The 144,179-nt window shown below is 43.7% G+C and overlaps 1 protein-coding gene across 7 annotated transcripts; it reads right to left on the bottom strand.

Moving 5' to 3' along the window:
* Window positions 1-27,078: 27,078 nt before the first annotated feature.
* Window positions 27,079-125,509, bottom strand: BCAS1 (breast carcinoma amplified sequence 1). Of its 7 annotated transcripts, XM_029219303.1 has the most exons (13): window positions 125,438-125,509; window positions 124,291-124,299; window positions 122,867-122,927; window positions 96,907-97,478; window positions 74,712-74,858; window positions 73,638-73,682; window positions 71,094-71,228; window positions 64,398-64,574; window positions 53,394-53,435; window positions 45,684-45,857; window positions 37,610-37,675; window positions 31,437-31,697; window positions 27,079-28,524 (listed from the first exon to the last, which is right to left on the bottom strand). In XM_029219303.1, exons 1-13 carry the CDS (start codon window positions 125,507-125,509, stop codon window positions 28,450-28,452), a joined length of 1,836 nt encoding a protein of 611 aa, XP_029075136.1. In that variant the 3' UTR covers window positions 27,079-28,449. The 7 variants fall into 7 exon arrangements, with proteins under 7 accessions (XP_029075136.1, XP_029075138.1, XP_029075137.1 ...); XM_029219305.1 differs by lacking the exon at window positions 71,094-71,228; XM_029219304.1 differs by lacking the exons at window positions 71,094-71,228; window positions 124,291-124,299 and adding an exon at window positions 37,079-37,085 and having other exon boundaries at window positions 31,437-31,690; window positions 122,867-122,945.
* Window positions 125,510-144,179: the final 18,670 nt, after the last annotated feature.

The following is a 144,179-nucleotide window of genomic DNA, read 5'->3' as shown; positions in this document are numbered from 1 at the left end:
GTTAAGAAAGGGCTTGGCGTGTTCGAGAACCAGAAAGCAGGCTAACGAGGGGGAGTCTGAGATGAAGCCCAGTAAATGAAAGAGACCAGGGAATTACCTGGCAGTCTGGTAGTTAGAACTCCACGCTTCCACTGCCGGGGACCTGGGTTCTATCCCTGGTCAGGGAACTAAGATCCGGAAGCCACGTGGTACAGCCAAATTTAAAAAAAGAGAGAGACCAAATGCTTACAGGGCTTCGTGAGCCAGAGGTTCAGAGTTTGGATTTTATTCTAAGGGGGCAATGTATACCACCGGGAAGCTCTAAGTAGAGGGAGTGTTCTGTGTGTACTGCAGTGTAACTTAGTGGGTCCTGAGAAACCACTGGGGTGTGGCTGTACCATCCGGCAGCTTCCTGTAAACCCCCTAATCTGGGAGAGTTTATGAAAATGTTCAGGAATGCACCTCACATTTTGACTGTTGAATTATCTTGGGTGCAAACAGGAACGCTTCATTTTATTAGTATGAGGTACGAGCTTTGAAATATGGGGTTTGGGGTGTGTGTGCGTGTGTTTGGAATTCTTAATCTTCATGAGTTATGAAGTATATTTCTACATTTCAACTAAACGAACACTGTTTATTGTTTATAGCCTTTCTCTGTCTCCAGCTTTTAAAACACTGTTTACTTGAAAATAATTTCAAACTTACCCACCAAGTTGCAAATATAGAAATAATACAGATTACCTGTATACCGTGTATCATATTTACCTATTAATTTTTAAATAATTTTTTTAAAATTTTATTTATTTTTGGCTGCATTGGGTCTTCGTTGCTGTGTGCGGGCCTCCTCTAGTTGCGACGAGCGGGGGCTACTCTTCGTTGCGTTGAGCGGGCTTCTCATTGCAGTGGCTTCTCTTGTTGCGGAGCACGGGCTCTAGGCGCACAGGCTTCAGTAGTTGTGGCTCGCGGGCTCCAGAGCGCAGGCTCAGCGGCCATGGCTCACGGGCTTAGTTGCTCCGCGGCATGTGAGATCTTCCCTGACCAGGGCTCGAACCCATGTCCCCTGCATCGGCAGGCGGATTCTTAACCACTGTGCCACCGGGTAAGCCCCTAATATTATTAATATTTTACTCCATTTACTTGATTGTTCGGTTTTTCTCTCTCTCTCTCTCTCCCCGCCCCCCGCCACACACACACAAACTTTCTTCCTGAACCATCTGTGGCTGTTACATTCATCATGGCCCTTTTCTCCTGAATATTCCAAGTATGTATTTGCTAAGAATGGGGATAATCTGTCCCACAGCCACAGATTTAACAACTTCATACATTTATCCTGATACAACTCTTTAATTTATCATCTATATTCCAGTTTCATCAGTTAGCCTGTGCTGTTGCTTTTGACATTCCCCCCACCAGTACAGAGTCCTGTCTAGGGGCAGGGTTCGCATTTAATTGTCATGTTCTTTTAGCTTCCTTGGATCCAGAAAATTTCCACAGTTTTTCTTTGTTTTTTGTGAGATTAGCATTTTTGAAAACCACCATCCTTCCCCTGCCTGCTACCCCATCATAACAGAATGTTCCTCAAGTTGTGTTTGTGTGATTAGGTATAGGTTGTGCATTCTTGGCTGGAATGCGGAGCAGAGAAGATGCTGTATCCTTCTCAGGATATCATCTCTGGAGGCACATGATGTCCACCCGTCTGTCACTGATGATATTAAATACCCACAACCTTTTATCCGACATTTGTGGATGACATGAGGTGGAGGAAGGGGGAAGAAAGTTGAAAAACAAGGAGGCATGTGACTCAGCATTAGTTAAGTTTCTGAGTCATCTGTGTTGCTGACTTAACCACTCCAGGTAAGGTTTTGTATAATCACAAGGGACACACACACACACTCTCACACGCCCAAGCTCTGTTCCACTTTGCATTTTTTTAGCTACCACCAAAGTCCGGTTTCAGTACATGGGACACTGGAAGAAATAATGTGGAGAGATTTTAAAATTCTGCGTTGAAGCATCACATATAATCATTACTTCCTAATAATTCCTTGGGTCTTAAAGGAGGTGGTCCCATGGCTGAGAGTTTGTGGGCACCAGCCAAGAGTGTGTATTAGCTTCAAGCAGTGGTTTTCAGCCCCATACATTATGTTCTCCTGGGTGCATTTAATAACCAGTGCTGGGCAGACCTCACCCCAGATCAACTGAATCAGAACCCGTGAAGGTGGGGCTCAGGGATGGAAGAGTTTTAAGACAAAGAACCCCCAAGATAAAGAACCACCAGCTTAAAGGTATGATTCTGGAGCTTCAATGATCCCCTAAGGTCTTTAACTTTTGGTCAAGCGCTCCCTTTAATAGCTAAAGTGTATTGAGCCCTTACTGCATGCGATGGACATCCATATATTTTGTTTACAGAGTATCCACTTTCCCTTCTTTGAGTAAAAAGCTCCCTCATTTTCCTTTGACTAACACCACCCCAACTTGCAGCTCACGTGGGTTTTGGGGGCCTTACCCTGAATCCTGTCTTCAGGGATGGACATTAGTACCTAGGCTTGGCAAATTGATCTGTTCGCGAATGGTCTAAGTTAGTTAGATGAGACCTGAGCCAAGACTTTTGCTGGAATTATTGGCAAAGAGGTGTTTTATTTCCACTGGGGCTTATAGCTGAGAGAATGTTAATGTCAAGTTACCAGGGTTACCTGGTAACCTGAAGTTACCAGAGTTACTTGGCCCAAGAGTACCAAGTTACTCTTGGATAGGTCCCCTATCCAAGGGGGGACCTCGGAAAGGGGACCTGTCCAAGAGTGAGGCCAACATAGAAGAAAGCAGAAAAAGAGATGAACTTGGTGGATATTGGTTTGAGCCCCAGTCCTGGATCCAGCCATGCCTGAAGCTATCAGCTCTTAGATCTTTAAGTTATATGAGCCAATAAATTCCTATTTTGCTTAAGGCAGTTTGAGTTGAGGTTTAAGAAGCAGGTAAGACAAATCTCAGCTATGAGGACCCCATAACTTGACCTAAGGTGGAAAGTAATCAGAGGCAGGAAAGCCTTAGAGAGGGAGGAGAGTCCAAACACTGGTCCTCTGGCCTGTGGCTGTGGGGTGTCACAATCACCCAGCTTCCCTGGGCTCCGGCTTCCTCCTCAGTGGGGCAGGGGTTGGGGGGTTGGGATAATAAAATTCAAGAAGGCATCTGGGGACTTCCCTGGTGATCCAGTGGTCAAGACTTCATGCTTCCACTGCAGGGGGAGCAGTTTTGATCCCTGGTTGGGGAACTAAGATCCCACTTGCCACATGTAGTGCCAAAAAAAAAAAAAAAAGGCATTTGGAGAGTTGGTGGAGCAGGAGATGTGGATGTTTCTGAAATGAAAACCGTGCTTCCTTCGGCCTCTACCTCATCTGCTCTGTTTGGGGGTATGTGCGAGCAGGACGTGGCAGGAGGTCTGGGCTCCTATTCAGAAGGCCATTTTCTCTGCCTCCCCTGTCCCTGTCCCTCTCCTGTCACCCAGCTTAGGCAGAAGCCATCACGCCATCATCCTTTCCCCTGTTGCATGGTGTACGTCCTCCACCCTAGCCCTCACGCCCCTGGCCTGCTGTGTTGTTGTCAGTTTAGATGACCCGTAATCTGACAGTTGAGCCCATCTCCCCAGCCCCAGATGAACTCCAAAAGAAAAATGTACTAAACCATAAAATAGAATTCTATTTCCTGACACGACACGCAACACTGCATGCTACAATTAAGTTATTTCCTTTTGAGATGTTCTCTTTCTTTCTTGGGGAGGTGAACCCCTTCTTCGCTAGAGCCGCGGCCGTGTGATCGGTTGCCCACTGAGAAAACTTGAGCTGACTGCGCATGAGCACAGGCCAAAGCACCTGCCCGCTAGTCAGCCCACCAGCCCCAGAGGTGGGTACCACCCAGTGATCCCTGGTTTCCAGATGAAGAATGGAGACGCAAAGAGGAGGTGATTTGTCCACGGTCACAGAGCTACTCAGCTCTGCAGGTAGGATGTGATGCCCGGTCTAGGTCTAGCTCTCTTAATCTCCCGTATGTTTGTCTGTCTCTCTCATCTATTAATCTATCTATCTATCTATCTGTTTCATCTGTTGTCTCTAATCAATTGTCTATCTAGTTATCTATCTACGCATCCATTTATCTATCATCTATTTATCTCCTATCTATCAGTTATCTCTCCGTCATCTATCAATGTATCTTTGTCTCTTACACCTGACTTTGAGCTTACCCAGGCCTGGTGTTACGTTTTCTGTAGAGTGACCTTATTTGTCACCCAACCAAGCACACTTGGGGAACAGAAGGACGTGCCCTTAGCACTGAGGCGAACACGGGCGCTGCCCCAGGCACCCTCACCATGCGAGGTGGGGCAGTGACCGGGTATTTCTTTCTAAACCTAGCTCATCATAAGGGTTCCATAAAGGTGTGTTGAGTGTGTTTTATCAACAGTATGGGAGGGGTGGTAAGTAAAGAGCATTTGTTTTATTCAAAGAGAAACTGAATCACAAAGCCCTGACTTACAAAGTCACAGAGAGGAAGTCGCAGGTGAGGTAGGGCCAAACCTCTCCCGCAGGACTCCTCGGTTCAGGGAACACCAAGCTCCCTCCGTCAAGCACTTGTGCTCAGAAGCCAAGCTCTAGCCTCCTGGAGGGAGCTCGTGGCAAAGAAATAATAAACTAGCACTCGCTGCAGTTCACTGAGTCCATGCCATGTGCCTTCCCGAAGCCCTTTACCTGCACCGTCCTACTTATTCCTTAAGGAAGGCGCAATTATTCCAGAAAAGGACACTGAGGATGCCGCCGACAAATCACTGGCTGTTGCCCAGCAACTAGAGCCCAGGAGCCCAGCCGCAGGCTTGTCTTCTTCCCAGAAGGTACAACAGAGTAGTCCTGGGGGTTTGCCACCGAGAAGCCCTTTCAAAAAGTTTTCCGGGAATCTTGAAAAGAGCAGTGAACATCCATTTAGAAAGGAGCTTTTGAACCTCCTATGTTCGAGGTACCAAAACAGGAAAACAATAACCCAAACCCAAACTTGCCTCAGCACCTCACCCCTTAGATACAGAAAAATAAATCGCAAACTATGCTCAGTAATGAATTACGAACACTGAGAAGCCCAGAGCAGACATGAGATCAGCTGGGACTCCAGCCCCCTTCCGTGGGGAGAGCGGAAGACTCCAGCAGAGAATCCTGCCGGAAGAATAAGGAGAGAGATGGGGGGTGGGGGGGGACGGAGAGAGAACCAAACAGAGACTGGAAAAGAGGGAGCGGGGGGGAGAAACAGAGATTGAGAGGGATATTTGTGGAGGAGAGGGAGAGAGAGAAATGGGGGAGGAGGAGATAGACACAGGGGTAGAAAAAGAGATTGAAAGAGAGGGAGATGCTAGATGACAGACGGACAGATAGATACTGAAATGCGGCCTGATGGTGCAGGGAGGGGCAGCTAAGCAACTTGTATACGGGTCCACCTCCGGTCCCTGCAGCCACCCCTTTCCAGTTCCCACCATTTTGTTCCCTGGCACGGGTGTGAGATGCAAGGCTGTTTCCAGGGCGCCCCCAAAGGGCAAAGCCAGCATCAGCGGGGAGCTCCTGGGGGCGGCCCGCTAGCCCCCCCCAGGCCTGGCCCAAGGGGCGGCACGGATTGAAGGGAAGACGGTTTGGACCTCCTTCCTTAGTTCTGCAAAATGGTGTCTGCGCAACGGACAGGGGGGCTGCGGTGTTGCGTCCGCGGGGGTGAGTGTGCGGTTCCCTACGAGCCGCCTGCCGCCCCAACGGCTCTCATCTCCACGTTTGGATGACATGTCCTTAAAGTGACCTATATTATCTGGCACCCCGGATTGCTACTCACAAAAAAAGTAACACTGGAAGAAAAAAAAATCCCCAACGATTGTGTAAATATTCCTTACAGAGAAGAGTAAACTCAGGTGCCCTCTGCTGGGCGAGACAGGTAGGGGCCAAGGCCAGGAGGGAAGGCAGCTGGGGGCGGGGCCTGAGTGCGGAGATCCCTGGCATAGAGGCGGGGCCTGGCGGCCGCGGTGGACAAAACCCGCCTCCCCATCTCCCATTCTTGTGTGACCCACCGGCAGCCTTCAGGGCAAATGGGGCCAAGCTGAGGTCTTTGGGGCATGGGGAACGAAAAACCAAAACCGAAACTGCTTACGAGCAGATCATTCATTTTGGGAGAACTGACAATTTCTTCACTGGGATTTTCTTTTTTCCTGATATTGTTGGATTTGACAGGTGCGAGAGAATCAGGAAAAAAGGCAGGGGGCTTGCTGACACTGCCAACTTTTTCATCAAAGCAAAGGGCTTGGGGTCTCAGCGCAGCGAAGTCCTTCCAAAGACTGGCATAGGGAGGCTGCCAGGAGGTGGTGGCCAAGTTCATTTCCGTTCTTAAATTATTATTTACGCCTTGAGAATAAAAGAAGGTGCTATTACTGATTACAGCTGGTCCATAGGTGTAATCCAGGAGTGTCCCACGCAAGTCAGACTCTCCAGCCCAGCATTGTCCAACAAGAACGTTCCATGATGATAAAAATGTTCTAGATCTGTGCTGCCCAACAGGGTAACATCAGCCCCACGTGGCTATTGAGCATTTGAGATGTGGCCAAGGCAACCCAGGAGACAAATTTGTAGCTTCCTTTACCTTTTGTTAATTTAAATGTATTGATTTTTTAATTTTACTTTTCCGCATGCGGGATCTTAGTTCCCAGACCAGGGATGGAACCCAGCCCCCTACAGTGCAAGTGCGGAGTCTTAACCCCTGGACCGCCAGGGAAGTCCCTTGTTAATTTAAATTTAAATACTTGCATGTGTCTAGCGGCTAATGTATCAGACAGTAGAGCTCTGGTCATATTATTCATAGCAAAAGACCAGAACTCTGGGTGATAGCAGCTAAGGCCCCAGGCATAAGACTTGCTGAGACAGGCCCTCAGTAAGAATTGGTTGAACAAACGAAAACTCAATAATCAAAAGTCACTGTGTTCCAACTCTGCAGTGGCAGAAATTCAGACCACTTCTCAGAGATTTCCAGGAACTTCGAGAAACACAGCTTTGCCTGGGGAGAGCCAAGATCCCAGTGACATTTCCTGTTAAGTGTCCAAGGCTAACCCCAGGTCTTGAGTGTCCACCCTGGCATGTGGCACTGCAATCAGCACTTGGAAAGATTATTTGCCGCTTGTTCCCAGTGGTTTCCTGGTCGCGTCCTAAAAGCCAGTGGAGTGTCCACCTGATCAGAAAAGCCGTTTTTACATTTGGGGTTTCACCAACAACTTTTAAAAATTTCTCCAGTTGTCTCCTGGTGTTATAGATTTGGAAAGAGGCGTTTTTGTTTCTAATTATAAATTCCTGGGTGATGTCACTCAGTCCCCAAACACCCACTGGGGCAATGCTAAGCAGGGAAAGACAATATGCTAGCAAGTTATCTGGAGGTGTCAGAAAGAAAGGATGAAAAACAGTACAGTTTGGGGAAATGTTTTCCAGGCCGCTTTCTGGTTTTAGCAACTGCGCTGGAGGAGATAAGATACACATGGCTTTTATAAGGAGGCAGCGGGATCTCCAGGGGACATGAGGCAGGAGAAAAGAATCAGGCTGAAAGCATCCAATCATCACATATTCACTGAGAAACAGATTACAATACAGCAAAGGAAGCTCTTCAAGGAAGGACTCCTACGGGGACCTTTGGGGCAAAGATTCAGTGCGCTCTGGAACAACTTGACTTCAACTCGATGGTATTTGAATAATCGGCCAGAGAGAAAGCAGATATAGCACACACAGTCACATTTAGCGTTGAAACTTTCAGTTTGACTGTGAGTAATGATCTGCCGTGCCCAGAGGTCAGGCCGACACTCACTCAGAAACAAGTGGGGAATTGAAGCAATTATTCAGATACCCACAGACATAGCTACTGGCTAGGGTTGCATCCCCAATTTAGCCCAGAAACAGTAACACTATTATAAACAGTTTGCGATGTGTGGAGCCATCTTGAATTTATTAAGGAAAGGAGATTACAGAAAAATCCAGAACGTCAGTGGGAATGCAATCAGGTTAAGTCACATAGACAGAGTAAAGTGGGAGATTGAGGGCCTCTTACCACCGAAAGGAACATCTTGCTTTCGGCCAAAATGGAAATAAAAATTGGGGTTTAAATATTTCAGATGGTCAGTTCTTCACATCACCCTTTATTATATGCACAGTTGCTAAATTTCATATTGGACTACATTTGAGCCAAAAGACCAAAAAATGGTGAAACAGGACATTAAGAATTTTGAAATATTTGCTATGAATAAAGTAATATCATTTCAGCTGTTCCTTAATTAGTCCCTTCCAGTGATTTTTGGTGGGCTAGCCAGAGGGGAAAATGTTTTTTTTCCTCCCTTCAAAGTAGCTTCGAATAGAATATAGTTTACCTGCCTTTAAGAGATAACCCAAATAGCAGCAGCTTAAATAAGATTTATTTTTCCCGTTTAGTAAGAAATTCAGAGGCATGTTGGTGTAGCATAGATTTTAAGGCTAAATTTTTGCGTCTTTTCCTCATAGTCACATAGTTTTTCAGGTATCAGAAAAGGAGAATGGGAAAAGAGATCACCTGAGTCTTGACCACCCCACTACCCACCCACCCCCCAAAACTTTAAGGAGCCTTTTGAGAAGGCCCCCCCCCAATGACTTCTGACATCTCATTGGCCAGCACCATGTTACACGGCCACGTCTACTTGCAAAGAAGGCTGGGAAATGTAGTTTTTAAAGCTAAAGTTTCTAAAGCCCCCCCCCCCCTTAAAGTTGATATTCTGTTAATAAGAAAGAAGGGAGACTGGATATGGGGTAGGCATCGAGTAGACTTTACCACTTCAAAGCATCTTAAAACAAATTTTAAAAATTTTACCTAGTTTTACAAAAATAATCTTGATAGTCATTATGAATGACTTATTTGTAACTAAGTACCATGTAGTAAAACAATGCTCATGCCTACTATTAAATACGTATATCAAGGAAGAAGACCAGTTAGTTAAAAGGAGTGTGTGTGTGTGTGTGTGTGTGTGTGTGTGTGTGTGTTCTGCAGGAAGGTGAGCTGCATTTTTACTGCATGATGATTTTCAGGACATTCCTCCTGGGGTTTTACATGAAGTAGGTGTGACTTTGTCTGTCAGCCCCTCAGTCTCCTTCCATTAGAATCAGAGCTGAGTGGGGTCCTCCTGAGAACTAACTTCAGGAGGAGTTTCTTAAACCTGAAACGCACTGTCTTAGAGCAAGCTCAACTTCATTAGCGATTTGAAGAGAGATTTATTGAGCCAAACGGACGACCTCTCTGAACAGAGTGCGTCTACCTTGGTTTAAGTAACTAAAACAGTCATGGTATTTGAGTGGTGCTTAGATTCAGGTCAGAAACAATTTTTTTGTGAGTCAGGAACAAAAAGGGAAGTTGAAAAGAGGGGCTGGGAATTGAGGCTGGGGGTAGAGGGGCCAGATAGCACAGGGTCTCATGTGCACGCTAACAGCTTGGGCTTCAGCCTGTGGCTCAGGGCTGGCAGACGCCTTCAGGGCCAGCCAGTAACACAGGTACATGAGGCTGGTCAGGGTGAGAAAAGAGGGGTGGGGGCAAAGCCCCCAACTCTCCATGGTGACAGTCACTGCTGGGCTCCGGGCAACTAATTCCATGTGAAGCTGCAGACCCAGTGCTGCCAGCCAGGCAGATCTTTCAGGAAAAACCCAATATCTGAAGGGTTATATGAAATCTGATTTGGTTATGTTGGGTCAGATCTTACAATGCTGGGCCAAATGCTGATTCAACGTGGCCGTAGCTGGCAACTTTGCTTTGGGAGCAATGTGACGCTACTAAAACTCTGAGCAGGTTGCGGTGGGGGTGGTGGGGGTGGAGGTGGGCTTGAGAACACTCTAGAACAGCGAGGAGGGTAGCACAAAGGTGGGCCAAGGAGGATGCTCTAGGCCCAGGCAGGGCGGGGATTTGGTGGGCTTTAGAGTCAAGGCAACGGCAGTGAGGATGGAAGCGTGGGCCGAATTCTGGCACAATTTCTCAGGCGGAATCAGAGGATTAGTGACCGATGGGATAAGGGACGGGCCCAAGGAAGGAAAAGGGGGATTTGAGAAAGGGAGTGATTATATCAATATTTGAGGTAGAAGTTCCCACCTGGCATCTTGGCAGCTGAATCACCCTCAGAGGTGTGTTGTGTGGACCACACGGGGTTACAATTTCTTTTAAATTAATTTCCTATTCTTGAAAAATGTGAGCATGTATATACCAATCTAGATTTCCAGCTTCTTTTGAAAGAAAAAACTATCTGAGAGTATTAGACGTGGATTCCAAGAAAGCAACAATGGCTGGAGCTGGGGGTGAATTGGGGTTTGGGTGGTAGGGGAGAGGTTCATGGACTCCCCACTATTTCTTTTACCCGCCTGGTTCCTATACATATTTGAGTCTGTGACCCCCTGAAGGAGCTGGTTGTGCAAGCCATGGGATATAAGAGATTGCTCAGGTAGAGAAAGAAGTGAGGAATTCCAGGCAAGAGCCACACTTCAGGACAGAGTAGAGGATGATTGCAAAGGGGATTTACAAAAGATAGGCTGGGAGAATGAAAAAGCAACAGGAAGAAGTAGAATAAGAAGTAGAGGGGTAGTACTCCCTCACACCACATCCAAAAATAAACTCAAAATGGTTTAAAGACCTAAGTATTAGACATGGCACCATAGAACTCCTAGAAGAGAACATAGGCAGAACATTCTTGGCTGTAAACGTAGCAATATTTTCTTAGCTCAGTCTCCCAAGGCAAAAGAAATAAAAGCAAAAATAAGCAAATGGAACCTAATCAAACTTAAAAGCTTTTGCACAGCAAACGAAACCATCAACAGAACAAAAAGACAACCTACGCAATGGGAGAAAATATTTGCAAATAATGCTACCGACAGGGGCTTATTATCCAAAATATACAAACAGTTCATACAACTCAGTATCAACAACGACAACAAAAAACACCAAAATGGGCAGAAGACCTAAATAGACATTTCTCCAAAGAAGACATACAGATGGTCAACAAGCACATGAAAAGATGCTCAACATCACTAATTATTAGAGAAATGCAAATCAAAACCACAATGAGATATCACCTCACATCGGTCAGAATGGCCATCATCAAGAAGTCTACAAATAATAAATGCTAGAGAGGGTGTGGAAAAAGGAAACCCTCCTACACTGTTGGTGGGAATGTAAATTGGTGCACCTACTATGGAGAATAGTATGGAGGTTCCTCAAAAAACTAAAAATAGAACCATCATATGATCTAGCAATCCCACTCCTGGGCATATATCCAGAAAAGATGAAAACTCTAATTCAAAAAGATACATGCACCCCAGTGTTCATAGCAGCGCTATTTACAATAGACAAGATATGGAAACAACCCAACTGTCTAATACACACACACACACACACACACACACACACACACACACACACACACACAGAGGAATATTACTCAGCCATAAAAAAGAATGAAATAATGCCATTTGCAGCAACATGGATGGACCTAGAGATTATCATACTAAGTGAAGTAAGTCAGACAAAGACAAATATTATATGATATCACTTATATGTGGAATCTAAAAAATAATACAAATGAATCTATATACAAAACAGAAGCAGACTCACAGACATAGAAAACAAACTTGTGGTTACCAAAGGGGAAAGACAGTAGAGTGTGGGGATAAATTAGGAATATGGGATTAGCAGATACACACTACTATACGTAAAATAGATAAGTAACAAGGATTTACTGTATAGCACAGGGAACTATATTCAATATCTGGTAATAACCTATAACGGAAAATAATCTGAAATACATATATATATAACTGAATCACTTTGCTGTACACCCGAAACTAACACGATATTGTAAACCAACTATATTTCAGTTTTTTAAAAAGCAGTAGATGGGGTAGTATTGCTGCACGATGCTACTGAAGAGCTCAGTGTAGAAGGATTGAAGTAGGCTGTTCATGTAAATTGGTGCTGCCACCTTGGAGGGGGTGATCGTCAATGTGTGTGAACGTTATCAGGAAAAAGTACTGAGCTCAGTGGCCTGGAGGTCCAGTTCTCGGTATTTTCCCTAGAGCAGTAAAATTCCCACAGAAGTGCCCAGAGGAAGAGGGTCAATAGTACTCTTTGTTGCCTCCTTGTTTGTGATAGTAAACACCTAATGTCCATCAGTAGAGTTACAGGTAAATAAACTCTGGTCCATTGTATATCTGAGCTGTGGAGACACAAGGATCACTTAGAAAGATAAGCTACACTAAAAGACTTCCAAACGAAACAAATACTACCTGGCACCTTTTCCATCTCCCTCTCATTCCGTCTCTCTCAGACTCTCTGTATGTGTAGATAGGACCTGGAAACTGCTCCCCTCCCCCATCACCACACTTGCAACGCTAAATATCCTTGTTGGAGGGGAAAGTTTCCAAGATGAGGGATAAGTTTCCAAGATGAGGGAATCCATCTTTAAGTTGTTAATTATTTTTAACTAGGAAAATGCCTTTCTCTATCACTTGTGCAGTTAGAAATTACTTGAAAGCATAGGACAATGCATCTGGCATTTTGCAAGGACAGTTGCAGCAGGGCAATGAGAGTGGAGGAGAGATGACAGCATCTTGAGGGGTAAATGGGAGGTTAAGAGACAGAAATCAAAGCAAAGGGAAAGAGGAACATAAGGCTACAGAAAGGCCTGGGCAGGGGGAGGCAAGAGAAAGTTCTTTGTTGGTTGGCTTTTAACTGGGGTGACTGAAAAGCTCAATAAAAGGGCATTTTGATTTCCTCTTACAGGCCATTGCTTCTATGGTAGAGCATGGGGTTTGCTTCTGATTTGAGATCACTCCTCTGATTCGCATCCCAACTATTCTGATGCAGAAAAGCCTAGAAGGATTTTGATGGGAAATTAAAATTGTTTGCTTGGTAGGATAGGGCCAGAATACCTGTATAAAGGCAAAACATTCCTAGGGAGAAAATGTTGCTTGAAATAGGATACAAAGGAATGTCCACCAATGGAGAAATGATTAAATATGTTATAATAATTATTGGGGTAGACTCTTAGGTAGTTACTAAAAACCACGTTTTACAAGTTTTAAAATTTGAAAACATGGGGAAGTGCTGGTAATACAATGTTTGATTTAAAAAATGCATGCCCGGGGCTTCCCTGGTGGCGCAGTGGTTGAGAGTCCGCCTGCCGATGCAGGGGACACGGGTTCGTGCCCCGGTCCAGGAGGATCCCACATGCCGCGGAGCGGCTGGGCCCGTGAGCCATGGCCACTGAGCCTGCGCGTCCGGAGCCTGTGCTCCGCAACGGGAGAGGCCACAACAGTGAGAGGCCCGCGTACAGGGAAAAAAAAAAAAAAAGAAAAAAGGTCTATATGCATAAGGGAAAAAAAAGAAGGTAGCATTCATTTGTTAACAGTGCTTTTCTCTGGGTGATAGGGAAATTGGTGATTTTATTTTTCATGCATTTCTGTTGACACAACAATTTTCTATCGAAAACATGATTGCTTTTTTAATTCCCCAAAGGAATTGTTTTTAAAACTGTAGTTTGAAAATCATTTGAGGGAAGACAGCCAAGGGAGGATTCCTGTTTGGCAAGGAATCAGCCACGCAGGACCCAAGCAGCCTTTTGGGGACTTTTTATTTCCCCTTTTGCCCAAATGTCAAGTGTCAGGCATTCACACAGTTAAAAAGGACCTAAAACGATCAACTTCCCCAATGCTGGGTGACAAGTGTCAACCCCTCCCCCCTCCCATCCCAAGGGGCTGTTGTGTGTTCTTACATTTATAAGAGAAAACACAGAACTTGAGCGGGCTGGAGCCACAGGCTGGCAACAGAGGTTTGGCCCCTGTTTCCTTAAACTGATCCCAAAAGAGTTATGTAACATGCAGACAGAAGAACGAAGCTCTCTCCCTCCCCCTGAATCTCCCTCCTTCCCACTAACATGGCAGGAAGCAATACAGCTTCATGATTAAGCCTGTAAACTTTGGAATCAAACAAACCCGTATGGAATCCTTGCCTTTCTTTCTTTTCTTTTCTATTTTTTTTTTTTTAAAACTTAACAGCTCTGTGGCTTCCGGCAAATTCTGTAAACTCCTTTTACTTTTGTTTTCTCATGTGTAAAATGGGGAGAAGATCCCCACCTCATTGGGCTCCTTTGAAGATTAAATAGGATAAAATACAGAGAGAGGACATGTAACTATCACTGAATCAGTAGTTTTATTCTCAGGTTACCTATTTTTCTTTTCTTCTCACCCTACCTTAGGGCCATCATTCATGGGATGAAATAAGAAAAGACGGTGTGGGGAGAAAGATACTCTTGTTAACCTGCAGATTTTCCTGTGAAAAGCAAAACCTCCCAATTCCAGGTTGGTATCCATTGGGAGCCAATGAACCAATCTGTTGAGCACTATTACCTGCTAGGCCGTGTGCTTCAGCCCCCTTTCAGGTCCACATCGATTATACTATCCTGTTACGTTTTATTCAAGTAACTCCTGAAAACAGCCACTTCTCACCACCTCCTCAGCCACCATCTTCTCTCAAGGAGGCACAGCAACAGCCTTCTCCTCGGCCTTCCCTCTTTCATTCTTCCCATTTCCAGTAAACTTTGGAATCAACCAAAATAGGAGAACAACCAATCTGGAGAGAGCGTAGTGTTACCTGTGGAAGCCCAGGGACTTCAGAACCAGGGTGATTTGGGACTGAACCCTGCTTCGGTCAGTTACTAATGTACCTTCGGTCACAAGGTAGCAAGTGGCAAAGGCGCTTTTCATGCCCATGGCTGCCTGGTTCCAGAGACCCCACTCTGCACCACCAGGCTTGCAGTCGCCCATCATTGCTGTGACAAATAACCATCAAGGCGTAGCTGGCTGTCTCCGCATCACTGGGAAGCGGCTCTCACTTAAACAGATTGCTGTGATTGCTCCTTCCTCTCTGCTTTACCAGCACCGTGAGAGAGAAATTTATCCACCCAACCCATCCTAAGATTTTAGGGGTTCCGCTTCAGGAAACACAATACACGGCTGAGAATCTTTCTCCGCAGCTTTTAAAAGCCAGTCTTTGGATTAACCAGAGGTCTGATGAGCTCTTTTTTTAAACACAATACCTACTAAGAGTGACAGTGCTGTTGTTTTTGTTTATGAACACGTCAAAATACTCTTATCTTTTATTGATCCGTGTTGAGGGAGTTGTAGGTTTTCATACAATGTTTTTTGAAAGAGTGAAAAGCAATACTTCAGAATGAAGATAGGATCATACGTGGTTTTATCACCTTGTAGAGCTCATTTTATTTCAAACTGACCTTATGGAAGGAGTCCCATTTTGGTTTCATCTTTTGGGACTCCCTGCTCAGCTAACTTAAAGGTTTAGCTTGGGATGTTTAATTCCATAGTCTACAATCATCTTAAGAAATTTACAGAAAAGGCAAAACACAAAACATAGAACTGTTTACTGTGGTGGAGTCCAAAGTAGAGTGATCTGCAGTAATTCTACGTACGACAGCACAGCAAAAGAGAAATGGCTTAGCCAAGCTCATGCGTTGACATGAGAGATCCTAAGGCCATAAAAATTATGATCACACAGCTTATGAAAAAACATAAGGGGAATGTACATGCTATAATTATAATATCATCATATCATATGTAATATAATATAACTTAGGTACACAAAGCATAACACAAAATAGTTTGCATTGAATCGGACAATCAGGCAGTCAGTATGCATTTTATTGATTACCTGCTGTATGCAAGGTACTTTTGTATGAAATAATCTATATAAAAAATATCTGAAAGGACTATGTAATGATAAGACTAAGTCAGGGAGATGGGATTATCATGGGTTGTTTTATCTTTATTCTCTCCTAACATTAAAAATATATGATTTCAAGTGGGACCTAATTAAACTTAAAAGTTTTGCACAGCAAAGGAAACCATCAAGAAAACAAAAAGACAACCTACTGAATGGGAGAAAATATTTGCAAATGATATGACTGATAAGGGGTTAATATCCAAAATATATAAATAGCTCATACAATTCAACATCAAAAAAACAAAAAAAACCCTATTAGAAATGGGCAGAAGACCTGAATAGACATTTTTCTAAAGAGGGCATGCAGATGGCCAACAGGCATATGAAAGGATGCTCAACATCGCTAATCATCGGAGAAACGCAAATCAAAAGCCCAATGAGATGTCACCTCACACTTGTCAGAATGGCTGTTATCAAAAAGAACACAAATAACAAACGTTGGCAAGGATGTGGAGAAAAGTGAACCCTAGTACACTGTTGGCAGGAATGTAAATCGGTGTAGCCACTATGGAAAACAGCATGGAGATTTCTCAAAAACCTAAAAACAGAACTACCATATGACCCAGCAATCCCACTCCTGGGCATATATGCAAAAAACACAAAAACACTAATTTGAAAAGATACATGCACCCCAATGCATGTATTTACAATTACATGCATTATTTACAATTGCCAATATATGGAAGCAACCTAAGTATCCGACAACAGATGGATAAAGAAGATGTGGTGTATACATAAATATATATACATACACACACATACACAATGGAATACTACTCAGCCATAACAAAGAGTGAAATTTTGCCATTTGCAACATGGAAGTACTTGGAGGGTATTATGCTAAGTGTAATAAGCCAGACAAAGACAAATGTTGTATGATACCACTTATATGTGGAATCTAAAAAGTACAACAGGGACTTCCCTGGTGGTCCAGTGGTTAAGAATCCGCCTTCCAATGCAGGGGCCATGGGTTCAATCCGTGGTCAGCGAACTAAGATCCCACATGCCGAGGGGCAACTAAGCCCGCACGCCGCAACTAGAGAAGCCCTCACACCGCATTGAAAGATCCCACAAGCCACAATGAAGATCCCACCTGCTGCAACTAAGACCAATGCAGCCAAATAAATAAATAAATAAATAAATAAATATTAAAAGAAAAATACAACAAGCACGGGCTTCCCTGGTGGCGCAGTGGTTGAGAGTCCGCCTGCCGATGCAGGGGACGCAGGTTCGTGCCCCGGTTCGGGAGTATCCCACATGCCGTGGAGCGGCTGGGCCCGTGAGCCATGGCCACTGAGCCTGCGCGTCCGGAGCCTGTGCTCCGCAACGGGAGAGGCCACAGCAGTGAGAGGCCCGCGTACCGAAAAAAAACAAAAAAACAAGCTAGTGAATATAGCAAAAAAGAAACAGACTCACGGATATAGAGAACAAAGTAGTGGTTACCAGTAGGGAGAGGGAAGCGGGGAGGGGGGGCAATAGAAGGGTAGGGGATTAAGAGGTATAAAACATTATGTATCGGGCTGGCCAAAAATTTCGTTCGGGTTTTCCATAAGCTCTTGCAGCAAATCCGAAAGAACTTTTGGGCCAATCCAACATTAAGTGAGCTACGAGGATATACTGTACAACATGGGGAATATCACCAATATTTTATAATTATAAATGGGGTATAATCTTTAAAGAAATATATGATTTCACAAATTTTTTTTAAAAGGATAAAAATGTTTGAAGCAGCATAACGATAAGAGCTGCAAATGCTAATTTTGTGCTAACTTAATCCCAGGTACTGCTCTGAGCAGGCTGGGAATTTCATCTGGTTACTTCTACAATAATGGTATTGTCAACATCACTGCCATTTTACAGTGAAGAAACTGAGACGTGATGTTTTATACAAGCCCAATGTCTTAGGGATAGTTCATAGGAGAGCTGAGTCCTAGAATGTTCTTCATTACTACTCCAAACATATCACACAAGGGTACGACACACAACTATGCATGTGGGATTTCCTACAGCATTTCCTTGATATATGGCCTTGGGAATGGATCCCTCCTTAGCCATACTGCAGTGTCCTCTGCTTTTCTTGTTTACCACTCTCCCAGGCCCAGACTCACAACTGATACTCAATCGTTCAATGAATAAACCAATCCCACATTGATAAAGGCGGCCAGGAATCGGGTCATCCACTCTTTTCAGAAGTGTCTGTCAACGCCATGGGACTTTCATAGATTTATTTCTGTGTGTCCACCATTCCAAGTTGAAACAGATAATGTCAACCCAGTTCACAAGACAAGCAAACGCTTAAACTGAGAAGATGATGATAAAACCAGGGACTTATTTCACCCTGGGAATATTCCAGAAACCAAGTTTGAATAATTGGTTCACGTTCAGTTGGACACAGGTTCACTCCCAGGTTGACTCACACATAGAAACACTCCGGACTATCTTATGACTGCTACACACACACACACACACACACACGCACGCACGCGCACATGCGCGCACACGCACACACACGCGCGCGCACGCACACACACACGCACGCACACACACGCACGCGCACACACACACGCACACACCCCATCTTTCCAAAATGGTAATTATGCAGCATGAACCAGTCACCCTTGGCTTCAGAGCACCGAGTCCTTCAATGGCAACCTTGACTTCCGTCTCTTTCTGATACTCTTATCCAATCTAACAGCAAACACTGCCCACCCCATCTTCTAAATTTTAGGCCTACTGTATGGCCAGCACATACAGTCAATTTTGGTAAATATTCCATATGTACTTCAAAAACATTATATATTCTGCAGTTATTGGTTGCTTTGTTCTATAAATGTCAATTCAACCAACTGTGTAAATAGTGCTGGTCAAATTTTTTTTTTTAAATTCCTACTAATTTGCTTTTGTTGGTTTGTTTATTAGTTACTGATAGAGGAATGGTGAAGCTTACAACTACCATGGTGGATTTCTTTATTTCTCCTTCTAGACCTGGGGGTTTCTGCTTTATACATATCACAGCTATATTAGCAAGAGTTTCTAGATTTAAAATTGTTCTGTCTTTCTCCTTGTCTCTGTACAGAACAAGGGCAAAATAGGCCCTCAACAAATGTTTGCTGTCTGTGTCAAATAAAGGGTCAGATGGAGACGATTCAGAGTCTCTCTGCTTCTCATCTCTAATAGTCTCTCTTTTTTTTTTTATTGGATCCAATAGTCTCTATTTAGCCCCTGAATGAAGAAGCCTACGTTTCCCTCTGAGTCAGAGTCAACAGCAAAAAAAAAAAAAAAATTTCCTAGCACGGTCATTTTTCCAGAGTTGCTATCCAAGGCTGCTATGGCACTGAGGGATGAAAGAAACATCACCACCAGCCCCCATTCCAGAATTTCCTGTCTTGTCTTGTGGTTAACTTAAAACATTTCACCTCCCGCCTCCCTCTTTCTCACCATCTCTTCTTTATGGTTAAAGAAGTTATAATTTTGCAAAGGGCATGATTAAGCAAATCCAGAGATCTTGGCTAGGGGACCTGATTTTTCAAGGCCCTATTTTTTTGTGAGCTGAAGAAATCTGTATGTTGCAGAGTTTGCACATGAGTTTTTTAGCCTTAGTCAGGACTGGTGCACAATTTCCTGTTTTTGTGTCCTCAAAACTGCTAAGCTACTTGTGAACAACTGGCCAAGAGAGGGAGGGGACAGGGGCTGCGGAGAGAGGGTTTTGAGCCAAGAGGGGTGGAGAAGGCTGCTCCTCCCTGGGTTCTGGCAGAACTTCTGTGAAAGTGGAAAAGTTCCTTGGTGTTTTATTTTTGTTGTTTAAAGGCAGGGAAGTAGAGACTGGAGGCAGATTCTCAGATTCTAGACTTGAAGTTGGGGGTTTGAGTGGTTAAGAGAAGAAGAAACAAGTCTGAGCAGAAATTTTAATCAGTTTCCAAATACTCAAATGACAGTTGAATCTCATAATGTTCTGATAAACGTGAACATTTACTAAGCACTTATTATGCGCCAGGCACCGTGTTAACTGCTTTGCAGGGAGTGTGCTGTTAAATCCCCGTAGCAACCCCAGGAGGTGGATTCCACTATCAGCTCCATTTTATGGATGTGAAAGTGAGCCTGGGAGAAGTGAAGTGACCTGGAATTCCAACCCAGGCCCTTGGACCCAGAGCCTGTGTCCTTAACCACTCTTCTGTCCTGAAGAGACAGAAGGTGACAGGGTTGTCTCAGAGACCATAGTAGATGTGCTCTTGTCTGTGGAAACAGGGGAGGGGATGGGTCCCTGACCAAAGCTGCTCCCTGCTTTTTCTTTTTCTCTCTCTCAAAGCAGGGCCTTGGATTGTGCTGGGCATTTGTCTATTTGCTCCTACTTCCTCTCCATGCTGCCCTTCACGCTGCCTTTCCCAGGTTCCATTGCCAACTGGCTCCTGGTTTGCTTCAGCCAGTGGAAGGCTCTGGCACCAAGATATTTTTCCCTCCCATCAGCAGAAAAACACTGCTTCCAGACCCCCGTCCCCACAGCTGCCCTCAGGCAGTCTTTCCCCTCCCGCACCTCCCCACATGGCGCTCCATTTCCCACAGGACCACCGGGTTCCCTGGTCTGGTAACACCACCTCTTCCTTTTATCTGTCTGGCCCTAATAGTGGTTGTGGCTTCCTTCTGTGTCTCATCTCTGGATGGCCTCTTTGTCACATGCTTGCCTTGTCAGCTCTTCCAGCACCTTTAAAACCACTACCCATATTAATCCTCCTCTATTAAACTACTGGCACAAGCGAGGTTCCCTGAGAGAACCCTAAGTGAGACACAGACATTTGTGCTTTAGATACAGACCCTGAGACAAGAAGTTGGACGCAGGCTGTTTATTTGGGAAGGGGTCCCCGGGAGCGTGAATGAGGGAGAGTGTGTTTCTGAGTGTTACTACTGGGGCAGTTGGGTTCAGTCTTGCTGGGGACACTGTGGGAGCATGCGGAAGACCCACCCCAAAAGATGGCGAAGCTGAGATATTTATCCACCGTTTTCCACCCCTCACTGGCTGAGGGTAGCCTCTGGGGACATGAACTTTCAGGCATTTCCAGGATGCCCTGCATGTGGGCTGAACAAGCTCTCACAGCCCCTGGAGGAAGCCACCAAGAAGAAAAGCAAATCATGGAGGGATCATTGAGGTAGGAAGTTATCAGTACCGGTGAACTCAGAGCTGGACTGAGGAGCAATGAGGCGGGGCATCTGTTACTATAGCAACCTGGCTAAAAGTAGATACAACCAAGGAAAGTCAAAGGCAGACCTGAGTTCCCTCCCCCACCCACCCCAAATTCTACTTTATTTTAGAAGGGGATGGACACCAGGGAAGATCAATATTTTTCTCCCTCTCTCCTCCCTCCTTTCTCTTTTCTCGGATGTGCCAGACAGACAAGTGGTTACCAGGACGGAGAAAGACAGGGATGCGGCTTAAGGGTGTCCCAAAGATTGGATGGGCTTTGAGCCCTTGAAAGAGAAGACGTACACTCTACCTTGTACAGGTGTCACCTGCAGCCTCATCAATAATGCTGACTGAGCACTTAACACTTGCCGGGCACTATGCTAGCAAGCCATAAATGCATTGTCTCATTTACCCTTCTCAGCAAGTCTCTGAGTTAAGTTCCATTATTATTCCCATTCTACAGATGAGCAAACTAAGGTAAAGTAACTGACTCAAGATCTCACAGCCTTGGTTCATAGACGTGGGTAATCTGGATGGACTGTGGGACAAAATTCCAAATTCACACTTACGGCGCTTGGAAAGAAGCATTTAAGCATTCTTCTAAGGACCAGTGCCATTTAGAGGTTTTATCTGAGTATTTCTTACACTCGTTAAAGAGTCTTAAAAACAAAATGATTATACTTTATGGTATCTAGTAGTTCAGGTCACTCAAGGAATCCAATGAATATTAGTTGAATTGAGTTTGCATTATTAGATATGCCTGCAACAAAATACAAATCTGATTATGTAACCCTCCAGCTCAGATCTCTTCCATGGCTCCCTACTGCCCTCAGGAGAAAGTTTAAACTTCTTACCATGGGCTCCTTACTGCGTGTCCCTGTTGACCTGGTCTGGCCTTCTCCCCAGCCTTCACCATCTTATCTATCCTCCCCCCACAGCCTCACTCAAGCCATGCTGAGCTACTTGCCATTCTCTCTGTAGACTCCGGGCTTTTGAACTTCTGTTCTGCTGGAAACCCCTTTGGCCATTCTTTGAGAGTTAGCTCAACTGTCGCCTCCCCCAATGGCCATCCCCTGTAGTCTTGTAGCAGTGCCTTCCTCTGAGTTCCACAATGCCCTGCATTTACTTATCTTACATTATATTATGATTGTCTTTTTGTCTGCCTGTCTTTCCCACAGATATGAAAACATGCATTTAAGAGCTTAGGTTGGGTTTCAACCTTGGTTCTGACCTGTGTGTCCTTGGGCAAAGTTGCTTCTCCTCTCTGAGCCTTGGTTTTCTCATCTGTAAAATGGGCAATAAACAAGGGAATTCATGTGAAGCACAATACCTGGCATATAGTAAAGTCCAGTGTTAGCTATCATCATCTTTGCATCTCCTGGTCTTTTTTAGTTGATGCTCAGTGAAGTAAGAGCTCAACCTAGACCAGTGGTTTTCAATTTCTTCTGCATCAGAACCACCTGGAGCACTTGTGAAAACACACATTTGATCCAGTGGGTCTGGAGGGGGGCTTGAGAATTTGCATTTCTAATTGGTTCTCAGGTGATGCTGATACTGATCGTTATGGGACCACACTTTGAGGGCCACTCAGCTGGGCACCTGAGGAGGGAAGATGTCTGGTTAGAGTGATCAAACACTTGGAGCTAAAATAAACTCATACTAGAGCATAAGGCAACCCTCTTCCCAATGGACGTGGCCATAGAATATTTATCTATCAATTTACCCATTTGGTTGCCATTTATTACCTACTACGCCCAGGCATTGTGCTAGACACTGACGATAGAGCAATGAATGAGACAAGAAGGTCCCCGGTGTTGACGAGCCCACGGTCTAATGGTCCTGGTTTGCAGGGCAGGCATCATAATTGCTCAGGTCCCATCAATTTGAATTGAAGGGGCCTGGTTGTTTTGGGGAACGGCTACCTTTAAAAATACTGAGATTAGGGCTTCCCTGGTGGCACGGTGGTTGGGAGTCCGCCTGCCCATGCAGGGGACGCGGGTTCGTGCCCCGGTCCGGGAAGATCCCCCATGCCGTGGAGCGGCTGGGCCCGTGAGCCATGGCCGCTGAGCCTGTGCGTCCAGAGCCTGTGCTCCGCAACGGGAGAGGCCACGACAGTGAGAGGCCCGCGTACCGCAAAAAATAAAAAAAAATTTAAAAAAATACTGAGATTAATGCTTGCTTTACTGTTTACTGCATTATCCTAGTTGCCGTCTCAATATTGATTTTACCAAAATGCTAAATCAAAACTGATTATGGTAATCCCGTAATTCCCTTGTCTGGCACTGCAGCCATCATCTAGCACTGGTTTTAGGATGAGGTCAGCTCATGGGACACGGCAGAGCAGAGTCCCAGAGAACCAGAGGCAGGCTGTGACAAAACACCTGTTACATGAAATGATAAATATCCCTACTGTTTTTATTATTAATTAGCCAATTTGAGTAGGAGTTTTCAGCTACTTGGTGCTAAAATGCCCTGTGCTCTAACAGCCCTCCTGTACTGTTTTTTATGCACCAGCCACTGCATGAAGCGTTTGCCTTGCTCCAACTTGCTCCACGCTCACAGCAACTCCATGAAGTTGGCACTTTTATTATCCTCCTGTTTAGGGAGGAAACTGACGAGGTAAGTCACTCGCCCTCTCCCCTAGCTGGGTGTGGAGATGAGAGAGGCAAGGCTGCTTTGTGGAGCGTGGTGGGCCGGTGAGGGTAACTTACATGCTTAGCAATGACACCAACTTAAACGGTTTGCAATCACACTACCCTTCCTCAAGCTTCTTCCAAGACTGAGCTGATAAGAATGGAAAAACCAACCAACAACCAACTTTACCTTTGCTTGGGGGACTGAGAATCACAGAAGGCAATTGACTTACCCGGTTTGGCCCTCTTATTCTAGTTCTCTTCATTCAACTTGACCACTTTCTAGAAGTTAGTTAAGAGTAACATATTCTTAAAGAGTTGCTTCAGCCCAGCCTCCTGGTCCGGCCGTCAGGGAAAAGGACCAGGCTAGAGACTGTGGGACGCCAGGTCTTGGAACTCCCGGCTGTGGCCAGATTTAAAGGGAAATGTCCTTCAACGAGAATAAATCACGTGAGCAATGAGCAATCGTTACCAGAGATCCAGCTGGAGGCCATTTTGTTAAGGAGTGCGCCTTTGGGGGGGAGAAAAAAGCCATACAGGTGCACACCAGTCCCCCTCATAATGAAATATAACAAAGGAGGCAATTAAGTTCAGTTAGGGGCATACAGCTTTAAATGAGATAATGTATTCAAAAAGCAGTCTATAAACTGTGAAGTGTGTTAATGTAAGGCCTTATTATTATTACCCTTACTTCTGTGAAATTGCACGGGTTGCTACCCAGGCACGGGCTATGGCTAGTTAAAGGGCCAGAGGATAGAGAGGCTTCAGTGAATAGGTTTCTGGGGAAGGGAAACAGAGGCGAAAGAGTTAAGCTCCCCAGAAAACCAATTTATGCAAAGGGCTGGATCCTGACTGGCATTCAGGCCAGGGCTAAGATCTGAATTACAAATTTACAGAATTTGCTGCTCTGTAAGTAATTTCTTTTCTTCCTAATGGAGCCCGTAATTTCCAGGGGGGCTGGACTCCCTTTATTTCCACTGATAGAGTGAACAAGATCTAGACCACAGAGGAACCTAATCCTACTCACCGAGCAAACTGCCTTTTTAAAAGGCCGAAAAAGGGACATTGGGAGGATAAAAGCTGATAAGAATCATCTTACATTTCTGCAAAGCGCATTCCCTGCATTTGCAACCTGGGTGAGTTAATAATGGAAATCATTTTGCTTTCCTTCTCTCTAAGGTAGGGTGGCGATCTGATTTTATTTTGTAAGGCTTAAGATCAACTTGGGATTGATTATTTGACAAAAGAAATGATACTTGTCAGGTCTGCTCCCTTCCAGGCACTTTGAGAGCGAGCCAGCAGAACACAGATTCTAGCCTCTTGGAATCTAATTAAAGGGGACCCCAGTGCATCTGTTTGCAAACAAACAACAACAGTCCAGCTAGAGAGTCTGCGTGTGTGTGTGTGTGTGTGTGTGTGTGTGTGTGTGTGTGTGTGTCTGTGTGTATTTAAATCCCCGATAATTTGTTTAAAGGGCAGGGGGGTACAATAAAACCAGTTTGGCATTTCCTTGGGTGGTATGTGTCCCTTTCCCCAAGAGGATGAATTCATGAGAGACCTCAGGGGCTGCTGAGAACAACTGTGCCTTTGAATGAATTCTTTTATGGATATCAGTCCAGAAGTCACCGTTGACTGGAGCTGGAAAGCAGAGTTTTTTGATTTTTGTTTTCCCCGATTGCAGCCATTTCAGCTCAAAGGCCCAGTTCCTGGAAAGGGTACTTCTTCATGACATTGGAGAAGACACTCTTCCATGTGCACCTAAAAATAAAGAAGTCAATAATTTAATGAGTATGTCAACTTCAAAAAGGTACCTTTGCCCCCTCCTCCAGGTCTTAATTTCTCTTTCAGTTTCAGGGTGTTCTCAACATTTTACTGTGTGCCGTTTTGCTATCCAAATGGCATTCCTGGGTTCTGTAGTTTGAAGAACTTCAGTCCTTCTGTGAATCCGTGTCCTGGGAGCTTTCCTGAGCTCACTTGGGAACTGTGCGCTCTTTTCACACTAGGTCAGCAGGAGCATGGAAATTAGTATTTATTGTAAACGCATCAGGAATTGGCTCGCCAGTCAAAACCAAACAAACTCCACAAAACTCAAAAATGGAGTTTGAACCTGCTTCTCAGGCTACAACTGTCTTTAGAATCCCCCCAATAAGCCATTTATTTGAGTCCTATCTGGCTTAAATTTTCTTAAAAAAAAAAAAAAGCAATTTCATTACAAGATTGTTCTCTTTTTTGGCCAGGAGGATGGGAAACCAGTTACAGAAAATGTTGGCATGCTTTCCAGCAAGATTCGCAGCAGAGAACTTCTTTTTAAAAATTAAAAAATGTTTTTCTGAGGCGGGAGAGGGTGGGAGGGCTCCTTCTGCATTAGTGACTCAGCCCTGCCTGGGGACATTTCTCTTCAGGGCAAAAAGCCCCTGTGTCCAGTGAGGTGAAGCTTGCAAATAATACTGTCACCTTTCTCAATAGACTGGTATGGTCTGGAGCTCAAAGGTCACACCAGGCAACCCCCCTGGTGTTTAGAGACAAAGCGGTAACCAGCTGCCTGTTTGCCTTGAATCATCCCATGTACTGTAATGGCGATGGTGGAGGTGGAGGGAAAGTCACCCCCCACCAAGGGCTTCCCCAATGTTTTTTTTTGTTTTTTTTTTTCTTGATTTGGGCAAAGTTAAGCATGCAGACATGAAGCAGCATGAGGTCATTCTCAGCTGGGTGAGTCACAGACACTGAGGACTCTCCAGGTTCGAGCAGGAGGGATGAAGAAACCAACCCCTCTGCAAGGAAAAGGCCTCTGGTCTTTATTGGAAACTGAGCATTCAGGCAGCCCAAGCTGGGAGCCAGCGGGTTCCAGGAGCCAAGGATCTCCCAATTTGTTCTTTTAGAAACATTTTTGTCCCAAACGCATTTTCCAAAGGCCTTTTTGCCTAAGCCATTGTTTTATCTGCCTAAGGTATAGACTTGTCAGGAGAGGATGTTCAATGTTATTTCTAATCACTGTGTGATGGATTGTACATGCAATGGATTTGTATGAGTCAGTGTATGCATGTGGTTCTGTCGGTTACACGTGTCTGTTTGTGTATGATTATGAATGTGTGCATGCACTTATCTATTCCTGTATAGAAGTAACTATGTTTATAAGTATGAATGTGTGCATATGTGGGTATAAATACACGCTTGGATGTATACATGTGTACCTGTAGTGGACACTTGGGATGACCCTCATCCTCTAGCCGGTAAGGGATCCAGCTTCTCAGCTCAGTGGGAGCAGCTTGCCTGTCCTGACACCTCCCAGGGTGGCCCATGGCTCACCAACAAGGGGACAAACCCTGCCTTGTAGGTATAACCAACTTTATGGTGCAATTCATGCTCCAGGGCCCCCTGGCAGATCAGGACGAAACTCAACTCCAGCTGAGACCAATCCCTGCCCTGTCCTTCTCTTCTTCCCTTTCCCCTGGGAGCCCTCCTTCAGCCTAACACGTGCATCTGAATCCCTGTCTCAGGCTCTGCTCTAGGCGGCGTGGCCTAAGAAAGTGTTTGTATATATGTGCATGTGTGCGTATATACAAATATACATGCGCACACATTTGTATGTGCACGTGCCCACATACAAGGAAATTGAGAAGGATCTGGAAGAAGAGATAAGATGGAAAAAGAGCACTGATTTTCTACTGTGGAAGATAAAGGCATCTCAGACATAGAGCACGAGAGACCTGCTTTCAAAGTTGAAAATTAAAAGATCCTTCAGATGTAAATGTGCTTTTTATTAAATCAGGAAAAGATACAGTATACATGGTATCAGTCAATCATATGGCTACTTTGGATTACATTTTAATACACTCATCGTCCTAGGTACTCCTCTGTACAAGTAGTAAAAAAAACTCAGGTATTTGAATAATCTTCTGTAAATTTTTATTATTAACTGGGGTCATAGGGAGGGTTTTATCAGAGCACATCCTGAAAACATTAGGAAATTACAGACAGACTTGAGATAAGTGTCAGACAGAACAGATGAAGCAAGCCCCTCAGCCATCTGAGAAACATTAATAATGTAAGATTGCAGAGGCCGAAATCTTTGTTAGGGATGCAGGATGCGGGATGAAAATGGAGACCTTGGCGCCCCCTAGTGTTGCAAAATAAACTCGCAACTTCACTTATTCGGTTTGGTTTGTTTTTTTTTGAAGTTGTAATCCCCGCCCTTGTCACTGAGCCTCAAAAAGCAATTGTTTTCCCAAATTATGTCAAGCCCTCTCCAGTCAATCTTTTCCCGCTCGTCAGTAACGTTCAAGAACCCTATTTGAAAAACAACTCTTATTCATTCCTTTGTCATTCCCCACACATTCCGTTCCAGAAAATTGGCAACCTCCCAACACAGAGCCCACGTTTTCCCTCCTTGAGACATGAACTTAAACAAACGGATTCTTGTCTCTCCTCTTCAAGCTGAGAGGATGAGCGTGTATTTACTACAAAGCTTAATCCCTTCAGGCAGGCGTTTTCCTTCTGCAACTTACTCATCACCGGCCATTTTTCATAACTTCACCAGAACGCAGTCCTCGGCCCCCTCCCCCTACCTGCTTGGCAACCATCGACTCTTCTGACCTGGCTCGTTAACCTGCTAAACCATCTTGACGGTTATTTACCAGGAAAGACTGGACCAGAGACAGAAATAATACACCTCAATATACAACAGCTCAGGCTCAATTTGTAAGCAGAATTTCATTTGATGGCCATCAGAAGAAAAAATATATACATGGAGCGGGGTTGGGGAGGAGATTGAGTAGGGAGAAGACCTCTTGGTGGCAGAACTTGGTGGGAACCGTGGTGATTTGTTTACTTGGATTTGCCAACTGGTCCGATGGATACGGGGTCTGTTTGCACTTGAGCGTCCAACATCCGCTTTGGTCCCTGGAGAGAAATATACAAGAAGTTGCATCCTAGTGAAGAGCTGTAATACCAACAGCAACTACCATTTATTTAGCACCGACTCTGTGCCACATAAATACACCTTATTCGTGGGCAGTGGGTAAGAGAACGGTTTCCAGTGAGATGCCCGAGTTCAGTGCCCGGTTATATTACTTTCTAGCGTTGTGAAATCCTGGACAAATGGCTGAACTCTTTGTGCTTCAGTTTCCTCATCTTTAGAATGGAGGTGATAACATTTATCTCGGAGGGGTTGTTCCAAGATAAAGTGAGTCCTGACTTGTAATGTACTTAGTACCTGGGGTGTAGAAAACCTGCCACAGTTAGAGCTCACTTCCGTCACCCTCTCTAATCACTTTCTAACCACACTGCCTGTTTGCTTTTCTTACAAAACGTATCTTTGCAAAGTTTTCATGTAATGCCAAGTAGGCTGCTTTCTGTTAGAATCCAAGCAGCATATGGAGGAGGAGGGAAAAAGGGGCAGAATGAAGGGGATGTCACTAGGAGGGCAAAGGTCACGCAGGGAGTGGTTGGCGGTGCAGTCTCTGAGAAGCTGACCTGAGGGCTGAGGCTGGGCCGGGCGGGGGTGAGGGGGGCCAGAAGCTCGTTTCCTGTAGGTGACAGGGCCTCGATGGGTCCCTGGCTGGTGCCAGTCCCGCTGCCGGCGTTGCCCTCTCAGGAAAGGGGTCAGACAACCCCAGGGAAATGTGTCCAGCCTGGCAGTCCTCAGGGCTTGATCGGATCCTTGCAAAATGGCAGGAAACCCCTCCCTCCTTCTCCACCACTGTTGGGAGTCTCCTGACAATGGGAAGATGGAGGACTTGAAGAATAAGCACTTCCACCTCAAAGGGACATTGCCGTAATTAAAGAGATGATGAATATAAGTGAAGCACAGCCTCAGAGGAAGGGCTCGGTGACTTGAATTGTAATTATTATCTAGAACCTGCCCGCGTCTTGGCATCTCTGCAGGCATCACAATGCCAAACCGCCACTGGCTCTCCCAGGTAACCCTAGAAGTGTTACCCTGGGCATCTGTTTCTGCTCTTGCCACTCTATAAGCCACTTCTGCACTATAGCAGCAAAATAGTCTTTAAAGGCTATAAACAAAGGTCCTTGCTTAACACCCTTTAATAGCTTCCCAATTTAAGTAGGATTATGTCAACATTCTTTGCACAGCCTGTACAGCCAGCAAGAGCTGCCCACTGCTCCAACCTTAGTGACTTTTATTATTCACCTAGCTCACCAGCTCCCAGCAACGGGGCCTCAAACATGCAAAGCTCATTCCCACCCCAGGGCCCTTGCACATGCTGTTGCCTCCTGCTGGAACAAAGAGCCTTGCTCTCTTCCTGTCTCGCACCAATAATCAATCCTGTCTCATCTCAAATATTATCTCCTCAGAAACACTTTCTGGATCCATAGATTCCAAGTTGCACACGTACTGCTGTCCTCATCCCCAGTGTAACCCTATCACATTACCATGTTTATTTCCCCTCCGTGACTTCCCACACTCACATTTTTGTGTTTTAATTTATCTACTTTATAGTTCCATGTGTCCCACTAGAAAGTGAGCCTCAAACTGAGGTTCTACACACATACTCAAGGACACAAAGACGAGACAGAAATAGATGACATTGATCATAAAATTTTAAACCTGGGGCCTGAGATTCTGTATTTCTAATAAACTCCCCAGAGATGCTTCTAAAGACCAAACTGGGGCCAGAGGAACCACAGCCCTCACTTAACCTCTATCTATAATATTAGAGGGCACCAATGTCTACAGATATTCATGAAACGGAATAGTTAGGAATGATTAGGGCAGTTTGCTTCACGTAACTACCCCATCTTCATTGCAACATGAAGGTGAACCCCGGTTCACTGGCCCCATAGCTGATGCCAGTAGTATTGCCTTGCCTGGCCCTCCTGGCTCAACCCACGTTCCCACGGGCCCTGGGTGTGATTTCACTTGTCTCTCTTTCTTATTATTTGGGTGATGATTCTTCTCCCTGTTTGCCAGGATTTACGTTATCCCAGATATAATGAAACCTTTACTAGTAGCGTATTTTACTCCATCTATTCGTTCATCAACAGACACTGCTGGGGTGTCGACTGTGTTCTAGCCACACGCTGGTAGGATGGAGGGGACAGCACGTCTGCCTGTGACAGGTCTGGTCACTGCCTTCCCTAAGCTAACAGTCTGAAGAAGGAGACAGCGAAGAACCAAACAGACACAAATAAAGAACCCCAAGCTTAATTCATTATTTAATGTCTGGCCTCCACTCACCCCTCACTGGACTTCCCCAGAGGGAAGGAGCTAATAAGTTTTAGCCTGGTCTGTATACCCACCACCCAGGGCCAGGCTCAGAGCAGCTTCCCTGGTGCAAACTCCACAAGGCTGACTTTGGCCACAGACGAGCATCCCTGCTTCTCATCATCACCTGTTCCTGCCAACCCACCCCATCCTTGTATTCCCTCTCCTCCAGCCAGACCGAGCCTCAGATCCGTGCCGTCTCCCCCCCACACCTTTGTTCCCATGGCCTGGACCTCACCTGCCTTCAGACTTCCCCTTGCCTCATCCCTCTACAGGTTAACTTGAGGTCCCTCCTCACATGGAACCTCTGAGAAGCCCCCGCCCCCCTCCTCCCAAACCCAAGGCCAGGCCATGTCCTCACCCTCAGGCTCCCTTCCTGTGCCCGCCCCTGCCTCCCACCCCCCACCCCCCACCCCCGCCATCAGCGTCACACCTGCCTGTGGCCGCGGAAAAGCGATGCCTGCGCCCACCTTGCTCTCTGCGCCTGGCACACAGCAGGTCCTCGGTGTTTGGCCAAGGCCCAGCCACCCCCTGGCCAGCCGGTCCCCTTTGGAAAAGCCCAGAAAGAAGAGGCGAACAGTCCACCCACCAGGCCCTTGAAGAAGCCCCCGAGGGGCGGTCGCCGCTTCTCGAGCCTCTTCTGGGACTTGTCCCCATCCCGCAGCGAGTTTGCCTCCCCCGGGGCCTCCACGCGCGGGGCCGGCTCGTTGGCTTCCTGCTTGCTGCTCTTCTGCTTCTCGGTCTCGGCAGACGCCTTCTTGTCCTTGGAGGCGCCCTCTTTGCCCTTCTGGCCGGCGGCTGCCGGTTCTGACTCCGGCGGCACCACCGCCTTCTCAGTGGACTCTGGGGCCTAGAGCAAGTTCAAACAAAATGCATTTTTAGTGGCTGCAAGACAACGCTCAGTAGCAGGTGAGTAAACATGTTAAAAACAGAGATGTTCAAAGGTTGGATGGTGCCTACGTGTTCAGGATTCCTGGGTGAGATGGAAAAAAGTAAGAAAAATGTGTAAATACTTTTTATGGTATGAGGTCCCAGTGGGGACATTTATTTACCAACCTGGTCATTCATATATTAATGAAAGCTTCCCCAGCAAGCATTCTTTACTCCTTCTTCGGGAACTAGAACCTGGGTTTTCCCTGGAGAACCACCCTTCTCTCTGGTTTATTCCCTGTGGTTTCGACACACTCATTTCATCCCTGGACAAAGGGCACACGACTCAGGCCTGGCCGGTCAGAGCACTGCATGTGATCGGGCTGCTGGGATTGGTTCCAGCTGGCCAAAGGCAGCTAAACCTGCGCTAATCTCAGGGCTCTGCTAAAGCAACCGAGAGAGAGGTCAGTTCTCTTTCCATGAACTTGAAGCTGGGAAGATGAAAGCCTGGAGCTTCCAGAACCACCACCATTTCCAAAAAAAAATCCTGGAAGTGGAATTTCTTTTTTCTTGAAAAATGAACCATGAGGCACAGAGGAAAGCAGAGCTAAGAGATGAAGAGAGAGAAAGGGAAAAAGAGCCCTCGTATGGATGGCATTACGCATGCCCCTGGATCTAGCCGTTCCTGAAGCCCCTTTTGGTATGAGCCAGCTTTGAGGGGATTTCTCCCACTTGCAACCACACGTCACTCTTCTTGGGATGCCTGGTCTTTTCTTCATGATTATGTCTATCTTAATTTCTGGCGTGAAACTGTCATTTCATAGAACAGTGGTAAAAGAAGATAATGGTTTTAGTTGTGAACATACATCTTTTCATGGTAGAGTGAAATGTTTGCATTCCTATTTGGTTCCTAAAATTTGGAGGAATAAGGCTGTAAAATCCAAAATTCTAGGTAAATTACAGACAACCAAAAATCTGTTAGGAAGTAAAAGACTTTTTCCCATAATTTGCTTGAACTGAAATGACTCTGGGGGTCAGACAGATAAAACGAAAGCATGAAAGAGGCTAGGGGTAAGAATAATCATATGGTGAACTTATTTCCCCAGTTGTGAAAGCAGCATAAGGCCAAAGAAATATTTCTCTAGTGTACGAAAAACAGTTCAAGCTCTGCTGGCTTTGATGCTGGGGGGACAATTGGCAGTAGGGGGCACTGTGGTGAATTGAATGCCACATGCCTTGTCTAAAGGGGCCACAACTGCTCAGACCCACCAAAAATACGATGTGGGATTACAGCCCCAGTGCTGTCATATCTTCTACGTTTTCAGATGGAAACTTGAAATCGAATTATTTCAAATGCAAAATATGTCAGTTTGAAAATATTGACATCGAAAGTTTTAAAGCCCTGTTCACAGCAAACAACCACAACACAGTTATCCCTGTGGGCTACGTTTGGCCCACTGGATACATATTTACAACTTACGATTCATAAAATGTATGTGTTGTCCCCAAGTCACAAAGTTCTAGGACAAAGTGACAGTTTTGATTCAGAGGGCATAGAACTGTCATTTCACATCAGTGAATCAAACACACCCCTTAGAAATGAGCAGGAAGACAGAGAAAATTCCCCTGTCCCGAAGGCCTCCCCAAGCTACAGCGCCCTCCTGGAGGGCAGAACTCCTTGGAGAACAAAGCCTCAGACATCCAGTTCAGCCCAAGAAGATGTTTTACAAGCACATATCCTGAATATTTCTGTTGGATCCCAGTTGCCAAAGTTGTAGCAAATGCTAAGATACAGATGTTGAGTATAACAGAGGGCCTAGAGCACACACTCGCCTTAGAAAGAGACAGAAACTCCCACCGTGCTGCTCTGCACAAAGGCCAGAAACCAGTGACCCTGCTCAAACACCCTGTTAACTGTTTTTGTTGCAGAGAAGATTTTAAGATACAGTGAGTAGCTAAAAGCTCAGTGTCTGGAGTCATAAGAACATGGTGTGGGGACTTCCCTGGTGGCGCAGTGGTTGAGAATCCGCCTGCCAATGCAGGGGACACAGGTTCAAGCCCTGGTCCGGGAAGATCTCACATGCCGCGGAACAACTAAGCCCGCGTGCCATAACTACTGAGCCTGCGCTCTGGAGCCCGCGAGCCACAACTACTGAAGCCCATGTGCCACAACTACTGAAGCCCGTGCGCCTAGAGCCCGTGCTCCACAACAAGAGAAACCGCCGTGGTGAGAAGCCCGCGCACCACAACAAAGAGTAGCCCCCGCTCGCCGCAACTAGAGGAAGCCCGCGTGCAGCAACGAAGACCCAACGCAGCCAAAATAAATAAATAAATAATAAAATTAAAAACAAAAACATGGTGTGGCTCTGGTTTCATCACATCCTTGCTGTATGACCTGGAATAAATGGTGTGATCTCTCAGCTTCCTCTTCCGTATGGGAGTAACAAACAAACAAACAAATCACACTTCATGGTGCTGTGAGGATTAAATTAGTTAGTAATGGAAAGCCCACTGCACACAGTGTCTGGATGCCAAGCATAAAGGGACCAACCTTCTTGGTCTGTCTGAGAGTGAGGGGGTTCTAGGATATGGAACCTGCCTTTTTAGAACCAGGAACATCCAGGGCCAACTGGGATGAGTTGGTGGTCCTGGCTTAACACTACCAGCAGCGACTCTGAGTGGCTGAGCATCCAAGCTGCAGGTGTAGACAAGGTGCTCAAGAAACACAGACACCTGCTGAATCGAGCCCCCGTGTCTCTCCAGCCTCATCTTCTATCCCACCCCACCCCCTGTCCCCCGACTCATTCTGCTCCAGCCACACGGTGCTTTTTTTTCTTGAACAAACTTATTCTCAATTCAGAGCTTCCTACTGGCTGTGCTTCTGCTCGGTCTGTCTCCAGGGCTTCAGATGACTGCTTCTTTCCCAGAAGGTCTCAGCTCAAATGTCATCACCTCCTTGGAGACACAGTCCCTGATTAGAGGGTCTAAAGATACCTGACCCCCCTTCTTGTGGAACACTGCTGAATTTTCTTTTTTTTTTTTTAACTACCTTTGCCTATTGTATTTTTTAAAAATATTTATTTATTTATTCGGCTGCATTGGGTCTTCGTTGCTGCACGCGGGCTTTCTCCAGTTGTGGCGAGGGGGAGGCTACTCTTCCTTGTGGTGCGTGGGCTTCTCATTGCTGTGGCTTCTCTTGTTGCAGAGCATGGGCTTCAGTAGTTGTGGCACATGGGCTCAGTAGTTGTGGCACGCGGGCTCAGTAGTTGTGGCTCACGAGCTCTAGAGCACCGGCTCAGTAGTTACAGCGCAGGGGCTTCGTTGTGCTGCAACACGTGGGGTCTTCCCGGACCAGGGCTGGAACCTGTGTCTCCTGCGTTGGCAGGAGGATTCCTAACCCCTGCGCCACCAGGGAAGCCCCTGAATTTTCTTTATGTTTGCAGTCATCACGGGGATTTCTTTGCTCACCTGGAAATGTTCTGATTCCCTCCGGAGCACGAAACTCCTGTGTGTCTCTTCCATTGCTTTATCCCCAGCACCTCACCTGACACATGGTAAGTCGCCATCAAAATGGGCTGGATGAATGGCCAGCAACTCGCCTTCCAAGTGTTCCCAAAATACTTCCCTTAGCACATCACTCGGGTGTGAAGTGGGAAGTCCCTACAAACCAACAGCTCTCATGGGACACTGATTTTTTTTCAAGAGGGGAGCTTTCAATGGGTCATATCCATTTACCACATGGTTATTACTCCATCCCTATTAAGCTTAATTTTTTTTTTTAAATGGCTTAGAGACGAACTTCTGGAAACAATACATGGCCGGTTCCTTACCTTCAGAGTGAGCTAAGAATCGGAACTGTGCATGACTGCTTTGTCATGAAATGCAGAAGATTTAGAACCTTTGCTTGGGGCTTGATGCTGTCTCAAAATTTATAACGAAAATTATTCCCATCTGAATAATCCGAGTGTCTCCTCTCCTAGAACCCAGGGATGCTGGCAGGAAGCTGGAGGACAAGGTTACTGGAGCATCCCACTTGATTCAGACACTGGAAGCCAACCCAGGCTGGGAATTTCTTGGGCTTTTTTTCATGGAAACATCAACTAAGGCTTTTATAACTCAGAGGGCAAATCTAACAGGAGCAGAGAATGTCTGTTCCCACCCCCCAAAGTTAAACGAAGCATTTGTCATCTCCCAATAGTACACACCAATCTTCTCACGTCTGGATCCAAAGCCCTGGAAAATAGAATGCTCAAAACATTTCTAGATGAGTGTAAATAGAATGACGTTTCCAGCTCATTCAAATTTCCACTGACTGTTTTCAGATTTTAGAATCACCAAAATGACTGGCATAACTGTTTCACTGTCAGATTCCAGACAAAATATACAAACATATTTCAGTGTTTCATGGTGAATGACGTAAGTTTATCATGTTTCCAAGGTAGTAACCTTTGGGATTTTTGGTTCCAAAGTGGCCTAGAGTATGGGTTTGGGGGGGCAGGTATAGTAATAAGTTAAAAAAGAAAAATGAAAATAATTTGAATGCACTAAAAAGCAGTATATTCTATGTCGAAATATACAGGATAAACTAATTATTATGGAAGTAGAAATATCATAATTTATTTAGTAATTGCTGGAATTTGTGTGTGTATGTGATATGAACAACATTACAGGGTGATAATTTCTCATCAGAAGCACAATAGTAATAGTAATAAAACAACAGCAACAGCTATGGCTTTATATGGTGAAGCCATATAAAGCCAATGTGAAAGTATCTGGAGTAAGGAAGTAATTAAGGTTAATTGAGGTCATAAAGATGGGGCCTTGATCCAATAGGATTAGTGTCTTTGTAAGAAGAGGCACCAAAATACTCATTCTCTCTCCTCTCTATGGTATTTCGTGATGGCAGCTCATGCTGATAAACACAGCAACTAACATTTGTTGAGTCCTCTAAAGCAGGAATGTTCTAAGTGCTTTACATGTATGGATTCACCTAAATATGACAGCCCTGTAAGGCAGCACTTTTCCTAGCTCCATTATACACATGAGAAACTGAGGCATGGAGAGATTGGTAATTTGCTTTTGGTCACACAGCTAAAAAATAGCTGAGCCAGGATTCAAACCCGGGCAGTTTGAGTCTGCAACCCATGCTCTTAACCACATCTCTGTATTACCAAAATTAGAACAAGAATATTTGATGACATTTTTGTGGAGGTATATTTCTAAGTTAAAAAAGAGTGCAGGTTATAAAATAGGGTGTTGAGCATGAGATGATCCCACTGGGGGAAAAAAATACATATATTTATAAAAATGTCATAGCTGTCTCTTTAGGATAGAGAAAATGATAGAAATGAACCACCTGACCCCATGTCTTTCACACATCTATTCCAGAAAAAGCTCCTACTATGTACCAGGCACCATGCAGTGTGATAAAAAAAAAAAATAGAAGAGGCCCCTTCCTTGCTCTACAAATACTCCAGACAGGGACGGGAAGGGGTAGGGGAGACAGATAACTAATGGACAAATGACTTATTTCAATGTGTGATAAGTGCCATGGAGTAAAAGGACAAGATGCAGGGATGATGGGTGGAAAGGGAACAGCTTTTTGAGGAGGTGACATTTAGGCCAAGATGTGAAGAATGGGAAAGAATTGTCCATGTGGAGAGAGGGAAGAGCTCACAAAGGTGCTTTGCAGTAAGAAATAGCTGAGGAACTCTAGCTAGTTCGTGCTTGCATCTGCAAAGCCCAAAATGGTGCCTGGTATACAGTAGGCACCCAACCTAGAGACATCAAATGAGTTGGCTGTGGTTGAGAATTGCATCAGAAATGAGGCTGCAGAGAACCAAGAACATGTCAGCTAAACCCACCATTGAACCGAGTTTACAGATCACTTACTTGGTAGCTGGAGTCTTTCCCATTTATTTCTTCTGAGTGGGTGATCCCTCCATCCCCTTTCACTGACTAAAATAACAAACAGACAATGGCCTTTCAGCTACCACAAGCACAGCAACATGGAGAATGCAAGGGAGGTTGTGAAACGGATAACCTCAGTCATTCATTGTTGAGATTCAAGGTCAGGACAAATGGAAGACCAACTAGAAACGCATTCCTCATGAGTCACATGATTTCCATGTGGTCTATAACCAGAGTCTGATTAAATTCAAGTGTTGGTCTCCAAAAATAACTACAATAAAAGTCTTAAACCCTGGGATTAGGTGATTCTGGGATAAATATATGATGATGAAAATACTGATGTTGGAACCAGAAGGTGGTTGAACATGTAGAATGAATGAATAAGTAAATAAACAATTAAACCATTGGTAGCTATCTATTGGTAACATTTAAGTGGTGGGTGTTTTGCTGTAGTATTTTTTGCCCCTGGCGGAGTGATGGACTGTCGAACATTCTATTTTCCAATCTTTAGTGCCCCCTGTGGCCGGCGGCATCAGGGACAGGGCTGAATGGGGCTGATGTCACAGATTTGGGTCCTTAAATCAAAAATCTAAGCTAAAGGTTCTACAAGTGTGATACCGGGACCAGCAGCTTCAGCATCACCTGGGAATTTGATAGAAATACAAACCCTGAGAACTACACCAGATCTGCTGAGTCAGTAATTCTCGGGGTTGGGACCCAGCAATCTGTGTTTTAATAAGCCCTCCAGGTGATTCTGAGGCATCACTGCTTTAAACTAACTGGCCATAGACAAATACGGACCAATACTGGAGTCTGTAGTTTTAGCTGTGGATTTAGTAATGTTCTATGCTTGGTGCTTGATAGAAGACCTAAGAAATCTGGCAATGAATTGTTCAGTTATTAACCATTTGGACTCCGGTCTAACCCCACATATTTTTTCAATGCTTATGGTCTCCTCCTCCTGGCTAGAGGGAGGGATTGTAGAAGTGGAGGTTAAGCTCTGTGGCACAAAGAGGAAGACTTTAGATTCCACTGTTATTCTCTTGGCTGTTCTGCTTGCAGACAGCAAGAACCTATATAACACCTGCACGGAGAGCAGTTACAAACATTAAAGCATTCGGTACTTTTTTTACTGGTTAATATTATGCGCCTCTATAATCTGAGATAGGGTACTCATATTAGCAGAGATAATAAAAATGATTATTTATGAAGGCTAACTTTTAGTGGAGTGCTAAGTGCCCGGAACTGTACTAAATGAGATAATAACATGCGTTAGTTCATTTATCACTCCACAGTCTTAAGATAGAGGAACAATTTTATTGCTCTTGTTTTACCAGCAAGAAAATGGAAGCTTCGAGAAACTAACATGGGTCATGGAAGTAGCAGGTTGGGAGCCATGATTTGGCACTATGGCAATGAGTCCATCTTCTATATTCTTATTTATTTTTTTATTTTTGGCTGCTTTTGGGTCTTCGTTGCTGCACGCGGGCTTTTCTCTGGTTGCGACTTCACTGTAGTGCGCAGGCTTCTCATTGAGGTGGCTTCTCTTGTTGTGGAGCACCGGCTCTAGGCACGCGGCCTTCAGTAGCTGTGGCTCGTGGGCTCTAGAGCGTAGGCTCAGTAGTTGTGGCACACGGGCTTAGTTGTTCCGCGGCATGTGGGATCTTCCCGGACCAGGGCTTGAACCCGTGTCTCCTGCATTGGCAGGTGGATTCTTAACCACTGCACCACCAGGGAAGCCCCATCTTCTACATTCTTAACCTCCTCCCCACACTGCCCGTAGAAGGTAGGAGGTACCATTCAACGAACAAACACTTATTGAGCATCTACTATGAAGCTACCTAATTAGGAAAAATGATAAGGGCTTGGATAAGGTGGAGGTTGAAAATCTCAAATAGGGATATTTATGGGACATGCCTGTCATCAGGGCACAAATACGCTTATCTTTACTGCTTGGTGCTGTTGTCTGATTCAGAAGACTTGACTAGGACTGTCTATGATTGGACACAGTATGAGAATTCCAATATCCTTCCTACCGCAAAGCAACCTTTCCAGAGCTAGGCTACTAGGACCTTGATATCTACTTCTTCATTGATTAGGAATGGAGAAGCCATTCCTGAACTCTTTCTTCAGCCTGAACTCCCGGTGTCTGGAAGTTCCATGCACTTTTCTTAGAGATATCATTGTCATGGGTTTCCCCAAGCTGCTCAACCCAAAGGCAAATAAGGATCTGTTCTCTTTGTACAATTCAGACCCATTCAGATGGAAGGTGGTTTTTTTCTTCCTCTAGGTCTTCTGCATTGTTCTACAAGGACCAATTTCTTGAGAACATTCAGAAAAAGAAAGGGCTCTCAGTTATTATTTCTCTCCCTGCAACTAGCTCTTTCAGCTCTCACCCAAGAGTTTTACCACTTTGGGATTTCACGGGGCTTCCAGAATTCAGGCTGTGTTGTAACTGCCCTGCCTACTCAAACATACTCCCTAGGGTCCTGTAGAATACAGGGTCCTGTCCTCATGAGGCGGCCTTTAGGGAATGCTGAAAGGCAAAAACCAACCAACCAACATGGTTTTTTAAAGCAAAACCTGAATGGATAATTAGGAGTCATGTTACACCCGCTAAGAGAGAGAGATTTTTAACTTCCCTTTAATTGTTTCAATTTGGTTAGTGTTAGGTACCTGCCAGTTTAAGGTTAAAATTGATTTTCTTCTTCCTTCCTTTCCTAGCTAGCCCTTGAGGGAGAATTTGGATTGAATCAGAAGGCTCCCTTGACAGTAGTGGATCTAGGCTACTACCATCCTGAAAACAGACCCTCATGCTGCCAGGGAAATCATTGCAAATAGGTTCAAAGTCTTTAAAAAAAAAAAAAAAAGGGAGAATACCTCGAGTTTTTCTATGATTTTTCTCTGTTGTTCACTTTGAAGCATATAAAACGGTATTTATGCAAAGGTGACTGTATGCTGAGTTTAGACTAAGGGTCTTATTAAGTCCATCTGAGGTCTCTTCAATACCTGTAGTTATTAACAATTCCTCCCCTCCTTCCTCCCTCCTTCCTTCCCTTCTTTCCTTTCTCCTGCCCTCTCTCCCTCTCTCCTTTGTTTTCTTTCTACCCCTCCGCTTTCCTCCTTGCAGAGCCCTCTTTCAGTGACAAATTAAAATAGTTCCTGTTGGGCTTTTTCTATTCAAAGGACCATAACCTCAGAAGCTTATTTTTCCCAGCTGTCACAAAAAACAGAGTTGCTGTTTAAAGAGACAAAAACGCTTTCAGAGACTATTTAGTACTTTAAAGAACAGTTTGAAGACTATTAAGTAATTGTGGAGATTTCCCAGCGTGATACTGAGCAAGTTTCTTTACAAAGAGTTTATTTTTATTCACGAGAATCAAAGATGAAGCATCTCAGGGCATCCAGCCTGCGGTGCTGAAATGGGATCTGGTTGTGAATCCAAGCCTTGCATATTAATGAAATCACTTTTAAATTTCTTTCATTGTGTCATGCATTCCTATAGCTTGATACTCTGAAGAATGTTGGAAGCATCTCTGATAGATATCACTTAGGTACTTAAAATTCTAGTGGAAGTGTTTGATGGTCAGTTCAAATCTCTTTGAAAGGAATACAAATGTATTTTGATAGAGATCTATCCCAACTGAAGTTGAGATTTAAAGGGAGAATTGGGATATTTTAATTTAGTGTGAGTAGAGGAGCCCGACTGTTTAGTAAATCAACCTCATTACAACAAATCTAAAGAACTGGACCTGCTAGAAAGTTCCAGGATAAACAAAGGTTATGAGTCCAATCTTTGTGTTTTACCAAGACGCTCACCTGAAACGGAATTGGACAATTCAGACAAAATGACACAGCCAAGGTAAACCTCACTTTAGTGACAAGTATATTCAGAAAACTTTCGTCCAAGCTTTAGGTAAGACATGTATGAGTTCTGCTTTCCTGTGCTTTGTTGTAATTTCAGGTGGAGAATCACAAAAATGGAGCTATGGCTGTTCTATTTACTCTCAAGGAAGATGGCTGCCAGAAGCAGCACAGGAGGCAGCAGTTAACAAGGCTCAACTTCCGAAGCAACGAAAGCCTGACTCTGAATTCTGGCTCTGCTGTCGACCAGCTCCGCGACCTTGGGCAGGTCACTTAAACACTGAGTCTCCGTGCCCTCATCTGCACGGTGGGGCAGTAAGAGTGTTTGTTTCACAGGGTTTTTATATTAATAAATGAGTTAATGCATGCCATGTGCTTAGCCCGGGCCCGGCCACATCATTTGCATGCAAAAAACAAACAGTAGCTATTATTATTATTACTATTAATAGCTGAGACCCACCAAATGACTCCAGAGTCCCCTTTTAGGGTAGGAAAGAATGCAAGTCGCCGATGGAGACAGGAATTACCCCAAACAAATGCTACTTTAAGAAACCTTACCTTAAAGAACAACTCAATATTCGTATTTTAACACTCAGGGAAGAAGTTGAGATCAAAAACTTTGGCTAAAAGACTCCTGTTTGTTGTTTTATAATTATCCTTACAAACTATTCTCCTTTTTCCACAAGACAGTCAATTTCAGCAGGTTTTCTTAGATTTATTAGATTGAGTGTAATTAACAAAATCCCTCTGATTTCATGGCTGTCTCACTTGGGCCTTTAATTTGCCCAGTGTTAAAGTTCAAGAGTCTTTCTTATCTAAGCCTGAGAAGGTTATTCCAACAAAGAATTTCTTACAAAACTAATGGTCTAGAGAAAGAGACAGGAGGAGGATTAAATGAAACAATGTATGTGACAATGGTTTGCAGGAGAAAGCACTTTTCAAGTGTAAGGTGTTATTAATATTGACAAAGTATAAATCTATATCTTTGTACTTCCATCCACCACCTTTTCTGGTTTCATCTGCCTACCTGGTTTGTGGGTACATGAATACAGTTCTCCACCCACGCACTTTGTAAAAATATACTAGTGCTTCAGATAGCCAATTTCTTGACATACCGTTGAATTAATACACATAAGACTCTTTTTCTATTTAGGGCGTGACAGATGTCTTAGCTATTCCTTGAAATTTTTTCGAAAGTCTGTAGGAGCCCATAGGATTTTTGTGAAGTGCTATATCTACATGTGCCCAATGCAATGTTAGGACTTATATGACTCTATTTTCTTTTCCCTGAAATATAATTATTTGAAAAATGATCTTCTTTCTATTTTTAGGAAAGATTAATTTTTGGACGGAAAAAGATCACTTTAGAAATGAACTGGGAAATGCATTTATTTAAAAAAAATACTCAACCAAGAAGTACTTTGCCATGGGATAGTAAAATACGCTATCTGAAAGAAATTTAAGGGAAGGGAAGGCTAGAAAGTAGAAAATCAATGATCAGATGAATGGAAACCCTGATTACAAAACAAGGGTGATGTGTCTGCAATTGAGTTTTCTCTTCTATTAAATCAATTACTTTTAAAAACTATATTTTGCTAAAAATACTTAAAATCAGTTTAAAACATTCACTTATTCAATTATAATGCTCAGGCACATACTAAAAGAAATAGAAAATAAAAATCCCATAGCGATGGGCCAGATGCTGCCTCTATCTTCAAGCCCTTAAAGCAGTTTTTTGTTTGTTTTTTTCCCTACATAAATCCAAAGACTTTAGTTTGGAAGCTATGAAATATTACCCAAAAGTGTTTCCTGAAAAAAACTGCTGAAGCTGACTTGCAGGATTCTACATTATGGGGATATTAACACCTGGGCAAAAAGTAGACGTGTAACGATATTCATGCAGGTTAGTAAAGCAGCTGAGATCACGTGTGGAAGATACATGGTGCATGCTCACTGAATATGGCACAGACTTCAAAATAAGTCTGTTTTCCTTACTAGGCTTTGTTCTCCATGAGGACAGGGACCACGTCTATTTACGTATCTGTATCGTCTAGATTATAGTGGGAGCTTAATAATTATTTGTTGAATAAGTGAATAAATGAAATGCAGAAAGTTGGAAACCAAATGTCCATCCATAGCGCAACGGTTAATCAGAACATGATAAACCCAGACAATGTGATTCAATGAAGTTCTTAGAAAGAGTGAGATGGCTCTGTATCTGGGGCTGCAAACTCAAATACCCAGGGGATAGACCAGAAATGTCAATGAGGGAGGTGGCCTGGGTGGGGCAATAGGGAGTGGTGGGAATTGTGGTAAACTTGAAAAAACCCCTGTCTTTTGTGTATCTGAATTAACTGCAATGGGAATATAATGTTCTAATGAAAACAAAACAGAATGCAAGACCAGAATAATTAAGAAATCTGGAATTTTAGGGGAAATCTCAACCATCATGGAAGCTTGGGGGTTTAAACATTAAAAGGAAGCAATAATATTCAAGCTCCCAGGTATAACCCTTTTAGTGGGCAACAGGAAATAAGAACAATGGACATTATAAGACCTGGCACTGTGAAGTGACGGAGGATTACTTGGGGAAATGTGTCCTTTTCTACCCCATCCCTATCCTATGGAGAATCAATTCCAAACAACGCTTGTTTCCAATTTGTTCAGACTTACACAGTTTCTACTGCTAGAAAATATCCCCAAACAGCATCTAATGGATAACTCCAGAGGATGAATTTAAGTATGGAACCTCACTTGAATTTAAGGACTTGTTTTGAATGGATGCATTGGGTGGTTTAGAGGTCTTTCATGCTTTATTTGGAGTCTCTTGTATTTTCCTCCCTTTTAAACGAAGAAGTCTCATGTTGATTATTTGGAAGAGAAAGTCATTCTGTTTGCTTTTTTTTTTTTGTATCTCTCAACTCCATCCAGAAATGAGAAAGCTGGACCATCCTCAATGTTGTGATGAGCTATTTGGGGATCCCATTTGTAATGTAGATGGGTTGCCAGAAAGAGGCCAAATGTTCTTTTCTTTCCTGATGTCATGTAAAAATTGATTTAAAAATCTCAAATCTTGATGCCCATTTTCAGTGCCAAATTGCAGAATAAATGGCCAGGAATATAGATGGGGTTCCAGCCATGCAGGCTGCCCAGTACTTCTTACTCCATGAGAATTCAGCAATAAAAGAAAATGATTCCTGTCAACAGTTTCTAACAGTGATTTCTAATATTCCTCATCTCCCACTGGCAAGGGTTTTGTCCTGTTTTGTTTTGTGGACTAGAAAGAATTCCTTAACAGATTGAGCTTGTGAAATTAGAGAGTTGCTTTCTCAAAGGATTAATTCCCAAATACTCCTGAAAATAAAGGCACACTATAATGAAATTCTTGTTTTTCATTAAAAGAGAATTAAACCAATGACCTTTTACATGGTTTTTTGTTTTTTTGTCTTCCAACCGATTGGGGTTTGATTGCATTATATTACTTAAGTTCCTGGATGTTTAGATATTTTATGCACATGACTCTTCACAGATGCCCAAAGATGTCTGCCCAGATTCTTTCCATTCTATAGAAATTAAAAACATGGCAAATTCACCAACTAAATTATACACCCTCGCTATTAGGAAATCGTCATTTCCTTTCATATCATACCCTTTCTGGAATTATCTATAAACCAGCTTTGCCCAAATTTGTGTCACTCATACATCCCCTTCAGAAGTTTTCCAACATCAAAATATAACTTGAACTATTACTTAATCCTTTAAAAATGCCTTATGTTCTTTATGTAAATAAACGTATTTTCAAAGGAAACTGCATATTATTACCATAACGAGGAAAATGGGATCATTTGCCAAATACACAGCGAAACTTTTAAAAATAAATAAAATTAAAAGTAAGCAACACTATTAACTTCCAGGTTGGTATTGTTGTCTGCCACAGCTCAGGAGCCCAGGCCAGCTCTTCCTTTGTTAAGAAGGCAGTTAGCAGGGATTAAAGGTTAAGGAAAATTAGCAATAAAGAGAGACATTCTCTGTGATTAAATCAGGAGGACGAAAGGGAATTTTCTCAACTCCTATTCGGTTTATATTCCATCTATACTACCTAGAATCATGTCTCACCACCTGACCTGGGCTCTTTGGTCTCAGAAGCTGATGTATGTATTTCAGTTTCCCTGAACTGGAAGCAAGGGCTTACCATCTGTCTGAGAAGCGCCATCAGAGAGGGTCTTGGTGTTTTGCGTTCTGCTCTCTTGAGCGTTTCTTCTGTGGGTTCAGGTGTGCGATCTCCTTCTTCGCTGAGATCCACTGTTTGTAAGGCTGACTCTACTTCTTCGGACTTTACAGCCTCTACCTGTGATTCACACATCACCTGGATTGTTTTGCCAGGTAATAAGACAGTGGAAAAAAAACCCCATCCCCCAGACATGTTTTATAAAGTGGGGTCCCGGTTCTCCCCTCAACCACATGGTAGCTACAGTTTGGAGTCTAGGTTATACACAGGCACATCTTGAAGAAGTAATACTTACATCATATCATGTGCTCCCCAAAAATGCTGAAGTGGAAGAGACAAAATTCCTGCCCTGTGAAGCTACAAGGCTTGGATAGGGAGTCCCTTTTAAGGACTGCCCTTCAGAGCATGCTCAATACCCCTTCCAATCAATCTATCAGACCCACCTGTTTGGTCTCCCATAAAGGTAAATCACACCTGGCCTGTGTAATTATGTCCTTAAGAGTACAATCTTAGGACAGTGGCCGGGATGTTTTCCACTGCACATCCTAGCTCGCTGCAGCTGTGGAGAAACCGTCCTCTTTGCAAGAAAGGATAGTGTGAAAGCTTCTCAGTTTAATGGGCTTGACTTCCTCGTTAACTCATTTTCCCACTTCTCCCCAGACCAGTCACTTGTTCTTGTTACTTAACTGAAGTTCCTGCTTTCAGAAACAGGATGAACTTGGCAAGAGAACCCCGGCTAAGTTCCTGTGGCCCCCAGCAGGGTACCTCGTGAGCTCAGCGCCCCTTGAATGTCTGAAGGGATGGCCACCAGTGGGGGGCTGAGATGGAAGCCCTGCCCTTAGATGGTTCACCTGCGCTCTGATTCCAGATTTTGTTCGTTTGCATTGCCTCACTCCATTTGGGCTGTGCCCCAGTCACACCTGGGACAGCTTTTGTGTTTGCACTGGTCCCTGCAATGCGACAGAGTTAGTTGGCCTGGAAAGAGTTTTATAATTTCCTTTTCGTTTCCTCAGGCAGGGGTTGGCAAACTACTACCAAATTCATCCCAGAGCCCGTTTGAGGATGGCCCATGAGCTAAGAATAAATTCTACATTTTTTAAAGGGTTGGAAAAATTGTTTAAAAAGATGAAGAATTGGCAACGGAGACTCCATGTAGCCGGCAAAGTCTAAAACATTTACTATCTGGCCCTTTACACAAACACTTGTCATCTCTGCCGCAGAGAGAAGTCCTCTAGAGCCAAAGGCATCTTTGCATTTGTTTTGGCTGGTGCCAGACCCCCAGCTTCCTCCGAATCCTGTTCTTGCTGTTAGGGAGGAGGGGAAGGGAACTTAGTCATTTCTAAAAACACAGGATGACTGTGGAGAAATCATTTTCCGTTCCTCCATGCGGAATATACCATTGGTTTGCAAATAACCCAAATGATCCAAATTGAGAAGGACCCTTCATCTTTATATTGTCAGCTGAAGCAGGAAGGTGCCCATCAACAAATCAGCATATAGAAACATCCCCAAACCTGGCAATTAAATCATAGCATTGTCTCCCCACCTTCCATTTCTTAAGGTATTGACACAACTCGCAGCATTTTCCCTTTGTAATCTAAGATCTAGGTTGGGGAGTTATAAAGTCAAAAGCCCCCAGAATGCAAGGCAGGTGAGGTCAGCATGGACTGACCAGGTTTAAGACAAAAAGGAGTGGTGGGAACTACGACAAATGAAAGTTAAGTCGTCCCACTGAAAGACAGTAAAACACTAAAACCACTGGACAGTCAAACAAAGCACGGCTGGGAGGAGGCTTCTGCTGCTGGGCTGTCTGTCTTCAACCCAGGCCTGTCTTTAGGAAACCAGGCAGAGACTAGAGCCAGATAAGAGACTGGATTAGTGGTCAAATGTGGTCCTGGGTTTCCGCATCCAGGCCTGACTTAATTTAATTGCATTTCTGAAAAATAAGCTTCAGCCACAAGAGCCCTGGGGTACATCTGAAATGTAGGCAGCCTGATAGAGTGACCGGCCTGCCTGGGCCTAAATCTTGACCCTACCCCTTCCAGGGGCTCTAATCCAAGGTTCCTACTCCACATGTCTGTGCTTTCATTTCTCATTTCTCAATGGGGATAGTATGCACATCAGAAAGTTGTTTTGAGAATTAAATCAGGCAACACATGTGAAGTTCTTGGAACCGTGCCTGACATATAATAAGCACTTAATGAATTAATTAACACTAGCAGTTGTTACTTAGGCTATTTGAGAGCCATTTAGGCTATTTGAGAGCCATTGTTACTTAGGCTATTTGAGAGCCATTTACTCCACGGGCATGAATTATCTGGAATCACCCACCATGCACATGTCCACTACTTAGAGAAGATATCAATAACTATCTCTTACTATGTCAGACGTTGTACAAGGTATTTTTAATATATTACCTCAATAAAGAGTTACTGAGTTACTCAAGACAGCTCAGAGTAGGTAACATTATCCCTATTCTATAGATCAAGAATCGTAATGAGTGAATGACTTAGCCAAAGTCACACCACAGGCAAGTAGTCATTTCAATGAGGATGGAGTTGTTTACCAGTAACTGAATATCTAATAGTGACTTAACCAATAACAATATGGAAGAAGAAGGTTGAAAGTAGGAAGTTATGGGGTTGGTTCGGTGGCTCCACAGTGTTTCTATAACCTGGGCTCTTTCTATCCTTTGGCTCTGCCATCCTTGTCATGCTGAATTTTCATCCTTTTATCTGCTGCCTCATGGATGTAAAGTAGTTGCCACAGTTCCATGCATCACATCCTCAATCCAATGTCCTAAGAAGGAAGGACAGTCACAGCAAAAGAGTGGCTTCAAATGAACTTCTGTATTTTGATCCTCTACTCAGGGTACATTTCATTGACCAAAAGTAGGTCACATCCTTACCCCTTGACTAATTATTGGTGAAGAAAATGGGATTGTTGGTTTAGACAAATCACAGTGAAATACTTTGGGCTTGCCAACCTTACCTAAGATCAAGAGAAAGAGGGTGGAGGAATGGGAAATGGCCCTTAGGTAGGTAATGAACAGAGTCTGACTCACTGACTCTGGGTTCAGATTTATTTGCGATTGAAGCAGCAAGTTCATTTTTTGTGTGGAGAGCCTGGTGGGCCATTTACTCATATGATAAAGTGATTGTATGGGAATAACTTTGCACATCAACTTTACTTGAGCGCCAATGGTTTTCTTACTGGACCTTTCCAAATGTCAAGGGGTGTCAACTTATAAATCCTAGCCCAGAGTCCATTCTTCAAAACACAACTATTTCAGTAGGTAGAAAAAAAGGGACTTCTAGGGACTCTCATTAGCTTTGAAGTCAGGCCAAGAAGTTGGCTTTCAGCAGCCAAGAAAAAAAAAAAAATCCACTGACATCCAGTGTGGAAATCTAGAAGGATTCGAGCTAAGTGAGGATCTGATTTGCATATACAGACATAAGAATTTGATTTTTATTTGGATAGCTTTCTGATTCCTTTCCAGGCCAGAGCTTTGGAAAAAGTTGTTCCTTATTCAGAATATATGACTGCATCTGCACATTTTAACTTTGGGTACAGTGGACAAGGTGAAAATCAGATTTGTGCTATATTTTAGAATTAAATCTCCCTTGCTTGATTTCAGTAGGGGATATTGTATGTTGCATGTAGATGGCTAGTACAATTAACACGGACAATACACATTTCAGCAAAAGGTTTCACTTTTTGCCCCTAGTAATATACCATATTTACTCTTAAAATTTGGTTTACACAGTTTTTACTGGAGCTGTGAGTTTCAGAAACTGATTTATAGCAAAATGGATTTCCTCCACTTAAACTTCACCCATGACATAATAATATTGATATTAAATTTTTTAATTATAGAATCTTATTTGGATTTGTTCTGATTTGATTTATAACATGATTATTTAATTGCAAAGACACTGTAGAGATTTTATTTTTATACCCAGTAACTCTTTCACATTCTTCCTCATTCTCAGCCCCCTAGGTTTTCTTCGGGAGGACAATCCTCCCTAACTTTAATACTATGTAATATGGATGAAGCTGGTTGAGCAGGTCTAAGCCAATTAACATGGTCTAGCTCCTTGGTCATATGAGTTCAGGGATGGGAATATGTGGCAGAAAGTAGAATTTTCCCAATTATTCATTCTGCCTTCCTATAAAAGAATTACACATGCATGCCCACTGCTGTGTGACTTGCTTTGGAGAATGGAATGTGAGTGGACATGATATAAACCTCGACTGAGTGAAAGTTTTAAGAGCTATTCCATGGCTCAGCCATGGCACTATTTTCTCTCTGCCATTCCAGCTGCACCTCCTAGTTGAAGGGGCTGCTTTTTCCATCTAGATTTCAGTAGGAAGAGGCCATAAAGATCACCCACAAGCCAACTTACAGCTGATATGCAGCATGAGTGAGAAAAAAAAAAAGAATCTGTGCTGTTGAAAACCACTGGAATTTGGGGCTTGGTTGTTATTGCAACACAGCCTGGCAGATGCTGACTAACAGAGCATGGGAACCTGTTTAAGTCAATGAGCAGGAACAAATACCAGGAGATGCAGGGTTGCTGCTGGACCAGTTTCTCCTTTACTCTGCACTGGCTGACGTGATGTTGGAAGGCAGAGGACGTAGCCAGGCCAAGAAGGCTGAGCCAAGGGAGAGCATGAGAGCCAATAAATTCCACTTTCTTTTTAATCCAGGTAGAGATGGGTTTTCTTTCACTTGCAACTGAGAAGTTCATCACTAAGAAAGAGAAATACCTGTTTCCCTGATCTAATAGGTCACTGGGAAGGAAAGCTCCCACCCCCGCCCCCAGCCCCCCACCATTAGGTAGAACATTACCTCAATTAACCAGTGGTCAAAACATTTTCAGGTTACAACAAAAGAATTCAATATTTTCTGTAGTCAGGATAAACAGATTTTTTTTCCTGTTAGGACCAAAGGCTCATTCTAGGAAAAGCGTTAAAACTTCCAGGGGCTTCAAGCACCTTATTTTTCTTTTCATTAAACATTTTGAAAAATGTTGACATCAGCCTGCTCTTTACTTTGCATTGGGTGATAGATCAGTTTTGGAAATTCTCGGTAGAGAAACTTTAAAAACTAAACTCAATCGCATTTCAGCCAGAAGAAGTGGAGACTGTTTCAGGACTCTTGTAATATGGTTAATGACACCTAATTGTCCTGTTCTGAAGGTTTAGAGTATTATCCATTGTTTGGATTAACACCATCTCTCTTACTTGGGAAAAGGAAATTAAACTAATTGTTTTACACATAACTTGACTCCACGTGGACACTGAGTCAGCTGTGAGGTGTGTAATTTCATGAGGAAATATAATCCCTGATTACTGGGAAGCACTCACTTCCTGTTGTTACAACTCCTATGCATTGACATTCCCGCAGGGGGAGGCAAACTCTTCCTGCAAAGGGCCTAGCAATTACTCAGTTCTGCCCTTGTAGCATGAAAGCAGCCACAGACTGTGTAAAGGAAGGAGGGTGTCTGTGTTCTAATAAAACTTTATTCATAAACACTGAAATTTGAATTTTGTATAATTTTCACGCATCACAAAATATTATTCTTCTTTTGATTTTTCTTCAACCATTCAAAATGTAAGAACCATTCTTAGCTCATGGGCCATACAAACACAGGTGATGGGCTATATTTGGCCCATTAATGGTAGTTTGCCAACCCTGAATTACTGAGTTCTTCCTGTGTTTCAGGCACTGAAATACGCATAGTACCTGCATTACTCATTTAATTCTCACAAGAATCCTAAGGGGTAGGTAATATTATTACGGCCATTTAAGAGATGAGTAAACTGAGGTCCAAGAGGCAGCACAGCCTGGGGATGATGGGGCCAAGGTCACAACATTTTAGCCTCACTCTTTCCAACTAATAGTTAGGAGATGAAATGTGGAAGCTTAGAAATAGAAACATCATTTGTAGGACTAAGCAATTTCAAGCGATTTTTAAATGCTTCTTTATTTTCTTGACAAAAATATTGGGTTGGCCAAAAAGTTCGTTTGGGCTTTTCCATAAGATATTACAGAAAAACCTGAATGTACTTTTTGGCCATCCCAATATTTTGCTTTCATTTGTATCTCTATCTGATTTTGTGTTATCTTTCAGTATCAATCATTTAGCTAATTCATGTTATTTTTCTGTTTCAAATTTGAAAATAAAACACATTCTGTTTGCCTGCTGGAGATCAGCTCTGCATTTTCACATGCGAGCTGCAAGAGACACGAGGTTCCTCGGATAGGCAACTACACACGAATATCCAAAAAGAAGTTTCTCTTCAAAAAACCTGGAACTTCGAAGCTAACAGCTGCCCTGGATTTAACCTGCAGCTTTTAAATTTAAAGTTCATGGGAAGAGTTCCCTCTTGTAGGCTGCTGAAACAGAGACCTAGGCTTGCTAGAAAATAGCCAGCAAATTCATGAGAATTTGAATTACCAGAGACCTGAGCTTTGTGAGCTACTAAATTTGGCTCCAAAAAGAAAGGGGTGGGGGAAGAAGAAGAAGAAGGAGGGGGAGACAGGAGGGGGAGGGGGAGGGAGAGGAAGGGGAAGAAGGGGAAGAAGAGGAAGAAGAAGGTGGGGGGGGGCAGAGAAAGAAGGGAGAGGTGGAGAGAAGGAAAGAGAAATAACAACAGTAACAACAACAACAGAGCAGATTCCGAAGGGTTTTCTCCCAACAAGAATTACAACATAGCCATTCTAATTTTTATTCCACATCACAGACATCCTTTCTGGAACATATTGGATTTTCAACTTCTGCTCAGTTCCAGCAATTAAATAAAGGTGAAAACACAAGTCCCATCCATGGCAAGCAAACAAGAGACACCTCGGAAGAGCCAAACATATTTTGCTTTGGTGAAATGATAACAAACAGTTTCTATCTTAAGGGGCTGTGAACTTCGCCCACTTAGAACATTTCCCAAAGACTGTACTTCTTTCAGAGCAGAAAGCTACTGTTTTGGGTCTGAAACTCATAAGGCCAATTTATTCATCTCCCTGGAAGATGTTTTGGAAAGATACATTTTTGTGGTGTCTCACAGGGAGCCATCTCCTTCAGACATGAATGCAGTGTCTTGAAAGTTTTGACCATCATTCTCGGAAATTAAAGGCCAAAAAGAGAGTGAGGCTCAACCTATGTCTGTCAAGTGTAGACCCACACAGTTGGCTCTCCTGCCCGGGACCAAGAGTCTCACAGCAACTATTGCAGCAATCTGCCATCATATCTGATGCAACTACCTGTCCTGGGTACCACCCACTGTTAGTGGAGAATCTAGGTTGCCATGGAAATAAAGGCGAAAGAGCGATCGAAGTAAGATGAAGCAGAGGGTGCAGCATCATTGTCCCTTAAGGAAGCGGCAAGATGTTCTTACGTTTAGTAGATTCTTTCAGCCCCTTAAGGGTAACAAATGCTAAAAATGTGTGCTCTGATTTTGCATTTTATTTGCATTGGTTCAATGGGCTTTACAAATATTTATCCAAAGTTGTTCCCCCATGGTCCCTAATTACGTGAAAGGCAGAAAGAGTCTACAACGGATGAATAACACTTGGAACATGCAAGAACCCAGGACCCCAGAGCTGACACCCGCAGTGGTCCATCATGCCGGAGATGAGTATGGAATGATTCTGTCATTTAATGCATAACTTACATTCTCCTCTGCACCTGTGGGAACTGAATCCTCTTTAACTGACTAAAGGGAAGATAAAAACAAAAGTAAGAGTCAGACTGTTACCAAAACCAGGGCTAACAGCTTTCGGGTGCCATTCTTGGACATAGCTTATGCGTACCTTGTTCCAAGAAGAAACTCAAGGAGCTTTACACAAATGTAAACAGTGTAAATTAAGTTATGTATTTTAAAATGTAACAAAGGAAAAATAAACATACAGATGCAGGCAGAATACAAATGGAGTGAGGAGAAGGGATGCGACAGAAAACACAAACTACAGTCTTGGCTGTGGGCAAGGAACACGTTTGCCTTGACAGTTTCTGGTAGCTGATGAAAAGAGGGATCTATGATTGGTCACACGATATGGTCATTGTTAGGCAAGATACATGAGCTTCTCAGGAAAATTCTGGTAACATGTCCAGAGAAATTCATCCCATGGTCCTCAGAGAGCAAGCAGTACTCAGCCTTACCCTGGCAGCCGGGCAGTGGCCAGCATCCGAAGCTCCATCTTACATCAGCGTTCAACGTAGGCCAAGGTCACCATGCCAAAGTACAATCTGGTTAAAATACTTCTATGAAGGGCCAGAGGGCTGGGGTCCAACGCACCCAGCTTCAAACCCTGTTAATCCCTGCAGTAATTCTGGCATCTACAGTCCTGCCCCAAATAGCAGAGGAGTTATCCAAATTCTATCAAAGGTCAATGTCACAATCATTATATCAGTTTGCCAAGCTCCAACTTGGGAGGTCATCTTTGCATATTTTTTGCAGTTGTTCTGAAGGATTTTTAGGTGGGTGGGTGGTGGTGTTTACAGACCACTTTGAGACTCACTTGACAGAACTGGTCTCTCTTCCCAGAAAAGTAAACATGAACAAAATATTTTGCAAATAATTTCAGGGTGTTCATAGACCCTTGTCTTTCTTTTGGATTCCAGGGTAAGAACTCTTATCTATGTTGATTTTGTTCCAAGTCCTGCTTTTATTTTTGCTTTAAAAACATGCAGTGGGAGAGGAAGAAGGGACTGACATTTGCAAATATATCTTCTTCATGTGGTGCTCTGCATACACCATGTCACTTAAAGTAGCCCCAAGTGGTCAGCATGGTGACCTTCACTTACACGACAAGAGACGGAAGTACAAAGAGGTGAAGTCACTTGTTCAGGATGGTACAGCTAGAAAGTGGTGAGGGCTTCCCTGGTGGCGCAGTGGTTGAGAGTCCGCCTGCCAATGCAGGTGACATGGGTTTGAGCCCTGGTCCGGGAAGATCCCACATGCCACGGAGCAAATAAGCCCGTGTGCCACAACTACTGAGCCCATGTGCCACAATTACTGAAGCCCACGCTCTGCAACAAGAGAAGCCACCACAATGAGAAGCCCGTGCACGGCTGCGATGAGTAGACCCCGCTCGCCCAACTAGAGAAAGCCTGCACGCAGCAACGAAGACCCAACGCAGCCAAAAATAAAATAAATAAAATACATAAATTTATTTTTTAAAAAAAAGGATAACTTTGTGTGTGTGTGTGTGTGTGTGTGTCTGTGTGTGTGTGTGTGACTGTGTGGGCTTCTTTCTCCTCTACCAGACTTGCTCTCCCGCTAGATGAGATCTTCAGCTTGGACCATTTATTTTTCCTTATCTTCTCATACTGAAGCTTACCTGCGCACAAAATATGTCCCTAAAATGGACTGTGGGTTTTCTGGAAGCTTCTGATTGTCAGAAAATTATAGCACACTCAGAAGGAATTGCAAGCAGTGTAGCTTTCTTGGAACTACACTCCTTCTCCCCGAGACCACCTGGATGCTATTTAATCCCATGAAAAGGCAAAGAGTTAAATGATATTTTAAAAGCCAGGCCTCCTTAAACCTGACCCACAAAAGTTTCAAGAGTCAATATACTGTCTATGTTAGGCTGAGAAAACCCGCCCACTATGTAAGAACGGCACTTTTAGGTTTTCAAGGCCTCTTTCCTGTCCCAGTTGGTTGTAAGGAGACTAGTTTGTGCTTTGGTTTCCTGTGTCTGGCAAGTTCTTGGCTGTTGACTGCTCACTGTTTTCTAGAGGAAACTGAGAACCGGGTGTAGGCGATGGTGCAGCGTGGAAGGAGCTATTCTCAACAGTGATGTTTCCATCATCTTTGTTATGGCTTCAGACATCCAGATCCTTCTGATGTTTCAAAGTTGGCATTATAAGTACTGTCTGTTTCAAAAGAAATGATTATTTCCCACTTCAAAGTTCTACTACCCAGCAAAACACTCCTTATTTTGGGAATTAGCCCAGTGGGACATTTCTCAAAAGTCAGTAATTTGCATACCATTTTCACGATTCTTGACCTGCCCGTGTACCATCTGTATTTACGTGATATTTTTCTTTAAGTTGACTATCTTTTTACTTAAACAAATATATTTTAAAAGAAAGCATCTTATCATTATCATGCATGTAATATCAACATCCTCCCTGTAACCAAAAGTATGTATCAAAACTACTGCAATGAATAAAACAAAAATGCTCATTAAATTCTAATTATTTTTAAGTTTTTGTTAAAAAGAGAGACCAGCAAGTGTTATTAGCACAGTAAAAATTGACTATTAATATCACGAAGAGATTTTATAATTAAGGTCAGCAAAGAAAACGGAGTAGAATGGCAAGAAGATAACTTTGCATTACATGACTGATTAAATGTTTAGGGCTGTCTTCAAGAACCACTCAAAATCATTTTGCACATTTTTGTACATTTGCACACTGGCCTAAGGGCATAGCCTTCATGTTGGGGTGGCTGGAATCCAGTTAAAAGTAGGACCCAAAAATGGATAATGAGACACCAGGTTCTTGTTTCCATTTAGTGTTCGGCACATGTAAGGAAAACCTGCTCAGAACCCAAGTCTAGAGCATCTTGGGCTATGGAGTCAGGTTCAAATTCAGTGTTTTAGCTGTTCAACCTTGGGCCAGTCAACCACAGCTCTCTGAGCCTCAGTTCACTTACTCAAAAGTGGGCTATTAGACTGTTACCAATCAGACAGTTGTTCCAAAGAATAGATACAATAAAGCCTGTGAAGGGAAAGTCATGGCTGAGGAGAGCTGAGACTCACCTACGTCCGGTGGCTGGGGTCAGGCCACACAGCTCCTCCCGGTACGTATGTGAAGACCTCCCTTTCCATGGGAATTAGAGACTCTGGAAGGTGTGGGTATGGTGGGAGGGACAACTTAAGCCATGTTTGCAATGAGGGGTCAGTTGTCTACAGTCTTTTCTAGAAGTCAGAAGGCATGGGAGGAGAAGAAATAAAGACTTTAAGAAAAGGACATCAGAAAGAGAATTCACCGATGGAAGTTAGGACTCCAGGCAAGCCAGCTACCTGCAGGGGGAGTTCTGGGTAGGATGCTGGTGGCTGGTAGACCAACTCAGACCAGCTCAGCTACCCTCGAGTTGGGCATCCACTGGGGAGAAAAGGGCTGCGTGGATGCCGAGGGTGGGTCTTGTTAAATGTGTCACTCTGTGTCTTGAGCCGCTGCTCCCAGAGCTGAGCACCACACAGAAAGAGAGTTTTCTCCTACTGCTTTGCAAGTGGCAGGGGAACTATGGCAGGCTCGTGAGGACATCAGTGAGGCATCAGGTAAGTTGGTGTGGACCTTCTCCTTGGTGGCTCTGGTGACAATGGTGTGGTTTGGGAGCGATCACCCAGTAGAGACATATGGGGGCCTGGACCGATTTGTGATCACATTCCTTAGATTCCTAGAACTATTTGAATGGGATGAGTAGGGGTGTGGATTGACGTGCTTCAGTCGATGAAAACTGCTGACGTTAATCTCATATGTGTAAAGCACTTAGCACAGTGCCCGCACATAGGATGTGTTCAATTAATGGAAACGATTTTTGTGAATGCTGAGGAAAAGTGGCATAAATTAGGCCTACTTGACCTATTTAAGACTTTTCTTAGGGAACCCTCCTACATTGTTGATGGGAATGTAAATTGGTGCAGCCACTATGGAAAACAGTATGGAGGTTCCTCACAGAACTAAAAATAGAGTTGCCATATGATCCAGCAATCCTACTCGTGGGCATATATGTGGACAAAGCTATAATTCAAAAAGATACATGCACTGCTATGTTCATAGCAGCACTATTCACAATAACCAAGACATGGAAACAGCCTAAATGTCTATTGACAGATGAATGGATAAAGAAGATGTGGTACATATATGTATGCAATGGAATACTACTCAGCCATAAAAAAGAATGAAATAATGCCATTTGCAGCAACGTGGATGGACCTTGAAATTACCATACTAAATGAAGTAAGTCAGAAAGAGAAAGACAAATACCATACATCACTCTTATGTGGAGGCTAAAATATGATGCAAATGAACTTATCAACAAAACAGATACAGACTCACAGACATAGAAAACAGACTTGTGGTTGCCAAGGGGGAAAGGGAGTGGGGGAGGGATGGATTGGGAATTTGGAATTAGCAGATGCAAACTATTATATAGAGAATGGATAAACAACAAAGTCCTACTGTATAGCACAGGGAAATATATTTAATATCCTGTGATAAACCATAATGGAAAAGAATATGATAAAGAATGTATATATATGTATAACTGAATCACTTTGCTGTACAGCAGAAATTAACACAACATTGGAAATCAACTGTACTTCAATGAAATATATTTTAAAAAACTTTTCTTGACTAATTCCATGTTGCTTTCAGAATTTCCTTATATCTGTCTCAGATATATGTTTGCTCCTGAATCCCTTAGGAGCAGACATTTTTAACACTGCTCTTAGGTTATACTGGGTTCCACCATTGGAATGGGGTACAGGATGGTGTGGATCTCAGTTAAAATCGTGATGATCTGCTCCCTACAGGATAAGTGGCACATTGACCTTCGTAAAACAAAAATCCCAGGACATCCTAACTTCAGCCCATTGTGCCAGTATTTTGAGATCCTTATTGTTTATATTTTGGATTGCATTAATGAGCCCACCCAGCCTGTAAACTTGACAAATGCGCTTCACAGTTTATTGACCAAGTTACAAATAAAAACTCTGAATAAACAGGCCTGAGGCCAGATTCCAGAGGCCGTCCCAAAGACAGCTTCTTGCATGTGGTTTTGATCCTCTAATAAATATCCTTTGTTGGCTTGCATCTACCCATCTTGTGAACATGCCTTAGATGCGACACTACAGAACTGAAGAAAAACAGTAATACTATCAAAGATAATAATAATGATAACAACCCATATTATTGGGCTCTGCGTTAGGCAGCAGGTTAATTTTTTTACGTTAGTATTCCATGTCGGTCTTCAAAATGGAAGCAGATCTCCCCTAATTTCTAGGCCTCTGCTCCAATACCTATTAAATTTTGCTCTTATTCTAAAACAATACCTCCCTCTGAAGTTTGAGGTGTGTCTCTAATTCTCCTTCAAAGCTGACATCCTGGATCTCACATTTAATGTGTATCTGTAACCAGGATGGTTTCCAAGTTCAATACACAACTACAGACAAAGCCATCGGACAACTTCTTCCTTTTCTCCTCATCTTTTCCACACAGCAAAAAGCCTATGAGCTGAGGACCCAGCAGAACCAGATTCCAATTCATCATTTCCACTGCCAGCAAGTACGCTGTGATGGATGATCTCTAAGGAGGAGGAGAGAAGACTAACTCTTCCACACTGGGAATATGTTCGGGAAAGGAATTTCAGAGACAGGAAGGAAAATCGGACGGCACAGCAACTCACTTCAAAGTGAATGAGAGAGAATGATTGTAAAGTGCAAGGTCGATTTCTGCAGACCAGAGGCATTTACTAGGTTCTCAAGCCCTTCAGCCAGAGGAGCATGATATGGTGTGGGGCTGGTCAGGAAACACACAGAACGTGGGATTCTCATTCGAATCTCAAAACCAGGAACACTTCAATCTTTTTCAATAAACTGGACATCTGGCTGTTATCTGGCGAGTCTAAAAATTGTCCAATCTCATTAACAACAACAACAAAAATCCAGTTTGAAATCTAAAGGATCTTGTCTGGACATTTATATTGCCAAGAATAAGTATCTAAATAGCATATGTACTTATCATATAAACGTGATCAACAAGAGCTCCTCTCCTTTAAACAGCGCATTTCAATTCTTAAAGGAGTTTCTTTAAAATGCTGTCACATGGTAGCACTTAAGCCAGAAGACACCCTGTTGCTACCAAGTCTCCCAGAAGCACCATTTGGATCACGTGACGGCTGTTCTGAGTTCATTGATTTCACGGTGGACCTAAGACTTTTTCTATCAAGGCTGGATACTTCATCCCATCTTTCAAGTGCTTCCATAATTGTCCAGCCCTGTGCCGGGCTTTCTAAACCAGGATCCCCATGGATTCTGGGATCACACACAAGATTCTGTATTTGAAACAAATAACCCAGATGAGTCAAAGGAATTTTTAAGTTCTCTTAGTCTATTTTGACCTACACTGACTGCTCCCTTGTCTAAACAGCCGTAGCGTTTTTAACCTGTATTCCACGGATTAACACTGGATTCCACACTTGACTGTTTTGTAATGGAGCTTTCACTCACTGAATGCCACTCACTTTGCATTCATTTTCCAACTCAGTTCTCCCCAAAATCATGAAAGGTAGGTACCACCTCCTACTTTCAGAGCTGAGGAAAGTGAGGCTTGGAGGGTTTAATTCTCTGCTCACATTCAGACAGCCAGGAACCCTCAGAGCCGAGATTTGACTATGTGTCTCTTTGGCTTCAAAACTCACATTATTTTTCTATTCATCATTTGTCTCTCCCAAAGGAAAGCAGGAAAAAGGCTGTTTTGAAGATGCTCCAAATGTATCATTTATTAATTGTGTGCAGGCACATACACATACACACGCACGCGTGCATGCATGCGTGTATATCCTATTCCTCCAAATGGATTTCAAGGTTTTGATGGTAGCAAATATATCTTAGACTTGTTTTGTACCTCGGGTGCTATTGGCACTAGAAGCCCCACGTGGCTTTTCAGATCATAACCAGCGATATCATACTTGAAGAGATGAGGGTAACACTGTTCACTGAGCACTTAGTATGTCTCAGATGCTCTCCATGTAAATGACTGGATTCTCATAACAACACTGTGAGATAAACACAGTGCCTATTTTACAGATAAGAAAATAAAGGCTCTGAGTGGTCAAGTAACTTGCCCAAGGTTACATAGTCCCACCTTTCTGATTCTGACTGTTACGCAAACTCGCCATCCCCAAGATTTTTTAAGATAATCTACTCCAACCTTTTTACTCAACAGAGGAGGAAAAAGAAACCCAAACAGAGTAAATAACTTTTGTGAGGTCACAGAGCAAATGGTATTCCAGTTAACCCTGAACAATCAAGGGCACAGTTAGGCCATATAACTGGATTTAAACATTTTCTGGCAAGCACAACATAATTTGAAATTAATTTTCTCAAAGGTTATTTTTGTTTTTGTTTATAATAAGAACTACTTTAGCAATCAAGACTATAAATCAAAATAATGCATAGTTTCATACTGACAGCCTGTTAGGGGAAAAATTCATTTCTGATGTTCATAATTGCAAACTTCAAAATGTGTTTGTTTAAAAGCTTTTCAATTAAAAGAGAAGAAAGTGAGCTTAGGGTTAGTTAGTGGAAATATCAGCATTTTTCTGGTGTTTCCCTTTGTTTGTTTTTCAAAATTTTTACAAGAATGGTTTTATAGCCAAAGCTTATTCTAATTTAAAGAAAAGAAAACAAAGACTTTCATTTTGTTTCCTACTAGAAATAAGTTCCTTCATGAGAATGTAAGCTACCAGAGGGCAGCAATCTGCTCACTGATATTTTTTCAATGCCTAAAACGTAGCACACACACACACCCCAAAAAAAATTGCACAAAGAAAGTGATTAAAACCACTGCTGAATGAGTGACTCTCCCCTTTTTCACTTCCATATAATCTATTCTTTCAGATTGGGTGAAAGAAGGAAAGACAATCTTGACAACCAAACAGGAGACTTGGTTTTTAGTTTCTCTTAACCTCACTGTTTTTATGATCTACTAAAGAAATAAAAGTCAGATAATGGTGAAAAAACAGTGAGACTGAAATAAATGAATAGATGAATGCCCAGTGGTCCTGACTTTTATTTTCAATGGAAAGAGCCGGAATTTCAAAGAGGAACCAATGCATCCCTTATAGATGCCAAAGATAAGGAAAGATAAAGCATGTGAAGTTTAGAAGCCTCCCCAGACTGGATGGCACAGAAAGATGCAGAAGTGGACATGCTAGTGTCCCAACCCTCTGAGCATAGATGACGGAAGGAGGACGGACCACTCATCAGACCCTGTTGTGTGAACCGCGGTGGTGGTGATGGTGGTGGGGAGGCGTTTACTGGCCTTTTTAAATTTAATCCTCGCTCATTTCCATGGCATGGGCACTATTATCATTTGCATTTCACAAATGAGGAAACTGAGGCTCATGGAGGTGGATTGGGACTCAGAGTGGAATCTGTCTGACGCTAAGCTTTTAACCCTGCATCAGTGTTCCTCCAGCTTCAGTCGTTTGCTGACCTCCAGTACAGTTCTGCTACGTTGTATGCACAATCTCACCATCTGTGGCAGCCGTGGCCGTGTGCTGGTCAGATTTCCCTGCAAGAAAGGCAGGCTTCGATTGTCACGCCTTCAGCATCCGGTACCGCTGAGATCTCCTCGCTGCTCCCCGGAAACGACTGGGCTGGTCCTGCCCAATGCAGAGGGTGCTGGGCTGGTCCTGCCCAATGCTGCCCAATGCAGGACTCCCCCCGGGGCACGCTCTGCTCTGGGGGATACCTCCCGCCCGGCTCAGCACCACCGCCACCCTGAGGTCTTTCCAACCCTCTCCTCCTTCCCTCTCTCCCTGCACAGAGGTGTCAGCCCCTCGCTGTGGTCTGCAGCCTCTCGCCACCCACTCCTGCCCCCTTCCCTTTATCCTCCACAGTCGGTTTCCTCTGATACATCTCCTGCACATCAATTCTGTCTTAGTGTCCGCTTCCTGGAGGACCCCGATTTACCTTTATTTACTTATTATCCGTACCATTAATTACATAACACTTTCCTTTTAATTGCATTACCTTTTTAAACTAAATCTATATAGTCTCACCTTGACCAAAATATATGTTAAATCTTGACTTTAATGTGCTAGTTTTATTATTCCTAATACACTTTGAATATATGTATATATGGCTATTTAAGTAAAAATATTTGAATATGAGTCACTTAAGTCTCCCCCTTGCCACCAATATATGGATGTAACTTTCTTGGAAATTTTTCCCTTCATTATATTGCTGATAAAATATTTTTGTAAAAAAAGACTGGTGAAGAAGGAGCATTAGAACAGAATGCCAAGTGACATCATCCCAAGTTTTCATTAAGTATTAAGAGTTTGTGTTCTGAGCAGAACTTAGAAGGGAGATTTCTGTACAACAGAAAACAAACAGGAGAATATTTCAGAAATCCAGCTGGATTCTGGACAAGAGCATAAACTAACAGCACAGCGGCATCTGTATTTACCACCTTCCTTGCATTGCGTGCCAAGTGGCATGGATGTTTTGTTGAAACGGCTAAGTTAGATTTTTCCAGTTCTATCTTACACCTGCCCCCACCACCTCTCCCTGCCCCGTCCCTGACTTCTCGCTCATCTTTTGGCCACATTTAAAACAGGCAAGAGTTCTGCACCTGTCTGGCAGCTGAGGTTTGCTCAGCAATGAGGATCAGGGAATAGCTCTCAGAATTGCTCAGCCCCACCCACCTCATTTCCTTACTCGGCACCTTAATTCTCAAGGGAAAAGAATTCAGACAGCGGTTTGAATTTTCCTCTCACAGAGCACCTCGTGGGCTTGCCCTGGTGGTGAACTGGTTGACAACCAAGGAGATGGAGACCTTGGGGCTGCTGATGGCTGCTTCCATCTGGCTGGGGTAGGAGGGGCAGAGAGCCCAGAGGCGGTTCATCTCGCCAGGCTGGGAGAGCTCAGAGAAAGCCAGGAGGAAACCAGAGTAACCCACATTTTATTAGTTTCGTTTGTTTGTTCTGGAACTAAAAATGTATTCACAAGTCTTAAATCTAAGGAAGACTGAAGATACAAGAATGGCCAAAGATGTACCGTGAGCAAAGCAACATTGATGTTAAATAAATATACTAACAGCCCCAAGCTGTTAAGGGGACAAAGAGAAACATTGTGCTGTGATGAAAGGAACAATCTACCCAACGATCCCATTTTTAGGAAATGGGCAAAACTTATGAATAAACAATTCACAGAAAAACATTTATGGTTCTTAAGGCAGATAAAAAAAGGCAACCTGGGCTTCCCTGGTGGTGCAGTGGTTGAGAGTCCGCCTGCCAATGCAGGGGACACGGGTTCGTGCCCCGGTCCGGGAGGATCCCACATGCCGCTGAGCGGCTGGGCCCGTGAGCCATGGCCACTGAGCCTGCGTGTCCGGAGCCTGTGCTCCGCAATGGGAGAGGCCACAACAGTAAGAGGCCCGTGTACCGCAAAAAAAAAAAAAAAGGCACCCTACCTCATTCACAAACTATACATAATTAAAAATTACACTTGAGTACCTTTTTCACTCTGTAAGATTGGCGAGTATTAAGAAGTTTGATAAAACACTGTTGTCAAGGGTGTAGGATAATGTGCTCTCTTATACTGCTGATGGGGGCATAACCTTTATGTAACCCACCATTTTAGAAAGAAAATGAAATCACGAAATACCATAACCCTCTGTCATGAACCGGATTAATTCCAAGAATGAAAAATTCGACTTGTTCACTTCCTTTTCTTCCCCACAAAACACGTGCTTCTAACGCGATAGGTGTTTCATTTTTCCCAGGGGTGAGCTTCAACTCAATGGCAAGATGAGTCATTCTGGAGAACAAGAAACTCCATGCATTGCTGAATACATCCGTTGGCCCAATAGAAACCATATCTCAAGTCATCCTGGCCCCAAGGACTCTCCAAATCTTGAAACTAGGACTTACCTTTTTCCAGAACAGTTTGCCCAGAGGCAGAGAGGTGGGGCCCCCCTTTTCCTTGGCACCTTCCTTTGCTGTTTCAGTGGATGTAGAATTCTTGGCAGCCCCTTGGGGCTCCTGGGGCGTAACATTGCCTTTGTCTGACTTGAGGTCGGCTGAAGTGGCGGGTGACTTTTCAGCACCCTATAACAGTTCAAAAAAATTAAAATGATCTCAGGATTTCAAAAGCAAAAGATCTCTTTTTTACAAATGTGGACTGGGGTTATGCAAGTTAAGTGTCTTCTTCATAATTTTCTGTATTTTCCAAATATTCTACATGGATGTGGATTTGTGTTAAAATCTTGGAAAAAGATCAAGATATATTCCTTTTGCAGAAAAAAAAATATATAGCACCATTATGTAACATGTTTATGTAAGTAACGCATTAGGACTCAAAGTGATTGGAAGACGCACTTGGCTGTTAGAATGTTAGGTCGTGTTGAGGACCCTGGTCTTCTTTCGACCATGGTTATGGCAGTAAAAATAGTCTGAACATGCACCTCCAATACACACGTATTTGTTTACATGATAAAGATGTATTGTTTTACTAATCCAAATTTGAAATGAAAGATGGGTTCCAATAAATATACTTCAAAAGAGAAGTGCTGAAGTTTTCCTCTCACACTCTGCTTTAGAGATTACTATAGTGATCTATAGTCTACAAAGTTTAGTCTATAAAGATCTATAGATCTATAGTCTATAGAGTTTGTGTAAGGAACTCAGGTAAGGAAGAGGTTTGAGTTTGAACAGCATCCACAACCCTCATTTCTTCACTTTTAGATGCAGCCTCCACATCTAAATTAGATGTGACTGGATGGATTGCAATTGATATAAAACTCCAAATGCTATTCACTCAGTCCCTATTCTCTTTCTCTCCCCCACCTTCTCTCCACGCCACCGCCCCCCATCTCTCCCCACTCCGAGCGGCCAGGCTGAGGTCCACTTCCGGGACATCTGATCTCTTCAGTGACTGGGCTGTTACTTCCATGCTCTGCCACCTCCTGACTCATGGGACAAAGGAAGAGTTAGGAGAATTACAGTCTCCATTTACCTGGACGTGAGTGAACATTGCATTAAAATTTTTAACACTGGGCTCACCTGACCTAACCTCGCCATCTTAAGCAGCTTCATTTTAATGATCGTTGGTCCAGGGACTTGTGACACAACCCTTTAAATTCCCAGGGGGGTCAGATCTTTGACTACATTTTCTGAATAAAAGAAAAAAAAATCTGGCAGTAAAAACAGGATGTGGAAAAATTCAGGACGTTTCAGAGTATTTTTGACATTGGAAAGAGTCTTAGAGACCACCTAATCGAATGGCCGAATTTTCATGGATGGGGAAATTGAGGTCTACGATCTGCCCTACACTAACCAGGGCCACAGTCTGGTCTCAGATCCAGACTTCCGGCTCCTATCTGGCGCTCCTTCCACACTGCACGTTGCCCCTCCAAAGGGAGTTCACAAATAATGTGAACTTTACTATCTGATGTAAGACAGTATCTTCTGTGCTGACTTTTTTGATACTAAGAGGGAGCCATTTATTGAACAGATTCTATGTTCGAATCAGGAGCTACAGGGCCAATGTATAGAAATGACTTTTGTGATAGGTGATCCTGGAATAATCCCAGTTCCATTTAAAAATGTACAAAACCGCATAATGCTAGGGTTTAAAATAACCCCTGCCTTGTATCAACAGTGCAATCAAAATGGCTGAGCTCAGACGGTTCTGCATTTATGCATGTTCCAAATGGTCTCGGACACCTGGTGCTGTTTTAGCTCTAAATGGTAATTAAATTAACAAGCACTGGTTGAAGGGGAAGTGCCCTCCACCAACTAGCTTGCTTGCTTTTCCAGAAAACAGGAGGAAAGTATTATGATTTATTCATTTACTCATAAAAAATGCATCGACTGCCTTCTATGACCTGCAATGGGTACTGAGTGCTGGGGTTACATGTCCTCATAGAGAGAGAGAGAGAGACACCAAACAAATAATTCCACAAATGTATGTAAAATTTCAACTATGATAAGTGCTGTGGGGTGGAGAGAAGGATTTGGTGCTAAAAAAAAAAAAAAGGCTAAACTAGGGAATTAGATCCATCATGGCAATCAGGAAGGCTTGATAGAGAAAGGGATGCTGTGCCACGACCTGAAGGGTGACTAGAAATTAGCTGCGGGAGGGAGGAGAAGCACACCAGGCACAGCGAACAGCGTGCTCTCAGCGCCCTCGAAAAGCATCAGAGAGCCGTGATGGAAGCAGGAAGGAAAGGAGTGGCCATGCGTGGTCCCCAACATCAACTCCCCTTCTGCTTTCTTGGGAAAATCCCCACTTGCTCAAGGGGTCCATGTTAGGTCAAGAATCTGGGGGCGGGGTGAGGCTGACCTCACTTCTATCTCTAAGAAAGGGTTCTTGTTGGCTTAAGTAAATCATCCATTCTGCTCATGTCATTACAGTAGATGCTCCATTGCTCCACACTGCTTTGATTTAAATTCTGCTGCTTTGCTTTCTATACTTAGAGACGCCGCGTTGCCTCACCAGCTCCTGGATACCCCTTCGTATGTGCTCAGTCTACTCAGCCAAAGCCACATGGGGGTTACCAAAAAAAGCTAGTTCTGGAGTTCTAGAATTCTAGGCAGGACAGGTCTAGTTTGCTTAGCCCATCACACGCCTCTGGTTTGGCTGGTTTTACCCTTTCCTTTTGTTCCCCTCAGCCTCCTTTCTCTCTCAGCCTCTTGAAGAGGGACTAGGGTCCAAGGAGACTAGGCACAGAGATGGCCAACTTTTAACTCTGATTTAATAGTAACAATAAAAGGTACCAGTGCCAGGCACTGTTTTAAGCAATTGAATGTTCTAACAACAGTCCTATGAGGAAGGAATTAATTGTTATGTCCATTTTATTGTTAGGGAAATTTTGGTCCCAGGTGGTTAAATAACTTGCCTGTGATTGCACTTATAAGGTGACAGAGTTGGCATCTGAATCCAGGGAGTCTGATACCCAAACCCAGACTCCGAATAGCTACTCTGTCTACACTGCTTCCAACAGACCAAGATCTCCCCACTCCATGTGCTGTTGTGCCCATCAGGGGATGGAACCGTCTACGCCATATGCATTCTCAGCCACGGCAATCTTAACTCCACGTGGGGGAAAGTTGGGGGGTGAGATTGCCCTTGTTCTTGGGGCGGTGCGTTATGGGCAATTTTTAGATGTTTATATTGCCTATGGCCCTACTAAGGGCCACGGTACATCAACAGATAAACAGTGTAGCTGTTGTACTAAAATTCCATGGGGAGAAGGGCAATTAGGGAGAAAATATCTAAAGAAGCTTCATGGTGGGGGGGTGATAATGGGAAAAAGGTTGAGGAACACATCTATACTGATCAGTTTTGTTGGGAAATGGCCAATTCTCTTTGCCCTGGGAAGATACCCTGAGATCTTCGAAAAACATGACAAGGACATGACTCTATCATATGTATAGTAATAAAATATAACGACTATATCTGTGTAAAATATAACGACTATATCTGTTGAGTATGCATTTCTCTGGCCAGACTATGAGTTCTGTGAAGGCAAGAGCTGTTATGTCTTAGTCACCATTACACTCCTACCACCCATCAGACCCAGTGTCTGGCTCAAAACAGGCATTAAATAAATAACAAATTAATTTTACGAGAGGGGCCACAGAGAGCTACCCACATAGCACCCTGCCATGTCATCTTTCCGTCCACCCACCCCCTCCTTACAGGGCTGTGGAGTCACACACACCCATTAGTCATCCTCTCCCTGCCTCTACTCATCTCCTCGCTGCCCAGAGAAGTGCCCCAAATGGTGTTCTGCCAGCATCAACTGAATTCACACTCTTTGTCTCCATTACAGAGGAGACTACGAAAATTCTATCCATGTTTTTTGGAGACAATCCCCTGAGTAGGGTTGCCAGATTTAGCAAATAACAGTGAGACTATAGGATGTCCTGTTAAATCTGAATTTCAGATCAACAAAGAATAAGTTTTTTGCCTAAGGATGTCCCCAATATTGCCTGGGACATACTTAGATTTATACTCAAAAATTATTTGCTGTGTATCTGAAATTTGAATTTAACTGGGTACTTGTTATTTATCTGACAACCCTACCCATGAAATTCTAATGTATTAGATTTGGAGATTGCATATCAGATGACCGTACCTTCTTCCACAAGAAGTTTTCATCATTTTCACATATGAGTGTGGGAGAGGGGACGTGTTAGTAACATGGAAACATTGTACCAAGAGCCAAAAAACAATGAATGTGTGGCATAAGCTTATGAACCCTATGAGGTAGCTGCTAATATTTTAGCTGCCTTATGGAGAGGGTGGGCATTGAGCAAACCTGAGTGGGGAGGGGAACATTTCTGGGCGTGGCAAAGACATTCTAAAACAATGTCCTGCTTTGTGTACACGTGTCATGTCCAACGTTTGCAGGTCGTGTGAAAAGGTTTTATTCTGAGGAACCGCATGTGATTAAGCCAAGAAAAAAAAATTCAGATTCAGCAAAGAAACGCTGACCCCCTTATTATTTATAATAATAAACTTATTTCATTGATTAATGTCAGCCTTTCCTCCCCTTTGAAACTAAGCAAATTCTTTTTATAGGAAGGAAAATTGACATACAAAGAAATGAAACGAGGAGTTAACCAGAATTGGTAACCACTGTATTATTTTTTTTAAGAGCAAAACTAGAAGATACCGTTTTATCCTTGAATTTGCTTGGATGTCTTTTTTCTGTCTTAGGTCACACTGAAATCAAGGAGGATGAGTATCACACCTCCCATAATCATGCAACAAGGTTCACTGATGGACACTGGCTGGTCAATTTTAATGGCCCTGTTTTCCTATCTTTTTGGACGACAGAACAACCAATTGAGGAAAAGAAAAGCACTGTCCTAGGCATGAAGGTAAAAGCCAACGAGATCTACCACACTGCTGTATAAATGAGAATTAAGAACATCTGGGAACTGTCCCCTTACTTTACTTTGACGTTAAAAAAATAGACCGAATGTAACTCAAGGCAAAACCTTAGTCTGTATTACAGTATCCCAGAAAGGGTCATTTCTTCTCCATCGTCCCAGTGGCTTTAGAATCCTCTCCTACCCCAAAAGTCAACTCAGTTGGCAGGATGTGAAGCCAACAATTCGGGGAAGCCCCAGGAATACTGAACTTGGGTGGCCCACTTGTGGGAGGGGAGAGATTCTGGAGGCACGAAATGAATGTCGTGATGAAATGCAGATCTGTGGGGGTCGGGGGAGGGGGAGTCATAGCGTCTTAAACTTTCAAGGCCCCCTACTCACCGAAGCACCCGTGGGAATTCAGCTAGATTCCTTTGTACCAGATCCATGACACATTTCACTAGCAGTTACCAAATTGTCGCCCACATACAGTGGTACCACTTTTTAACGTTCCCTCCCCCATTGCAGTGTCTCTCATCCACCCCCTTGTCTCGTTACAGGACAAAATAACCCTGCATGGAAATCGAAGGGTGGCTTCATAACATAGTCTGTTTATGCAAATATAGATTCCGCTGGGAGAGCTTTCTATGGAGCTTTTATCTGCATACACAATCCTGGGACTATTACATCCAGCTGGGGAAGTTTTTCAAATAAGTTCGTTCAACTTAGTGGAGAATGGTGGATATTTTAAACAAATTTACAAGCATGCTGGCCCAAGTCAGGGATCCTTTTAACTGATGGTTTCAGACAAATACTGGCATTTTCGTAGACATTAGAAGAGTGAAATCTCTGAAACTCACTTCTCTGTTGTCTTTACTTCCCAAGAACGTGGAGACAGGACTTGCTCTGCCTTCATTCATTGTTTTGTTCTGCCTGGGCTTCCATTTGGGCTCAGTATAAATTTAGTTAATACAGGGAAGAGATGGAACGGACCACAGGAAGATAGAATTGTTATCCTGAGGTTAGAAGAGCATTTCCCAAAGTATAGCAAGCATACCATTGGTGGGATCAGAGATGGCCTCAGATTGTGCTATGATATTAAATAATATTAAAATCGTGAAAATACTTTTCCTTTTTCAATTCTCATCTTTCTAAGACCATTGGGGGAAAATCTCAGTCTGGTGCCGGTAGAGAAATCTTTAACATTTCCCTACTGCTGGCTAATTGCCTTTTCATAAAGCTAGAAATGGCAATAGATTCAGAGCTTAACACAGGCGAGACAGCTAGAATGTAATCTCTTTTTTTATTGCCCATATAATGGTACATTCCTCTTATGAAAAATGATCTGCTTTTCCAAGTGTGATGTAATACAAAGTTTCTTTTACAGATATCTTTAAATAGGAAGTGAGTCAATTTCAATATAAAAATATCAAGTAAATAGTGGTATATCTGCCAAAAACGATGAAGGTGGTATGCAAACATTCAACATTTGGGAAACACTAGGTTAGAAGAATAATCTCAGAACCCTGGTCCACACTAGGAAAGTAGTCTGAGATGCTTACAATTATGGGGACTTAAAACCTCTGAAATTTGATTCACATAGTACTTAATTCCCCTCTAATGATTTCTACCACCCAAGGCTCTGTCTTCACTGAAGTGGAGCAGGCTGGATACAGGATGGGCACACGTGTCATGTGGTGAAGACCAGGGTTCTCATTTTTCCTCCTATTTTAACAAGATACAGACCTTATGCCTAAAGAATTTTCTAAAGGCGAGTCCTAGCCTGGGGCTATGCAGATGCTTTTTCTTGGTGCCTTTAGCCTGGATCTCGGATGTCTTCTGCCCAGCTTGTCCATCACAGACACTTTCTGCTTTAGATGCCTTGTGGGCAACAGCAGTCACAGCTTAGAACTTTGTTTTTAAACAGAATGCATTTTTTTTTCTGTTGTTTTTAAGCGCAGTAATCCACTTTGTCAATTAGCTGCCGGTACATCACCCCCATCTCCCAATCACAAGACATCACGTGAGTGCTTATCTTTTTCAAACTCTCAAAGACGATTTGTTAAAGTGCAAATTCACAGTCTATTTCAGGTACATGTTGATTTTCAACACAGCAGCCTAGTTAAATGACCCAGATTAATGCAGCTCCGTTTGCTAAAGACAATGACAAGATATTTAAGCTTTGTCTACAGGACACGTAATATCCAGGTGAAAAAAATTAAAAAATAAAAACAATAATGCAGTCCCTACCCGATGATTTTTAAAAATCTAAATGCTATTGCCACGTGAAACAGAAGAAAAAAATACCTGAAGACAAGCAATTTATTTTTGCATCTTGGAGTCAAGTACTGCCACTAAATGGCTTTCATTCTCAAACGGATCTCCTCTTTTGCAGTATTAGAAACTTCAGGGAAGCAGTATCACCCACAAAAATCTCAACTGACTTCTAGATGGGCAGATCTCCTGGGCAAAAGATGTTTCTAGAGTGAGTCAGTCCACTGAGCCAAAGTGAGGGGAAATTGGAACTAAAATAGCCCAGCTACAACCGTTCAGAATTGCTGACTCAAGTCACAAATGGCGGGGGGATTTTGTGTGGGCAGCAGTGGATTGCCCAGGGCCAAATGAGAAGATGGACAAAAGTGTTGACATTTCAAAAGCATGAATCCAAGAACTTCAGTAGAAAAGATGTCAAGAAGGCAAGTATGAGAACCAGGTTGGTAGAAAGAGGTCTGTTTGTGGGCATCACGGACAACCTACATTCACAAAACCCGCTTTTGAGATCCAGTTCCATCAGCACTGAGCGCATAGCTCTCTGGGCAGGGCCATGAGATTTTACCACTAGGTACTTTCAGCTGGGACCACATTCGGGGTGGGGGAAGAGACTTGATGCCGTGAGCAGCTAAAGGGAGTGAGGGCATCAGGTCACTCGGGGAGCCACACAACACACCCACATACCCCAGTGTTTATAGCCTATTGTGCTGACTCTGTGATTTCCAACAATGCAGGACACAGAACCCAAAGAGAAACATTTGGACCCAACCATTCATTGAACTTGACCCTAGCTGCCTTGTAGCAAATAAATAACCTTATGGGAAAATGCACGTAGATACCTCAGATATATCTTTTTTTCAATGGAAGAAGAAAATTCTAGAGGAACCAATCAGTACAATACACATGTAATCCTGATGTTCAGTCTGTCCTGCTGTGATTATGGAAATAGGGATCACCTACATTTGAACAGAGCTCCAGGGTTTACCAGGCACTGTCACACCTTCATTCAGTCCTGGGGTTGGGGAGGCAGAATTTTTATTGCCCCAGTTTTACAGATGTGGAAATTTGGGTTCACACAGGTTAGGATCACACAGCTATCAAGTAGCAGGACTGCGGCTCGAACACAGGTTTTCTGAGACAAATTCTAGGATCCTTTTCACAACTTAGCCCCTTCAAATACGGGGAGCAGATATACTGGGTTGGCCAAGCCATTTGTTTGGTCCCAGTGCCTTTCAAAGCACTTTCAGTTATCAAAAGGAGGACACAAGACATTTATCTGTCACCAAGTTAAATTTCCCTCATGATTCCCGTGAAATTTAAACCACGTGTTCTACGAAAGGAAATCGGTTCTCTCAAGTGCAAAGGGAAAACATCTCTAGAAAGTAGTCATTCCAAACAAAATGTACTTTGAGGGGAACTGGCTGAATTTCTAGGATGACGGCAAAAAAGCACACACTCTCTAGGGCATCCTAACCCCTCTACATGTTCCTTCATTTGGCAAGTGTCGACTGGTGACTATTTCATGCCACCAAGCAACTGCCATTGCAGTGGAGACTAATTTTTTTCAAATTACATGAAAAACAAAGCAAGACATATTTTTTAAAAACCAAAATCTAGCAGCTCACATCTGCTTTAAATTGAGTCTCATGACTTTTGCATTTCCAGTGGCTAACTTTTACCATATTCCCTGGGCCTCTCTACACACAACTAAAGAGACTAAGATGATATATAATAATTAGTATTCTGTTCTTATTCTGTATAAGAAATTGGTTTTTATGACATTATTTAGCCATAATTGGCACATATTTCAAGCTTCCCACCAAAATTTTCATTAAAATACCATTAACGTAAGTGGAACATTGTAAAGACAATCTAACAGCACTATTAAATTGCTAAATATGTATATATGTGTGTATGTATATCCCACGCACACAAAATTCAAAAAACAGAGACGCATACATAAATCCAAATCCAATTCTACGCACAAACCCAAACCCAAACACACTTCAAATGACCTACCGTGTCTTCCAGATCTTTTTTTGTTTCAGCTTTGTTAGGCGAAACCTTAAAAGTTTGAGAAAAACCAAATGTTAAAAACCATAGCTCTGTAGGGTGTTTCTCTTTCTTTCTTTCTTTTTATTTTAGTTCCCTGACCAGGGACTGAACCTGGGCCCCGGCAGTGAAAGTGCCAAGTCCTAACCACTGCACCACCAGGGAATTCCCTATTTCATATTTTTATTTAGGGTGGTCTACTTCACTCTACAAGTAAGGAATGTAATGAGAAGTCCTTTTAATTTAGTAGAAACCCATGGACTTCTGGGTAATACCTAAGTATACATAAGTTAACAAAATTAATATTTTATAATGAAATGCATCAGATCTTATACATTCACTAAGAGCTTGACCACATTCAAAACTGTCTCCTGGATGGCTACACACTTTCCAACAAGTCCACCACTAATCCAAACAAATGTACAAGCCTTTGGTGTTTGTGGCACATTCGGTTGACTTTTTCTGTTTTATCTTTTGAAGTTGGTCTTGGCCTTTGGGAATAGCCCAAACACTTGGATCTGTCTGTTTAATTATGCATTCACTCATTCAGCCCTTTTTTTGAGTGTCTGGCAGGTGCCAAGCTGCAGGGCCTGAAGAGTCAGACAGGAGCAAGCAATGCAAGATGTGGGTCCCTGCCTCCACCCAGTCAAATGCGAGCTTTAGATGTAACAAGATAGAAAGTGATTTCTACAGTTTTATTTGCCATTTGAGTGGCAAAAATGCTTTGATAGGTCAGCAACTCAAGGAAGTATTTTCCAATTATTTTTATGATCAATGACCATAAGATATCCAATTGCGGTAGCGTTCTACTACCACATAGCTCATGTCGCATAGTTAATCTCACAGTTCGCAGCAACTAAAGACTCCTTCACTGAAAGCCAATTCCCTTACGAAGCACATCTTGTCCCTGTTCTCCAATGTCCCAGCTGCATCAAGCCGTTTAGAACAGTAACATTCAAGTATGTATCATTCTTAGATCTAACAAAACTTTTGAGCAATAAAATTGAGGAATAGAATAGAAAAGGAGATGAAACTGCTTACCAGAGTTTTAAGGAAGCTCATGATGGAATTATTATTCTCTGTCTGGGGGTCCTCCTTTGCAATCTCCAGTTCTTCAGGGACCCCGGGGACAGAGCAACTCACAGTTGGGATTTCCTGTCCTTCTTTTCCCGTGCCGTCAGCTATGTCCTAGGAACAAGACAGAGTTTTCATGGTTGCAACTTGTTGAATGTGGACTCTCAAAGTACTATTTTTGCTTCGCGCCCCTGTCTCCCTTACCCCCTAATTCCAGCCATACTTCTTCTGCCCACGGGGGTGTAGAACAATCAGGAGCTTATGAGAGTCACTCTTCCTTCCCCGCCCCCTCTTTCTAACATAATCAGCATTTGCAGTTAGTTGGAGGGACATTGTTTGGAGCCAGAGGCTAACAAACACAGCAGTGCACCGTTGCATCCCAAACAAAAACCCTTTTCTCCCAATTCTGCACAGAGGTTATGTATGATGCCAATATTTTGTGGTCTTCCAGTTTAATCATGGAAGATGCCGCTATCTGATTTCCCACAATCCCCGCAGTGCTGAATTGTATCAACTGAAAAAAAAAGTACTGATGTTTTAAAATAATAATTCCGCTTTCAGGATCTGGGAGTTAACTGTGCGAAGGATGTGCTATTGGGATGGATTTTCCTCTCTAACTCACCCAGGAGGGTGGGATGCACGCTGAATATCCTCCTTTTTTTCACGTTCACTCCCATGACCTTGGGCCAAGCCAGGTTACCTCAAACCCATTCATTCTTCAGGCTCGGGCTCAAGTTTACTTTCTCCACTGAAGTCTTTCTGGGCCACAGCACCCACGGAACCTACTCCCTTCTCTGAGTTTCTAGACCACCTTCTCCGGCACACTCATTTGGCACGTGGGTTACCCTAATGCCAAGGACTGGGCCAGAAGAACCTGCATTAAAAACGGGGTTATTGGGCTTCCCTGGTGGCGCAGTGGTTGAGAGTCCGTCTGTCGATGCAGGGGACATGGGTTCGTGCCCTGGTCTGGGAAGATCCCACATGCCGCGGAGCAGCTGGGCCCGTGGGCCATGGCCGCTGAGCCTGCGCGTCCAGAGCCTGTGCTCCGCAACGGGAGAGGCCACAACGGTGAGAAGCCCGCGTACCGCAAAACAACAACAACAACAACAACGGGGTTATTGTGGAACAGTGATAAAAATGCATAAACACACTTCGGTGAATATTTTAAAAAGTAATAATAATGCTTGTATCCCACAGGGTTTCCCTCAGCCCTAGCACTCCCTCTAAATGGAGCAGTGCTTCTTGTGAAATGCCTCTTAAAGAGCTGGAACTTCATAAAGCCCAACGCAGATAGAAGCCAGGGCCTTAACAAGCTTCTCGGCTTTTCTAGTTAATTCCAGGCAAAACGTGTTTTCCTTGGGAAGAGATGAACTTTTAAACAGGTTCTAAAATAACTTAATGTTCATATTAGAATAGAACTCTGACGAGTGGAACTTTTTACAATTCCTGTAGGTATAATTCGGATCCAGGTTGTCCAGCAGGTTGACAAGGAGGATGGCTGAAAATTCTGTTTATATCAGATGAGTGTGGTGTGCCTACCGGGGCGGTGAGTTTACTCTAGGTGGTGCACACACATGCGCACATACACGTGCACATACGCGCACGAGGTTATTCTTTAAAAGTGCTTTTTGGAAAGATATTTCTTTGGTACAATGGATATTTTTGCTTGGATGAAGTTGAGTAGAAAATTTTTAGATAAAATGTTAAATTAAAAATATTACATGGAAAAAAAAAATATATTACATGGGCTTCCCCAGTGGTGCAGTGGTTGAGAGTCCGCTTGCAGATGCAGGGGACACGGGTTCATGCCCCGGTCCGGGAAGATCCCACATGCCGCAGAGCGGCTGGGCCCATGAGCCATGGCCGCTAAGCCTGCGCGTCCAGAGCCTGTGCTCTGCAACGGGAGAGGTCACAACAGTGAGAGGCCCGCATACCGCAAAAAAAAAAAAAAAATTACATAAATCAGGACTTCCCTGGTGGCGCAGTGGTTAAGAATCCACCTGCCAATGAAGGGGACATGGGTTTGAGCCCTAGTCCGGGAAGATCCCACATGCTGCGGAGCGACTAAACCCATGCGCCGCAAGTACTGAGCCTGCGCTCTAGAGCCCACGAGCCACAACTACTGAGCCCGTGTGCCACAACTACTGAAGCCCACACGCCTAGAGCCCGTGCTCCACAGCAAGAGAAGCCACCGCAATGAGAAGCCCATGCACCACGACGAAGAGCAGCCCCTGCTCGCCGCAACTAGAGAAAGCCCGCGCACAGCAACAAAGACCCAATGTAGCCAAAAATAAATAAATGAATTAATTAATTTAAAAAATATTACACAAATCATTAAGCAGGTGTTTGGAACATGAGCCATTATGAAAGTGGTACCAGGACTAAATCTAATGGAGAGGTGCCCCACTAGGCCTGATGGAGCTATTGCCTAGGAAATAGCTGTTTATTTCCAATCACTCATTTACTCACCTTCACTCAATAGCTTGCTGGGGGAATTCTGACCATGTACAAACTGTATAGAGGCAAAATGATATTAGCACGGGCTCTGAGGCCAGCCCGCCCAGACTCTACTCTCTGTTCCATCCTTCACACCAGTGAGATCCTGGGCATGTTCCCTGACATCTGTGCCTGGGTTTGCTCATTTGTAAAAGGGGAATCAGCAGCACCTGCCTCTCAGAGTGGTCGGGGCGTAAATGGGATAATCCATCGACAGGAGTTAGCATGGTGTGTAGCACATAGTAAACATGCAGTGAATGCTAGCTATTATTATCATTATCATTATTGTTACTGTCATAGTTTACGTTACTGAGCCTTGTTCTGAGCCCGGTGAGATGAAAAAAATGAATCAGACACGTTCCTCTCTCGAGATGCTTACAGTCTCACAGTGGATAAAGGCCAGCAGAGGGGGATAAGTACTCGGATAAAAAGATAAAAGAATTCCACTAGCCCACTTAGCCCTGCACAGCGTTTTCAACCAGTATTAATGTCCAGATGCCACCCAGACCAATTCGATCAGAATGTCTGGAGGTGGGGCTCAGGCGTCAATATTTTTAGAGCCCCTGGGTGATTCCAATGTGCACCAAGGTTGAGAACAGCTGAAGTACAGGGACAAGAAAGGTGTGAAGATGACGTGGCGTCTGTCCTCAGCCCTGGAGCCTGAGCTACAGGTCGACGTGCAGAGGTGGGGGAAGGATGGCGTGCTGAGGAATTTCAGACAGAGGAAAAGGCGTGAAAAACATGTAGAAAAGGATGAGGTGGGGATGGGGGTGGGGAGGGTTTCGGGGTAGATTGTTCAGGTCAACTGAGATACAGATAAACGCAAGGTGGTTAGAGAAGAGCACCATCAGTCACACTGAGCTTCCTCTCAATCTGCTGGGCGGCAGCTTACAAAGTAGGCGCTTTCTAGGTGGAAGGTTTCTGGGCTGGGGGTGGAGTATGGGGCAAAGAGCCCCCGTAGCAGAAGAAGCAGTCGAGGGGCTTCCCTGGTGGCGCAGTGGTTGAGAGTCCGCCCACCGATGCAGGGGACACGGGTTCGTGCCCCGGTCCGGGAAGATACCACATGCCGCGGAGTGGCTGGGCCTGTGAGCCATGGCCGCTGAGCGTGCACGTCCAGAGCCTGTGCTCCGCAACGGGAGGGGCCACAACAGGGAAGAGGCCCGCGACCCACAAAAAAAAAAAAAAAAAAAAAAAGAAGAAGAATCAGTCGAGAGCTCTACTGGGGAACTTCGAGGTGGAGAAGGCCCCACCTATGACCCGGAGCCAGACCTCATTTGGGTGCCCAGGACGGAAAAGATACAGATGGTCAAGAAAGGGTAGTGACAGCAGGGGTCCAAAAGAAGAGAGCTCTGTTCCCTCAATCCTTCCACCCTGAACTCGCACAACTGAGGGAGGAGGAGAAGAAATAAGGAGCAAATTCTAATCCTTCCAGACCTCAAGGGCCTCAGCCCATGGTCACGTCAGAGTTTGATTTCAGAAAGAATTGGGGTGAAGGTTAAAATGGATACAAGACTGAAGTTTTTCAGTTGGACTGAGTCGGACTTTTGAATCACTGCCAGGTTTGGGATCTGCCTATGACATCATGAAGTATGAGGATAAAAGCTATTGATCAAATATCTAACAAGTGCCTCAAACCGATCAAGGCACTGGGAATACAGTGGTGAATGAGACACAGGCCTCTCCTCAGGGAGCTGAAATTCTAGCAGGGGAGAAAAACAGAACCAAACAAAAATACAGATAAACCAATAAATGTAACACAGAAAACTCAGCCAGTGAAGACTGCAAGGGAGAAAATGAGGGAATGGAGGGTGACCAGGGTGATGCTACTTCTGACAGTCAGTGACGTTCTCTAAGAAGTTTGCATGCAGGTGGGGAAGGCATCTATTCTGGGGGGGGGTGACCCCCCAGGCTGGGTCAGCTACTCTAAGCCACTCTGGTCTCACAGCCCCTGGGCTCCCTACCGCTCACCACAGTGAATGGAAGGGTCTGCGTCTGGCCACCCCCAGCTCCCAGACTTGCAGCTTCCTATGGGAGAGCAGGGGGCATGGTTCTTCTCTGTGATCCCAGGGCTGGACGCACAGGGAGCATTACTGAACTTCCTGGAGATAAACTGAACCACAGGGAGGTCAACTGAAGAGGAAACAAATCAGTAAAACACAGGGCAGTCCCATGGGTCTAGTTGCCAACAGGGAAAACCTGCCACAGGGGAGAGCCTCTGAGCAACGGAGATAACTACTGGTATTTCTTCATCCAGGATAGAGAACTCGGACTGGAGGAGACACAGTTTGACAGAATTCTGGGAATGGAGGGGCCCCTCAACTTTCTGCTCAGCCCTGTGGCATCTTGTCCAGGCAGCTCTGAAGATGCTTCCCTGATTCCCCCAGTGCAGTGATATCTCCAGACGTGGAGAGCAGCTCAGGGATGACAGACCCTGCTGGCCCAGTGCAGGGAGCTGGCTTGTTGGCCCAGGGCTCTTCCCAAGTGAGAGTTTATGGTCTCTCAAACTGAACTTGAGCCCTTTTTGTGAAATACGTTTCTCTTCTTAGGCTGGTTTTAAAAAGGAACGTAAGAGGGCTTCCCTGGTGGCGCAGTGGTTGAGAGTTCACCTGCCAATGCAGGAGACGCGGGTTCGTGTCCTGGTCTGGGAAGATCCCACATGCCGCGGAGCGGCTGGGCCCATGAGCCATGGCCGCTAAGCCTGCGCGTCCGGAGCCTGTGCTCCGCAACGGGAGAGGCCACAACAGTGAGAGGCCCGCATACCGCAAAAAAAAAAAAAAAAAGAACATAAGACTCTGCTTCCAGGAAGAAGGAGGATATAGACTTTCCCTCATTCCTCCCAGTAAACACAGTGGAAAATCCTGGACATTATGTAGAAAACAAACACAAAAGGACTCCGAGTGGTGGAGAGGAGAAGGCAGGCCAGCTAGGCACCTCAACAACAAGACGGTGGTGAGTTCCCTGGGTTTTCCTTTTGCCACAGATATCCTGGACTTGGAGTTGGAGAAGCCAATGACCAGGAAACACCGATGGGCAAACCCTCCCGAAAGGCCTGCTCGAACCAAACGGCCAGAAAAGGGCCAGTCTAGCACATGACAGAAAGCTTTTAGACAATAACTGCTCTCCACCAGCCAAACACCGTAGAAATGAAAATAAAAACCACAATGTTTATCACCTCACACCTGTCAAAATGGCTATTGTCACACAACAAGAGATAACAATGTTGGCGAGGATGTGGGACCCTCGTGCTTTGTTTGTGGGAACCTAAACTGCTGCAGCCACTATAGAAAACAGTGTGGAGGTTCCTCAAAAAATTAAAAATAGGCCTACTATATGATCCCACAATCCCACTCGTGGGAAAGAAAATGAAAGCAGAATCTTGAAGAGATGTCTCTACTCCCATGTTCATTGCAGCATTATTCACAATAGCCAAGATATGGAAACAACAAGTGTGTCTGTCTACAGATAAATGGATAAAGAAGACTGTATATAATATATATTATTCAGCCATGAAAAAAGAAGATAATCCTGCCATTTGTGACAACATGAATGGACCTTGAGGGCATTATGCTAAGAGATAAATGTCAGAGAAAGACAAATACTGTATGATATCACTTACATGTGAAATTTTAAAAAGCTGAACTCATAGAAATAGAGAATGGAAAAGTGATTGCCAGTGGCTGGGGGGTGGGAGAAATGGGGAGATGTCGGTCAAAGGGTACCAACTTCCAGTTATTAGATGAATAAGTTCTGGGGAATCTAATATACAGCACGGTGACTATAATTTACAATACTATATTATATACTTGAGAGTTTCTAAGAGAGTAGGTCTTAAATGTCCTCATCACAAGAAAGAGATGGAAATCATATGAGGTGATGGAGTTGTTAACTAACCCTACTGTGGTAATCATTTTGCAGTATATACATTTATCAAATCATCAAGTTGCACTCTTTAAACTTACACAAAAATTATATTTCAGTTACATGTCAATAAAGTTAGAAAATAATACCTTTATACTTGTACCAAAAATGAAATACAAAATATGTACAGGACTTATATGCAGAAAACTATACAATACTGATGAAAGGAATTAAAGAACATATAAACAGAGAGACATACAGTGTTCATGAACTGGAAGACTCAACACAATAAAGATGTCAATCCTCCCAAGTTGATATACAGGTTTAATGCAATTCCTATCAAAATCCCAGCAAGATGTTTTGTAGAGATAGATGAGATTATTCTAAAATTTGTAAGTCAAAGGAATTAGAATATCTGAAGCAATTTTGAAAACAAAGAATTAAGTGGGAAGAAGCAGCCTTCCTGATTTCAAGCCTTGTTATTTAGCTAGAGTAAGCAAGGTTGTGTGGTACTGGTGGGTAGAAGCATAGACACATAGTTGACTGGGCCAGAAGAGAGAACCCAGAAATAGACCCACACAAAATGTGCCCAACTGATTTTTGACAAAGGTGCAAAAGCAATTCAATAGAGGAAAGATCATCTTTTCAATAAACGGTGCTGGAACAATTCAACATGCATGGGAGGGGAAAAAAAAAAAAAGAACTTCAATCTAAGCCTTATACCTTATACAAAAATTAACTCAAAATGGACCAAGGACTTAAATACAAAATGTAAAGTATAAAACTTTCAGGGGAATTCCCTGGCAGTCCAGTGGTTAGGACCCTGTGCTTCCACTGCAGGGCGCACGGGTCCAATCCCTGGTCAGGGAACTAAGATCTCACGTGCTGTGCAGCAAGGTCAAAAAACAAACCAACCAACCAACCAAACAAACAACAAAACAAAACAAAAACCTTTTAGGAGAAAATTTCTGGGATCTATGGCAAAGAGTTCTTAGACTTGACATCAAAAGCATAATCCATAAAAGGAAAAATGATGAACTGGTCTTCATCCAAATTAAAAGATTTTGCTTTGTGAAAGATCCTATTTAAAAAATGGAAAAAATGGGACTTCCCTGGTGGCGTAGTGGTTAAGACTCTGCGCTCCCAGTGCAGGGGGCCCGGGTTCAATCCCTGGTCAGGGAATTAGATCCCACACGCCGCAACCAAGAGTTTGCATACCACAATTAAGGAGCCCGCGTGCCGCAACTAAGATCCAGTGCAACCAAATAAACACATTTTTTTTAATGGAAAAAAAGCTAGAAAGGGGGAGAAAGTATTTGCAAACCACTTATCTGACAAAGGACTAGAATCTAGAATAAATAAAGAATTCTCGAAGCTCAACAGTAAAACAAACAAACAAAAAATTCAAGCAATCCAATTAGAGAATGGCAAAGACATGAAGAGACATTTCACTGGACAAAAGATATAAATGGCGGGCTCCCCTGGTGGCGCAGTGGTTGAGAGTCTGCCTGCAGATGCAGGGGACGCGGGTTCGTGCCCCGGTCCGGGAAGATCCCACATGCCGCGGAGCGGCTGGGCCCGTGGGCCATGGCCGCTGAGCCTGCGCGTCCGGAGCCTGTGCTCTGCAACGGGAGAGGCCGCAACAGTGAGAGGCCCGCGTACCACAAAAAAAAAAAAAAAAAAAAGATATAGATGGCAAATAAGCAAACGAAAGATGTTCAATTTCATTAGCCATTAGGGAAATGCAAAGTAAAACTACAATAAGATGTCACCACACACCTATCAGAAGGGGTAAAGTGAAAAATAGTGACAGTTTCAAATTCTGGCAAGGATGCAGAACAACTAGATCACTCATGCTCTGGTGACGGGAATGCAGAACGGCACAGCCAATCGGGAAAAATTTAGCAGTTTCTTAAAAAACTGAATATGCAACTCCAATATAACCTAGCCATTACACTCCTGGCTTTTTTTTCCCCCAGAGAAATGAAGACTGACATTCACACAAAACCCCATACATTAACGTTTATAAAAACTTTATTGTAACGGCTGAAAACTGGAAATGACCAAATGTTTTTCAATGGCCCTCATATTTTACTGATTGAAGTATATACTATTTCAGTCCTGATGGAGGGCTGAAATTTTGGCATCATCAACTAAAATTTAAAAAAGAGGGGCTTCCCTGGTGGCGCAGTGGTTGAGAGTCCGCCTGCCGATGAAGGGGACGCGGGTTCGTGCCCCGGCCCGGGAAGATCCCACATGCCACGGAGCGGCTGGGCCCGTGAGCCATGGCCGTTGAGCCTGCGCGTCCGGAGCCTGTGCTCCGCAACGGGAGAGGCCACAACGGTGAGAGGCCCGCGTACCGCAAAAAAAAAAAAAAAAAAAAAAAGAATATATTCTTTTACCAAGCGATTCCACTCCTCAGAGTTGGTTTTAAACCTCAATTCACATAAGTGTGAAATAACAAATACACGAGCTTATTCACTACAATGAGGTCATGGCAAATGTTTGGAAACCTGCCAAATGTCATTAATAAGGTCCTGGGTAAATAAATCATGGTACATCCATTCATTGGAAAACTATGCAAGTGTTACAAATGAGGAAGCTGTACAGATACAGAAAGTAGTGTTAACTGGGAAAAAAAGCATGGGATAGAACAGAGTGTATATTATATTACCATTTGCTTAAAAAAGAAGGAATGTGAATTTATACTTATCTTTTGCTTAATATATGCTCAAGAAAGACTCATTTAAAAATACAAACAGTGATTATCTATTGCGGGTGGCATTGGTAGAAAAGTATACCGTTTCATAATTTCTTATTTTGAGCCATGTGAATGTATTATCCATTAAAAATTAAAACAAAATGTGGGCAACTAATTCCAAATTTTAAAAAACAGCCAGAGGGCCACACTCAATGCAGTCTGGAAGACGATCCAGCCCAAGGCCACCGGTTTGTGGCCTATGCCTTAAATATTGGGTTATTTGTAGGATCTTTGTCCTTAACTACAAATACGTCTGAGCTATTCTCATGAGGCCTGCAGATCATTCTCAGCAAACAGAAATTTTAGACAGAAACATCGGCGTTCTCCAGGAAATATCTGGAAACTTCTTTTTAAGCAAACAGGTGTCCATGGTGTCAGCTTGTTTTTCATCCATATGGAAGAGGCCTGTATTTTTTTCCTTTCTGTTGGCTTCCAAGGGCAAACAGATAGGAACACTAGTTAAGTGATCACAATTTGTCATGTTGAAAAATTGTGCTGCCTCATCCTAATTTGATTGCCTATAATAAAACGCACATGGAACTTCCGGTACCTTCCTTCCACTGTAAATTGTCAATTGGCTTTCGTCTTTCTCTAAGCAAGGTCTGCATTGTCCAAGTGAAAATACAAGTGAAGGCAGGACGATCAAGGCTAAAAAAAGCCTTGTCTGGAACTATTTGTGATGAATGTCTACCTCATCTAGATGTCCCCACCGATTGTGCATACCGGTTTCATTTTGAATCTTTGTACCGAGAAATCAGTGTCTGACAGGCAGTTTAACACAGGAAAATTTGTCTAAAAAAATGTTGACTGGTACGGAAACCCATTACTCTTTTCCATCTGTTGGAAATTCGAGCCACAGGCTGTCTGGGATTAAAGGGAGGAGCTATGTTTCCTCTCCCACTTGGTTGCCCCAGCGGCACAAAGGGCATCATTTGCTCAGCAACAATGTTCTCTAGACATACATCACGTCTTTACTTTTTTTCTTCTGGGAGCACATCACCTGCATACACCCATTGTCAGATTGGAGATGAAAAATGGGATTTGGTTAATTCTTAAAAATAAAAATTTATCCTCCAATTTCCATAGAAGGGGAAGCAAATTACTGAAACAAGCAGGAAGGAACTCTAAGAACAAAGTCTACCAATAATATTTAACAGAACGTCAACATTTCCGAAAGAGTTGGGATTTTTTTGTTTTAAACTTTGTTTTACTACAAAGCCCAAAACCACCAAAGGAAGGTCTACCCCTGTAGCTAATTTTGTATTTTTATTTTTTCCCACTATACCTTCCCAATTCACATCAACCGATAAAAATGCACTCACATCTTTTAAGCAAAAATTAGGAAAGAACTCAAGTAGCACAACCTTAAGAAGTGCCAATTACAAAAGGACTTTGAAAACTGCCATCCACAACAAAATTTCTCTTTCCAAAATACACATTAGCTATACGTGTTAAAAATCAGTGTTATTTCTGAGCAAGAAATTGCCACACAAGTTCTGGATTGCACAGTTCCGGAATTACTGTGAGCGAAAATAACCTGTTAAACCGCTTGTTACTACTGCAGTTTCTAATACAGTTCAGGATGCTGCAAGCTTCATAGCGCTATCTAGTGGAGGAATCAGGAAATTACCTAGATTGTAGTATTTTCCTTATACTTAGGCAGTCCTCAGTACTTACTTGCTCTATTTCTAAAAAAGAGAAAATCTAGATAAGCAAAGAGTAAAAATATAACATGCACCCATTATCCCATTACAGAAAATAACTACTACTAAAAATCTGCAATTTTTCTTTCCACACCGCTCTTTGGGTGGAAGGATGAACATGCGTGGGCAGGCAAGGCAAATATGATTTTTACCCAAAAGGGAACTTTCTGTATATACTATTTTGAAAGCTGCTTTTTCCTTTTTTTTTTTTTTTTTTTGGCCACACCACGTGGCATGTGGAACTTCCCCAACCAGGGATGGAACCCACACCCTCTGCAGTGGAAGCACAGAGTCTTAACCACTGGACCACCAGGGAAGTCCAGAACCTGCTTTTCTTATTTAACATTATGTTATAACCGTCTTCACATGTCAATACTTCTATTTCTATGTCATCTTTGTTATGATGTCCAGTGTAAGGGTGTACCACAATCAGTACAAAAACCCTGCAATTAGATCTTTTAGATCTTCCCAACTTTTCTCTTACAGACAATGCCAGACTTAAAAAAAAAAAAGCTTGTGGATAAAATGTTGCCCATTTTCTCAATAAATTCCTAGATGTCAAATTGCCTTTTCAAACCTTCTTAAGGCTTTAAAATTGTGTACTGCCAAAGTGCCACGGTTGAAATAAACTTCCTAGTGATGCAGGTAGTTAAGAAATTATCAGACACTTCAGAGAGCAATAAAAAGAACATAAAAATATTGAAATGTGAAATCCAGATTTTCATATTGTCTTCTGGCATGTTTTCTAATTGGGGAATCTGCATGACACAGATCTAAAAATGCTCCACTTACCTATTTTTCCCTCCTCTTTTTGGGAGGAGAGAGAGGCAACTGTTCATTTTAGCTGCTTATACTAATTGAATCAAGCGAGGTTGGACAAATTATCCAGTATGATGCTCTTTATTATAAATCATAAGATCACCACCTGTTTTAATACTCTGTAGACACAACCTCAGGATGTTAAAAACTCATATTCTATCTTGGTGGCAGAAGTGTAACATAGCACCTTGACATGGTAGAGCCTCATTAGCCCATGATATTGACGGATGCAGAGATGTTTTAGTTAAAAGATTAAATAAACCAGTTGTTCATTGTAGTCATAGGTGGAGAGTGGAAAGAAATCTATCAGAGAAAGCAATTCACACTTTCTTCCTATAAATAAGGGTTTTCCATTTTCTGTCTCAGTAACTCCTCTGCTTGAGGGGTAAGTGAATTTGTCAACTTGATTTCCAATGGCAAGTGAAATGTGGGTCGAGGATTAAGCAATACAATGTTCTTCCCTTGCTTCTGTTTTTGGCAACAGTAATTACTTTGAGGATATTCCTAAGAACACATAAGTTGGCACACTTTTTTTTTTTAATTTATTTATTTTTGGTTGCATTGGGTCTTCCTTGCTGCGCAGTGTGCGGGCTTCTCACTGCGGTGGCTTCTAGTTGTGGCACGCGGGCTCAGTAGTTGTGGCGCACAGGCCTAGTTGCTCCACGGCACGTGGGATCCTCCCGGACCAGGGCTCAAACCCGTGTCCCCTGCATTGGCAGGCGGATTCTTAACAACTGCGCCACCAGGGAAGCCCTGGCACACTCTTAAATAGAGTCCATTATGTATGATATAAAATTGAAAAATACATTTACTGTGGGCAAAGGGTGGGTGGAGAGTGATTCCCACTTCACATCAGGCAAAAAAAGAATCTGTGGTAGATTCTTCTGTTCTATGATCAGTTCCAACATGTGCAACCTCCAGACTGATAATGACAATTTACATTTATTAGAGAAAAAAATATCCAACATCAAAAAAAACCACTTCAAAATACAAAAGCAAATAACCCATAGCCTAGAACGAGTTTGTCATCTGTTTAACAAACACTTCCCAGTAGTGAGAAAACTGTTTTGAATGCTGCCAAAACTAAGCTGCAGATTTTCTAAGAATGGTTTGGCCTTATGCAGAAAAAAGAAAAGTCACATCCTTTTTCCTGAAGTTTTACATTAGACCAAATCCTTCCTGACCTTACTCCCTACCCAATCCTAATTACCAGCCCCTTCTCTTCTCTGCTTTCTCAAAACTCTGTTTATTTCATTTGTAATCCTTTTAATACACTGGAACTCTTTGTGTATTTATTTTCGTGTTTATTGCTGGTCTTTCCACTAGAATGAAAGCTCCCATGAGGTACATCATTCTATCCATCCTAAAATCATTCCTGGCCCAAAGAAAGCACTCAGATGTTTGTTGAATGAATAAATTAAAGTATCAATGCCTCCCATTTACTGTTCAACACCTGCCGACAAACTGACTCTTGGGCTGGATTTATAGTTTATTAGCCAGATGGTCACCTAAGTTGCTTCAAATTGCCTTATGTGCTATGAAGGATGCAAAGTGGTCTCTGATGGAATTACTCTCAACTCTACCACAAGAAAATAACAGTGCAAGTGTTATAGTGAAGGACAACTCACACGCTGTCTCTTAGGAACCAACAGGGAGGGGTGGGGACTTGGGTGAACTGGGGAGTGAATGCCCCATCTCGAGGGGCAGTCACAACTGACATCCCACCTGGGAATATAGGATGAAACTTCCCATTTTTCAGAAATTTCTGAAATACGGAATTCTATTGAAATCTCATAATTTAAAACTATTGTGAACTTTGTCAATTTCAAAATGTTATCAATTAATTAAAATATTATTTAAGACACTGTGTAGGTCAAATAAAACCCATCTGTGGCATGATGCATCCTACAAGAGCCCATTTTCCAACTTTGGTCTACATGCGTAGCTCAGCATTTCCTAGAAGAACTATTCCTTGGAAGATGCAACTGTTCTATGGATAACTAAGTCTGAGAAGCAGTTAAAGTGAAGCAGGTGTGCATTTGCTGCAGGACTTTTCAGAGGCTTTAGTAGGCTGACATCACTGTGAATCTTCAGGAGAGTATAAAGCAAGTACTATTTTCTGAAACTATTTGACGGTGGCACCCTATTTCTAGGCTGATCTCACTGGACTGGTGAGTCCACAGAATGTCAGTTTGGGAAATACTAGCTTCAGGAGTTTTAAAAAGATATGTTTCCAAAGGTTCTAAACGTTCCCTCTTTTTAAACTCACAGGCACAGTGACTAAGCCTGTAGGTGACAAATTCCAGCTCTGCCGCTTTCTAGTCACTTTATCTTATGCAAGTTACTGCACTCCTCTGTGAGTCAGTAAATGCTCAATAAATCAGGACTGTTATTATAACCTTGGAAGGAGAGAATCAGACTGGATAATGCCAAAGGGAAAGTAAACTCAAAATTTATTTTGCAAATTCACTGCAAAACACAATTCACTTGATACTCAGCCGTGATGATTAACACCCTAACATGTTAAAGGCTGAATGAAAAATACCAAATAAATAGTAGAGATTCATGATTCTACATAGTTTATCTATGAGAAAACATCTATAGCGTACATATATTTTGAAATCATTTTTATTTAAAGTTGTGTTAGGCAGAGGTGATAATGAGATTGCAATAATATATTCTAACATTCTTTGAAAAATTGTAACATGATGTGTACGTGCCACCTTCATCCTTGTCAAGTTCATCTAACGAACATTACTGCCTGCCAGGGTGTGCCAGGCAGGGTGCACTGGGGACACCCAGTTGCATAAGAAACAGTCACATCCCTCAAGATTACTGTCTCCCTATGTGAAAAGGGTGATGGTGGTAGAAAAGAGTTTTTCAAACTTCAGATTGTGACTACGGGTGGATTGGAACATAATTTAATGGATCAAAACCAGCATTAAAACCATCAAATGAAATAGACTGGAAAGAACAGAAAATACCAGCCTGTGTTACGTGCTGTAAGAATACTACTATTTGGTGAATTCTTTGTTTCATGTACATGCACATGTATCACGTCAAGATGTAAAATCTATTTCCTACTGTGGATCATAGTCAAGTTAAAGAGCTATTTATTGGGCTTCCCTGGTGGCGCAGTGGTTGAGAGTCCGCCTGCCGACGCAGGGGACGCGGGTTCGTGCCCTGGTCCAGAAAGATCCCACGTGCCGCGGAGCGGCTGGGCCCGTGAGCCATAGCCGCTGAGTCTGCGCATCCGGAGCCTGTGCTCTGCAACGGGAGAGGCCACAACAGCGAGAGGCCCGCGTACCGCAAAAAAAAAAAAAAAAAAAAAAGAGCTATTTATTTAAATAAATTACCATAGGGGGATACTGTAGTAGCCTTTAGCAGCTCCATCCACTTAATGTTTTTCTCACATAAAGTTGGATAGAAAATAATATATCTGGTTTCTACCTGTGACATATCTTCTTTGCGGGCAAAGCCTGCTTTCTACTGAAGAAACTTTCCAACCCCCCCATTGTACCTCCACCCAGATATGTGACTTGGTTTCACCAATGAGTAACTTTTAGGAAACTCCTATTTTGTTTGATAGAACATTATGACTCTATACACTGCTTGGAACTATGGCAACCTTCTTAAAACCACAAAGCCAATATTTTACAATAACTATAAATGGAGTATAACCTTTAAAAATTGTGAATCACTATCTTGTACACCCAAAACTTATATAATATTGTACATCAACTATACCATAAAAAAAAAAAAAGAAAGAAAAAGAAAAACCACAAGGGATCAAGCCTGTGAACCAAGCCAATACACAGAGGGCACTGAAGACTGATGCATTCTGGGACTGTGAAGATGCTGAACCAGACTAAACAACCCACTTCTCGAATTCTTATTATGTACAAGAAATAGTACATTTCCTTTCATTAACGAAGCCACTACTGATTGAGTTTTTTTTTCTTTACTTGCAACCAAAGGTACCATAGATGATATACTATCCAAACTCCATCATACTGGAAGACCATTTGCTCTATTTCATTATTCTTTATTTCTAAGTTTCTGACAATTTAGAAAATATACTATTTCATTTAGCATTATTATTACTGACTGCCCATGTCATCTCTGTCCTTGCAATAGCGTCTAGGGCAGGCAGTATCTTCCTCTTGTGAATGAAAACACAAGGTTTTGAAATGAGTGAGTGTAACAGGCTTTGGTCACTGCCAGATCTTGATTCCAGTTCTGCCACTAATTTAGCTGTCTGGCCTTGAGCCAGTAATTTAACTTCTCTGAGCCCTGGCTTCCTCATTTGTTAAATGGCAATAAAAATATCTACCTTGTTGTGTTGTTATAAGAATCAAAGCCATTAAGGTGTGACAAATGCTTACTACACAGCCGAGGAATAACCAATTATTAAAAACTGGGGCAATTGTTATTATTTGACTCTACCACACGGCTAGTAAGTGTGAACTCATTCCTGTGTCAATCAGGCTCCTAACACTTGCACCTCTGCTACAGTAAATGTTTCACATCAAATGTTTCTTAGTGCTAATTTATAAAGTTCATAAAAATTATAGCATTATAGCTGAAAACCTTGCTTACTCCATAACCTGTATAATTTAAGACAGGTTTTCCCTCTTTACTGACAAACACTTTTGAGTGGATAGTTCTCTCTACCTGTTGAAATGTCATGGCCTTCTGGCCAGAGGTAAACAGGATGAAATAAAAAACACACCTTGTAATTCACTTGGCCTTCAAATGCTGGAATGAGGGGATTTTTTTTTAATTTTTGATTTGAGATTAACTTGATATTTCCAATATTGCATGTACTAAAATTTTTAAAAGCACTTCCTCACATCATCATTTAATTTTTCATAGTTGCAACGTTATTGCAGTTTCAAATAATTGGTAAAAACATAATATTGAGCATGAGAAGTATGGGCTTTGGAGACGGACACGTATTCTTTTTCAGCTGTGTAACTTGGAGTGAGTGACTTGATTTCTCTAAAGCTTTGATTTCTTCATCTGTAAAATGGTAAAGATACAAAAATTCCCTTGTAAGTTTTGATGTTTCAGTGAGATGATTCCTTCAAAGTGATTTTATCACAGAATTTCACTTAACATATAGAATACCAAAAAAAAGAGAAAAGAAACACTAGAGGGATTCATGTCATCAGAAACCAGCCAGGAGTGGGGACATCTGGTCAGCTTCACGGAGAACTTGGCACTTGAAGGTGAAGTAGATTTCTGATAAACAGAGAGAGAAGGAGATACAGGTAGAGAAAATCCTGGGGAGCAGATGGCATCTGCACAGGTCATATGTTGGCCATTTTGACCAGATAAATTTAGGGGAATAGGGGAAAATACAGTTAGACAAACAGACAAAGGAAAACTTGTAGAGACCCTTGAATGTCAGACAAAGAAAATGGGGCTTGCGGGTATGGGGCTTGCAGGTATGGGTGTAGAATAAATTCTATTATTTCTAAAAATAATTTTACAACTCAGGCATCTTTTTTTAACCCAAATTAGGACGTATGCCTTTGGTTATGTAGCTTTCAAATTAGATTCAATTGTGCTATCTCTGCAGGTTTTGGTTGAAGTCTATGGAGGGGAAGGGTAAAAAGACTAAAATGTGAAGTAAGAGGGAGAAAAACCGTGATACTGATAATATTTCTCAAAATGCAATAGCTCTGTGTTAAGTACTTTACATGACTTATTTAATTTTCACAAGTGTGAATAATGTGAAAATGTGCTTGATATTATTATTATCCCCATTTTACAGATGAAGAAACTGAGGCTCAGAGTGGTTAAGTAACTTGCCCAAGGTCACACAGCCAGTAGGTGACAGCCACAGAGTTGAAACCTAGGCTACCTGACTTCAATGCTTATGTTCTAAATCACTACTTTATACCATGTAGAAAAGGACTGTAGAGATCTTGGTTCTTTCATTCCAGTTCTACCACTAAAGAGCAGTGGTAGGATGGAGTTGCCAGTAACTGAGATGAGAAGCCTGTGGATTAAACACGTGGTTATGTTGTCGGTGGTGGTGGTGTTGAGTGTGAATGAAGAGTTCAGTTTTGGACCTATCGAGGTCCAGATGTCCAGCAAACATTCAAACAGCGGTGTAGAAATCCAAGTAGACAGGTACCAGAGGCAGCTAGATACTCAAGTCTGGACTTCAGGGGTAGATCTAGGCTAGAGACATCAATCTGGGACCTGTCAGCAGATGGCTATATTTAACCCTTGGGACTGGGGGAGATCTCCAAGGAAGGAAGTGTAGTTAAAGACGAAGACATCCAAGAACTGAACGATGGGGACTCCGATGTTTAGAGGGTAAGACTCAGCACGAGAGATTAAGGAAGAGCAGCCAGGGAGGTGGGGAGCCTGCAAACCAAGTGAGGATGCTGCTTCAAGAAGGAAGGGATGGTGGGCTGTGTCAGATGTGACCCGCAAGTAGGGTAGGATAAGGATGGAGATGTACTCAGTTTGGCAGCTGAGGTGAGGGGTGCGGGGAGGTGTGACATCGTGGCAGCTTTGACAAGAGCAGGTTTTATGGAGGACAAAGCCTGAATGGCATGTGTTCAAGAGAGAAAAGAAGAGGAGGAAGCAAAACACTGAGTACTTCTCTAAAAATCAGTAGCCTGAATGAATTTCAGGATCAATGCACTTATCACAACCTCCCTTAAAAATGTGTGTCTCGGGACCTCCCTGGTGGCACAGTGGTTAAGAATCCGCTTGCCGATGCAGGGGACACGGGTTCGAGCCCTGGTCCGGGAAGATCCCACATGCCGTGGAGCAACTAAGCCCGTGCGCCACAACTACTGAGCCTGAGCACTAGAGCCCACGAGCCACAACTACTGGACCCGAGAGCCACAACTACTGAAGCCCACGCGCCTAGAGCCCATGCTCCACAACAAGAGAAGCCACCACAATGAGAAGGTCGCGCACTGCAACGAAGAGTAGCCCCCGCTCGCTGCAACTAGAGAAGGCCCGCGCGCAGCAACTAAGACCCAACACAGCCCAAAATAAAATAAACAAATTAATTAATTAATTTAAAAAAAGAGTGAATTGAAAACAGACAAATACCATATGATTTTTAAAAAAATAGTGTGTCTCTTACTAGATCACATGATCTTTGAAGGTCTAGGACCATAATTTATCTTTTAAGTGCCTTGCACAAGGTTGGTGTTTAAATAACACAGAATTTAATTAAACTTTTAAAAGAAAAGGGGTATTCTTGTTTAAATCTCCTGAATCTGTGCTTGGCAACACTTAAAGCACCCGTACCCCCAACATAAAGACACTTCTGGAATTAACCAGTGACAACAGAAATTTAGTGTTGCTTTTTTTTTTTTTACCCACTAAAGATCAAGTTTTCATGATGCGATCAATTTTGAGAGGGCTGAATCTGTTAAATGCGTATTTATAATTCTGGTTCAATTGTTGGGGTGAGAGAAAAATTACAAAAAACCCACCTCATCCCTGCCAACACATTGGTTTGTGTGAATCACAGCTCAGTGAAACCTTTCAGGCATATAATTTATCTTTTCTTTGGCCTATGTAGTAAATGCTTCATTTGTTCATGAATTCTGGCCTTGTTTTAATTATGCTATGCTCTGAATGTAGTTTTATAAGGCACAAAAATAAGATTGTCGTTCTGAAAACACAGAAGATTTGTGTGTTTCCCCCAGAATGAAATGGTGGCATCTTTCTCCCAATTCACGGCTCTGTGGGTTTGTGGTTGGAATTCCAATCCAGTAAGAGACACACAGTGAAACCGGGTGGTGGTGGGGGGAGGACTGAGTGGGTGGGAGAGGAGAGACAGCTGACACCGCTGAGCCGAAGGCATAATTTACCCTAAGAATTCTCAATCGATACATTGACGGCCACTTATGCATAATGTGCTACTCCCACCAAGAAAGCCATTGATTGAGAAGTTTTATTCCTGTTACTTTCTGAGGGCTGGACTCTTTCATTACACTTCCAGGACAATTGATTTTTCCCCAAAATACAGACTGTGCAGCCAGGGATCAGAACAGAAATCTTAACAATCAGAAGGCTGTTGTTGTTAAAAACCTTTACAGATATATGTATTTGAATATCCACAAGTTTACAGACTGGAGGAGAAATGAGTGGCTATTCCACAACTTTTCCATGTTTTATAAGCACGTAGGGCAGAGTGAGCACTCCATATTTCAAATTCCAATGATACAACCAACCAAAAATGGAAATTTGTAGTGGAACAAACACAGATGCAAATTTCATGGGTGAATCTAGGGAAACAAATTCACTTATTCCAAAAGGAAGATAAGTGACAATTTTTAGACTTTCTGAGCGGTTACTATAACTTCAAAATATCGCCCACAGGCTTGACTATATTAAATGCCTGCCATGTCCCCAACACAGACCCCATCTTCTGAACCTAATCTCATTCTGGAGCTCATTCCACTCCAGTTGAGGTGCTGTCCCAGAGCATTCAATTAAAAAAAAAAACTGTGTTGGTAAAGCATAATTCTAAAACTTTCTGCGCTCTTCTTAGGATAGGAATGGATTGATCACATTAAGTTTTTAAGGTTAAATACTTTCAAGGGTCAGTTATCAGAGGCTGAACGGGTTTACTTAATTAGGATGGGGATTTGGATGAGTCACAGACACCTATCCCAAGACAGGTAAAGCTCAGTCCTTCATTCTCTTTCCATAAATAACTCAGTCTTTTCCTAACTCAAGCAATGGGCTGGCTTTGGATGCCCATGAAAATGAAACGTGACTATTCAAAAACTCAGAATGGCCTTAGTAGCCCATGACCAATAACAAGAAGGCAACAAGAGTTTCCCCACTCAAAGTAAAGTAGTAAATAGCTTCTCAAATATTCATGAATATTGATGACCAGTTTATAGCCCCAAGACAAGGATCTTTCGGGCTCCAGGTTTATACATTTGATGGAAGGTTCCCTGGGCCAGGTAGGCTAATTCTCCTTGTGTCCGGACATCCTCTCCAACACTTGGCCTTCCCCACCAGAGCACTGGGCACCTTGCATTGTAACTGTGAGGTTTTTGTACCTCTTCTCTCTCTAGACCAAAAACTCCCTGAGCACCGGGACCCTGTCCTGTCCACCACTGTGGCCGTGCTTCACCTGTACCTGGCAGTGTCACCCTCAGTAAAGATTTGATGCCAGCATACATTTGAAGACTCACTTTGAATTAAACAGAAAGCTATTCAATTGGCTCCTGAACTGCTGCATTTGGGGAAGTGGGCATTTAAAGGGCAATTTTTCTAACTTTTGAAAGAAAATATAAGAATCAGTTCTTAGAGTAAAAATTTACAGAAATGACAAGAATGCTGATAGCATGAGCCTAAACATACGAGCCTTATCACCTGTTCCTCAATTCTAACAGTCCAGAATTTTCAGCTAGTGTCTAATATTTACAGTATAATTTTTGACACCGTCCTGGATACATTAAAACCTCAGATTAATGTGATACTCATTTTCCTGAAGGAAAGTAATATCTGGACAGTGCTTAGAACAGAGCCTGGCACATTGTAAAGGCTAAATAAATGACAGCCAGTGTTATCATTAGCAACTTGGCAGGGAAGCTGGTTGTCATTAAGACAAATATATTGACAGCCACGATACACGACCATGTAATAAAAAACAGCCCATTTAATTTTTTCCTGGGTCTAAGCTCAAGTAGAGGCACTATGCTCCCAAATTTTGAAAAATACTGTTGTTTAAATCCATTCACTAAGCGAATAAGTGCCTTAAAATATAATGTATCTACTTTTATTTCCTTCTTCATTCAAGGAGTTCTTTTCTCGGTCCCCAGTACAAACAAACTCTCAAGGTTAAAATCAAACGCTCTTTTTAAGATCAAAAGGACTTGCCTTTCTTTGCCTAGGAAAGAAAGCAACCGGTTCAGATGCCTCCTTAAAAAAAAAAAAAAAATCTCGTTTTTTACAAAGGTATTACTCTGGCGTGTTGAAAAATAATTTGTACATAAAAGAGTCTGCCCAGAGCTGTAAAAGCTTTCTTTAAACACACACTTTAGTGCAAAAGATAGTTAAAGATCAGTCCAAGCTATTAAACGTAAGAAGTGAAATGCATTCCAACAAAAGCCCATAAACATTCTGTATATGAAACCAGCTACTGAGACGGGCAGGTATTTAAGTCTTTTAGGAACCGTTTTTATTCTGCTAATGCTTTTCCCTCCAGACTCCATTTGATCATAAATGCAACCTGTCCACCTCTGCCTTTGATAAATGGAAGGACAGATTCATCTGTATGTGACTCACCTCCTCTTTTCTTTTACGTGAAACAGATGCCACAGCTGTTGTTGTTCTTCCAACAGATGTTTCTGCCCCGCAGAAACACTGGCGAGCACCGCGCTGCAATGTGCTGTTGGTTCTAGAGGGATCCACGGCTTGATACCTTGTCAGGACCCCTCCGTGATGGCACAGCAACACACGTGCAATCGTCTTGCCCCACAAGTGCCCCCCGAGCCTGCATTAAGAACAAAACGGATTGTCTTACCCTCTCTGCAGGGACATCGTCCGACTGCGTGGAGAATCCAGGAGTTTCGGCGGTGGGGTGGTGATGCTCTGCACGCTTGGCCTCCTGTTGGCGGTCCACGAGGGCCTTGTCCCGTCCCTTGTCCAGTTTGAAGAGTCTGTCAAAGAAGCTGGAGTCCTTGGGCTTGGAGGGGGCTGCCCCTCCGGACTCAGATAGACGAGACTCTGGTCTATCTGTGGCAGAGGGACCCTCGGCTTGGGCCGGGGTCTGCACGGGGGTTTTATCTGGGTCGCAACCCAGTGCAGCTGCCACCGGAAGTGCCATGGGCTCACTCGGGTCTTTGTTCCCTAAAGCTTTATCGGAGCTGACATCAAGCTTCACTGGTCCAGTGGATGAATCCGTAGCTTGGTCTCCGGTACGTCCTGGTACAGGCCGAGAGAGTGTCAAGAAAAAACGAGATTTAGCAGCTGGTGTCTGGGGTTTGGCCTCCTTCCCAAGATTCTTCCCGTTGGCATCCGCAACAGCGCTTATCTCCATTGTCTTGGGGGAAGAAGTGGCCACATTATCCTCCTGGACACTTGTTTCCAAATCAACTGTAAACACAAACATAAACAGCGGTCATTCAGCCCAGCGAGGAAATTCAAGGATTGCTAATGGACTCCCAACGTCTCCTACACAGAGGCTGTGATGCAGTCTGGGACTCTGCCGTACCTGGGTCCCTCTGCGGAGCAGAAGTCAGCTATCGAGGTGTCTTCTGACCCTGCTTTTCTCTGGAGAGAGGAATGGAAGATTACGGAAGAGGAAAGCCAAGTTACTGGAAAGCACGCACCAGGTGCTGTGTTAGTCACACATTAATTATCTTCTTCATCTCCGCGGGAATCCTGTGAGAAGCTAATTATCATGATTTCACCTGGGAGGCAGGACAGCAGTTATGAGGTTAGGAGAACAAGTTTCCCAGCCTCGGGACTTATTGCCGTTTGGGGCTGTATCATTCTTTGTTCCAGGGTCCACCTTGTGCCTTGCAGGGTGTACGGCAGCATCCCTGGCCTCTACCCACCAGATGCCCATAGCACCCCCTAGTGGTGACAACCAGAAATGTCTCCGGAAGTTCCCAAATGTCCCCTGGGGGCAAAACTCACATTCGAGAACCACTGAGCCAGACTGTCAATTTGAATCTGAGTTACTTAACTTTTCTGTGACTCAATTTTCTGGTAAAATGAGGCAAATAGTAGAACCTACACCCATAATTTTGTCATGAAGATTCCATGAGTTAATATTTTTAAAGCACATCAAACAGTCCCTGGAATATAGTAAATGCTCAAAAAATGTTATGAACGTTAGTTATTGTCATTATTCATGAGTGAGAAAATGGACAGCCAGAGAGGCTGATCCACCTACCCACAGCTGGCCAACAAGCAGAATCTGGTTATGGGCAGAAATCTGACTCCAAAGTTCATGCTCTATCTTATATTCTAGAAAGTTTCCACTGTGAAGCCTGGAAGTTCAGATGTCTACACAGGAAAGTGGATTAGACCTTGGGCCGCATGGAGGCAGAGTGTAGCGTTACCTGTGCAAGACTGTGGGTGCAGGTTGTTCTGCCCCCTCCAGGGAGGGGTGCTGTTTCCAGAATCCACCTGTTTCTGTTTTGAACTCTGCATCGACCTAACTGAACTGCATCCTTTTCGAGGGCCCTTTCCTAAAGCAGTGCAATATTAAGGAAAAAAGATACACTACAAAGTTGGAAATCACAGCTAAAGATCAAGATTCTCTACCGATAAGCTGTGTGACCTTGGGCAAGTCACTAAAACTCTTTGAATTTTCTCATTTGTAAAATGGGAAAAATAGAAGCTCCCTTGCAGGGTTGTTCTGATGTTTAAAGGAGAAAACTCATGCAAAGGATCAAGAATCCTGCCTTTTCCGTAGTAGCTGCTTAGTAACTGACAGGTACTGTGAATGTGTAGTTTGTAGTCAACCACTTCTTAATATCTGTTTGCAGGATGATAGAAAGAGAAAGAAGAGAACCGAGGTTTATTTAGCTCATCTCATATTGCTCATAGGTAGTGAGAAATACACACATCCATTAGCAATTATTTTTGCCAAACTCTAGTATCTCACAGTGTCTAAAGTCAAGAACAAACAGTAAAGGAGAGAGAGAGGGAGGGAGAGATGGAGACAGGGCTCTGGATTCCTGGGCGGAGTGGTGGTCTCCTCTTTAAGCTTTGAGGAGCAGAGAAGAAATGGTACTGAAGACCAGTGACAAGCACTAGGGGCTCCTCATAAACTCAGACACTTTATGAACATTGGATATATCCTTTGGCTCTTCTTAACCATTTTTCTTGTGGTCCTGGAATTCGTAATTGTGGTAACTATTATACTCAGAAGGGAAGAGGGAGGGAGAGAGTGGGAATAAAGAAGTGATGGATGGATGTGTCAAGATGCCAAATAAGCAACTCAGGCAGTTGAACTGTCAGAGTGAATATAAATGAATTGTGGGGATGCTCCATGCCAGGAGAAGGGGAAGCAGTTGACAAAAAAGGAGGAGACGAAGATTCAAAACAAGGAAGGGCTTTTCAAAATGCCAAGAACATCAACTGATCTCCTCTAGTCTTCCCTACTCTCTGGCGGGAAAACAAGGAGCTAGTGGTAAGTAAAAGTGTTACAGTCAGAGAAAAAGTCTTTGAAAAAAGTCTTCCCATGGACAGACTTCCAAAAAAGTGCCAATATATTGCTTCAACAAAGGATCCATTCCTTACATCCAGGTATCTAAACTAGACTTCAGTGCATGAAGAGTTACAGCAGATACAAACCATAGCTCTTGATATCAGAGAATGGGTAAAGTATTTTTGATAACTTGTAAGAACTAGGACCTCTTAGATGGGGCAACCCATTTCCATGAAGCTCTGACCCCCAAACTTGGGTGGGTGTATATCCAAGTCCATCATCTGGAGCTTCTATTTCCCTTGCTAAAATGCTCACCTCCTAGGTGGGCACATGACCTAAGCTACACTAACAAAAATCAGTCTTGCGACTTTTGCTGAACCTACCATAACAGAGTTACAAATCTTTGTGCTTGGGTTGGCAAACCAGTAGGAGGTACAACTGGAGCTGGTGGCCTTGGCTGTCACCTTTCAGAGTGCTTGCCTGAGAACTAACATAGATGAAAAGCAGAGCCAAGAGATCCATGGGAGCATTTGGACACCTGAATCCAGCTGTCCCTGAAGCTGGTTTAGAATTACATAGCCATAGCCAGCAAGTTTTTTTTTTTCACTTATGCCAGTTCAAATTAAGTACATACTCAGTGACTTGGAGAGAATTTCACCCGTTAATTAATAGCAGTCAATCCTCTCCTTGAGAAGTGGTCTCCGGGCTCTTCAAATATGTCTAGGAGGCATTTAATATGGGATGGAGGAGGGGAAAGAAAATGAAATGGGAGAAAGTGAGCTCTAAGAAGCTGGATAGAAACAAAAAAATACCCGCCAACACTTTGTTTTCTCAGTAAAAGTGAAGGAAAAAAATCCACGTGGGCAAAGAGATTACAGTCATTTGAGACCTTAGATAAGCATTAAAAACAAATAAATTATGTTCTGAAACATTAACTTACACACACACACACACACACACACACACACACAATCTGTGTGAATGAGTAGGAAGAAAACCCATTGGAGTTCCAGGTTTTATATTCTTGCAAAGATGGGGATAATTCACAAGCCTTCCTCACATTATTATGGAAAGAATAAAAAGTTCCTTCTAGATGACTGGAACTAAGCTTTCTGTTCCTATAAAAAAGCTTGGGAGAAGCCCATCTGGAATCTGGTTTCAATAAAAAGTTTTCTCATAAAGCAGACAAACAGATGACATACCAAAGAGATTTTACTTTCCATGAAAAAAATGTGTAAGAGTTTAAGGAAGATAAAAAGAAATCAAGTAAGAATGTAAATGGTAGCTCCCAAATATTTAGGAGAGTTGAAAATTTTGATCTCCTTAATGCAGAAAATATATTTTGTAGTGTGTGTGTGTGTGTGTGTGTGTGTGTGTGTGTGTGTGTGTGTGTTTTAAGAAAGTCTTTTTTTTTAAAATTATTTTTTGGCTGCGTTGGGGCTTCGTTGCTGCGCGTGGGCTTTCTCTAGCTGTGGTGAGCGGGGGCCACTCCTCTCTGCAGTGCACAGGCTTCTCACTGTGGTGGCCTCTCTCATTGCAGAGCACAGGCTCTAGGCATGTGGGCTTCAGTAGTTGAAGCATGTGGGCTCAGTAGTTGTGGCTCGTGGGCTCTAGAGTGCAGGCTCAGTAGTTGCGGCACACGGGCTTAGTTGCTCCACGGCATGTGGGATCTTCCCGGACCAGGGCTCAAACCCACGTCCCCTGCACTGGCAGGCGGATTCCTAACCACTGCGCCACCAGGGAAGCCCTAAGAAAGCCATTTTATCTAGACATGTGATGGAGATGAATGGCATCTTAGCATAATTGTTAAGTACTTAGATTGTGGATCGGAGGGACCTGGGTTTAACCTCTAAAATATTAAATATGTGACCTGGACAAGTTACTTTATATCTCTATGCCTCAATTTTCTTATAAAATGGACAAGAAAATAAGGGTCTTCTTCAAAAAGTGAGGATTAAATGAAATACTTCCTACATGGTGCTTAACATAGGCGGGTACGTGGTGGATATCTAATAACTATTAGTTGTTTTGTTATATTTATATATTATTACTACAATTACTATTTAATTTTCTAAATAGAAGCATAAGGAAAGGAATTATTCCAATGGATTAACCTCTAAATTTGGGTGCCCTGGAAAGACTTTTAAAATAGTAATTATATGAATTAATTTATCTTCAGGAATCTACGAACCTGGGCCAGAGAAGTTTCAAGAATGCTTTTTCCAAGCACCAAGTATTCTTAGTTAAAACAAACTGCTTCATCAGATTTCTATCACATATTTAAGACACACACATACACACACACACAAGGTTTGTGTTACACTATTCAGAACTTCTGAGTAAGGGCTATCTTTTGTTTTGTTTTTTTCATGTGCCAAAGCTACAATTTTCACTTGGTACAACTGTAAACACAATAGCTAATATTCATGGAATGTTTCCCAGGTGCCAGGCATTATAGTAAATGCTGTATGTAACAAGATAATTTTATTTATGTATTATAGCAAATCTATGCTAGATACCATCAGCACTCCCATTTTACAGGTGTGGAAACTGTGGCTCTGAGAATAAAGTCACTTTTCTAACACTATCCTGCTCACAAGTGGTGGAGTCAGGATTTAAATACATGTTTGCCTGATTTCAAAGCTCAAATTCCTAACAATGTATAGTAGTAGAAGCAAGAACAGAAGAGCAAAGGAGGAAAGATGAATGGAACAAAGTCTGGTTAACAGAATTAGTGGATTTTCAAGGAAAAAAAGGAACTCTGCACAAGGGAGAATAAAAGCCTGTGCTTTCTCATATCTGGGCAACATTGGTGTATGATTTTTGTTTATTTGTTTTAAATAAAAATCAGATCATATCATTAATCTGCATAAAACTATCCAAAGAGGGCCTCATCACATTAAAATCAAGTCCAAATACAACAGAGAAGAACAAGCCTTACTCCATATTGGATCTATCCCTTTAGCTCTAACCCTTGCGCTCTGTTGCCTGTGCTTAGTCATGCTGGCTCTGCAGGCTCTGCATCTTTGTATAAAAAATGCTGCCTAGAAAAAAAAAAGTTGCCTAGAGCCTGAAATATACAGGAGAGCCCATCTTCAGATGGGTTCTGACCTTTAAAGGTATAACACTTTTCCATTCATATAGAGATATAAAGTTGCAGAACAGAAAATAACATTTGTCTTGGTGGAGGCTTATAGGAATATTATAACCAGACCTACATGGACAGCTGCAAGAACAAAGGATTCTGTCACCAAGAAGTTTGCAGCAACCAGCCACACCCCCATTTAGTATAAAAGAAGCCTGAATTCTAACTCGGGGACGATGGTTCTTTGGAACACTAATCCACCATCTTCTTGGTCTACTGGCTTTCCGGATAAAGTCGCTATTCCTTGCCCCAGTGCCTCATCTCTCAAATTGCTGGTCTGTCGTGCAGCACAAGCTTGGACTCAGTAATACAAACTGTACGGTAGACCACACCCACCAGAACCTCAGCTCATACTGTGTGCTTCCTCTCACCTCTCAGCTCACCAATTGTAGTCCCACCCGAGGCCCTTCACACTACTTGTCCTTTCCACCTGGGAACGCTTTCCCTAAGATCTTCCATGGCTACCTCGGCATCATTCAGGCCCCAGGTCAGGCCTTCCTAGACCACCCTCTCTAAAGTAACCCCTCCCACTCACCCCATTCACTCCATGGATTTTGCGGAGCATTCATTGGTCTCTGAAACGATCTCATTAATCCATCGTTTACTTGTTTCCTCCCCAGCAGAATGTAAGCCGTGAATGGACAGACTTGGTGTGTTTTGATTACAGCTGCATCCCCAGTGCCCCCAGCAGTGCTTGGCGTATAGTAGGATTAAGTCAGGGAACACGGTAAGGCAGGGAGAAGAGCCAGGGGCATAGCAGATGCTCAGCAGCCATAATTCAAACAACGGCAAAAATAGCAACCCAAGTAATAATGGCGGTGGCAGAGGTGGGGTTGTTGTTTTTTTTAACTTTTATGTATATTTTTTATTGAAGTATAGTTGATTTACATTATATTGGCTTCAGGTATACAACATAATGATTCAATATTTTTATAGCTTATACTCCATTTAAAGTTATTACAAAACAGTGGCTATATTTCCTTGTGCTGTACAATACATGCTTTTGTTTATATATTTTATACAAAGTAGTTTGTATCTCTTAATTCCTTACCCCTATGTTTCCCCTCCCTGCCACTTTCATTTTAAAATGGCTAAACTTATTTTGGACTTCTTTTAAGAATTCATTATCTAAACATTCCTAGTTCTTAAGGTTAAAGAGGAAAACAGAAACTGTCATCATAATTTTATCCACAAATGAAGTGTCCACTTACGATTCCCCACTCAGACATCCCTTCCTATGCGACACTGTCCCTTCCTATGCGACAATGTCAATATGGTGGTCAGTCAGGATAAAAGCTAAATAAAGAGGAAATACAATGCACACTAATTGTAAAGGGAAATTGCAAATCTTGCAAACGATGGAAGAGTTCATAGTCATATAAAGATCACACACATGGTTATTGTTGGATGGGGATCCGGCAGAGTTCAAGTAGTTCGCCAGAGAAGAAGGAAAAATAGAAGGGAAAGTAGATGATGACACACTAAATTCTTCAAAAGAGAACTGTAGTTGAATATCAAAGGATTACAATAGGCCCTAGGGAAGACCGATGAAGACCTCAAAAAGTTTTGCAAAAATGACCCTTTTGCGGTCAGCCTGCAGGAGTCAAATGACACTTCAAACAACTGTGGCTTTCTGTGTTGTGTGAATGCATTTGTTGTTTTAAAGGTCTTGAAATAAGGATTCACGTGGCAGCTGCTTATGGCTTGGAGGGAGATGTTAGATTTCAAAACTTCACTGAATGATCAGATTTCATGCTCTCCATCTCAATACTAAAAAGCCAGGTTATCTTCTCCAAGAGATTCTAGCATAAATAAAAGAAAGGAACGGGTTTGGGGGGCAGGAGGGAAGAATTCTCAACTGTCAGTTGGATACAATGTGCCTAAACATTTGGTGATGAAAATGCTGGGCTCAAACATTATGTGGGCAGAAGGTAACTCACCCCACGCTCTCCCGGAAGCATCCTCTAGAGTCAGCAGTGACTGTTAGTCACTGTGGGGCAAGACTACCCCAGTGACTTAAGGATTTTTCCTCTCCTCTTTACTCACACATTTCCTATCATTCATACGCCTGTAAAAGTCTGGAACATACAAAGATAATTTACCCGTAGAACCAGGCTTTGCTCCAACATGAGCAAATATTTCACTCAAAGACACATCAGATGTTTGATTTTTTTCTCAGTTCGATAATAATACACATTTAACATGTGTTTACCTCCCATATGATTAATCTTTCAACACTTTCCTTTCCCTGTCTCTACCCTCTACCCTCACTGCAGTATAATGAACATCTTCAAGCCGGGGTGGCTTATCAAACTTTGTTCATGCTCAGACAAATACATACAAGCCTCCCAGACACATGTACATATATCCTGGTTGGTTTTTATAAAAATACGATTATGTTAGATTTTTGGGGGTTTTTTTTTGTTTTGTTTTGTTTTTAACATCTTTACTGGAGTATAATTGCTTTACAATGGTGTGTTAGTTTCTGCGGTATCACAAAGTGAATCAGCTATACGTATACATATATCCCCATATCCCCTCCCTCTTGCATCTCCCTCCCACCCTCCCTATCCCACCGCTCTAGGTGGTCACAAAGCACCGAGCTGATCTCCCTGTGCCATGCGGCTGCTTCCCACTAGCTATCTATTTTACATTTGGTGGTGTATATATGTCCATGCCACCCTCTCATTTCGTCCCAGCTTACCCTTTCCCCTCCCTGTGTCGTCAAGTCCATTCTCTACGTCTGCGTCTTTATTCCTGTCCTGCCCCTAGGTTCATCAGAACCTTTTTTTTAAGATTCCATATATATGTGTTAGCATATGGATATTGTTTTTGATTGCTTTTATATATCACTGTTATGGATTGAATGTTTGTGTCTGCCCCCCACCCCCCACCCCAAAGTTCATAAGCTGAATCTTAACCTCCACTGTGATGGTATTAGGAGGTGGGGGCTTTGGGAGGTAATTAGGTCATGAGGGTGGAGCCCTCATGAATGGGATTAGTGCCTTTAGAATGGAGGCACTAAAGAGCTCTTTTGCTTCCTCCACCGTGTGAGGACACAGTGAAAAGATGGCTGACTGTGAACCAGGAACCTGTCCCTCACCAGACAAAGAATCTGCTGGCACCCTGATTTTGGACTTCTCAGCCTCTAGCACAGTGAGAAATAAATGGTTATTGTTTAAGCCACCCAGTCTATGGTATTTTTGTTAGAGCATTCCAAATGGACTAAGACATCAATAGTTCTCCCTCCCGATCAATGTATCCAAATCTATCTTATCTTTTTTCAATAGTGGCAAAATATTCCTTAATATGGATATACCTAAAGACATGTATGCCATTGCCTAATTCATGAACATTCTGATAGCTTCCAAACGTTTATTTTTCCATCTCCATTATAAACAACGTTGGGGAAAACTTCCATATTCAAAAATCCTAAAATAGTACTTTATTTCTACGGAATAGAGGTACAGATGTAGAATTGCTGCACCCAAATTAATGTGCATTTAACTTCTAAAAGAGACACTGCCAGATTACTTCCCCAAAAGAGGCACTAGAGATTCACATCTCCAGGAGCAATGTGATGAGTGGCTCCCACCCCCAAGGGTAGCAGTGATGCAAAGCAGCAGGAACACTGATCACATATATTTACAATATTAAACACCTTTTAAATGGAAAAAAAAAATCAACAGGAAAATCACATAACGTTCTATTAGTGCCCTCAGCTCTTAGGATACAAAGGGTAAGCTTTGGAGATGCTAGGTAGGGGTAGGTTGAATTCAGGCCACAAAGAACACTGCTAAAAAGTGACAGTTATTAGCTTGGGGCCCCAGGGCACTGAGAGTAGCTAGCCAGAAAGTCATATGAAACAAGGGGCTAGAGGAGAAGGATGCGGAAAAGAGCCAAATCAAGAAGACATTATAGGGCTTCCCTGGTGGCGCAGTGGTTAAGAACCCGCCTGCCAATGCAGGAGACATGGGTTCAAGCCCTGATCCAGGAAGATCCCACATGCTGCGGAGCAACTAAGTCTGTGCGCCACAACTACTGAGCCTGCGCTCTAGGGCCTGTGAGCCACAACTACTGAGCCCACGTGCCACAACTACTGAAGCCCACATGCCTAGAGCCTGTGCTCCCAACAAGAGAAGCCACCACAATAAGAAGCCCACGCACTGCAACGAAGAGTAGCCCCCGCTCGCCGAACCAGAGAAAAACCCGCATGCAGCAACGAAGACTCAACGCAGCCAAATATAAAATAAAATAAAATAAATTTATAAATAAACAGAAGACATTATATTCTGCAGAGTAGAGATACAAATGATCAATGAGCGCATAAAAAGATGCTCAACATCATCAGTCATTAGGGAAAGGCAATCGAAACCACAATATGTTACCACTTCACACCCACTAGGATGGCCATAATCAAAAAGACAGGCAATGACCAGTGTTGAGGAGAATGTGGAGAAATCGGAACCCCCATACATTCCTGCTGGGATGTAAAATGGTGCAACTGCTTTGCAGTTCCTTAAAAAGTTAGACATCAAGTTGCTACATGACCCGGTAATTCCCCTTCCTAGGTACATAACCAAGAGAATGAAAACATATGTTCACGCAAAAACTGGCATACAACTCAAATGTCCATCAGCTGATGACTGGATAAACAAAATGTGGCATATCCATACAGTGGAGTATTATTTAGCCATATAGAACAATGACGTACTGCTACCTGCTACAACATGGGTGAACACTGAAAACATCATGCTAAGTGAAAGAATCCAAACACAAAAAGCCACATATTGTGTGATTCTCTTTATATAAAATGTCCAGAATAGGCAAATCCACAGAGACAGAAAGTAGAGGAATGGTTGCCAGGGGCTTGGGGAGGAGAACGAGAGATGAACTGCTCAAGGAACTTCTTTGTGAGGTGATGAAAATGTTCTGGAATCAGGTCGTGGCGATGGTCGCACTACCTCGTGAATATACTAGAAAGCACTATGCTGTACGCTCGAAAAGCGTGAATTTTATGGTGTATGAATTATATCTCAATTTTGAAAATGAAGACATTATATAAACACCAGCACAGCAGGGGATGGCTCAACACGAAACGTGAGCAGAGAGTCCACAGAAAAGACAGAGGGTTGGCTTTTAAGCCAATGAGAAGATGTGCAACCTGATGAGTAGTAAAATGTAAGCAAAATAAAATTATGAGACTTAGCTCTCCTATCAACTTGGTAAAACGGGAAACATGCAGTAACCGGCAGTGGAGAAAGGATGAGGAAGAATGCCCGCATCTCTTGTGGGTGGGGGCGTAATCTGGCTGTCTCTCTGGAGGATAATTCAGGAATATCTATCAATATTTAAAGATTCACAAACTCTGGGAGCTCTGATTTCTGCTTCTGGAATGTTACCCTATGAATACAATCGCACAGAGCCACAGAGACACATGCAACAGACACACACCATCTGCTGGGCTATTGCTGTGGCGGCAAAATAGTAAAACACCCTAATGGCTTAGCAATAGGAACCTGGTTAAATAAATGATCATTCGTCCACACAGGGAATTGCTCCACAGGCATTAACGTTCTCTAAGACATACAGTAAGTGAAAAACAGCCATGTTCGACGGTCTGTATAGTATGTTCCCGTTTGTTTTTTTAATGGTGTCAAGAGGCAGAGGGGAGGATTTAAAAATATACACACGTGGAATACCTCGGGCCACAAGAAACTGTAAAGAGTTCCAGCCTCTAAGAAAGGAAATTTGGGGATGGAGGTTGGGGAGTGATCAGAATTGGGGGTGGGAAGTTGTTCCCTGTCCTATCTTATTAATGGAGACTGTTGAGAATGTTTGCTAGGTATACCTCCCAGGTCACTTAAAAATGGAAAGTAATGGAAAGAAAAAATAAAGGGAAAGCTGAGATCTAGAAAAGAGAGGTGGGATTTAAAGCCAACGGGAGGAATGTTTGACCTGCTTCCGGTTTGCCTGGGGCTGCCCAGCGGTGACGGCAGGCTCTGCAAGTGACAAGGTGCAGCTCTGATTGGAGGAGCTGCCAGGCCAGGTGGGTCCTGCACCCTGGAGTGAGGGGCATGACCTCTGGGGCACCTCCATATTCCAGAGTCTGACCCTTTGCTCAGCAAACTCAGAAACTCAAACTTTTTAAGTCACCTGGAATCCCTGTACCTCCCAAGGTCATTCTAAAAAGGACTCATGAATTAACCACAGGCAGCTTCTTGGTTTAAGACAGTACAGCTGCAAAGGGGACGGGTCACGGGCGACCTCCCGCCCACTTGGTCCCTCCCTGTGGGAAACTCACATGGGATCCCATCATCATGGGCAGGATGCCCAGTGAGCCGAGAGGTCAAGCCAGCACACTGGGAGTTGGCTGTAGGATTTAAATGTTTAATTGTTTCAGGCTGGGATAACCTGATGACAATGATGATGATTTAAAAAGGCTTTGCTGAGAGATGCGCTTTAGGGAGAAAAACTTTACAGAATCAGAGGTTGGCAAATATGAGATCCACTGACAGCTTGGCGTTGGGCCAGCAGAATGTTTAGATGTTTCTGAATTGGGGAATTTCATTTGCAAATCCTAAAATGGGGCTTTCACTGAAATATCCTCTTGTCTGCTGAGAGATTCTCACAGGGCAGCCGGGCCGAGGGCTGAGACAGGGAGAGTTTCCAGTTTCCTGCAGCCTCCACATCTCGTGCCAGTTCTCAGATGCAGTGGTCCTTGCTTCTGGGGGAGTGTCAGAATCTCCAGGAAGGCTTGTGAGAACAGAGGGCCAGCCCCAACCACAGCATTGGATTCTGGAGGTCTGAACTGGGCTGCAGGTCTAACTAGTTTGAGGTGATGGGATGATGCTGGTCCAGGGACCACTCTGAGAATCACTGATACACATCCCAGCTTTTGTACTGACAAATGGAGCCAGACTCCGCTTATTTCTTCCTGCTCTCATTCCCAGAAGTATTTGGTCTTTGAGGTATGTTTGCATATATCAGATCTCACCCACTAATATACTGTTTCAATTGTTAAACTTCTAGCAATTTGGAGGGCACCTTACCATTTATCTGGTCTAAGTGATTTATTATTTTTGTTAACTGAAAAGTTGTTGGCAAGCGGGTGTATTTATTCCATTTCCAGATCTGGTGAAAATGCGCCCTGGGGAAATGAGATGATGTGCAGTCGTCACAGGATGATACTGTTTCTCTTCTCGCCGTTCTTTTATGTTTTCCCTTGGTCTCTCCCTGGCTCTCTTGGTCTTCCCTTTAAGAGAGGGACAGGTTCATATTGCTCAAGCTGCAGGAACCGTGTGGATGTTTCTATCTTTAGAAAGGAGTGTGCTGGTTGTCTTCTTGGTCCAGAGAGGCAAAGAGCGGGCTGTGTGTTACTTGACAGCTGTGTGGAAGTTAACGCACCCAGACGGTCTGCGCCCTGGAACGGAAAGCTGTGCCCCGAGTGTCAGCCATGGCAGGGACAAAAATGTTCCCAAACAAATTAAAACAGAAATGCCAATGTTTCACTTTTGAAAAATGTGAATAAGGAATTTTCTATTGGAGTGTGTTTCAAAGGGTTTTCAATGCTGGCAGAACACGAGGAACTTTAAAAATACTTAGCCCAGGGAAACTTGAAAAAAGACATGCCCGGGCCCTACACTCCAGGGCTTCTGATTGTATTATTCCAGGTGAGGCCTGGGTATGAGGATTTAAAAATTCCCCAGCGGATTCTAAGGTGCATTCAAGTTTGGGAACCACTATGTTCAGGAGTCTACATAAGTATAATGGCCATCATTTATTGTTCCAGGCGCCAAGTAAAGGGGTTTGCAAGCACTATCTGATTTTCTCCACCATCAGGTCACAAAGTCTCTTGTTTATCCTCACGCAGCTGCTGAGAGGTGGGGTGAGGCCTCAGACACAAGTGGTTTGTCCAAAAGCACCTGTCTAGCCATTGTACAGGCAGACCTTGGAGATTTGGTTTGGCACCAGATCACAGCAATAAAATAAATATTGCAATAAAGTGAGTCACACAGTTTCTGGTTTCTCAGTGCACATCAAAGTTACGTTTACACTGTACTGTCTATTAAGTGTGCAGTAGCATTAGGTCTACAAGAAGTGCATACGTTAATTTAAAAATACTTGATTGCTAAAAAATGCTAAGCATCATCTGAGCCTTCCGAGAGTCGTATGCTTTTTGCTGGTGGAGGGTCTTTCCTCGAAGTGGATACTGCTGACTGATCAGGGTGATGGTTGCTGAAGGTTGGGAGGCCGTGGCAATGTCTTAAACTAAGAGAGCCATGAAGTTTGCCCCTTTCACGAATGATTTCTCTGCAGCATGCGATGCTGTGTGACAGCATTTTAGACCTTCTTTCACAGTAGACCTTCTTTCAAAATTGGAGTCAATCCTCTCAAACCCTGCCGCTGTTTTATCAACTAAGTTCATGTAATATTCTAAATTCTTTGTTGTCATTTCAACAATCTTCAGAGGTTCATCGCCAGGAGTAGATTCCACCTCAAAAAACCATTTCTGGGGCTTCCCTGGTGGCGCAGTGGTTGAGGGTCCACCTGCCGATGCAGGGGACGCAGGTTCGTGCCCTGGTCCGGGAAGATCACACATGCCGCGGAGCGGCTGGGCCCGTGAGCCACGGCCGCTGAGCCTGCGCGTCCGGAGCCTGTGCTCCCCGGCGGGAGACGCCGCGGCAGTGAGAGGCCCGCGTACCGAAAAAAAGAAACCATTTCTTTGCTCATCCATTGGAAGCAACTCCTCATTCATGAAGGTTTCATCATGAGATTGCAGCAATTCAGTCACATCGTCAAGCTCCACTTTGAATTCTAGTTCTCTTGCTATTTCCACTGCACCTGCAGTGGCTTCCTCCACTGAATCTTCAACCCCACAAGGTCATCCATGAGGGTCGGAATCAACTTCTTCCAAACTCCTGTCAGTGTTGGTATTTTGACCTCTTTCCATGAATCGTGGATGCTCTTAATGGCATCTAGAATGGTGAATCTTTTCTAGAAGATTTTCAACTGACTTTGCCCAGATCCATCAGAGGAATCACTGTCTATGGCAGCTATAGACTTACGAAATGTATTTCTTAAATAATAAGACTTGAAAGTCAAAATTACTTCTTGACCCATGGGCTGCAGAATGGATGTTGTGTTGGCAGATATGAAAACAACATTAATCTCATACTTCTCCATCAGAGCTCTTGGGTGACAGGGTGCATCATCAACGAGCAGCAATGTTTTGAAAGGAATCTTCTTTCTGAGCAGTAGATCTCAAGAGTGGGTTTAAAATATGCAGTAGGGCTTCCCTGGTGGCGCAGTGGTTGGGAGTCCGCCTGCCGATGCAGGGGATGCGGGTTCGTGCCCCGGTCCGGGAAGATCCCACATGCCGCGGAGCGGCTAGGCCCGTGAGCCATGGCCGCTGAGCCTGCGCGTCTGGAGCCTGTGCTCCACAACGGGAGAGGCCACAACAGTGAGAGGCCCGTGTACCACAAAAAAAAAAAAAAAAAAATTCAGTAAATCATGTTGTAAATAGACGTGCTGTCATCCAGGCTTTGCTCTTCCACGTATGGAGCACGGGCAGAGCAGAGTTAGCCCTTAAGGGCCCTAGGATTTTCAGAACTGTAACTGAACACTGGCATCGACTTAATGTCACCAGCTGCATTAATCCCTAACAAGAGTCAGCCTGCCCTTTGAAACTTTGAAGCCAGGCATTGACTTCTCCTCTCTAGCTATGCACGTCCTAAATGGCATCTTCTTCCAATAGAAAGCTGTTTCATCTACATTGAAAATCTGTTGTTTAGTGTCACCACCTTCACTAATTATCTTAGCTAGATCTTCTGGATAACTTGCTGCAGCTTCTATATCAGCACTTGCTGCTTCACCCTGTACTTTTATGTTATGGAGACGGCTTCTTTCCCTAAACCTCATGAACCAACCTCTGCTGGCTTCAAACTTTTCTTCTGCAGTTTCCTCACTTCTTTCAGGCTTCATAGAACTGAAGAGAGTGAAGGCTTTCTCTGGATTAGGCTTTTTTTTTTTTTTGCTCAAGCTAGTGTTGTGACTGATTTGACCTTCTATCCAGACCACTAAAACTTTCTCCATGTCAGCAATAAGGCTGTTTTACTTTCTTACCATTCATGCGCTCACTGCAATAGCACTTTTCATTTCCTTCAAGAACTTCTCCTTTGCGTTCACAACTTGGCTAACAATTTGGCACAAGCTTTCAGTTTGTCTTGTCTTTCAACATGCCTTCCTCACTACGCTCAATCATTTCTAGCGTTTGATTTAAAGTGAGAGATGTGTGACTCTTCCTTTCACTTGAACACTTAGAGGCCACCATAGTGTTATTAATTGTCCTAATTTCAACTGTTGGTGTGTCTCAGGGAAAAGGGAGGCCTGAGGACAGGGAGAGAGATGGGGAAACAGCTGGTCGGTGGAGCAGACAGAACACACGACACTTATTGATTAAGCTCACTGTCTTACATGGGCGAGGTTTGCAGCACCCCAAAACAATTACAGTAGTAACACCAAAGATCACAGATCACCATAAAGAGTTTGCAATATTGTGAGAATTACCAAAATGTGATACAGAGACATGCAGTGAGCAAATGCTGTTGGAAAAATGGCCTCCATAGACTGGCTCAACACGGAGTTGCCACAAACCTTCAATTTGCAAAAAATGCAATATCTGCAGAGCACAATCAAGCGAAGCGCAATAAAACAACACGTGCCTGCATTACACGGCTTCCCTCCGGAAGAAGCTATCTAAAACACAAAGAATAAAAAGCATGGACAAGAATGTTTATTGCAACATTGCTCAGAGTAGAGAAAAATAGAAAAAAAAAAAGCCCAACATCAGGGTAATGGCTGAATGAATTACAGTACATCCACACTTTAAAATACCTTGTAGCTGTTACAAAACAATTAATTAAAGATGTACCAGTTGAATGGAAGGGATTTGCACACGTCTGTGGAGCTCAAGGATCTGTCCCGGCCTGGGATGACCGGAACATTTGGGGACTAGCTGAGCATTTCTTTCTTGTCACATGGCTTCTTCATGTGACTAGCTTGGGCTCCCTTCCACCATGGCAGTCTGAGTCGTTCTGACATGGTGGTTAGCTTTCCCCAGAGCTAGTGCTATGAAAGACAAAGGCAGAGGCTGGAAGGCTTCTTAAGACTTAGGCTTGGAAGTCACGCATCATCCCTTCCACTACATATTATTGGTCCTACAGGGTCATCTCAGATATCAAGGGAGAAGACTACAGGGGTGTGAATACTGGGAAGCCTTGATTATTGGGGGGAAGGGAGGGATGTGCAATTTTGGAGACTGTCTATCACAACAGAGTAACAGGGAGGCTACATGTACCAGACAGAAATTCTCCACTAGAATTTTTTTTTTTTTTTTTTTCGGTACGCGGGCCTCTCACTGCTGTGGCCTCTCCCGTTGCAGAGCACAGGCTCCGGATGCGCAGGCTCAGTGGCCATGGCTCACGGGCCCAGCCACTCGGCAGCATGTGGGATCTTCCCGGACTGGGGCACGAACCCGTGTCCCCTTCATCGGCAGGCGGACTCTCAACCACTGCGCCACCAGGGAAGCCCTCCACTAGAATTTTTGATGAGAAAAAGCACTAAGAGGTTGAGAAGTATTAGATTTCACAGGGACTTCTGTGTACTTCCAAAGACAGAGGAGCAAGGAGCTCTCAGGCCACCTGGCAGAGCCAGTTTTCAGGATTCTCTGTAACCACTTTAAGTAGAGAGCTGATGCAGTGCAACCCAGAGGAAGTGCCTGTGTGGGTGGCATGTCTAGCAGGGTTGCAGCGTGGAGAACTGAAGATAAGAAGCTTATTTATTGAGTGAGATATATACAGCAAGATGGTGGAAGGAGAGAGAAAACGGGCATTCAGGAAATGAGCTAGATCCCTTTAATGACTTTTGAAAGGCCTGAGTAAACATATGTGGCTACTTTTGGTTGCTCAATTGTAATTCTTTGAAATCAAAACACTGGCAGACACTGGGGACTGCCTGTCCAGTGGCCAATCCACTCCAACCCGTTTTCTTTGCTTGCTGCCCAGAGAAGTACCTGACTTCCCAGCATCCCCTGCAGCTAGTGGTGGTCATGTGACCTCACTCTGGCCAATGAGATATAAGTGGATGCCTACTTGAGGCAGGGGCTTCTAGGAAGGATCTTCCTTTCTTTTCTAATAAAAGGAGAAAAAAGAGTAGCAAATCGTGGCTTTTCCCTTCTGGCTTTTGGGTCCCGTCATGTGAGGATGTGATGTGTGGGTCTGCGGCATCTTGTGAGCCACAGTACATAATTGGCACACTTATTTGGTGTCTTGATAATGCCGTCAAGATGCTGCACCAAGCTTGGAACTGCCAACCCCCAGACTTCTTGTTATAATTAAAAGCGCTATTTACTTAGGGCTGTATTATTGCAGCAGATACATCAGGATCTACAACTCTCTCTTCAGCCGCATTTTCTTGCTCTGCTGCCACTGGTCTGATGTGCCACCGTTCATTTGTTCATCAGTCATTTCCAAGCCCTTTGTGTATCTCAGAGCCTGTGTTAACTTTGGGATTATTGCAACAACAAAGGAAATACTCTGTTCTCAGGAATTTTTACTCAAGTGGCCGAAACATTAAAAAAGCCGGCCAATTGTGGGGAGATAGAGGATGCTAAGAGGACACGTGTGTTTGCTCCCTTCCCAACCAGCGAGGCTGGTCCCACGTCTTTCTCTCTATCAGGTAGCATCATGATTGGCATATTCTTTTCCTCTCATTCATCACGTTACAGCATTGGCAGGAGCACTGTTTACTCAGGTAAGGATTTTCAATCCAGTGAAATGATTCCAATTCTTCTTTTAAAGAAAGCAAAATCAGGCAATTCTTTTTAGAAAAAATCAACTAGGAACAAAAAAAGGAAAGATTAATTTTTTAGAAACTTCTTACCCAGGTGAAACAGAGACGGTCCTCTGTTTCTGAAAAATGGCGTTTTCTGGCAGATAAATCATGCCTTAGTCTCCACCATTCATCAGCAGTGAGAACTGAACAATTTTTTTAAAAGGGGGAACTAATGTGATAAATTTGGTAGAAAGAAGGAGAAAAATGAGGCATTTTTATTTCCCTAAAAATTGGTGAGGTTTTAGGCATAAATACACAGGTGGGAAAGTCTGGGCAGGTGATACAACAGGGGAAAGGGACACTCATGATAGGGGCCACTCATGACAGTGGGCTCTGCTTGTAGATTTCCCTGTCTTTTTATTTCGTCACGTTCACCCTGTGCCAGCCACTGTTCTTGGAGCCACCCTACACAGTTAATATTATTATTCTTCCCATTTTCTAGATGAGTCTCTGAGAGTACACATTTCTTGCCAAGGTTACACAGCTAGTGAGCAGCAGAGCCAGGACCTGGTCTGTGAGGCTCGGAAGCTTCAGTGTGCTCATATTAGTTTCCTTTTGCTGCTGTAACAAATTACCATAATTTTTGTGCCTTAAAACAACACAAAATATCTTACAGTTCTAAAGGTCAGACATCAAAAATGGGTCAACTCCTGGAAGCTTGAGGGGAGAATCTGCTTCCTTGCTCTGAAATCGAGCAGGACCCTACAGGACCTTCTAGGGGACAGACCTCTGTGTCCCCCGCCTCTTGTTTATAGAAAACCTTTAGCCTCCTAGGCCTTCCCCAAGTTCCCAAGAGCAAATTTAATCACAGAAATGAGAAAATGCAGAAACAAAGGAAAACAGTCAAGCAAGACAAAAGAATTATAGTTTAGCCACAAAACAAAGTCCAGACCTTTAGTTCCTCTTCAAGGGCTACAGATAATATCCTGAGCCATATCCTTGAGCTGCTTTGCAGATACTAAAAACCCCACAGGTGGAGGAAGTTAACTACATGGTGACCACCAGCACGGAGACCCCAGACCAGTTAGAACCAGAAGGTTGATGACGGAAATTTCTGAAATACCTCCCAGTTACCTCACCACCAACCAATCAGAAGAATGTCCATGAGCTGATCACGCAGCCTGCAACCCTCTCCCTCAGCTTGCTTTTAAAAACCCTTCCCCAAAAGCCAGGGGAGAGTTCAAGTCTTTTGAGCCTAAGCTGCCCATTCTCCACGCTGGGTGCCTTGCAATAAACACTGCACTTTCCTTCACCACAATCCAGTGTCAGTATATTGGCTTTGCTGTGCATGGGGGCGAGTGGACCCAAGTTTGGTTTGGTAATCCACATTCCTTGCCTCATGGCCCATTCCTCCATATTCAAGGCCAGCAATGGAGCATCTTGAAGTCTCTCTCTCTGTGACATTCACTCCATCATTACATCTCTGACTCTGACCCTCCTGCCTCCTGTTACCATGGCTGTTAGTCTTGAGCGCTAGCCCTCCGCCTTGCTCGAGGGGATGTAAGCTGCAGAGAAGTGTTATCCTTATCTTACAGGAGACCACCAGAAGAGAAAAACAAGAGCCCACCGGAACTGGTTCGAATCAGCAAGGGCCAAGATGGCAGAAGCCCCGACCTCCAGCAGACCGTGAACTTCATTATATGCTCACTGTAATACATTAGCAGCTAAATGACACCCGCCAGCACCGTGACTGTTGACAGTTGCCGTGGCAACAGCCGGAGGAGGGCATACAAGGACTGAAAAGGGGTGTTGTTCCAGTACTGAGCATACCACACCCCTATTCTCAGAGAAGTCATGTACATTTCTCCCTCTCTTTACTCAATTCCCTCCCTTTTGCCTCGACCCTCCTATATATACGGTGTCTCAGACCAAGGCGGGTTGAGAAGTTGATTTTCGAACCAAGTCCCCGCTTCTCCATTCTCTGGCCATGGAATAAAGCTTGTGCTGTTTCAGCCTCAGCGTCAGTTTCGTCATTGGCTGTGTGAATCCGAACAGAAAAAGCACCTTCCCCACCAAGGCAGGGGGCTTCAGCCTGGCTAGGGCCTAAGTGGTGATCCATACGACCAATCTGGTAACACTGCCTCTTATAAGGACCCTGTGGTTACATTAGGCCCGCCTGGATAATCCAGGATCAGCTCCCCATCTCAAGATCCTTAATTTAATTACCTCTGCAAAACCTGCTTTTGACAAGCAAGGTAACATATTCACAGGTTCTGGAGACTCAGATGTGCACATCTGGCCTCCCTTTCTTAGCAGGGTAGTTTTGAGATCGCTCGCGGCGCGGTATTTGGCGGCAGCTCACTCCTATTTTTGCTGAGGACCGTGTGTGTCTGCCCTAACTGATACAACCACTCTACCAATGGACATTTTGCTCTGCTGGAAGTACTTCCCCAGCTACTCTGGAATTCAAATCAACATGTACTGCAAAAAGAAAGGGAGAAACCGAATATATGAATTTAAACCATCACGTTTTGGTAGAGCAAACACATTAGCCTCTAACCCGAAGTTGCAAGACAATGTATTGCTCTCTGTGGCACTGCAGGTAAATGACATTGTGCGTGGCTTTGGCATCATTACCAGCTTTCTCTGACACAAGACTTTCAAATGGCATCTGAAATTGGCAAATTAAGCTAGAAATATAATGTGGCAATAAAGATGAGACATTTTGATTTTCTAAGATATTGTTATTGAAGATGAATTATAATGCGAAGCTTTGGAGAGAAAGCCCTCATTCACATGAGCTGTACTAATTAATGTTTGTTTGATATCAAAATCCCCTGGTCTCTTGCCCTTCCCAAGAAAAAATACTGTGCGAAATAAATTTATTTCTATGAAGAAACAGAATGTAATTTCATGAATCACTTTAAAAGAGGTGTTTTGCCTGATTGCTCTCTCCCACAGTGTCTCTGGAAGACAAATAAGTAAAACATTGAAAAAGAATAAGGGATGTAGGAAAAACAAATTTTAAGGTCAGATTTTAAATTTCTAAGTGCTATGCTAGACAGAGCTAATACAGTTAACTTCAAACTGTAATGACAGCCTTTATTAACATTAAATCCAACACAGAAAAATAAACTTTCCTCACATGTTGACCACGTGCCAGGCACTCTTCCAAATACTGTAGGTGTATCAACTCCTTTAAGCTTCCCAGTGATCTTCGAAGCTCTGGCCTACTGTTATTATGATTCCCATTTTACAGATGTGAGAACAGAGAGGCTGAGCAATTTGCCTAAGGTCACACAGCAGAGCCACAAATTGAATTTAGGATCCTGACTCCCTAGGCTGTGTGCTCAGCCACTGTGCCATCACTGCTTCTCAATAAGTCTTCACAGGAAACATTCCCTCATGGCAATGAACAGTTTTAATTATAATAGGAAAAAGTATAGATGGAAAGAAGGAAAACAGTCACCCAGCATCCCACTTAGCTATTTTTCTGGAGACTTTTCTCTGTGTGCATACATATATGCAAACAGCAAGAGAGATGAACACAAATGTGCATCAAAAGACCCAGTCAGAAAATTCTGTCCAAAGGACAAAAAAAGTCACCCAGAATCCCACTTTCATACCCCTTTAAAAACTGCATCGAAAATTATAATAACCTAGGGGAAAGAGCACGAGGATGATAAGCTGCCTTCCTCATTAAATGAGATAATCATTCCAAAGTGAGTTGCAGAGACCTGGGTTGTCAGTGAACGTAGGCAGAGTTTTTGACTTCAGAGGATTAACTTAAACCCTTTACAGATTCTCAAGCCGGTGCTGATGCAAGGCTGCAGGGTATGAGAGCTACGTGCAACCAACCTACGACTCACTCAAACCAGATTCTCTTTTCCCTCGTGTGTAGGTATCCACACGGCAATACACTGTCCCAGACTGTTACCCTATATTTCTGTTACTTATTTTCCTCTTTCCAGGAAGACTGTCTCTTATATAAAAATAAATGTTGGGAGCAGGGAGGAAAGGAGGGAAGGAGGGAGAAAAAAAGGGAGGGAGGGGCAGAGAAAGAGAGAGACAGAAAGAGAGAGAAAGGCTTTTTCAATTTTCAAGTTTGTTCCTATGCCCTTCCTACACACTCCTTGCCCTCGTGCCCCATATTAAATAGGGGCATAAAAACAACAACAACAGTAATAATACAAATAAAATGATGATAAAGAAAGCCATTTCTGTAGGGGATATTATATTCTCAGTGCCTCTCAATTTTTTGAGAACACCTACAGTTTGCAAATTATAAAAACAATATGATTCTCATTTCAAAGTCTGTGCATCTCAATAGCCAGCTTTACACGGTTCTCATCAAAGGCCGCTGCTGTCAATACAATCCATTCTGTGCACATCAAAGTAGAAGCTTGACTCACAAGGTTGAAAGGCAGGAAGAGACTTGTGACATGATCTCATCCTGTGGTTGCCAATCCTGGCTATGCGTCAGAATCTTCTAGAAAGCTTTCAACAGTTCAGATCCCCAGGCCTCAACCTTAGGGTATTCTAGACAGAGGCTATGGGCTGGGACCTGGGCATCTAAGTTTTTAACAAGCAACCTAGGGGTATAATGTATTAAGAAATACAGGACTCCCCTGGATGTCCAGTGGTTAAGACTCTACGCTTCCACTGCAGGGGGCACGGGTTTGATCCCTAGTCGAGGACCTAAGATCCCACAAGCAGTGCAGCGTGGCCAAAAAATAAAAATAAATTAAAAAATAAATCTATATTTGGCCTTAATCTCTGTTCCTGGCACAGAGCTCCTAAAACTTAACTTTAAGAGCCATGAAGAAGACTTTTATCATTCATAACAAGCCAGCCCCTTTTAACCACATCTGAGTTTATGTTATTGAGGTGACTTTGGAAAAGCCCCTAAGGATGGGGGCCCCGGTTGCCAGGGGAACAAGTCATGTGATTAGAGGGCTGGGACTTTCAGCCTCACCGCCCCCCATCTCCAGGGAGGGGAGAGTAGCTGGATATTGAGTTCCACCATCAATGGTCAATGATTTAATCAAGCATGCCTACATAATAAAGCCTCCACAAATGTCCCTAAAGAACAGGGTTCAGAGAGCTTCTGGGTTGGTGACCACGTGGAGGTGCTGGGAGGGTGGCTTGTCCAGAGAGGGCATGGAAGATCCACTGCCCCATCCACTGCCCCCAGGATCCCCTCCCCCCTACCTTCCCCTTTGCATCTCTTCCATCTGGCCATTGCTGAGTTGCATCCTCTTATAATGAACTGGTAATCTAATAAGTAGGTTGTTTTCCTGTGTTCTGTGAGCAATTCTAGCAAATGACTGAATCTGAGGAGGAGGTCGTGAGAACCTCTGATTTGTAGCCAAGTAGGAACAGAAGTTGTGGGTAACCTGGGGACTCCCCACTTGCCATTGGCAACTGAAGTGGGAGGTAGTCTTGTGGGAGTGAGCCCTTTACCTGTGGGAGCTGCTGCTAACTCTGGGTTGATGGTGTCAGAACTGAACTGAATTGTGGGACACCCAGCTGGTGTCACAGAATCACTTGTATGGAAAACCCACACATCTGGTGTCAGATGTGGTGTGGGTAGCAGAGCATAGCGAGGGGAAACAGAGAGCAGTTATTTTTCTTACACTAGGAAATTCTAAAGCCTCTGGAACCAATGCTATGATTCATCTCATTGTTCAGGAAATGAAGCTGAAGCCCAGAAACTTACATGTAAAGGACAGCAACCATAACCATCATATAATCATGATAGCTAATACATACATAGCACTTACTATGTGCCAGGCACTGAAAGATACACTTGTATTATATCTGATATCTATGTTGTAGCTACTGTTATTATCCCACTTCACAGACAAGGAGGCTGAGGTTCAGAGAGGTTAATTAACTGGCTCAAGGTCACACAGCTGGTAGGTGGCAAAACCAGCAGTCAGATTCCAGAGTTCTTACCCTCAACCACTGGGCTATACTGCCTCATATAATTTATAGATATTCCTCACATAGTAGGACTCAGTCATTTTTGATGCTTTGAATTTATAGCCTTATACTCCAGAATGAAATCAAATAGGTAAGTTACATTGTCCAGTTTTAACACTGCCCTCTGTTGTCTTCTATATTTTACTTGTTTCTTTGGAATTCCTAAGTGCTGGGTAATATGTAAAATGCTTGGTGAATGATCTCCTTGAGTCCTCTCAGCAATTCTGTGAGCTAGGTGTTCTCATCCCCACTTTACAGATGAGAAAACCAAGGCTTAGAAAGCCAAACGACTTGCTCCAGGTCACACAGCTAGTAAGTTGCAGGGCAGGGATTTTCACTTTGGTCTGTCGGACTCTGAAGAGGCCAGACTCTTAGTGTTTCTACTCTATTGCTTTTAACTCATTGCTGTAAAGCCTCGGCCTCTTCCAGGCGCCATACATACTCAAGAGAGATGAGTACTGTTAAGAGTTGAATTGCCGAGGAGCTTCCCTGGTGGCGCAGTGGTTGAGAATCCGCCTGCCAATGCAGGAGACACGGGTTCGAGCCCTGGTCCGGGAGGATCCCACATGCCATGAAGCAGCTGGGCCCGTGTGCCACAACTGCTGAGCCTGCACTCTGGAGCCCACGGGCCACAACTGCTGAGGACCGTGAGCCTAGAGCCCGTGCTCTGCAACGGGAGAGGCCGCCGCGGTGAGAGGACTGCGCACCACTGCCAAGAGTGGCCCCCACTCCCCTCAACTAGAGAAAAGCCCACGTGCAGCAACGAGGACCCAATGCAGCCAAAAATAAATTAAAATAAATAAATAAATAAATAATTAACAACAACAACAAAGAGCTGAATTGCCAAGAAGATGAAGTCCTAGCCCCCAGTTCCTATGACCTCATTTGGAAAGAGGGTCTTTACAGACGACCAAGTTAAGATGAGGCCAGTGGGGGTGTGCCCAATCCCACGGGGCTGTGTCCTCATAAAAGGGGGAGGTTTGGACACAGAGCGGAGAAGGAAGATGCTATGAAGACACAGGGAGAGCACCACGGAGAAGCCAAGGAGTGCTTGAGGCCACCAGCAGCCAGGGCGCAGCAGGGAAACAGATTCTTCCGCAAACTCTCAGAAGGCGCCAACCCTGCCCACACCTTGATTTCCAACTTCTGGCCCCAACACAGTGAGACAATACATTTCTGTTGCTTAAGCCACCTGATTCGTGACACTGTGTTTGCAGCCTCAGGAACTAATACAAGTGTCTTCCACGTGAGTCTGTGGCTTCAACTCTTCCATCTTGTTTCACCATCAACAGGGATCAGCAGACCCTTCACCATCCCCCCAACCCCCAGGAGGAACAGTCCCCACGTGACACTGACCTTCATGGTAGAGTTGAACGGAGTGGGTGGATACCATCACCGGCATCCCATTTTGACCACACTCGTCGCCAGATGCCACCTGGAACACAACATGAGGCAGTATTAGCCGAGTCTTTGGGGAAAGTCTGAAAAACTCAAGGAAGAACCTCAAGGCCACAAGGGTGCCTCACAAAATTAAAGTCTGCATTTCTAGGAACTACCCTGTTTTCTATCACGCCTCAGAGAGGACTGCAAGGACTGGGCTCCTGTGTTGATAAGAGCTTTGAATGGTCTCTGCCTCCTTTCAATGAGCCCCACAAGCACGAGCAGGACAGACACCCTCGTACAGATGGGACACACAGGCAAACTGGGGTGCTGGTCTGACCAGGGAGGGGACAAGAACTTGACATGCTGTGAGGTTAACCACACTCCGGGGTCCTGCACACAAGCACAGGCCTCTCTCATCAAATACAGGAAGTTCGTTGTTGCTATTTTTCTGCTCCGTGTCCACTCCTTCCCCTGCACTGTTACAACCCCCTTCCAATTTTAGACCACTGCCCTGAATTTTTTTCTCTTCTGTTATTTACTGTAGACATTTAAAAAGATTATACATATATATGTACGCACAGATGTACATATATATACACACACACATATACACATACACTCACATGGAAAGAAAAAAGGTTGCAAAAAAGAATGTATGTTATATAATGTCATTTTAATAATAAAATAAATTATACCTCTAATAGTTGGCATTAACTGAATATGATTATATGCTAAGTACTTTGCATATCGTGTCTTATTTTGCTAATACTATTAGTAGTATGACATATGTTAATAAGTGAAGAGAGAAAAAAAACCTAAAAGACTAAATACTCACCTCCTGATGATGGGAAACTACTGGGGAGATGTGGAAGATGTTTCTTTTCTTTATATTTTTGTAACAGTTTTGCTTAAAAGAAACCTGTGTTGGGAGTTCCCTGGCAGTCCAGTGGTTAGGACTCGGTGCTTTCACTGCCGGGGCCCAGGTTCAATCCCTGGTCGGGGAATTAAGATCCCCCAAGCCACATGGTGTGGCCAAAAATAAATAAGTAAAAATAAAAGAAGCCTGTGTTCTTGAATTTATCATTAACCCCACCAAGAAATCATAAAATTGAAATATCAAACTCATGAGATCATTTGGGTCTGAGGTCATAACGGGCATCCCTGGGGTAACACTTGGTGTGCAAATTTGATTTACTTGGCTCACAGAAGTTTTGTTTTGTTTTGTTTAAGTATTTTGAAATCAGTTGCCAATATTTTAAAAATCAGGAGGTTGCATTAACACCATTTTCCAGCTTCACATGAAAAATAAGTCTCTGGGAACGTGCTGAGGGTGAAGTTGGTCAGAACCAGCTGTCTGCAAACGGGCTTCACCCTCCTGCTTTGCTCATTTTTGTCACTGCCTGGTCCTGGAGGCCAGAGGCTCCCAGACTTGGAATCATCTGGGAATCTTGGGAAACTACTGATGGCAGGGCCCCTACCCGGAGGTTGTGTTTTAGTTAGTCTCAGGTGGTGCTGGGCATCGGGCGTTTTCACCATTTCCCAGGGATTCTAATACGTGGTCAGGTGTGAGAATCTTCTCTGAATGCAGCCTTCTGTTCTGAGCAGGAATTCCCTCTATGCTGTGATCAATATCAGTTCGTAGGTATTACCTCCTCCTACAATGATCTCCACGTCTAACTGGGCTCTAGATCTTAAACTGAATTGATTGCAGAAGCACTGGTGGTGGACATTTAGGTTCTCTGCTGCCTGCTTGTAGATCTAAGGTCTAAGGAGAAGCATTTGGGTGTCCCTGGCCTCAGCCCTCCAGAGCAATCTTCTAAAGGAGGGATTCACAAACAAGAAGTTCTACACGTTGGCTGAACACGCAACAGCTGAGGAGCCTTGAAAATCCAGGTGCCGCCCTGGTTCCCACACACAGATTCTGATTTCATTGGTCTAGGGTACAATTCCAGCCTCACGATTTATTTTTAAGTTTCCCAGATGATTCCAATGTCCAGTCACGGCTGCAAACTGCTGATCAAAAACTGGGTTTCTCGTCCTCAGCACTGCTGATACTTCGGGCTGGATCATTCTCTGCTGTGGGGCCATCCTGTGCATTGCAGGGCGTCTAGTAGCATCCCTGGCTCTACACACTAGATGCCAGTAGCACTACCCGAGTTGTGACAACCAAGAAACATCTCCAAACGCTGCCAAGTGCCCCCTGGTGGGGAGGCAAAATCACCCACAGTTGAGAACCCCTGGTCTAAACCCACCTGGGAACAGAGATCAGATTGGCCCCAGGGGAACCAATCACCATGGAGACAGGTTTCATAGGCTCCCAGCCCTGCAATTTCTGACTCAGCAGGCCTTGAGCAGGGCCTAAGGGCCTGCACTTTTAACAAGCTCCTTGATGGGTTCTGGAGGTTTGAATAGAACTGAACAACCCCTGGGAAAAGCAGCATCAATCACGCCTCTGTGATGAGCCCTGGGCAGGCTGTTTATTCTGCCGTTACCCCCGACTCTCCCAACTAGTAGCTAATAAGCCAGTGACCATAACTACACCACCTTGTGAGTGTCCGCTTCCGAGTCGTTCTCTTGGTCCTCGACTCTTTGGGGAACACTCATTTGGTTACCCATTGTTCCTGCAACAGAGAAAAAGAGGGACACAGAGAAAAATGAAAACCCAAGACCAGCAGAAGTCACACTCCTGCCTATAAAACTAAGGTGCAGAGACTGCCAAGGTATTGTGGGTATATTATCACAAGCCCCAGGTAGACCAATTGCTTGTGTTTATTTTGGGGAATGAGGGGAGATCTTGGGCTCATAAATTCAACAGAATTAAAGTCAAATGCAGCCCCAGTTTTCAATTGCATTTCATTGCTGGGAGAATATTATCATCTCAAAAAGGATATTCCGTGTAGATAACATTTTCTTCTTTCTTAGCCAGTCACAACTATTATATCAAGGAGATTTTAGAATGGGGACAGTTAAAATAATACTTAAAATTTTTAGTATTCTCTGATCCTCAAACTAAATTTAGTCCCGTTAAAACCTCTCATAGGACTGGCATTTTTTTCATAGCATTTAGCACTATGTGTAATTATATGTTCATTTGGCTATATCTTCATTCATTTATTGATTCAACAAATATATAGTGAGTGCCAGCTCTGTACCTTACGCTGTGCCACACACTAGAGTTACAGCTGTGAATTAAATGGATGAGGCCCCCGACTTCATGGAGTTGAAATCTGTTGGGTGGACAGACAATAAACAACTAGACAATAAATCCACAAATCAGGCCGTTTTCGATAGTTCAAGGCAGCATGATGCAGTGGTTATGAGCACAGACCGGGAGCAAGACAACCTGGGCTTGAACCCTCTCCCTGCCCCTCACTGCTGTGTGTCCTTGGATGAGTTGATTAGCCTCTCTGTGCCTTACAGGACTGCTACAAGGACACAATGAGTTAATGCTTGTAAAGCGGTTAGAATAATGTGTGGCTCTTGAGAAGCAATATATATGTTAATGTGTTATCAAAACACATAGGATTCAGTGCTATGAATAAAAAGGAAATTTGTAACGTAACAAGAGGGGTGCCACAGCAGAGGGCAAGAGGTGGCAGCACTGAATAGGATGGTTCTGGAATGAAGTAACAATTGATCTAGATTTGGAGGGCAAAACAGAGCATTTAACTTCTGTCTGCCTTCCCCAATAAACTGTAAGCACCACGAAGGCAGGGACTGTCTGTCTTTACCCACTGTTGTATCTCCTATTCTCAGCGCTGCATTTGCATTGATCAGGTGCTAAATTATTACTTATTAGTTGAGTGGAGGGAATAATCATTCATAACAACCCCTCACCTGGCAGGCAGGCGCTGAACTAGACGCTTACCCACATTATCACTAAACCTCTCGAGAGCCTTGTTAGAACAATAATGGTAATAGTTAACAATAATTTAGCATGTTCTCAGTTCCAAGTACTGTTTTCCAAGAGCGTTTCCTGTACCGTCTCATGTAGCCCTACACACCCGTGTGAAAGAGGTGTTGCCATCGTGTCCCTCTAGCTGAGAGGAAGCTGAGTCACGAGGAGGTAAATTACTTTCCAAAGGTCAGCCTGTTAAAGATGGCAGAGACTTTGTAAAGCAATTATACTCCAATAAAGATGAAAAAAAAAATCTAAAAAAAAAAAAAAAGATGGCAGAGACTAGATTCAAACACCGGCTGCCTGTGCTCCCAACCACTGGAATGTTCCACATATTACTTTACAAGGGGAGGTAATAATATGTCCCACATATTATTACCTCCCCTTGTAAAGGAGGGAATTGAGTCTCCCAAACTCACCCAGGACACATCCAGAAAATGGCCGAGTGAGGATTTGACCCAGAGTATGTCTGGTTCCAGAAGTGGGACTCTTTCAGCCACTCCCAGCTTCCTTACTACCTAAAAGCTTTTCCACGCACACAAACGATTCCAACGTAGCGTGCGTCTCCAAAGACCTGGCTGCTGGCTCATCTGCCCTGATGGCTCCCAGAATAACAGCCAGGGCTTTTGCTTTCTGGCTGAAAGCAGCCAGTGCATCTCCAAGGATTCCCAAGGGCCTCTGGCCCATGGTGTGAGTTTTTATGCCCTGGTAATAGACTCAAGTAATCAGAAACTGGGGAGGCCAGAAAAGGGCTTTCTTGGGGGAACCTGGTAGATATCAGAATCTGGGGATTATATATGTTTACTAACTACAACATGTAATCAGGCTGAGCAGTGCTAAAACATACAGGACACTAGTTATGTTGCAATATTTTCTATTTATAAAATCCAAGATATACATACTTACAATAGGCCATCACTTCATCTATAAATGGGACTTTATGAATACAATATTGAATATTCAAGGCCAGGGTCAGGAAATGACAGCTGGGGGACAAATCCAGCCTGCCGCCTGTTTTAGTATGGCCAGTGAGCTAAGAATGGGTTTTACATTTATAAGTGGTTGGAAAAAAAATCAGAAGAATCATAGATTGTGACACATTAAAATTATATGAAATTCAAATTTTGGTATCCATAAATAAAATTTTATTGGAAGACGTCCATGCCCATTCATTTATGTATTATCTACGTACGTCTGCTTTCACGTACTGAGGCAGAGTTGAGTAGTTGCAACAGAGACCATATGGCCTGCAAAGCTTAAGATATTTACTGTCTGGCCCTTTCTACAAAGTTTATCACTTCTGCTCAAGATCACCCTGGGTAACACATACCCATTTTGCAAATAAGGAGATTGAAGCAGCTGAGAAGTTAAGTGTTGCCCAAATTGAGACTGACCAGGATTTGAACCCACTGTGTATAAAAATAATGACAACAACACTCTAACCATAGTAATGGTAAGACAGTAATAATAATAATAACAACAACAAATTTGGTGAGTGCTTACCATGTGCTGAGAAACTGTTCTAAGAGCTTTACTTGCTGTAAATGAATTTATTCCTTATAGCAAATCAACAAGGCAGTGGTATCATCATTCCAGTTTTACAGATGAGAAAACTGAGCTTTGTAGGTTAAATTCCTCGACCAAGGCCACTTGCAAAAATGGACACACACTAGATGACATCTCCATCATCCAGGTTTTATAAAATTAAAAATTATTTACCAAAAGATTTACAAACTTTCAAAGTTCCTGTTATTCAATCTAAATTTAGTCCAATTTGGGGGCTACCTTCAATAAAAATATTTGAGGTTATGAAAAAAATCTTTGGACTGGGAGAGGTGTCATGTGTGCAAGCAGGAGAGAAATTTTTTCAACCCACAGAGCTCGGGTTCGAGTTCGGGTTCCATTACCCCAATCATTGCACTTTTAAGGAGCCTCTTGGCAGATTCGAGGCCAAATGGACTCAGAAAAGGAAAATCCATTTGCACGTCTTTTGCAGGGACAACTTGGACTCAGATAACATTGCTTTCCACCAGCAGTTACAACATATGTGTTGTGAAATTGCTCCTGCCCTTCCTTCAAATTTTGCGAGGAGCCAGATTTCCACGAGACAAAAACAGTTACTGCCACCTATTGGTCAATGTCAGTATCGGCAGAAATGAACATATTCAGCCTCCAGGGCAAGGTCAAAATGTCTGGGGAGGTCAAAGGAAACGGTTTTACATTTAGCAGTTAAACCTTCCGATAAAAGTTGGCAAGACAGTGGCAAGTCCTCTAGCCCCAAAGATAGTACAACTAATAAGACAATAATGATGATCACATCTGCCTTATGACGTGCCAACCCAGTGCTAAGAATTCTAGGTGGAGAGCACTGCAGCAGGATAAAAATGTGGGCTCTGGAGACAAACCACCAAGTTGAGAATCCCTGCTCGGCTACATACTGAATGAGTGACCCTGAGCCAGTTACTGAGCCTCACTGGGCCTCAGTTTCCTCTTCTGTAAAATGGGGATAATAAGGGCACACACTTAAGAGTTTCATGGGAGTTAAGGCGTTAATACGTGGAAGGTGCCCCGAACAGGGTCTGGCACGCAGTGAGTACCCTGAAGGTGTTCTTCATGATTAGAAGTATCACCATGATCATCACTGATATTTTCAGTCATTTTCCCCCAGTTGTCTGATATAATCAACTAAAGAACTTTGCAGCACTTCTGATTCCCATGATCGTCTCACCAAAAAGTGAGGTTGGGGCCCTGGATCTGCAATTTTAGCAAATGCACACAGGTGATTCTCACAATCAGGCACATAAGGGGAAACACTGTGATGGGGAACATCAACCAGGTTGTCCCGGGAATGAGGGCATTCTGGGATGCAGGACTTTCCTGTTAAAGCTAGGAAAGTCCTGAGCAAACCAGGATGAGCTGATCACCCTGGAAGCCAGGTCGGGGACTCTGTGAGGCAAGGGCCCTTTTTATCCCCATTTAGCAGATGGTAAAACTGAGGCTCCAGGTGGTCCAGATGACAATTCCTGTCTGTGATGAAGTTTTCTCCAGTCTCCAACAAAGGAGAAACATAAATTAGATGACAAGTTTTTTCATCAAGAAAAACATATTCTTTGAAAGAGCTAGGTTTTATTTTGAAAAAAAAAAAAAGTTTGAAGGTGATGTCAAAATGCCCCTTCTTTGATGAACTGATGGTGTGAGTTGTTTTGTTCTTATGACCTTATCTGACATTAAACACAAGCCTCCATATGGCAGAGGGGTTTGTTTTTGAAATTGGACTCATGTTTGAGGGCCCAGCATTTGGAGAACATGGGGTAAGTCTTTGGACGGGGCTCATTCAGATGAGAAAGTCCCTTTACTTCTCCACTTCCCGACTGTGTGCTTGAGGCCAGTCTTCAAACTGGGTTACACATTAGAATCACCGTTGGAGGTTTAAATGCCCGGGCCCGGACCCGGGCCCCAGCCAGACCCATTCCATCAGACTCCCCGGGGTGGGGCCCCGGCATCGGAATATTTTCAAGATCTCTGGGTGACTTCCATGAGAGCTGAGGCCAAGAGGTGCTGTTTTGGATATTTTGGGGAAGTGAGCATCCCCCAGGCCAGGGACCCTTCTAGATGCCGACTACCCTGGTACCCAGAACCAGGCTCGGGATTCTCAGATGGAGGAAGGGCATTGGCTTTCAGGTCCCACGAATCACAATCAACCTGGGCATCTGAAAACATTCACAACCCTTTCAAAGCACTTCTTTTTTTTTTTATTGGCTGCACCGCCCATGTGGCATGTGGGATCTTAGTTCCCCGACCAGGGATGGAAACTGCACCCCCTGCAATGGAAGTATGGAGTCTTAACCACTGGACCACCAGGGAAGTCCCGCACTCCTTTCTGAGCCCTCTGTTTTGTCAGCCCGAAAATCAAAAGAAACCTCCTGGGTCTCCGGCTTTCCTTCCCTGAGAATAGGGGTGCAGGGCACACTTGCTCCTGGACAGCCTCACCTCCTGATTGGTTGTTGAGAAGTGAGGGGCACGTGCCCCGCGGGAGGAGGGTAGAAGGGCATCCTGAGCGGGGAGCCATCACTCTCCTCCGTTTCTGGGCACCCCCTCTTCCCCCTCATGAAAAAGAGCTCTGGAGTGACACATGCCTCTGTAAACCCCACGATTGTGAGGCTTTGGGCAAAGCACTGGGCCCTTTCAATGCATTTTTCTTGTGGAAAATGACAGTATTCGTAATGGTGACAACAATAAGCATGTTCTGAGTGTTTCCTATGTGCCGAGCACTTCTTTTTTTTTTTCTGTGGTACGCGGGCCTCTCCCGTTGCGGAGCACAGGCTCCGGAGGCGCAGGCTCAGCGGCCATGGCTCACGGGCCCAGCCGCTCCGCGGCATGCGGGATCTTCCTGGACCGGGGCACGAACCCGTGTCCCCTGCATCGGCAGGCGGACTCTCAACCACTGCGCCACCAGGGAAGCCCCCGAGCACTTCTGATTTGTGTGTATTGATTTCCCTTGGCCCTTTTGCAACCGCTCTCTGGGTTAGATGCTATATTCTCAATTTTCTTTTTTTTTAATTGAATGAAAGAGTCTTTAAATTCTACAGTGCTTTACAATTTTCAAAAGTTTCACACACATGGTTTCATATAATCCCATAATAACCGTTTCCCCTTACCACTATATTGCCCCTCCCCCGTGCCCTGTCCCTACTGGTAACAATCCGTTTGTTCTCTATCTCTGTGAGTCTGCTTGTTTTTTTGTTTTAGTCACTAGTTTGATGTATTTTTTAGATTCCACTTATAAGTGATATCATACAGTATTTGTCTTTCTCTGTCTGAATTATTTCACTTAGCAAAATGTTCTCCAAGTCCATCCATGTTGCTATAAATGGCAAAATTTCATTCTTTTTTATGACTGAGTAGTATTCCATTGTATATAAATCTGTGTGTGTGTATCACAACTTCTTTATCTATTCATCTGTCGATGGACACTTAGGTTGCTTCCATGCCTTGGCAATTGTAAATAATGCTGCTATGAACATTGGAGGGCATGTATCTTTTTGAATTAGCATTTTTGTCTTTTTCGATATTTTCTCATTTTTTTATGAGAAACTGAGGCACAGGAAGGTTGTGACACTTACCCAACAATCTTTATACATCACAGTAGTGTGTGGGGAAGGTTAAATGAGGTAGGCACGTAGCAGGCACAGAGCTAGTATATTAAATTATATAATGTCTGGTGCATTTGGTCCCACTTATCCAGGACTATATATTTACATTTTATATTTCAGATCTTGTCATATTTCTTGATGAGTTACATTATTATATTAAAATATTCTCCTTAGGGGCTTCCCTGGTGGCGCAGTGGTTGAGAGTCCGCCTGCCAATGCAGGGGACACAGGTTCGTGCCCTGGTCTGGGAAGATCCCACAGGCCACGGAGCGGCTGGGTCCGTGAGCCATGGCCACTGAGCCTGCACGTCTGGAGCCTGTGCTCCACAACGGGAGAGGCCACAACAGTGAGAGGCCCGCGTACCACAGAAAAAAAAAAAAAAAGTTCTCCTTAGAAATATGCTTCTGTTTCTCACAATGATTCAAGAGCAGTGTTTTCTCAAACTGGGGGCCCCCCAGGGGACATTTGGAAATGTCTAGAGACATTTTTAATGGTCATGACTCAAGATGGGAGGCTGCTACTGGCATTCAGTGGGTAGAGACCAGAGATGCTGCTAAACATCCTACAATGCACAGGGCAGCACCACAACAGAGAGTGATCTGGCCCCAATGTCACTACGTGGAGGCTGAGCTGAAAAGCAGTTCATGCAGGGTTTAGCCCACTGGCTGGTGCACAGCAGTTGAGGAATAAAGATTAGCTATTATTATAAATGGTAACTAAAGTGTGCCATACTTTAGAAACAATAATACCTACTATTTCTACAGTGCCTTCTCTATGCTGGGTATTGCTCTGAATGCTTTTCTGTATTAACTCTCTGTATTAACTTTTCTGTATTAATTTTTTTTATACTTTTCTGTATTACATCCTCCTAAGAACCTCATGAGGCAGATATTCTTTTGGTCCCCATTTTACAGATACAGAACCTAAGCCCAGGGACCCTAAATTTCTTGCCTAAGACCATGCTATGAACTGAATTACATCCCCCTCCAGATTCACATGTGGAAACCCTAGCCCAATGTGACTGTATTTAGAGATAGATTAGAGGAAGTTATAAGCGTGGGGCCCTAATCCTCTAGGATTAGCATCCTTATAAGAGGAGACACCCAAGAGCTTGCTCTCTCTCTCCCACGTGAGGACACAGCAAGAGGGCAGAGGTGTGAGGACTGCAAGCCAGGAAGAGAACTTTCACCAAAATCAGAATTGGTTAGGATCTTGACCTTGGACTTCCCAGCCTCCAGAATTGTAAGAAAATAAATATGTGTTGTTTAAGCCACCCAGTCTATGGTATTTTTGTTATGCAGCCTGAGCTGACCAATACAGATGATCAGCTAGTAAGAAGAAACATCAGGACTTAACCCTTGGCAGCCTCGTTCCAGAGTTCAAACTCTTAATTTTCTTACCTTTACTGTCTCCTCTGCCATATAAGTTATGCTATATTTTATTTATTAATACAACATAGAATATTAAATAGCTATTGCATATGTGTTTTTGCAGTGAGAAATTAAAATCATAACTAGTCAAGGAATGTAGCCAGATCTAAAGTGAGGAATAAAAAATTGAGAAGTCATCAATAATCTTTGGAAAGATTTAGCCCGAGGGCTTGGCAGTAGTCAGATGAGAAAATGTTAGTTTTTACGATTTATTTCTCATATTAATGTTATGATCCCATTAGCTCTGTGGTCTGATCCACAAGTAAATTGGCCATTCTGGAAGTTTCCTTTGAATCCCTCCTCATTTACTCCAGTGTTTTGTGTTCATGTGGCTTCATTTAATTTAATCAATTAATTAATTTTAAAGATTTTTAATTGAATAAATTTGATGTGTAACATTGTGTAAGTTTAAGGTGCAACACGTTACTTTGATACATTTATATATTGCAAGGTAACTGCCGATGTAGTGATATTTATCACATTACACTACTGTAAAGCATTATTATTTTCTATACTCATTATACTGTGTACTAGATCTCTATGGCTTATTTATGACTCATTGCAAGTTTGTTCTCTTAGACACCTTACTTTTATCCCCTCCTAGCCATCCCACCACCGCCAGCATCTCCTCATTTTAGTTACAGCTTAACAGTATGCCGTCCTCCTGGGAACAGATCAAACACCAAATATGGTACAACCTGCCCTGGAGAAAGAGCATTTCTGCAGCTGCCTTACCAGCCGGCAGCTAAATGACTGTTAAATGAAAGGAGGTCCTCGAATGGTGGAATGGTGACAGAATTAGTCACCAAGTAAACAGAAACACCTTTGATCAATGCAATGGAATGCAGGCCAACTGTGGCCCTTCTCACCACCCATTGAGGGCGGTGTCAACATGGCCAGGCTGGCACACCAGCAGAAGCCCTCTGCCCCCCAACTCCAAAGGCAGGGTCAAGATGAGTAAAGAGAACAGACCTGCTCTGCCAGGTCCCATAGTCCTGCATCTCCCCATGGTCCCCAGCACCGTGCTGGGAACATGGGCTGCAGTGTGCAGTGGTGCAGGCTGCCACCTGCACGAGGGTGCACATGAGGACTGAAATCCATCCGTCTCTGTGCTCCCCAAGTCCTGTGCCCTGCGCCCTGGCAAGGGCCCATGTGGGCCCAGGGGAAGGGGCTTCTTTATCAAAATGGCGCTGAGTGTTTTAGGAACGCTTCGTAACTGATGTCCTGCTATTGGAACACTCCACTGTGTTTGCATCCATTTACACATTGTTGTTCCTAGAAGGGTCAGAGCTCAGTATCTTATTCTGAGCGTTGCATCAACCATTTTTAAGCTAATAAAGATAGCAGGTAACATTAACTGCAGGCTTACCATGAGCCGGGCAGGGCCAGGAGTAGGGTGGGACAGGAGAGGCGTCTGGGTGCAAAATGCAAGGAGGCTTCCCCCTCAAGGTTGGGTAGGTGCAGATGGGCACCTAAGAGTGAGTGCCTCCCTGAATTTTGCCTCCAAGGTGCCTGGGGCCAGGCAGTTTATTTACATTGTCTCCATTTTCTCTTTCAGCAGCCCACATTATTCCCCCATTACACAGATAAAGAAACTGAGGCTTAGTGATGCAAGCCCTTCATCCCTAGAATATACGCTCCATGAGGGAAGGCACCTTGCTTTTCCTGCTTGCACAGAGTGAGCCCTCAATTCACCTTTGCTGATTAAATGGATAAAGGAGAGTAAAGTAATCCTGATCAGAAAGAAAGCTCTGGAGAGGCAGAGCTAAGGTTGAACCTGGTTCCACATGACTCAGGCACTCAGATCCTTAACCACTTCCAGGCCCAGGTCTGGGCAGCAAAAGAAGCTGCTGACATGGTGACACTCCACAAATGTTTAACCCGCCAGCAGCTCGGGCAGGCCTGTGGGAGCCGAGAGCAGCCCTCCCAGGTCTTTTCCAACCCTCTCCCTGTGCATCCCCATCACTGGAAACAAGCCAGGATGGGCTTTTCCAGGCCCATTACTCTCCTGAAGCACATGCCTTTTTCCTAAAAAGACAACCCTTCCCAAGTTTCAGAACCCTTTGGAAAAAACACCCACCATGATTTGGGACCCCTTAAATTGAAAACTACATTAGCACAGCCCTCTCTTGCCTTTTATTTAGGGAGAGAGGAAGGATCTATACACCCTAGGCATCTAAGGCAGTGCAATCGGAGCAGAGTGCCATGAGGATGGGGCCAGGTGCCCCCTGGTGTAAAATTTAAGGGGCACCAGAAAACTCAGCCATCAAGATAGACAATATATTTTATCACAATATTTTAAAAAACCAAAATTAGTGCTGGGACTGATCCTATCTTTACTAAATATGTTGCTACTTTGTTCACTGGAGTTTTGGCATTGATCTTAAAATTTTAAACCATTGCCTTAAAATATAATTTATCTCGAAAACTGAGTTTTTTGGTGTCTCTTAAATTTTGCACCCAAGGTGAGTGCCTCACTCATCTCACTGAAGTCCTGGCCCTGATCGGATCCCAGTTTCACAACTTCCTTTCTGTGAGCTCTAGAAGGAGTTCCTACCCACGCCCTCCCCCAGCCTCATTTTCCTAATTATCAGACGGTGATGATGATATAACAACAACAAAAATAACAGCTAACGTGTCAAGCGCACAGGTGTTCCCACGCGTTGGTCCCCTCAGCTGTCATGGCTGTCACTTTGATCTCGGTACTATGATAATGCCCATTTTATAGTTGAGGAAACTGAAGCCCAGAGAGTGAAGTCACCTGCCCCAGGGCAACCAGGCAGCCCGAGGTGGGACTGAGACTGGTCCCACCCTCTTGTCACCATGACTCTTCAAAGCAGGAAAACTTCTGAGGGCAATGCAAATTTCTGCAGTTGTGCTGCTGGGATTTGAATCAGCACCTACCTCAAGGGGCAGTCTTGAATGTTAACTAGGACAATTTATGTGAACAGCAGGATTCACAAAAGGCACTCGGGGAGTCCTTCTCCCTGTCTCCTTTACTTCCTTAGCCAATGGCCCTAGACACAGACTCAAAGTTGGCTTTACTATGGGGGATTCTTGTCCTGATGGTGGTCCCCAAATCACATAGAATACCCTTCCACCTGCTGACTTTCCCCCAAGTTTTACACTTGAAATGACGCTCCATTGTTCCATGCAAATAGGAGCTGTTTCTGTTGCTTTGAACTTGACACTGCCCACATTGCCATTTAATCTTTGTATCCTTTCAGGTAAGGCTATCTTTGGGTCCATTTCACAGATGGTGAAACTGAGGCTCTCACATACCCAACGCCACGCAGTGACTCAGTGGCAGAGCCGGGGTCAAGCGCAACCCTCTCTGACCCCTGGCTTCTACATTTCACTGCCTGCCACAAACAACAAACCCTCCAGCCATGCTTAAAGGATCTGGAAGCAATTACCTGCTGAGCCCCTGGTGGGAGTGTCTTCTGTCCTCTGGTGTCACCTGGAGCTGCTTTTACTTGGAGCGCTGTGTCTCCAGCTGGTGCTGCCCAGTGCCAGGCTGTCAACTGAGCCCGGCGGCTCCCTGCCCTTTGCTTCCTCGTCCGCAGCCTGCTGGCTGAATACACAGAGCAGGGCAAACACAAGTCTGGGTGGAGCCCTCCTCTCCCCGACTGCCCTATAGAAGCAGGTTCTCTTCCTGGATTCAGGGGCTGTCCTCACCTCTCCAATAAAACCCGAGTACCTGATTTCCCTTGTGCTAATGCCTCCCTGGCACCACAAGCATCCTGTCTGCTTGCCCTCACCGGCCGCAGCTGCTCGGGTTGACCTGGGTAGCTAATTCCCCTCCCCGGTAACCACGGGTCCTGGGCAGAGCAGGGAAAACACGTTCTGTAAGGTTTTACCGTTCTGTCTGCCTTTCACCTTCACTCTTTCTGGAACACCCCCTCCGCCACCACCTAACCACCTAATCGGGAGGAAATAACATCTCACCCACTGCACCGCCCCCAGTCACATAAACATCACTCCCAAAGGGCTTTGGATACTGGAAGGCAGGTAACCTAAGGGTGGCTTATTGCTCTGGAGACAGAGCATGGCATTGGAAAAGGCATTCTTTTTCTCTGCAGGCTAGAAATTCCAGACAGGCTATTTACTTTATTTAATTCCAGCAAGGATATTTACTAAGGTGTCTTAGAAAGACATATGCAATGCAGTATGAGAGAATAAATAAAAAGATAACAAAAGAAGATAGAAAAATAAGAGTGCGTACAGCAAATGGGACCAGGACCACATGTAAATCTGCATGTGGATTTACAAACTTGCTATGAAGGCTTCCCAGATGTGGCTTTGAGCCTCCTGATAGCCATTGCAAAAAGGGAAACATGATAAGTTATATTATTCAGTGTTCTTGAAAACATTCAGGAGAAATACAAACTAGTAATTATTGTGGCTTTATTCATTAATATGCACATCCAAGCACCCAACATGAATACTTGTTGAGCACTGGGCTATATATAGGCCTGCATTTAGAGTGGTGAGGAAAAGAGGCCCTGTCCCCACCCTGCCTGGGCTCATTATAATTAAACACAGAGTCCTACAAACAGAGTCACAGAGTAGGATCCTTATTATGAAACAAAAGCCGAGGCTGCTAAGAGAGAGAAACAGGGAGAGCTGGAGAAGGCCCCTTTCAGAAAGCCACATTTGAGGGACAAAAATACTCTTGAAATAAAAACTGAATTCACAGCTGGATGCACCATAATTAGGTCTACAACCTCAAGTTCATCTCAGCGCTGTACCTTTAAATCTGGAATGTAATAAACCCAATTGCTAAGCAGCTGTCAGGCGCGCACACAGTGCGGACACAAGCACGGAGGCAGGCTGGCCTTGGGCGTCAAGGGCCTGGGCTCCCGGACCCTGGGTTCACACGTCACCAGCTGCTGAGCGGAACCAGCAGCTTGCCCTCCGCCCCCCTCAGTCTCTGCCGCCCCTCTTGGCTGCCAGTGCCTTTGAGCTGATCTGGTGCTGGTTTTTGTATCCCGACTCTCAGCACCCTGCAGAATGGGGTGACCACCTCCCCGCCGTCAAAGAGGTGCTGGGCAAGCACTTCCTGATGGGACCGGCCCCCCCCATCATTACTTATGACAATAAGTGCCCCATGGATGGCATTTTACTCTTTGCAAAGCATTTCACATCCACCCATCTCAGTTACGTCCACGCCATGATTAGGAGTTTGGCATCTGTTTTACAGGAGAATTAATTATATGAGGTTTAGGGCCGTGAGTGACTCGGGCCACGAAGGAACATCATTCAGGCAGGGCACTTGGCATTGTGGCTGGTGTATCTTAGAATCTCCTCAAGTGTTACTGAGTAGTGGTAATGTGGGCAGGGCTGGCTACATGATGTGCAGGACCCAGTGCAAGAGGAAAATGTTGAGCCCCTCGCTCTAAAAGCAGGAAATAGTACTGGTAGACATCCTGAGATAGAAAGCGCTTTCCCTTCTTCCACAGTCTCTCGCTACGTGTTATGTATTTTATTTGCTATTCTAAGTCACTCTAAGGAAAGAAAAATTTAAAAAGTTATTAGCATGAGTTTTACCATTCATATTCTATTGTGCAATATCGGTTTTAAATGCAGTGAACTCCTGTGCGGAATCTCCCAAATCACACAACTCGTATTTCGTTTTTTTACTAAAGCAGAGTAAATGCCACACAAACTGACTCCACTGTTTTGATTTTGCTTCTAGACACTCATGCATTCTACCAACACCGTGTACTTTCAGTTTATGGAGGAGTAAGGAAGGGTGGAAAGGAAAAGAAGCTACTGGTTGCTCCATCTTTCCTTTTCTAAGTCATCATTTTTGCACATTGGCAGCGAGGTAACATGAGTAACAACTCATGCAATAGGGTTCTTCTGTTGTTCATACTTCCTAGACTGCATCGCCTTCTTTCTGCATTCGAGACAATTTCTGATTTGAATGGAAACTGTGGCTTCTCAGGGCTGCCAGCGCCCCTACAAACTCGGCTGTAGCTACAACACACTGTACTTTATACTCACCTTGAGGCTTGCTAGACACCCACCCATCACGGTCCACTGGGATTCTCTTCCTGCGGGGCACCATGAATGCTACCTGTGAACAGGCAGCAACGAGCAGCAGGCGTGTGTGCTGTACTTCCTCTGCTCACGTACCTGCCGCCTTTTCCATCAGACGTTTTTTAAAGATTCTATTGTTTTAGGTTCACAGCAAAATTGAGAGGAAGGTATGGGGATTCCCCATATACCACCTGCTTCCACACATGCAGGGCTCCCCCTCTATCAGCATCCCACACCAGAGTGATACATTTGTTACACTCACTGAACGGACACCGACACTTCATAATTACCCCCAATCCATAGTTTTGATTACAGTTCACTCTTGATGTTATACATTCTATGGGTCTGGACAAATGTACAATGACGTGTATCCGCCATTGTAGTATCATACAGACTAATGCCCTGTCCAAAAGATCTTCTGTGATCTGCCTATTCAGCCTTCCTTCCCCCTAACCCTGGAAACCATTAATCTTTTTAATGTCTCCATAGTTTTCCTTTTTCCAGGATGTCATATACTTGGGATCATACAGTTTATAGCCTTTTCAGATGGGCTTCTTTCACTTAGAAATATGTATTTAAGTTTCTTCCATGTCTTTTCATGGCTTGCTAGCTCATTTCTTTTTAGGGCTGGATAATATTCCAGTGTCTGGATATACAAGTTTATTTATCCATTCACCTTCTGAAGGACATCTTGGTGACTTCCAAGTTTTGGCAATTATGGATAAAGCTGCTATAAACATCTATGTGCAGGTATTTGCGTGAACACCAGTTTTCCATTCCTTTGGGTAAATGCCAAGGAGTATGATCGTTGGATCACATGGTACGAGCATGTTTACTTTCATAAGAAACTGACAAACTGTCTTCCGAACTGGTCATAACATTTTGCATTCCCACGAGCGATCTAAGAGAGTTCCTGTTGTTCTACATCCTTATCAGCATTTTTTTTTATATATTTATTTTGGCCGCGTTGGGTCTTCGTTGCCGCGTGCGGGCTTTCTCTAGTTGCGGCGAGCAGGGGCTACTCTTCGTTGCTGAGCGCAGGTTTCTCACTGCGGTGGCTTCTCTTGTTGCAGAGCACGGGCTCTAGGTGCGCGGGCTTCAGAAGTTGTGGCGCGTGGGCTCAGTATTTGTGGCTCGCAGTCTCCAGAGAGCAGGCTCGGTAGCTGTGGCGCACAGGCCTAGTTTCTCCGCGGCATGTGGGATCTTCCCAGGCCAGGGCTCGAACCCGTGTCCCCTGCATTGGCAGGCGGATTCTTAACCACTGCGCCAACAGGGAAGGGAAGTCCGCTCACCAGCGTCTGATGTCCGTGTTCTGGTCTGACCATTCTAATAGGCTGTCCCATCCAATTTTGCTTCCACAACAGGAGTTCAAAGATAAAATTGTTAATAATTTCGAGATGGTGACCACAGAGTGTTAAACCAAGCTCAGGACACTGGCTGGAGGCAGCAGTAAGTCGACAAACTACTTGGTGGAAGAATTCACTTCTGACCGTCCACATGGCGGGAGTTGCTCCTGGCCATGCATATTTTAGGTGGTGTTCATCATCGCATCTCATGACCTGGTTCTCCTCTTAACCTTTCTTTACCATCTCCACCCCTCTTCCAATATTACAGACTCATGAAGTTGTCAGCTCCTGTTATCAAACTTCTTTCCTGGAACCTGGGCTGGAGCTGGTCCCTCTGCTGAGGATCCACCGGGAATCGGAAGAGTCTCCCTGGCAACTTGTCCAGGCCTGCCCCGGCCAGCACTGCAGACCCTCCTCCTTTCTACCTGCAGGCCTCTCACTCATTCTGAGCTGATTTCAGCCGTGTTTTTGATCACTGACCCAGAGGGGGGGAATGACCCAGACACCACAGTGTGGGCACGCATGCCCACCCTGCTTTGGCTGAGACACTAAATCTAATACATGTGTCCACTCTTCACTTGGCATTCTTCAGATCACTTTCTTGTACATTACCTGATGTGCTCCTTAGTAAAATCATATGACATAAGAGGTATCTACTTGGGTAAGGAGGAAACAGAGGTTCTGAGAAGACAAACGTCTTGCTCCAAATTAAACTATAGACTGACACTGGAGTCAGGTAAAGGCTAAATCCAGGGCCCAGCCTTGATTAGAAACCCAGGCTCTGGAGCCATGCAGTCTAAAAAAGAATCCTGGCTTTGGTAGCTGATTGCCTGTGTGACCTTGCGAAGGTAGATTGCCCTTTCTGTGCTTCAGTTTATCGTCTGTTAAATGGGGGTATTGGCAGCAGCACCCAAGTCATTGACTTGTGGGAATCAAATGAGATAATTTGATTATTTCAAATGAGAAAATACTTCACACACTGCCTGGCACAAAGTATGGTTCAGAAGGGTTTGGAAAGAAAGGGACGACATTAGCTTCTATATGACAGCACTGATGAGAAGGGAGATCTTGACCTCATGGATCCTAGTCTAGATTTGGGAGCTAGATTTTGAGCATGGACGGGGTAAGGGAGCTCACGCAGTCTAACCCATCTGATTCTGCAGACCAGCCTCCAACACCAGCTTTGCAGTGGTCTCCACACCCACATGCTTATTCAGAGTCTACAGGGACATAAAGGCCGTAGGAGGACCCGCACAGCTACGGAGAGGCTGCCAAGAAGGTGCACAAATCTACACGGACCAGCATGGAAATCAAACACCATGTTAGATTCCCACACTTTTAGTCATTTGTCTCTTTCTTCTAATCGTTAGAATTAATGGCTTCCCTGCTAACCCCTGTTCTTGAGGATGGCAAGGGGACAGGACTCCCGTCTTCCTAGCTCGTTCCAAGACTTCATTACCACGAACATAGGATAAAACTGTCTAAATATCGTACTGTTGTCATTGTACTGTACTTCAGAGACTTCAGCCAGAAAGCTGTTTTAAATTAGCAGCATCTGTAAGTACTTCTGCAAATAGAGTTGGAAATACGGTATTATGAGGCGCTAATGATTTTCCCTCCCTGTGTGATTTCTCGTGGGGTTTTCCTGCTCACACTGAATGAAGTAAGAGGCAGAGAACATAGATCGGAGGGCAGGCAGGGTTTGTTTTGTTTTCTTTTCCTGCTTTCAGAAAGGTGGACGGGGTTTCCTGGGCAGGAGTGTCAGAAAACCACCTCAGGTCTCCCTCTGTATTAGAGCAAACATGAACAACGACACAGATGCCAACTAGAGATTTCCTTCTGTGGGGACTTCCAGAATAGAGAAAAGGTTACTGTGTCAGAGAGACACAGGCCGTTACTGTATTCATTACGGCCGTGTGGGTGTAGGAGGCATCTGTAGCCCCTGTAGCTGGGTACCCCCATCTCCAATCTTATAGATGGGCGTGGATATCCCTACATCGATTATTTCACTTTCTTAATAGTAGCACTTCAGACTCAGATGACACTTTCAAGGCATAATTTCTACGGTTTCCTTTCCCCTTCCTGGTCAGTTAGCTTATTCCCATCACCATGGGGAAAGTGTGTGAATCTTCGGGAAAAGTCCTCCATTTTCCCAGAATCCATCCCGTGAGAGCCCAGAGCAAATCGCACGTGGACCTGCTTATCATGTTTGCAAACGACAAGTGGATCAGATTCTCACCGCGAGAGAAGCAGAGAGCCCGGAGCCAACTGTACTCGTGCAGGACAGGGTGGTGTGCAGATCCCACCCTTTCTTCTTACGCCGTTAACTTAGGATTTTCTGCTTTGGTCATCATCCGCAATGGATGGATGGATAGAGCCTTCATTACATGAGGAGAGTGTTCGGAGGGTCTCTTTACAGAGGCTCCAGAGTCCAATGGAAGGACAGGGTTTAATCTCAGCTCTGGCATTGAACTAGCCATGTGGCTGCAGGGAATGCTGCAAGGCCTGCCCGGACGCCCCCTCCAGGACTGAGCACTCGGTCCCAGCTTCTGGAAGGGCTGGCTGTGGATGGCTCTTTCTCTCTCTGGAACTTGCTCTGCCTCAGATCAGCCCTTCCCTGGGCAGTCAGCATCCTATGACTGGTTAGTATACATATAAAGACCTGGTCACCTTGCTTCAGTGGGGACAGCCCTGAAAGGTGGGCTCAGCTCCAGAGCTCCCTGTCGGATTGACAGTGTTTCCCTTCTCCCTTTGCCCAGCCCCGCCCCCTTTACCCCGCCCCCCCCCCACCCCCAGGAGTGGTTCACAAGAGCACACCCCAATAAACTCCCGACAGGCAAACCTCCATCTCAGAGTCTGCATCCCATGGAACCAATCTATGATAATGACCTTAGGAAAGTTGATTTTTTAAATTGAAACGCACATGGGAAAAAGTGAAAAAAATAATTCAAAAGGTTATTCAAACAAATGCAAACAAACAAAAAAATGGAGCTATCACTCCAACTCTCCTAGGATGACACCCTAGAGCTACATACTTTTTAAAATAAATAATTAATTAATTAATGTAAAACGTCTTTATTGGAGTATAATTGCTTTACTATGGTGTGTTAGTTTCTGCTTTATAACAAAGTGAATCAGCTGTACGTATACATATACCCCCATATCTCCTCCCTCTTGCATCTCCCTCCCACCCTCCCTATCCCACCCCTCTAGGTGGACACAAAGCACCGAGCTGATCTCCTTGTGCTATGAGGCTGCTTCCCACTAGCTATCTATTTCACATTTGGTAGGAGCTACACACTTTCTTGTGGATAATTTATGATGGTGATTCTCAAAGTGTGGTCCAGGAATCTGTGGATGTCTCTGAGCCTTTCAGATGGTCCAAAAGGTTACAGAGTCTTCATAATATCACTA

Source organism: Monodon monoceros, unplaced genomic scaffold (genome assembly GCF_005190385.1).
Source record: "Monodon monoceros isolate NGI ecotype Baffin Bay Population unplaced genomic scaffold, NGI_Narwhal_1 Super_Scaffold_13, whole genome shotgun sequence".
Classification (NCBI taxonomy): domain Eukaryota; kingdom Metazoa; phylum Chordata; class Mammalia; order Artiodactyla; family Monodontidae; genus Monodon; species Monodon monoceros.
This window is presented reverse-complemented; position numbering and strand designations above follow the sequence as displayed.

Excerpts from the sequence above, each read along its gene's own strand:
- BCAS1 (XM_029219303.1), bottom strand. The coding sequence starts at position 125,509 with ATGGGTAACCAAATGAGTGTTCCCCAAAGAGTCGAGGACCAAGAGAAC. Across the intron at positions 74,859-96,906 it reads ACGATGTCCCTGCAGAGAGG|GACATAGCTGACGGCACGGG; the intron begins GTAAGACAATCC and ends TCTTGTTCCTAG. Across the intron at positions 45,858-53,393 it reads CCACAGGTGCAGAGGAGAAT|GTGATGTGTGAATCACAGGT; the intron begins GTAAGTTATGCA and ends AAAACAATCCAG.